The following is a 144,179-nucleotide window of genomic DNA, read 5'->3' as shown; positions in this document are numbered from 1 at the left end:
TGTACCAAGACTCGATTTTCTTTGAGGTTGGAGGGATGGAGGAAGGGGTCTTTCAGGAGCCCTGGATCACCTCAAGGAGATATGGAAGGAAGGGCAGAAGAGGAGCGGGTGGGGATTCTGCTTGCACCCTTTTAAACACCGGGTCTTGCACAGCCTTGGAAGTCTGCTTGACCTCAAGGCCTAAGGCATCAGCCATACGAGCCATTTGATCTGCAAAGGCTCTGACATTGTCAGTGGGAGATGGAGGGTCAGCCTCATAGGCGTCGTGGGTGGGTGATCTCTCGATCCCGAGAGACAACACAGACCCCGAGTGTACCGATCCCGGCAACTCGCCATCTTCCTCTTCATCATCTGCCGCCAGGGATTGAGGAGGAGGGGATGAGGAGACATCCCGACTCGGACGCTGGACCAGGATCGCTGGAGGGGCTTTTGAGGCCGAAGCCTGAGTGGCACGGGCCAAGGCCAGTCTCATAGTCTGTCTGCCCCTTTCCGGAGTCTCCAGTACTGGAGAAGTCTCCTGTCTTGCCGTCACAGTTGTCAAAGTCATGACCGACGGGAAAAGCTCCTGTCTGGCTGTCACATGTCGAGTTTGTGCCTCGATCACCGTGTCCACCGAGATCACCGGGGACTCAGGCTGTTCTGACGGCAGTTCTGGAAGCGGTTGCGGCTCCTGAGTAGGCTGAGGGATCGGTTGGGAATCAACCGGTCGCACGGGCGACGATCTCGCCGACGAGGTGGCCGAGGAGGCGGTGGTCTGTTTTCGGGAAGAAGAAGAAGACGAGGATGGAGGCGGCATCGTCTTCTTCTTCTTGGCCGGTGGTTGAGCTGTCTTCGACACCGACTTGCCCGGAGTGGGTGGGACGGAGGAAGAAGAGGAAGCACGCCGAGACTCCTCTTGAGATCGGCGAAAGGCAATGCGAACCGCCGTGGAAGATGGCGGGGTCGCTGATGTCGACCTCGTGGACCTGATCGATCTCACTGACGCCACAGAGCTGGCCGAAGAGTGCCGGATGCGTACAGTCTCGGTCGTGACTGTGCATGGAGCCTTCTGTTTTGTAGGCTTTGCAGCCTTAATGGCTGTCGACACCGAGGCCTTGGAGGCTGTCAACATAGCTGCTCTCGGCCTCTTCTGTGCAGCCTTCTTCGCCCTGGTCTGGCGGGGCTCGGCGTCCGCCGAGGGATCGACAGGTTTTGATGTCGATGCTGCCTTCGACGTCGAAGTTGAAGTCGAAGTTGAAGGCCTGGATACCGCGGCTGACGTCGACGCCGATGTCGATGTCGAAGGTGCCGGAGCCAACGTCTGCTGGTAGAGCAGGTATCGAAGCCGATGGACCCGATTCTTACGGGACTGTGCCGTCAAAGATTGACAATGACGACACGAAGAAGTGATATGTGCCTCGCCGAGACACAAAAGACAAAGAGCGTGCTTGTCCGAATCAGGAATCTTCTTCGGGCAATTCGCTCATCTTTTAAAGCGAGTTGTTGACATAATATAGTCAAACAACTCGAAGAAAGTCTGAGAAATCTCAATCCAACAAAGTTCCGAAGCGAGCCGTGCGGCGGAAAAACAGGAATTGGATCGGTGTGCGCGGGGCGCCCTTTTATCCCCTGCCGGGGCTGGGCGGGGTTACCGCCAAAACTTGAAAGTTTTAAAAATGTAGAAGTTTCCGTTGGAGCCCACGCAGGCGCAGTCTCTCCACAAGTGTGCATTCGCAGAGACCATGAAGAAAAAACTCTGATTGGCTGCAGTGGATTTTGTGGTTTATTTTAGACTCTTCAGTGAGTTTTTAAACACATTGTTTCTGCCTTAATATGTGCTGCATTGTGCATTGGGGGTATATATTTTGTAGGCACCTTGAGCTGCCTACAAGCTGCCTTATAGTGTCTGCGTAAAGGCATGGTTCAATCATTGGCAAATTACACTTACAAAGTCATTTTATTGCAAAATGATTTCACAGAATAGTAGCTGTATATTTTGCTTCATATCTCAAATTTTATAAAAGCTAGACCTGAAACAACTTCTTAGTTAGGAATCAAATTTGTGTACGCTGCCAAGAAAACTTAGCAAGGCCTGAGCTGCTCCTTGCTCTTTCATCGCATGCATACCCTCCAACATTTCAGAGATGAAAACTGGGACACGTTAGATCAGTGACATCACAATATAGTCAAAATAGCCATTGTTATTAATGAAGAAGAGCACACAAACTAAGAGGGACTGTAGCTGTTTGCTTTTTGCCTAAGCCTGCTGGGAAGGACAAGATTTATTTATTTATTTATTTATTTGCCACCCCGAAGGTGATTTAGGGCGGCCTTAAAAAGGCAACAATTTTATGCTGCATACACACACACACACACACACACACACATACATACATATATATATATATATATATATATATATATCGATAAATAAATTAGTGCTTTAAAATCCAAACTAATTAGAACATAAACATTAAAACATCCATTAAAACCACACAATCCAGATCATATTCCAGGGCCGATCCACCCCCTTTCCTCTTATCCCCACTGCTAAATTGAGTAAAAATTACTTTTACATTCTTAACTCAGTTTGTACCAGTTGAAGTAAGCTGAAGACAAAGGAAGAAGTGAGAGTTCAAGAGAAAAGCTGGAACATTTTAAGATGAGCTGGAAGAGTACAGTAGATAGATTGGGATTGTTCCTGCCAGATAAGGCCAGCTACAGTAAGAACATAGCAGACCAGCATTAGTTATCAAGCACTGCAATGTTGTTTACATACATTCTTCTATCAAAACCATTAATAAAATTTGTATCTAAAAACCAGGTTGAAATACTAAACTTGCTTGTTTGCTTTGCAATGGATGAAGTCGAAAAACATAATTAAATGGGCAGGCACAAATTTATTTTGTGCTTTTAAAAAAAGTTGATTTAATACATTCTGCAACTTGCTGGCTTGACAGCTAAACTGTTGGCAGACAAAACAAATGTGGGCAGAGCAAAGCAGGCTTTGAATTAATGCATGGATATGTCTCAGCATCATCGGCGGAGGTGTAATAGAGGTGACTAAATATAAGGTTTGCTATATTTGGAGTAGATTCACAGTAATCTAACTTTTTAAAAAGCAACACAAACATAATGCTTACATAAAAAATGTTAATATCTGAACTTGGTTATATTTAGGACCACATTCCATCTTACTTAATTCTCCACCACCAAGGTCCATCTTCTGGGATGGCCAGCCATCCCATGTCCTTTCCCAGTCTATCCCCATTTTCTTCTGTTTTTGTTTTGTTTTTTTCAGATTGGAATCAGGTGTTATCCAGTCTGGGCTATGAAGCACAAGGAAACAGAGCATGTGAAGAGGCCGTTAGACTAGCACCATTGATTTCTATAAGACTTAAGTAAACTTTAAACTTGTCTCCATTGACTGGAATAAATCTGTAGGGCCCAGTCTGCGACTTTCTGACACCAGCGCTTCTGGTGGTTGAATGTTTATGGAAACAACAGGATGTGAACTATATCTATACTTTTTCCCCCTAAGAAAACCTTTCCCCGAATATTCTAGCATGCCGCAGCCTAGTTCTCTCTGATATCAGTACTTCTAGTGGTTGAATGTTTATGGAAACACCAGGATGTGAACTATATCCATACTTTTTTCTAAGATAACTTTCTCCTGAATGAATATTCTAGTACAGAGACATAACATTTCTGGTGGTGCTTTAGGCCTTCAGTGAGGTGTACAAGCCCCTAAGAGATGCTGCAAGGCTTCTGAGCCATGACTTCCTCCCATGGCACATTAATGTCTAGAGATGAAACCCAGAAACAGTGAGGAACCATCAGTTCCAAATGTATGCCTATCATAAGTAATTAACTGGTAGAAGACAACAAACTAATTAATTGTAAGTATATGTTTACCAATGTATATTTCTAAACAAGCACATCTCATGCAGGCACACACCTTTGCGCACCAAATATGCAAATTTTAGTAATGCAAATTTCCACTTGTCCAAAGACCATGAAACAATATTGTGCAGCTTTAATATTGGTCTTGATAATATGGCTTTCAGCCAGTGATACCAAGTGAATCATTTAAGTTAACAGGATATGCAGCCAAAAGGAGCCTTCTTTGAGATAGATTTTCATTTCAGGAATTTATTCTTCTAAACCATAGACCCTTGCAAATGATTCACCTCCTCTATGCATATTAACTTTGCTTGGAATAGAAGTCAACCCTCCTTGCCATTGTAGCATTTCTGTTCTACAAAGGCTATTCAAAATTACGCATCTAACAGTTGCTCAAAAGAGATTTGTAAAAAAAAATTGCTTGTTTTTTAAAGATAAATGTAGGGCACATTCAAACCATATATTTATAGAGCTGTATTTAGCTGCTGCAACATCTTTAGGATTTGTAGTTTGCTAGGATATGTGGTCTCTCTGACTGAGGAATACCCCATCCTAAATTGCAAATTGTTGGCTTCCATAGGATGTTGCCATGACAGCTGAGGTGGAATAATTAGTACTATAAATTGTGTAGGGTGAAAATCTCCATAGACTGAAACTTAGAAGATGGACACCAGGCTTACATGTGGGTATGCCAGCCATCACAGGACATGCATTTAACTTTTTTCTTCCAAATGGAAACGAGTGGTTTTAACTGTTGATCTATGCAGAAGCAAAGAATACAGTAGTTATAGTGTTTTCCATCTTCCACTACCCTTGTGCGGGCAGGACTGAAGACCGACAGGTCGGAAGTTCGAAACCAGGGAGAGCACAGATGAGCTCCCTCTGTTAGCTCCAGCTCCTCCATTCAGGGACATGAGAGAAGCCTCCCCCCAAGGATCATAAAACATCAAAAAACATCTGGGCATCCCCTGGGCAACGTCCTTGTAGACAGCCAATTCTCTCACACCAGAAGTGACTTAGAGTTTCTTAAGTCACTCCTGACATGAAAAAAAACTTCAACTACTATCAAATGTTGTGCATTTCAGGATTAAGAAAGAAAAAATCCTCAGCTCTGGAGAGGGATAACATTTTGCATATAGAATCAGGATGTGAACTATATCCATACATTTGGGGCAAAATATAGTGTTATCTAAGCAAGAACATTGTTTTTGTGCAGAATAGACACTTTGGGGACAAATGAATTACTTACAAATTAATCTTGAATAGTAGCAATCTCTGAAAATACTTTGTACTCGACCAGTGTATGCAAGAATTAAATAACCGAAGATTTACATCTCTGCTTATAAAGTTGAAAACACTGAGCCATGTGACCAGCTCTGTTTGAATTTTTTAAACTGTTTTGAGAATATTTATAACATCAGTTCCCATTTTCAGCAGAGTGTGCTTTTGAATTATTATGATCCAATTGAGCCTTGCCTACAGATGTATCATCTTAAATAACAAGGATAAATCATACTGCTAAACTGTTCATCACAGTCATTAAACTGTCTGCAAATGTAATAAGTTATTGAGAAATGGAAGAAATTGGGTCTGCAGCTGGCCCTGATTTGGAGAAGATCACTGTATCTCAAGATTGTCTTAAATTCTTGCAAATGGTGGGATCTGAAGTGCCTTGGTAGTTTTTAAAAAACAGATGGATAAATACACTGCAAGCAAATGGACATCCCTTACTAAGAATGTTGTTTTTACATGATGGAGAATCAAATACATTTGCCTTCACCTAAACTGAAGGCACTGTTTTCTATACAAACACAAGTTATACTGTAAGTATTACTTTGATTTCACAACAACATAGATGAAAAGTGATTACAATGGCACCTTGACTTACGAGCATCTCAAATTACAAGCATTTTGAGTTATGAGCCTGGGTTTGCTTTGAAATACAAGTAGCATTTTGAGTTACGAGCTTGTGCTAGAGGGCACATTAGAGCTAGAGGGAGTGCTAGCACAAGAGTACTGGGCTAAGGTAGCAGTCTCCAGACCTCATGCCTCCATGCCTCGTACTCTTGTCTGCTTTGGGAGATTGCTGTCTGGTTTGCAGGTTTGCACTTCTCTGTTTTAAGGGAATGTAGGTTAGTTGATTTTGTGTGGTGTTTATTCCTGGTATGTTTGGCTTTATGAAGAGAGAGAGAGAGAGAGAGAGAGATTGAAAGAGAGAGGGGTGGGGGAGGCTGGAATGAGTACAATATGAAGAAAATGATGCTTCTGCCTCTTCACTTTGTGTTTTGGGCTACCTTGCCACAACTTTGGGCTTCTACCATTTTAAAGTTAATCTTTTTTTATTGTTCCTTGTGAATGTGCAAGTTTTGACTGGCTATTAAATGTTATTGTATGTATACATTATTTGTTATGTATAAAGTAAATTTTCTTATTTTAAAACACTAACCAAAAATTGGGGGAGAGGGGCAGATTAATAGCATTTCAATGGGAAATTTGCTTTGAGATGAGAGCAATTTGACTTAAGAATATATGTTGTAACAAAATGATGGGTTCTCAGATTGATCTTCAAGTCAGTTGTGTTCAGTAGTACCATATCATGAGCTGAGGATACGGTTTATGTAAAGATTGATGTTGTGTGTTGTACAGCTGCTTCTAAACCATTTTTTAAAAAAAATCCTACCCTTGCAATTGTTTTCAGGGGAGCAAGTGAAAATGTGATTCTTTTCACCCCAAAGCCATGTGAAACAGGACACTATTAATGACTTGTCTGGTGATTACAGTTATGAGTAAGGTAACTAGTTCCTTTTAAAACATCATATCCTAAGCTTTACATATCCTATTGAGCATATACTTTGTTGCCTAGAGTCACATTCCATAGCATTTAGAAGCCTACATGGAATGTCATACATCCCCAGGACTTGGATTTTAAGAATACCAGTACAGAAGAGTTTTATATTCAAGCTTCACACAAGACAAACCATAAACGTCAAAAAACAATCCAAACAAACAAAAAATATTTGGAATGCATTCACTTTGTTATCTAAGATATTGTTACATAAGATTTTCAGTATATGTATGCTTCTTTAAAACAGTTCCTAACTCTTTGCCTTTGAAATGCATCTTCTGGATAGGTCTCTCAATTGGTTTCTACAAAACACACTCTTAACTCATTTCCTTGTTACACAGCAATTGACCTTTGTTCTTATTTTCCCCACGTATCAAAGCAGAGAAACAAAAACGACTTGCCCGACAAATATATTTTGTGTCTGATTATCCCACTGTACCCGCCCCCTGCCAATCTGAAGGAAGACATAAATATTTCCAGCAATTTATTTTTATTATTATTTATTTACAGGATTTATATTCTGCCCTCATCACGACAATGTGTACTCAGGGCGGATCACAGAATACACACACAGCAAATCTTCAATGACATTAAACAGACAGGACAGACAATAGATAGTGGTATATGTCACAATTTTTCCCAACTTTGGCATTCTGGAGGTTGTGCTTGATTCCAGCAACAGGGAGGTGCTATTGCTCCATCCTCTATGACAAAGAGTCCTTGAAGACAGACTTCCTCCTTTCTTTGATCTCTGGCATTTTCTGGCATTTCCTTTTTATGGTGCCGTAAAATACGTCCCCGCTTAAGCGGTGTCTAATTTCTCTGTTCACAGCTGTTTTTGAACTGCTTAAGTGGACAGTGAGCTGGGCTGAAGGTCGGTTGCTCACCCCAACCCGGGCTTCAAATTGCCAATCTTTTGATTGGTATGATACATGGTTGCTGGTGATTAATCAGCTGTGCTAAGTCCCGGCCCTTATCTCACTTGTCTTAAATATCAATTAGGAATTATCTTTAAGACGAGTGAGATAATTTAGTAAGCCTGCTACTGTTTTTCCCCCTCTCCCCTTTTGAATCCTGTCTGGTTTCTGCAATATTAATCTGTAACAAGATATTCCAAGATAACAATAAAATAACCAAATCTCAGTCTTCTTATTCACCTCTTTCCATGCTCCGAAGTCTTGCACCAGCAAGTATATAGCTTATACAATGTATAGCCTCTTCCCTGGGAAGGATAGGTAGAGTAGCATCTAGCTCACACAGCTAATCTTGCCCAGTGAAGTCAAAGGAAAAGCCCTAGTAAGTCCTACCACTCCCCAAAACCTCAACTCTCAATGCAATATTTGACCTCTTGCTGGTTTTCCTCTTCTTATCCTATAGCCACATGGACTGATGTCAACCAGCCCACAAAAGGCTGCAGCTGGGTACCTATTCACACTTATTTACAATTGGAAAACTTTCCAAGTACATTCGCAAACAAAGCAGTTATTCTGTAATAATATTACTTTCAGGCATGTAATAATAATATTACTTTCAGGCATGTAATAATAATATTACTTTCAGGCAAAGATTACTTTCACGCATGACATCTATAGAAGAAAATAGTGAATAGCTCACAGAAAGGCTGTTTTTAAAAGTTTGTTGTTGTTGTGTGCCTTCAAACCATTTCCAACTCATGGTGACCTTAAGATGAAATTACTGCAGGGTTTTCTTGGCAATATTTTTGCAATAACTTTCTTATGAGGCTGAGAGAATGTGATTTGCTGTAGTCAAACTGGTGGGTTTCCATGACCAAGTGATGATACAAAGCTTGGTCTCCCAGAATCCTAGGCCAGCATTCAAACAACTAAATTATGCTGACTTTCTTTTATACAGTTATAGCTCTGTACTGTCAAAGGCTTTCATGACTGGAATCACTGAAGTGTTGTGCAGTTTCTGGGCTGTATGGCTGTGTCCTAGGAGCCTTTTTTCCTAATGTTTAGACTGCATCTGTGGCTGGCAGATCCTCTGAATCTGCCAGCCACAGATGCAAGTGAACCGTCAGGAGAAAATGCTTCCAGAACATGGCCATACAGCTCAGAAACCACACAATACTCCAGTTATAACTCTCTTGAACATTTTTAGTATACACACCCTCTTGGCCTGATCCTTAAGGAGGGGTCAAGCCTCTCCCTTTCCTTTTCCCCTTTTATCTAAAGAATAGATTTCCCAATTACTCTCCATTTACCTACACACAAAGAGTGACAACAATTAGTACTTTACAATTGTGTGGGTTTTTTACAAGGCAAAGGAGTAATTGTTCTGAAGTTTGGTTGCACTGCACACGACTCAGGGTTTAGCTATTTTTTTTGTTCTATATGGACACAGACTATGCAGTTGAGTTGGGTGTATTGCTAATTTTTATACTTTTTGAATTTTACATTTTTATTATATTATTTTACTGAATATATACTTCATTTCAGTTCTAGTGCTCCATTTGTGACCTATTTTCTTGATTTGCCTTATCTGCCACTGGTGTAATTTCAAACCCAGATCTTGGGCACTTTTCCCACTGTTCTAAAGTTTAGCACAAATTGGTTCACTTACATTGTTTCTATGTATCTATTCAACCTTGTGCTAATGAAAACATTTAGTAACAGAATCATAGAATTGGAAGGGACCTCATGGGCCATTGAAGCCAACCATCTGCTCAATGCGGAATCTCCAGCTAAAAACAATTGGACAGAAAAAATGGAAAGTGCAGGGCTAGTATGATCCCTACTTGCATATTTACTAACTAAATACCCAATTAGGGCTGGTGTTTGGGTAATATATGCAAAGCCTTCTAGAGCAATGTTTCTCAAAATGTGCTCCTCCAGGTGTTTTGGACTTCAGCACCCAGAAATCTCAGCCATCTTATCAACTGTTAGGAATTGTGGGAGCTAAAGACCAAAACATCTGGAGGAGCACAGTTTGAGAAACTCTGCTCTAGGGGGAAATGTCGTTGGTTCATTCATTTGCAGTGGGTTAAAAAGATTCTGAAAACCTATCCACTTAAGAAAGAATCCATGGTGAATTTTGCATGCTGTGACATAATAAAAAATGTCATCTCATCACAAGTACAGAAAAGATTCTCCAAGCAAATCCAGGGAAAGCAAGGCTAAATCTCACTCTAGCACATGGCACAAAATGACCTCTCCGTTGCTGTCATACTACTGGATATAAACCAAGGTCATTTTTTCTTATGATGTTGCTGCGCTAAGCCCGTTTTCTGACAGCTGTTGCATATCCATAAAATTAAATCATGTTTATGGCAAAAATGAAGGGTAGGATTAAAGCAATTCAGGTAGAAACATGGGATTATAGCTGCCTGTCAGATGAAACACAGCTTTGACTGCAGGATACCACCCAGACTTTGCCACATAGGATTTCTGCTGCATTTGTATTATTAGAGTATTACCCTCTCATATGTCTTTTGAAAATTCCTGACAGCTTATTATGGGTGGATGTTGCTAATTTGGAACAGGCTAACAGAGAGAGGATTAATGTGTCCATGCAATTGCTAATTCATGGGAGAAATGTGATCTGTTATTCTACTGTTAAAGGGCATTTTTGCAGGGATATATGGGTTTGCAATTAATGTAATTAAGATTCCTTTGTGGAGGTTCAGTGTTTCAATGTATGACATCAAAGGTCATTTTCTGGACACATGGTATAAATAAGCATGCCACTTGGAAAGCAAATGGGTGATTTTTAAGCATTTATGTATGTGCTTTCAAGTCACCTATGAATTCATGATGACCCTACAAATTTCATTGGGTTTTCTTAGAGGTGGTTTTGCCAGTTCATTCCCCTGAAATATAATTTGCAGGACCTGGTGTTTGTGACAGTCTCCTATCTAACTGGGACTGACTCGGCTTAGCTTCCAAGATCAGAGGTTAGAGATGGACTCATGAGCTTTCTCTGCTTCTGGGAATGATTTGTTATTAGGCAATCAGAGAGTTTAAGTCATAAAACCAAATCACATGTTTGTTTTGCTTTTGATCACCCCTTTTCCACCCCGGAATGTCTGGAATTTGAGGCATGAATAACCTACCTAACACTGCATGTGAGAGCATGTATTTAGCTGACTTTCATAGGCACGTTAACAGAAAGCTGAACAGTAGGAAGAAATGGCCTATTTCCCATACAATCACATTTCAGCCTATATAGTGAGAGCTGATACTGCTGCTCTTAGACAATTTAGCTCAAATAGAAATGTACCTTTTTGGACAAAGTGCTCAGTTATATACAAGAGGGATCCATAACTCTTTGTATTTTAATAATAGGAATTGAAGTTATCTCATCACTACCAGCTCAACTAAAGTAATTTGCTCTTAAGTGCTATTTACATTTATTAAAGAGACAAAAGGTGATTTTCCCTACCACTTCCCCAACTATAGAGATGGTGCTAATCTCATCTCTTTATCAACGCTGATCCTCATTGCACTATGCCTCCTAAAAGAGTGCACATTAATTTGAATATAACAATACACCAGTGGTTCTTAACCTGTGGGTCCCCAGATGTTTTGGTCTTCAACTCTCAGAAATCCTAATAACTGGTAAACTTTCTGAGAGTTTTAGATCAAAACACCTGGGGACCCACAGGTTGAGAACCACTGTGCTAAACTATTATAGCTCTATTATTCCATTTTAACTACTATGGCAGCCTCCTATGAAATTCCAGGATTTGCAGTTCAGGGATGGGCATTTGAAAAGCTCTTAGGTCTCACTAAATAAAAATTTAAACACCCATGGATACAGAGAGCAGAGCTTGAAAGGAATTAGCTACACATAACTTCATACATGCAACATTTTCCCCCAACACCTATGGTATAATTAATCACTTAAATTAATTAATGCTAACTTCAATTTTGCAGCATAACTGCAACTATCACTATAACAGTTACATGCTAAGGTGTGACTGAGGCCCCTTCTACACAGCTTTATAAAATCCAGATTATCTGCTTTGAACTATTTACACAGCAGTTTAGACTCAGATAATCCAGTTCAAAGCACATAATGTGGATTATCTGCCTTGATATTCTGGATTATATGGCAGTATAGAAGTGCCCTAAATACGGAAGAAGTTAATCATTTGGTTCAACTACTTGAAATTTAACTCCTTAGTGGAAGCCTTTCTCCTGGTTTCCATACAATCAGGCATGTGGTCCACGAGAAGGCATTCCTAGTACATTATTTAAACTGTTATGTTTATTCATATTATGATCTGATCACCATGCTCAATATATCCCATATGCATGGGGGTATTGGAGTAACAAAACAAAAGGTTTGCTAGGGTAGACCCTCTTTCACTCAGACTCAGCCCCCCCGAACCAAACTCAGCCCCCCCCCCCCCGAAACAAAATCCTGGCTACGGGCCTGCATACAATTGCAAGTATTTTTGATGAGGATGTAGGACAGTGGTTCTCAACCTGAGCCCCCCAGATGTTTTAGCCTTCAACTTCCAGAAATCCTAACTGCTGGTAAATTGGTTGGGATTTCTGGGAGTTGTAGGCCAAAACACCTGGGGACCCACAGATTGGGAACCACTGATGTAGGAGATAAACCAATGGTTGCACCGAGGATGTGGAATTTCCTCCCACAGGGGACTGAACAGACTCCTTCCCAATTATCTTTCTGTTTATGACTGTTTATTGCCCATTGCAGAAGGTATTGGGGTATGCTGTACCTGTTTTTGCATCATTATTGCTATATTTTTGCTATAGTAAGTCACCTTGAGTCCATCTGGGAAGAGAGGGCAGGTTATTATTGTTGTTGTTGTTGTTGTTATTATTATTATTATTAAAGTGATTTTAAAAATATTTTCAACTAACCTTTTAATATGATGATTATGATGATAACAACCTCTTTTTTCTTTGGGCCTCAAGGCAGCCTACAATACTTTATTTAATTTTTTTTTTAAATCTTATTATCAATTCCTTTAATTTTATGCTCTATTAATTTATATTATGAATGCCATTTAGAGAAATTGGTGTATAAAATATATTTTTAAAAATATAATTTTTAGAATTAGAAAATCAGACCTTTAAAAAAACTAACTATAACAGTTGCTAACTACTTCAAAACTATATCTAGTTGCCTTTTAAAAATTAATCTTCCAAGCTGTGCCAGAGTGTTTGTTTTTGGAATTCTGTGAGGAATCATGACATGATCCAGATTTCTTTGAGTGCATCTACAAATTTGGCTACAAGTGTTCATTTTTAATGTTAACTAGCACTGGACACACAGATAGAGGCACATGTCAGTCGCCACTGTGATGCATGGGAAATCATTTGATATGTGTTCTCAAATGAGACTGTGACCTTTTAAAAACTCTTGAGAACAACCCTTTCTCCCTTGCTTTTAGTCCTGTTTCCTCTCTCCCATCTCCAATTTCCTCTCTGATGAGAGAGAGAGAGAAAGAGAGAGAGAAAGAGAGAGAGAGTTCCTACCATGATGTAAAGCCATAATAAGAAGTACATCATTTGTTTCAGGTCTATTTTTAGCATGTAGGCTTCAGCAAAGAATGAGTGCTTGAATATCAAATGACAGTCTGGGCATGAGCCAATGATTGAACGGATCTAGACCCTCTGTGCATTGCTGTTTCACATTAGGAATATTGACCAGTTATTTGTTGGGGCTGTGTGCGCGTTTGAGGTAATAAGTCACATTCTTTGGAAGAATGTTAAGAGAGGAAACTAGGAAATGAGTCAGAAAATCTCAGTCAAACTTCTTCTTGACATTCAAGGCATTGTCCCAGATTTTTTTACCATCCTAGGCAAACAAAGAAACAGGAAATATGTCAGTGGGAGGTGCAAGGCACCAAAAATTCTTTCTCCATATAATAATTCATTCTGACATTCTCTATTTGTGCTGCCAGGTATTACTGGTGGAAAAAAGACAAAGAAGGCCCTTGAAATGGACTGACCCGTGAGAGGAGGAGTTGCTTGGATCCAGTTTTTCTCGGTGCAGTAAAGTTTCTCTCTGCATGCCAGAAATCCTTTGAGAAAAAACATAAGCTGAGAACTGTATTCTGTGACAAGGGCTTGTTAAAAATAGTATCATTGCCTGGCTCCTTGAAGACATAATGGTAACACGACTTTTGTATACGAAAGAGAAAGAACAGGGAAAGTAAGAGGATATGTGTCTATCAGAAAACCTAAAGACTGCCCCACCAAAAACCTTAAGTAATTACTCACTAGCAACCACAGGGATACAAACATGAGAAACAGACCTGCTACACATCCAGATGCTAACTCTACCCACTTAGGTCCTTGGTGCGATCTTACTAGCAGTTTAGGTCTTTCAGAGTCTAGTCTCATGACAGGTACCCATACCAGCTATTACTTCAAATTGTTAGAAAACAGAATGAAGAACCATTATGTAGTGAGTCCTGTGAGTCCTGGGTGCTGTTGCTGTCCTACTCCATGTCTTGATGGCAGGAAGGGGCTAGAAACGTTGTTCTTCATAACCCTACTTTCAAGTGCTTTGTAATATTTTAGCTGGTGAAACTGCCTGGCTTCAAAGCTGGTTTTGGAGGGTTGAATCAGGAGATGTAGCTGCATCTTAGGCCCCTTCCATACAGTCATATAACCCAAAATATAAAGGCAAAAAAATATCCCACACTTTGAACTGGGTTATCTGAGTTCACACTGCCATATATTCCAGTTCAGTGCAGAAAATGTAGGATTTTATTCAGTTGTGTGGAAGAGGCCTTAGCCTTATATCTGCTTTGGAAAGAAATGCAGTTCAGCACTGTCAGTCTCTTTCCCCATTCACAATATAATCCACATGGATAGGGTCTGAACTCTTACCAAAGATGTATTTTAATTTTACATCAGCAAACGTTCTGTGAGTTATGAGTGTTAATAATGCAATTGTCCCTGTCAGTACTATCTGCACTTAATTTCTCTTTGATCTCAGTGTCTACACTTATACGTCCCAGGTATATACCTGGGAGGTATAAATTCCATGCACCTGATGAAGTAGACTATAGTCCTTGAAAGCTCACTCTATAATAAATTAATTAATCTTTAAGGTATCACAAGACTCCTTGTTGTTATTGCTACATATGTTTTCTTTTAAAGTTCAGAGAATACAAGAAAGTTCAAGACTCTCAGCTCATAGGGCCTCTCCACACAGCTATATAACCCAGAATATCAAGACAGAAAATCCCACAATATCGGCTTTGAACTGGGTTATCCGAGTCCACACTGCCATATATTCCAGTTCAAAGCAGATAATGTGGGATTTTATTCAGCTCTGTGGAGGGGGCTTTACACATAAATGGGCATTTTAAAATTCATTTTTAAAAAAATCACATTTCCAAACTTTTCTCCTCCCCCTTCACCTCAGGCCAGATCTTATGTTCTTCTGAAAGTGGTCACTTGTCCTTTCATTTTGATTGATGTTTTGACATCCTTTACTATTTTATTTTTTTACTTTCCAGGTTCTGATTTGAGTGGCACCATGATTTGCTGCAGGAAAATCAGAGGAAGGAACTGGCAAAATAACCCATGCTTATTCCTTGCCTAGAAAACTATGAAATGCATGGGCACACTACAGATCAACAAGCAACTTGCAAGGCATATGAACACAAACACATATATAATAATTTATCAATACATCCTGTCCTCTTCACTTTCTATTGTGTATGAGCACAGTACCATTCAACATGATGAATAGCCCATTATATTATTAGCTGGTTAGTAGATTGAAATATATTGGACATAAAAACCCGAACTGTTCCTATGGTCTGAGGGACTTTTATCAAGAGATGGCTTGTCAGAAGGCATATCATCCACTGATGCAAAAGTTCAGAGCCTTTAATTTTATTAAAGTTGCAAGGTTTAGGCCAAAAAAGCTGTAGTCTCATTTGCAGTCCTTGAAATGAATACGCATTGAATATTTCACATAAAGGACTGTTTTAGGAGGCAGTTTCTACAAGATGTGTGTTTGAGAGGGAACGGGGGAGAGAGAAAGGTGTGGTCATACAAAGGGTCAATTAAAACCTTGCATTTCCTGCTTTTCAACATTTTGTTTAAACCTTTGAAATATAAACAAAACCATGTGATCTTAAAACCTGCCTTGACATGGATGGTATGCACTCTGAAAAATTAATAGTTCTTCTGAAATGCAGTGCTACTCTAGAGAGAAGGGGGCATTGGTTAAATAGGATGGGAGTTCAGTATATGTCTGTGAGATTTTCATGTTTGAAGAGCTCTTTCTGCCCCTCTACCTTGTGAGGTCACATTCATTGCTATTCTACAGTGCATACATAGCAGCAGCCAAAGCTGTCAGCACAAAGGGCATTCCTTAGCTTGGAGAACAATGCATGCTTCTATTCTCAACCAACTGCACTATGAGAGTGCCTAAATAAGACAGTTGGTGGCAGAGACAACTCTGAACTTTAACCTTTTGTGCTATCGTTTTATGGGTCACTATTTTGAGAAAAACTGGAGCAGCACAGCCACAAAATAGGTATGTGTTTGTCACTTAGATTTACATTAGTGCTGAATTGCTTTATAGTCATGCACACTACGGCCTTTGAGTGATGTCATGGGCTTTGTGGATAAGAGAAACTACCATTAGCTTTGACACTAATGATCTTCCCTGCAATGCCAATCAATTGTTTACTTTATGTGCTTTCATCCTAGTAATCATTGCAATCTATCTGAGAAAACTACTAAGGGTCAGGTCCCACACCACCACAGTACAAGATGGCCAAAGACTATCCAAAATTAGACACTCTTTGGTGTTGGATTGTGGCCACAAGATGACTCCAGAGAAATATTCTTTTTATAAATGTAATACTGCCAAGCATTTTAAAGAGTTTCTTTTAGTTAATTAATTCTGTTTTAACTAATGAACAGATCTGCATGAGTTATTGTATTGTTGATCAACTATGCTTAATGAAAGTAGGATAGAAGATTGCATTAACATAATAGACCACCAGCCCAATTGTATACATATTTGCTCAAAAATGCATTCAACTGTGTTAATGAATATATAAGATTGCAACCTAAAATAAGATCACCTGCTTTTACTCTCTAGGAATGGAGTGATTCTTGAAAAATATTTGGAATATGGTTAAAAAACATGTTTCTCTAGTGTTGTGAAATCCTGATTAGGAAAATCTTGGGCTGCATCTACACTGTAAAACAGTGGTTCTCAACCTTTCTAATGCCGTGAAGTCCCTCATGTTGTGGTGACCCCCAACCATATTTTTGTTGGTATTTCATAATGGTAATTTTGCTACTCTTATGAATCATAATGAAAACATGTGATATGCAGGATGTATTTTCATTGTTAGAAATTGAACATAATTAAAGCATAGTGATTGATTACAAAAACAATATGCTCAGGGAGTATGGACAATGGATGATGGGATTTGCAATACCTTCAACTGATTCAGCTCTGACTTCCACAGACCACTGAGACCCCTATAAATTATAGTCTGGGAACAAACTTGGCACACAGAATCCCAATGATCAACAGAAAATACTGGAGGGAGCTGGGAGAAATTGACAATGATTACAGGAGATGTAGTTCACCTACAAATGGAGAACACCGTGAATGACTGTACATTTGGACCCAACTTGGCACAAATACTCAATATGCCCAAATTTGAACACTGATGGAATTTGAGGGAAACAGATCTTGACATTTGGGAGTTGCAATTACTGGGATGTATACTTCCCCTGCCATCAAAGAGCATTCTGAACTCCAACAACAATGGAATTGAACCAAACTTGGCATATAGAACTCCCATTATCAATAGAAAATACTGGAGAAGTTTGGGGAAAATATGTTCAGACATGTATGAGTTACAGTTCCTCCTGCTCCACCAAACATGGTATTGGATTTAACTTGGCACACAGAACCCAATGCCAGCAAAAAATTCTGAAGGTCTTTAGGGGAAATTTACCTTGATTTGAAGTTGTAGTTGACCTGCATCCAGAGAGCACTGTGAACCCAAACACCAATGGATCTGGACCGAGCTCAGCAGGGGGTGAGGGCTTGGTGGCAAAGGCTCCCCAGACTGCCAGGCCATGTGGAGCCCTCCTCCCGGTTCTTCCCCACTTAAGCTCAGCAGGGGGTGAGTGCCAGGCAGCCATGGCACTCCATGGATGGCCAGGCCATGTGGGGAGCCGTCCTCCCAGGGGACAAGAGCCCAGCAGAAAAGGCTCCTCAATGGCAAGGCTGTGCGTGCAGCCCTCCACCTGGCCCACGCGCCCCTTCGAGTTTGGAAAGGCGCGTAGGCCGGGCAGAAAGGCTGTCCTCATGGCAGCCATTTTGGAGGGGCGGGGCCATCCAAGGCAGCTTCGCGACCCCCAAAAATGGCCTAATGACCCCCCTGGGGGTCGCAACCCCCTGGGGGTCACAACTGCTGTAGAATGAATACAGTTTGGTTCCACTTTAATTACCATGGCTCAGTTCTATGGAATCCTGAGAGTCAAAATAATAATAATAATAATAATAATAATAATAATAATAATAATAATCTTTATTTATACCTCACCACCATCTCCCCAACAGGGACTCAGGGCGGCTTACATGAGGCGAAGCCCAAACAATAGATACAGCAAAATAAAACCAAAAACATAAGCAACAAGCAACATCATCATAGTTACATAAAAACATATGAATACATTAAGCAATATAAAATTACAATAAACACAATCACAGTGACAATGGGCGGGCCGCATGTGCAGGATAAAATGTTAAAAACTCAAGGTGAGATAAAGGAGAAGCAGGTTATTTGCAAAGGAGAGCTCATAAAAACGGGGTTGTAAATCCAAACTTTCCCACAAGGGGGGGGGGAGGGAACGTGTACTCCAGTGACAGAAACGTGTGAGGTTGTGTACCTACTCACCAAAGGTGCAGTGGAAGAGCCAGGTTTGAAGGTTCTTTTTAAAGGTTTTTAAGGTAGGGACTTTCCTAATCTCTCCGGGTAATGAGTTCCAGAGCCGGGGGGCCACAGAGGAGAAGGCTCTCTCCCTTGTGCTCACAAGACAAACCTGTGACACTGGCAGGGGTGAAAGGAGGGCCTCCCCCCCCCCCCCCCGATAATCGTAGGGTCCAAGCTGGTTCATGGAAGGAGATACGGTCATGAAGGTAGGAATGTCCCAAATCATTTAGGGCAAGGGACAAGCATTCATTGACAGAGAAGGTTGAACATCATCTAAAATTAAAAATCCCACAGTTCCCAAGCATATAGTCATGGCAGATAAAGTGGTGTCAAGCTACATTTATTCTACGGTGTAGATGCAGCTTTGGATTGTGGAGAATCCTCACAGTTCAGACTTATTTTGTGAAAATTCAAATCTTATGTTTTTGTGCAGAAAACATTTTCTACACAGGAAACAGCATTTTAGGTGTGTAAGATAATATTTCTGTTCGGAATTGTTATTTTCTGCATGTGATGAGGGGGGGGGGGGAGGCCAGAACGGTGTGAGGCATGGGGCAATAGGTCACCATGCCTCCTGGTTGGGCATTGTCAGGATCACTGTGATGTGCAGCAATCCACAGCAATTCCAATGGCTCATAAGACAAGGTAATAAAACAGCCACAAGGTGATGTTCAGGGGGAAAAAAATCAGGACCCCAAGTTTGAGCTAAGGGGACCCTATTTAGCATTGGAACTCACAGTTTAGGAAGCAGTGCTCTAAAGAAGGATTTGGTCTGATGTCACCCAGCTCTTCTTATGTTCTTTTTTCAGGTTTCATAGTAGTAAACTTTCAATTTTCACCTTATATTGCCGATGAATGGGCTGTAACTCAGTAGAGCGTTTACCTTGCTGGTAAAAGATCTCAGACTCAATTCAGGCAAGGATTGAGTCTGAGATCATGTCTTAAACCCTGGAGGTCAGCTCCCAGTCAGTCTAGACAACATGTACAAGGCATAATTCAGGAAATTCAGGAAAAAGACAATATCCTATATTCCTAAATTATTTGTATTTCCCCAGCAGGCAAAGATCTTAAAGAGGCCTTCAGCCTTTAACTAGAAGGGAGGGTTGTTTTAAAATATGTACTTAATGTATTGTGATTGTTTTACTATTAATAACATAAATAGAACTGATGATTTAATGCTTTTACAGCCTGCAGGAGCCCCCAGTGGCGCAATGGGTTAAAGCACTGAGCTGCTGAACTTGTTGAGCAAAAGGTCACAGGTTCAAATCTGGGGAGTGGTGTGAGCTTCTGTTGTCAGTCTTAGCTTTTGCCAACCTAGCAGTTCAAAAACATGCAAATGTGAGCAGATCAATCGGTACTGCTCCAGTGGGAAGGTAACGGTGCTCCATGCAGTCATGCTGGCCACATGAACTTGGAGGTGTCTACAAGCAACACCGGCTCTTCGGCTTAGAAATGGAGATGAACACCAACCCCCAGAGTTGGACACGACTGGACTTAATGTCAGGGGAAAACCTTTACCTTTACCCTATATAGCCTGTAAATGAAGGACTACATAGCAATCATGAATATATAACCGTAATGAGTGCATAACTTTAGATTATGAATTAGTAACTGTGAGAGCATGATTAATAACTGTGAATGATACAGCATTACCAATCAATTAAAAAAGACCAAAATTGTTATTTTTTTGAAAGTACAATATTGACCAAATTTACTGCTGAATGTTTGAATAAGGAATAGCATATAGATAAACATAGCAGAAGAAAGGTTTGCTCACTAAAACAGAATTATCCCATCCTTCTTCGAACCCACCCACCCACTCCTATAAGTGTATTTCTTGACAGTATAGTATAGAACTGTGTAAAAAGGACCATCCACTGTTCTCCATACTATCATGGGTAATTTAATTATTATTATTTTTGCTAAGTATCAGAGTTGGAATAAACTTCTGCAACAGTTGCAGTGATGCTCATAAAGAACATTCTCATAACATTATCTTCAGAGGAATTTAGTCTCACTTGATATTGAATGATTGATTGATGACTGGAAGGGATAGAAGTAAATCCCATTGCATCCTCAGCAGGATTGAAGAAGTACTAAACAATAATCAATGTATATTAATGATGCTATATAAAATAGCAACAGCAACAACTGGGCCCATAGTTGTGTGGAAAATGTAAGACAAACATGGGGCGATCTATTTTTCCAAATGTAGGACAGGATTTCAATTTCCCAGGAATTTATGATGCACTTGAAAAGAAAATGTTTAAAACTATAAAGGAACGCTCTACTAAGAAATTTCATCCCAGTTCCAGCTGAGATGTAAAATAAAGCACTTCAAAATTCAAACACAAGAATTCAGTAAAGTTAATATGAAAAGCTTACCTGCTTTTAGATCTCAGCACTTAGGAGATAAGAGAAAAAAATAGACCAGAAGTTCATTGAATTATAGCTGAACGTGGCCTCCATTACCTTTAGATTCTTTTTGCCATTTCTTTTCAAGCAATAGTCTATGGATTTCTCACTGCCTGGCAGGAATGCATCTATATTTTACAAATAGCAGCCAGCCTCATGCTTTGTTCGGCCATCTTCTCATCCCAGGAACATGGAGAGGAAGCATTATTCTTTTCAAATGAAGATGTTCTCAATTTAAAAGAAAAAGTACTCAATTCCTCTTGACCTCCCACAAAGCAACTTATTAGAAACGTTGTTGGTTCAGTGCTTCTATGGTGAGTTTAACCTGCCCTAAGTTAGCAGAGCAAATCTTTGGACGAGTGGAGGTTGTCCCATGCTAAAGAATAACAGAGGAGGTTGACCCCTGCTAGAGAACAACAAGAAGGCATGCTTCCTGACTCCAAAGATTCTTGAGTTGCATTAATTAATTCATGAATGTTTGAAGAAAATGTGTCCAGTTAATTTACTTCTTGGATGAGAGTCAATGGCTTCACTATTGTGCCATATCAACTTTCTAAATATCAGCACAGTGATTTTATTACAGAGCACACAATACTTTGTATGTTGTGGAGTGAAATACAGTCTGGCAGCTATTCACTCAGATTAAATACACACACTACTTGGAAAGGAGGGGGAGCTTTCATCTCAGGTCTGATGGATAAAACACAACACACATAGGGGCGGCCTTGGCTTTTAAATAAGCCTACACCTGAAAGCTCTTAATGGTAACCTTGGAAGTAGATGAAACGAGGACTGATTACAAAAGCAATAAGAATGAAGGCAGTGTGCTCTTAAGAAGGCATAAATAAAAGCGAGTAAAATGTGTCACTGTATGACAGGGTTGATTGCCTTTTCTGCAAACCTTTTCCTTATTTTCTTTCTGTATTATTAGGTATTAAGATATTTTTTAAAAAGTGATGCTTTCTGGAAAAGAAATCAATACATTTTGGCCCCTAGACCCAAAGGCACAAGTGCCCATGGTTTCATCTATTTGCATCACACAAAATGTGTCCTCTCTATAAATGTTGTAGGTTCTCCAGATAATTCTATGACATGCTTCCACTGGCAGTTACTAGGGAGTTACACTAGTGACAACCTAGAAAATTCCCAGAGATGCAGTCTATAGGATCTAGAATATTTTTTCTAGCAATTTTCTAGGTCGTCCAGGACCAGCAAGTCATTCATTTCAGTGGCATTCACTATTATCCAGTTTCGTATTTCCTGGGTAAGTTCGGGGATATATCCCCCATAGATATGGGGATAGTAATGTTTTTCATTGACTCTATAAATCTCCAAGAGAGCTGTTGTTTGTGTATCGGAATTTGACCCCAGTAGACATAAGTTCAAATCCCCACTTGGCCATGGAAATCCACTGGGTCACCTTCTGCAAGTCAGCCTCAAAGGAAGACAATGATAATCCCTCTCTGGACAAATATGGCTGAGAATTCTCCATGATAGTTTTGCCTTTTATATTGTATTATGTATGGTTGGGTTTTTTTTTTTTTTTGTCCTGGTTGAATTTTTTTGTAAATTTCGTCGTGTTATATTTTAACTATGTTGAACTTGGGCTTATCCTTGTGTAAGCTGACCCAAGTCCCTTTGGGGAGATGGAGGCGGAGTACAAAAATGAATTTATTATTATTATTATTAGGGTCACCTGGATTCAGAAATGAGGGCACACGACAAATCCCCAAAATATCAGATGTTGTTGATTTTGACTGTAATAAAAATAAACATCATGCCTTTATTCTTGGTGAGGATAACAAGAAGGAAAAATTAGGCACAGTAGTATTAATGAGTCATGATATGGGAAACCCTTCTATCTTTCTCCATATCATTGCCTAATGATTGAGTTGGCCCTCAAATAGCCAGAACAGCTATTTCTGTTCAAATAAAAGCCTCACAAATGTTTGCATGATGTTATTATTATTGTGTATTGTTGTTGTTGTTGTTGTTGTTGTTGTTATTATTATTATTATATCTGGAATTGGGAAAGTGCTGGCATTCTCCTCCTATTTACTGGCATTTATCCAGAACCATAATTTTCAATGGTTCAGGACCAAAGAGCACCTATTTTAAAAACCTGAATATTATGTAAACAACAGTACCAACAACAAATCTTCAAAATGTTAGTTGCAAGAGTCCAGAGAACACTGGATGACTGAAGAGCTGTTTTCCTTGTTTCAATTATCATTCTCATTTATGTCACTTGAGTTGTCACCAGCTTGCCAGAGCCAAGCAAGGGCTGAATCACCTTGGCAATTATCCAGATTCTCCCACACACACAGCCTGAAAAACGATCCTCTTTTGTAGCATACGCATACGCAGTGACCTCCTTCCACCTTTCGCTTCATGTCCCAAGAATGTTTGTTTCTCTCAGATCCTTTGATTCTTGTTTGCATTAGCCATCTAAACTAAGATTGCTCTGGTTTTAGCTATTCCACATTCCTGGTCTATAATCCTTAAAATATGTAGGTTTTTATATCTGATTAGCATGAAATGCATGGGTCATATTTACAAATTTATTTGGTGTCTTTTTTTTTTTTTTTTTTTTTTGCTCTCTGCATATTGGATCATTCCTCTTTGGGTTGCGAAGAACATTATATCCTTTGGGAGTCTTGCTTTAGATATTCAAAAATGTGTAAAGGCTGTCCCCAAATTACACATTTTTGTAACTCCTAATTACAAAAAAATAAAATAAAAGTGAGACATCAGAAACTGAGAGGAAATCTACCTCTAGGAAGGGAAATTCACTCCTGGAAGATTGATCATGGGGGGGAAAAGATGTCTCCACTGAAATTTTATCATAATCCCTATTTCCACAATGCCCCTAAATCAGTGGTTCTCAACCTGTGGGTCCCCAGGTGTTTTAGCCTACAACTCCCAGAAATCCTGGCTAGTTTTCCAGCTGTTAGGATTTCTGGGAGTTGAAGGCCAAAACATCTGAGGGTCCACAGGTTGAGAGCCACTGCCCTAAATTTTCTAAATCCAATTATCACAGGGGCAGGAAGTGAGGTGAAATTTTCTGAATGGGCTCAGATAGCAAAATAAATATTACAGAGGTGTTAATCTTTCCCTATGCTATCAAAACTGGCAAGAATTACATGTAAAAATGTACCTGTTCCAACTTACATACAAATTCAACTTAAGCACAAACTTACAGAACCTTACTAGAAAACTGGGGATTGTCCATATAGCTCCACTTCGACTGCCATGAATACATAAAGTGGCCAAAAGCTTTTTACTTTGTTTCTTGCTTTTTAACATTTTGACATAACTGAATGAAATAGGCAGGTGTCTTCTGAGTGGCAGAGTAATGGATGTAAGCATTTGTCTTAGGATGCATCTATGCTGTAGAATTATTTCAGTTTTACACCACTTTCACTGCCATGACTCATTGGTATGGAATCATGGATGCTGTAGTTTGTAAGGCACCAGCACTATTTGGCAGAGAATCAATGTAAAACTGCAACTCCTGTGATTTCATAACATTGAGCTATGGCAGTTAACATGGTATAAATGTTCATTAATTATATATGTAGATGCACCCTTGAACACATTTAAAGTTTGAGGCTTTCAGACCTATCAAAACTCTGTAGGTACACGAAACATTCAGAATTCAGTTTATTCCATTCATTTGTGTTTTTCTTTCTGTACTCAAGGAAGCAATACCCTAGAAGCACCAGATCCTATTTGATCTTGAAAGCTAAACAGAGGCAGCCCTGGTTAGTATTTGGTTGGGAGCTCACCAACAAATAACAGGAGCTGTAGGCTATATTTCAGAGGAAAGAACTGGTAGAACCACCTCTGAGGAATTCTTGCCTAAGAAAGCCCTATGAAATTCATTGTAACTCAAGGGTATCTCCAATTACTCACAATCAGGCAGTGACTTCTTCTTAGGCGATCCCTCGTTGGACGAGTAAGATGGTCTTCCATCATGGGTTTCCTTGTGGGTCCGCATGTGGCTGTGGAGCCCTATTCTTGCTCTGCATCTTCTTCCGCAGTGAGGGCATTGGGTTCCAGGTGGAAGGCGGTCCCGGTCGGGGTTGGCTTGACGCGCCTTCCTCCTGGCACGTTTCTCTCTTTCACCCTCCACTCGTGCCTCCTCGAATTCTGCAGCACTGCTGGTCACAGCTGACCTCCAGCTGGAGCGCTCAAGGGCCAGGGCCTCCCAGTTCTCAGTGTCTATGCCAGAGTTTTTAAGGTTGGCTTTGAGCCCATCTTTAAATCTCTTTTCCTGTCCACCAATGTTCCGTTTTCCGTTCTTAAGTTCGGAGTAGAGCAACTGCTTTGGGAGACGGTGGTCAGGCATCCGGACAACGTGGCCTGTCCAGCGGAGTTGATGTTGGAGGACCATTGCTTCAATGCTGGTGGTCTTTGCTTCCTCCAGCACGCTGACGTTTGTCCGCTTGTCTTCCCAGGAGATTTGCAGGATTTTCCGGAGGCAGCGCTGATGGAATCGTTCCAGGAGCTGCATGTGACGTCTGTAGACAGTCCACGTCTCACAGGCATATAGCAGGGTTGGGAGGACAATAGCTTTATAGACAAGCACCTTAGTATCCCTACGGATGTCCCGGTCCTCAAACACTCTCTGCTTCATACGGGAAAATGCTGCACTTGCAGAGCTCAGGCGGTGTTGTATTTCGGCGTCGATGTTGACTTTGGTGGAGAGGTGGCTGCCAAGGTAGCGGAAATGGTCGACATTTTCTAATGTTACACCATTAAGCTGTATCTCTGGCATTGGAGAGGGGACGGCTGGTGACTGCTGGAACAGCACTTTGGTTTTCTCGATGTTCAGTGACAGGCCAAGCTTTGTGTATGCTTCTGCAAAGGTGTTGAGAGTGGCTTGTAGATCTTCTTCTGTATGCGCACAGACAACATTGTCATCAGCATACTGGAGTTCTATAACAGATGTTGTTGTGACCTTGGTTTTGGCTTTCAGTCTGCTGAGGTTAAATAGCTTGCCGTCTGTCCGATAGATGATTTCCACTCCGGTGGGAAGCTTCCCATCAACAAGGTGTAGTATCATGGCGATGAAGATGGAGAATAAAGTTGGGGCAATAACACATCCCTGTTTGACACCCGATTCCACCTTAAATGGGTCACTTTGGGAGCCATTGCTATCCAAGACTGTTGCCATCATGTCATCGTGGAGGAGCCGCAGGATGTTCACAAATTTGCTTGGGCACCCGATTTTGTGGAGGATGGTCCAGAGAGCGCTGCGATTCACTGTGTCGAATGCCTTTGCAAGGTCGATGAATGCCATGTACAGAGGTTGGTTTTGTTCTCTGCATTTTTCTTGGAGCTGTCGTGCAGTGAAGATCATGTCCACAGTTCCTCTGGAGGGGCGGAAGCCATTCTGGGATTCTGGGAGGGTGTCTTCTGAGAGGGGCAGAAGGCGGTTTGCAAGGATTCTTGCGAGGATTTTTCCAGCAGAGGTTAGAAGGGAGATACCTCGATAGTTTCCGCAGTCTGTTCTTTCCCCTTTTTTGAAGAGGGTGATGATGGTGGCATCCTTGAAGTCTGCTGGGATTTTCTCGGTCACCCACACTTTTTCTATGAGCTGGTGGAGTTGGTGTGTCAGCGCAGGTCCTCCCTCTTTAAAGATTTCAGCAGGGATCCCATCCGGTCCGCTGGCTTTGTTGTTCTTTTGTTGGCTGATGGCATTGCTGACTTCTTCCAAACTAGGCAGTGCTGCAAGCTCATCCCTGGTTTGTTGTTGCGGGATTTGTGAGAGGACCTCTTCGGCCACACTGGAGCTGCGGTTTAGGAGGCTTTGGTAGTGTTCTTTCCAACGTAGTGCAATTGACTTTTGGTCCTTCAGGAGTTTGGTTCCGTCTGATGAGCGTAGAGGCTGTATGCCATGGTTTCTTGGCCCATAGATGACCTTTGTGGCTTTGAAAAATCCTTGAGCATTGGCAAGAATTACATGTAAAAATGTACCTGTTCCAACTTACATACAAATTCAACTTAAGCACAAACTTACAGAACCTTACTAGAAAACTGGGGATTGTCCATATAGCTCCACTTCGACTGCCATGAATACATAAAGTGGCCAAAAGCTTTTTACTTTGTTTCTTGCTTTTTAACATTTTGACATAACTGAATGAAATAGGCAGGTGTCTTCTGAGTGGCAGAGTAATGGATGTAAGCATTTGTCTTAGGATGCATCTATGCTGTAGAATTATTTCAGTTTTACACCACTTTCACTGCCATGACTCATTGGTATGGAATCATGGATGCTGTAGTTTGTAAGGCACCAGCACTATTTGGCAGAGAATCAATGTAAAACTGCAACTCCTGTGATTTCATAACATTGAGCTATGGCAGTTAACATGGTATAAATGTTCATTAATTATATATGTAGATGCACCCTTGAACACATTTAAAGTTTGAGGCTTTCAGACCTATCAAAACTCTGTAGGTACACGAAACATTCAGAATTCAGTTTATTCCATTCATTTGTGTTTTTCTTTCTGTACTCAAGGAAGCAATACCCTAGAAGCACCAGATCCTATTTGATCTTGAAAGCTAAACAGAGGCAGCCCTGGTTAGTATTTGGTTGGGAGCTCACCAACAAATAACAGGAGCTGTAGGCTATATTTCAGAGGAAAGAACTGGTAGAACCACCTCTGAGGAATTCTTGCCTAAGAAAGCCCTATGAAATTCATTGTAACTCAAGGGTATCTCCAATTACTCACAATCAGGCAGTGACATGACAGAACTAACTGCACAGGAAAGGAAAGCTGAGACAAATTAATTTTGAGAACATGCCTATAACACAAAGTTCTTCCACAGTGCTCCTTTATCCCAGGATCTGATCCCAGATTATCTGTTTATCCCATCTGGCAGTAGGGACTCATATATTCCAGTTTAAAGCAGATAATCTAGGATCAGATCCTGGGATAAAGGGCAGTGTTGAAGGGCCCTTAGTTGGCTTGCTCAGCCACCACCTCCACTTCATTAAACCCAATGGGCACCTCAGGGCACACCACCTTCCTTTATTCCCAGGGCCAAACAACTGGGATTGTGGATGAAGCCACCACAGCAAAAGGGGGAGATAGAGCAGCCACTCTGCCATTGAGGGAAGGAGGCAAGGGGGGCAGTGAACACCAATAGTGATACCATTGTGGTATTTTCTGCTATAGTATGAGGGAGGAATATTTATATGGCCTACCAACACAATACAGACTTATTCTTGGACTTTCAGGAGCAACACATAATTCATGATCACTCCTCCATTCTCAGGATATCAGGTTTTAGGAGGGGGGACAAAACGTAAGGTCTTTTGCATGCTCCCAGCCATCCAGGTTGTTTAGAAATGTTTTTCAACACATTAGAAAATGCCAGAAAGCTTTCAGAGTTACATGAACATGCACTTACTTCCTCTAACTGCAAAAAATAAATAAATAAAAATAAACAACAACAACAAGAAGAAGAAGTCCAACTCCAATCTTTCTGTTGGGTAAAAAAGGTATATTAGTCTGTGGGCATCCAGAGGAGCTGCCCAGTTCACAGACAAATCCTAGCATCCTGACTGGGTCACATTTGGAAATCCAGCAGAGTGTCCAAGAGAAATGTTCTGCAACTGAAAATGTCTTAGAAGAGGGAAAACAAAGAAACAGGGAGCAGGTAGATATTTTCAAAACCAGCAGTGAGCCATGCCCTAGTAGTCCCATCCAAGCAACTGTTGGCAACAGTAATGGGGCACCAAGCTTGGTTTAGCTGCACCAAGTATATTGCTTTGTTTGAATGTTGGAAGAAAACATGTGAATTCGTTGTCTGTACCTTTTCTTAAAAGACAAATGAGCCCTGCAACAAAATATTTAAGTGTCCATGGCCAAAAACAAAGCAAAATGAAATCTTGGTGGAATTTGTAAAAGCAAATAGTACTGATGTATGCTCACTTTGCTGCAGTTTCTAGTTCCTTCTGTACATGTATATACTTTTCCAACAAACCACTACAAGTGTGCCTCAGTGAAACACAGCACACAGTTAAACATAGAGCGAGTCCTTGAAATTGAATGTAAATTGGGAAACCAATTTGAAATGTATTATCTGTCATTTCTTTAAGGACTTGATTGCAACAACCTCGTTCCTATATGTGGGAACAAGCAGGCGATGAATCAGGGATACGTAGTTTAAAACATACTAGAAGAAATTGGTCAAACTGAGGAGTCATATAAACAAGCGGTTTTATAGGGTCAGACTGAACTGTAGTTGCCAGCTTAGTATAGCTATATACTTGAGATTTCATTGCAAAACCTTAAGACCAGGAGGCAGGAACCTGTGATGTAATGCCATGGTAGTCAGAGAAGGAAAGGTGAGAGGAAGGTGGAACAGCTTCAGAGCAACATGAAAGAAAATGTGAGAGTAGACAGTGGGAGGAGAAATATGTCTCTCATATGATGGGAAGACAAATGAATAACTTGAAAAGAAAGCTGAACAAAGGAAAATGTGTGATGGGGTAGGAAAATTATTTGTTTAATTTCCAAATGGGACGTTGCAAAGCTTAAGGGAAAACCATCTCCAATGCTTTACTGTTTGATGTTCTGTCTTATGTCTGATATAACAAGTTGCGTTTCTTATTTAATTTTAGTTGTTAAGTCATAATTTGTTTTTATATGTTGGGTTGCCAAATTTCATTACAATGGGTGTATTGTTGTTGTGTTCTGGCATTCAATATTTGCCTTTTATATTTGGAGTCTTTCCGGGGAGATATGGCAGAATATCAATAAAGTATTATTATTATTATTATTATTATTATTATTATTACTTATTGCATGGGATGAAGTCCCTAGTCTAGGACTGACAGAGGAATGACCTGCCCAAGGTCTCCCAGTGGGTTACAATGGCTGACTGGGGCTTCAAACCTTGGTTTACAGAGTTATGCAACCTCATTACAAAGGCATATGTTGGTTTAGCCTAGGCCACCCACAGAACCCGCTGGTTCCCATCGAACGATGTCAGTAGGGCTCCATGGGTGAAGTAGCAGAGCTGTCCTGTTTTACCATTGGAATCCATGGGGGGGGGGGGGAGCCACATGATCAACACTTCCCCTCATGGAATCACACTTTACTGGAGTCAGGCAATGTGGGGCATAGGGCACTAGGTTCCCCACACACCCTGACAATGTGGAGCAACTCTGGTGACCATGTGACAAGGTTGATAGTCATACTCAGATCACTGGTATAAGGAAATTAGAGTAAGTAACTACAGCTTTTGCAATTATAACTAGTGTTAGTAATCAGTATTCAAAACCAGTATTGATTGCGAATGTGATATAAAGAAAACATGGTAAGGAATTTTGCTATGCTTTGTTATTGAAATACTGTCTGTATGACATATGCTCCTCTGCCCCATCTCAGTGTTTGTTCTCTTAACAAGTAACAGGAAGGAAGCATCTATAGGTTGAACAAGGCAGTGCTGTGTTTGCCAACTGGCAGTGCCTTATTTTTTTGACTTAGCATGAAGTTGGGAGCCAGCCAACAAGATAGAATCTTCAGCAATCTCTGTCACTTCCTTCTGGAATGACCTTGAAAAAACACTAACATTTCTCATAGACTTGAATGAGAACTGGACACAGTTGCATAATATGCCAAAACTAGTTCAGTTTCTAAATGTGAAAAGCCCACACATGACAGCAGGAAAGAGCATTTTTAAAGAAAATTCTGAAAAACAATCAATTTCAAAAGATAGGGGAAAAGTATATAAATAAGATTGGAAAAAGGAAATGCTGTATGATTTCGGTTTTATAATGATCTACAATTAAATAGATGAGTTCTTTTTAAATATAAATTTTCACACGACATGTGTGTGTGTGTGCATGCATAGTGTATGTGGTTTAAAGCCTTGTGTTTTCCTTTTTTCTTAGCAAAATCCATTTTCTTGTTTAATCACCTCCAGCCCATTTCCCTGCATTATGTATTTCTCTCGCCGAAAATTTAGATCAGAGTAGATCTAACCGACTGACAGGAAAGCATCACATTAGAATAAGATTAGGAACTGCATTCTTATGGTGATTATTCTGGCAGGTGTTTAAGTGTGGGAAGTGTGACTTTTCATTAAGTGGTTGGCAAGCAAGTAAGTTACTAAAATCTCATAATCTCTATTTTAATTACTGTGTATTCATAGCATTGCAAATCTCCAAACAATTGACACAAAAGCACCTGCTATAAGCAGGCAATTGTATATTTTAATGCAAAAACAATAAAGATGAAGGACAATTCCATTGTTTTACATCTGAAAGACGACTTTCCAGTAATTACTTTGAACTCTTTTCCTTTAGGACATGTATGTTGTAGGACACTGTATATCAAGGTGGAGATGTATGGCCCTCTAGATATTGTTTGACTTTAATTTTCTCATTCCTCACTATTGGCTATGTTGCAATGGTGAGGGATGAGGGTGAAATGTTGGAATCACAAATGCAAATAGGGATGTCTGATGCTCTGGACTGTCTCCAGAGTGACAGTGATGTCAGCCACATTGATGTCCAGAAGATCCAGCTGGGCTGAGACCACATCAACCCATCACCTTGTCCAACTGCTTACAGAGCTCTATGTGAACTCTTGGCTGTCCCATGTCACATTTCCTGGTGCCAGAACCCATGTGATCAGCAAAGAGAAGGTACATAAACCTTTGTCATTTTTGACAATTGAGCAGTCTAACAGCAGCAGAAACAACCAAAATGCCCAGACACCTGCAGTGGGCTCCATGGCCAATAGGGAGTGACAACACAAAGACAAGCCATCCTCCTCTCATGATCACCACAGGAAAAGTGTGACAGGGAATTGGATCAAAAGTGAACTAATCCAATTTTGCACACTGCTACAAGGTCCCAAGATATTCTGGAGTTTCCCGCAAACTTTACAGTATCCCCTGATTTTGTCTAAAGTGGGGCAAAGTTGAGTTAAGACCAGAAAACCTGGGATACTCACGTGAAGTCCCTGCACAATATAGAGAAAACCAGTGCTAGATCTGAGGCATGTCAGGGTTTTTCATCTGCAGAGCAGGGGTTCTCAAACATTTTGAGCCGTGGAGCCCTTTTTGAAGCAAAAGTTTCTCGTTGAGCCCCAAGATATATTTATGTGTATGAGTGTGTGTATAATGTATATATACCAGACATGGGCTGGGCTAGGGGCAGATGGATGGAGAGTGTTTGTAGGAACTAATTCACACAGAGCAAAAAGAAAGAAAGAAAGAATATTTAAAATGAAGAACAATTTTAGCCAACATAAAATTAACAGTATTTTGGTGGAAGACCCCTGGGGTCATCCAGTCCAACTCTCTTCTGCCATGCAGGAAAAGCACAATAAAAGCACCACCATTACCCCCAAGTGGTGGGAGGGACATAGGGGTTTCGAAGCAAAGAAAGGGGGGAGGATTTGAGCAGTGACAAAAAGAGTCTGAGTGGCAAGGGAGGTGGGGGAAAGGGTCTGGGTGGCAAAGAAAACAGTTTGGGGAGCAGAGGGAGGCAGCAGAAAGGGTCTGGGCAGTGAAAAAAAGTCTGGGCAATGAGGAAAGAGTTGGGAAAGCAAGGAAAAAAGTCTGGGCAGTGAGGGAGGCAGAGGAGAAAGGGTCTATGCCCCAGGATTATGCTGGTGCTGCTGCTGATTCCGGCATTTCTCAGGAGGAGGAAAGAGAAGGAGGCAGGAAGCAGTATGGCACCATGGAGCCCCTCACTATCACTCGTGGACCCCCAAGGGCTCCATGGTCACTATTGTGGACTAGAGGTCCTGGTCATATGCCCCATTAACTAGCAAACAGCATACTGTGAGTGAAACAAGTTATTTAAATTGTTATGTGAGGGTGTATATGAGTATATGTAAATAAAGACATGCCATGTAAAAATGTACTGACAAAGCTGTCATTCATCAATGTATTTCTTGACAGCTTGACATTATGAAATGTACATCTTCCTGTGACCTCAACTACTTCCTCAGAATTAAATGTTGGAATCTAAGGCTAGAATTCTGTAGATGTCTCAATGCCAATGGAGATTTCACATACTTCTTGATTGGGGGTGGGGTGGGGTGGCGGGGGGGGGGGGGTAGCAGCAAAATCCATCTCTGTTAGGAGGTACATCTGCCTTGCCAGGTCCTAAGCAGCAAAAGAGGTGGCACAACAGCTTTATCTTCTGCTAGAGATTGCTTTTATTTCCATGACTTCCTTATTATATAGTGTATGCTTTTCACTTGTTGAACTATTTCACTATCTTCTAGTAGAGCTGTGCATGGAATTCGTTTCTCCCATTTCATTCGTTTATTTTGTGTATTCCGTTTCTTTGGGAGCATAAAAAATCTACGAAAGCTACAAAAATCAGCTTGACACAAAAGCAAGCAAGAGTAGGACTCGGTTCCTGGCCTGCTTTTCGGCATCACAGAGTAAGAGGCTTTTGGCTGCAGGACCTGGCAGGTCCACACACACACACACACACACACACACTCCTGCACACCACACACACACTCTCCATAGAAAGAGAGTGTGTGTGGTGTGCAGGCCCGGAGCACCCACGCCTGCCAGGGCCTTCAGCTGAGCACTTCCTCTAGAGTAGAAACAGTAGGTAAGAAGAAGCTTCCTTAAAGCGCATGCTGGGAAGGGGTGCCTGGGTGGGAAGCCCCCTCCCCATAATGGGTTGATAGAAAACAGACCTTTCAGCACCGGAGAGCGAAAACAGATATCTGCTCTCCCAATTTCAGGAGGCTCCCAAAAACTGGATCAGGGCCCCTGAAAGCTGGTATACAAAATGGGTCAGGGTTTACCCCAAATGCACAACCCTCCTAGCACTGGTGAAACACAGGTAAAATACTGCTTGTTTTATTCCCAGGTCCAAGCTGCTAGGAGTAATGTATAAGCATCAAAATGAGTATTGTTTTACAATATGAGTTATTCTCCTTGTTGCTTGCACAAGTGTAATATTTGGAGTTGGGCCATACAGATTATAAATGTTCACAAGGATTTATGTTGCATGTGTTGTCTCCAGGAAGAGCAAGTACACTATCAGATGCCAAAACACTCCTAAGCTGTCCAGACATTAAATGTCGTTACATTTAATGCATAATGAAGAAGCATAAAAATGATAAAAAATCACCCTGTTGTTTTTCTTTATTCCCTGGCCTGGCATGCACTGAATGAGTGCTATTCTCTTACACTTCTTAAACAGTTAATAAGATGTGTCTTAATGGAATTACTGTTTTGCTGTAATGCTCCCTGCCTTTTTTTAAGTTTGTGTAACAGGAGTGTAAACAACATTTATTTATTTATTTTTGATTATCTATAGTACATCACATTCCAAGACCTTGGGGCAAATTATTAAAACTATTCTTAACTGGGAAAGATCCTTTTCTTAAAGGAATTTAGCTTGTATCCAGTTTTAGTAAAATTCCAGTTCAGCTGTGCATTTTAAACATTATTTATCTAAAGGCTAGGAGAATGCTTTTTAATTTTTTAATGAATTTATCTGCAGGACAGTTCAATGATTCATGTTTTACTATTTGATATTACTTGGAATAGCTAATAAGTAATAAAAGCATAATATCTCTGTAGCCAAGGAAATGTTGTGAGAAAAAAGTATGCCATATCTTTCATATGTTAATTGGTAAAAAGAATACTGGAAAATAATTTCTTAACAGCTGTATGCAGATAAACTGTAAAAGTGGAGTATGGGAGAAGGGAATGAAATACACACATCTGCCAACTATATTTTTATGGTTTTATGATTGGCTTTTAGACGGCATTGTACAACCATCTTATCTAGTTTGAATATTCAGTAGAGGTCAACACAACCTTGAATATGAACTATGCATTGTTTTCTTTTACACTGATCTTCCTCTCAGGCCCTGAAGTAGAAATATCTTGGCAAGCCCAAGAATAGAAAGAGACAAGAGGGGAGGATTTAACAAAATTGGCCAAAGGAAAGGCCATGACAACTTCAGCAAATTAGTCATTCCAAACATTGTAGTACATTGTAGTACATCGTAGTACTTCCTGTCACTCATAGGTAATTCAGATCTTGCTGTGTTAGGATGTGTGAAAGGAATCATGCTCTCATGAATAAATGTCTTTTATTTCCAGAGGGCTATTTCAATATTTATTTATTTGCATTTCTTAGTCTACTACAGGTTTGGGCAACTGTAGGGATATCATGGAGAGTTGCACCCTCCATTCTACCCATGGAAGGATTCCCACCACGTTGGAGGATTGCCTGGGTCTTTAAAGGGCATTTTAAAGGGCAAAGCTATTTTTAAATGTAGCTAACTTAATTCTCACTCCTAGTTGCTCCATACATGGTGGAAATGCCCTCCAAACTTTAAGGGTTATAACAATTTGAAGCAATTTTAATTGCCATAAGTCTGTCCCATGGAATCAAGGGGTTTGTAGTTTGGTAGGTTGCTTAAATTCTTTGCTATATGTAACTGTAGGGTTGTAGTGCCCAGGAATAGATTATGAGATGTCTCTACTAGAGAATTTTAAGGATCTCCCCAAATTATAAATCCCAGGATTTCATGAGAAGGAGCCATGACAATGAAGCTGTTATGAAACTCCTGCAGTGTGAATACACCCCTGAAATTTTTTGAAAAACTGATTTTTTTATATATTTTTTTTTTTACTGCTGGTGGGTTGGGGGAGTCACAAAAACCGCTTTGGGGGTAGCATGCAGCTTATAAATCATACTTTGCTCATCCTTGTCCATTTCAAGTGGCACAAAATAAAGTATTACTTATCACATACATGTTTTCTTTTTCATTATGGGACACAATTTGTTATAATTGCCCTGATGGAAGACTTATGTTGGGAACAGGATAGGTGAGTGCAGTTGTTAGACATGCTGAAAGTTTCAGTGTCATTCAGGCAATCAGTCATAGCATCCTTATGGATTACTTGGTATTTGTAAACTGTCCTGCTTTATTTATTTCATATCAAAAGCATTGCATTAATTAGTATAAAACTGATAGAATAGAAGGAGCGCAGGCAGCTCCTTCTGTCTTTTGACCAAAAACGGGCAAAAGCAACGGCATTGTCTGTAGCCTCCAACAATTCTTCCTCTGTACATGAGGCAGGGCATAGTGGACAAGCATACAGGTGCAGAGTTGTCTTTTCTGCTCCACAGTCACACAAGGTGTGGGATTCTTTTAGGTAGTGCCATTGCAAAATGGCACTCCACTTTCAAATCTGTTTAGGGACTTCCAAGTTGCCCATTCTTGGTGTGCCCCTGGAGGAAAACCCTTGTGGGGGCATCCAGTTGGGATTTCCTAGTTTAGCTGCCCAGAGGCATACTCTTGCTGTTGCTGGGGGGACACCAGGAGGAGTGGTAGTTCTCATAAAGCTTTTCCTTGATTTGAGTCTACTGGGAGGAGGCTGGTAGCCATGTAGTGGATGGCTTTCACAGTGTTCAACTTTATTTCTCTCACATTTAGCAGCAACTTCCTGTCCGACATCGGGGGGGGGGGGGGGAGGGGAATGCCGGCTAGCTTGTAGAGTTTATCAACAGGTGTAGGTTTAAGACATTCTGTCATTATTCTGCATGTAATTATTCTGCCCTGCTGATTTCTGCTGAAGGGTAGCATAGCAATTCACCAACATCGATCAACCTCACTTACAAAAAATAACAAAGAATAGAAAAGGCTTGCATTCATTATGACAATTTCTCAAAGGATTGATCTAGTGAAGATGGACAGAGAACACTGCAAATAAAGTCCCTGCTCCTTATCAGTTTATCAAGTAGATATAGATTAAGGCTAGAATAGTACGATTCCCATATCCATTAGGGATATGTTCCTGAACTTTTTGTGGATATGCAAAACCACAGATAATGACAAGCTAGATTGAAATAAAGGATTCCTGGTCCCAAAATAACATAGAGTCATGCTGGAGGACCCTGAGAATGCCTAGAGAAGACATATTTTGTCAGATGTGGGTAAATGAAACCATGGATACCAGCCCCAAGATTACAGGGGTAACACTGTACATGGAATGACTATCAATAAAAAGCCATACAGTTCTGCAACAGGAAAGATCTAACAGAAGATGAGAGCTTGGGGACAACTGATTAATGGACTTCACTCTAGGTTATTAACCAGACATAACACTATGTAACAAAATTTGGAAAATGTTCTGTTCCTGGTTTGAAAGTGTTATTTCCTGTTTAATTGTGTGGTATTTACTTTGAAAGTAGTTGTTATACCCCAGAAACTTTGTTTTTGTGGCAGAAGGTAGTATTATTATTTCCTTCAGTCTAGGCACTTTGTTTGTAATTTTCCTTAATATAAATATGGCACTTTTAACCTTTATTTAATAAATCTTTTCTATGTTTTTAAGATAGAATCAATTAGAAACATAACATTTATAGCCTAGGAACAAAAATTGTGTTACAAAATGTAACTCAAAGATGCCATTTTGCTGAAAGAATTGCTTCATCTGTAGAGGCTGTAGCATAAGAACCCAACATCAAGGAATGCAAGCCAAAAGAATAGAAACGCTAAAGCATTTAAACTTTTATGTAACATCAAATAAATTATTCATACTCTGGCAAACACCTCTGGACACACGTTTTCTGTATTCTCCCTCGAGCACTTGGAATCAGAATGTCCATATGTTTTATCTATGGCTATTTTATATTTATTATGTTTGCAATTACTTGAAGTTACTTGAAGTTCTACCATATTCTAGATATGTACTATTTCATCACACACACACACACACACACCACCACCACCACCACCACCACCACCACCACCACCAAGGGTATGGTACAAAAGAAGAATGAGAAATCTATGTTTTCGGGCTCTCTTCAGTATTTATCAACATTTATTTAATTATGGGTCAGAAATTAAATGGAAGGATTCATAGCACTGTAATAATAAATATACTGTTTGAGCAGATCTACTGGTGTAATCTATAAAACTTTGTATTTTAAGAAATTCTATATGTACATTTGTTTTAATATTTTATTAATTATAGAATATTGCAAACCGGATATAAATCTAAGGCCCATTTTTCCTTACTTTGCTCTCTAAGCCACATAAGCATATGAAGCAAGTTTTTTTTTAATGACAAGTTGGAAACTAGTCCTCTAAATCCATGTTTATGCAGTTGAACAAATAAACTGAGATTAGAAGAACTGAACCTTCAACAATGGCCCCATTGAAAGTCTTGTGACTCTTGTCATTTATTGTTTCTAGATCAAGACTGGTGCAAGATATTTTTCTGGCGGCGGGGGCAAAGCAAAAAGCCAGTCGTGTTACAAAGTCATAAAAGTCATAAAATTCTCACAATTGGCTATAAAAATCCAATAGGAATAAATTAAAGAAAGCAAACAAATTGTTGCCCTTTCATGATATTTCATGTCTATGATCAGAGGCAGTTGGCTCAGCCTGCCTAATGGTAGGGCTTACAATACACTGTGGGTTGTAATTCCATGGAGCAGTAAACCAGAATTCTGACAAATTGAGGCTTTTCATGAATGAACTATACACATTAATGCACCCAGCCACAACCCTTTTGTTCTTACATGGTCCTCCCACTAAACAAAGCAAAACAAAGCATAACTTGTTTGCCTAATCCCTGTTCGGGATTCTTTGTAATTGTTCCAAGAACAAACTTTGGTCAGATCTTGGAAGATGTGTATTAATGATAATTATTTGCAGATCCAAGGTCCAAAAGTAGTTACTGTTATAATTTCAAAGCAATTTTACTTTCCATTTGTAAAATAGAAATACTATATATACTCGAGTATAAGCTGAGTTTTTCAGCCCTTTTTTTAGGTTGAAAAACTCGGCATATACTCAAGTATATATAGTATTTATATTTTATGAATATTCCCCTCAGCTGATACTCAAGCTGATACTCGAGTCAAAGTTATTTATTGTTTTACTCTGTTGTTGTTATTATTATTGCATTTATTATCTTACTCCATTATTATTATTATTATTATTATTATTATTATTTTACTCTATTTTCATTATTATTATTACAATTATTATTTTATTCTATCATTGTTATTATTATTATTCTTTTTTACTCTATTTATTATTATTATTATTATTATTATTATTACATTTATTATTTTACTCTCTTTAATATAATTGGAAGGATACGTAAGCACATTTACATTGATGAAAGTTAGAATAATGGTTGGACAGTCTTATCTGAAATTACAGTTTTATGTAAATATTCAAAGATACTTAACCTACTGATGCCTCAATTAATGTAATTTTATTTGTATCTATTTTTATTTTATTTTTGAAATTTACCAGTCATTGTTGCATTTCCCTCACTAGGCTTATACTTGAGTCAATACGTTTTTCCAGTTTCTTTGTGGTAAAATTAAGTGCCTCGGCTTATATTTGATTAGTTTATATTCGAGTATATATGGTAGTTACTTTTAATTACTGTTTAAAGGCAGGATGCAATTTAATGGCCTATAGTATTAAATAAGTACACCTAAATAAGCAGGCAGAACTTGGTACACTGACTTTTTTGTCTTCCACTACAAGAATCCCAGCATGTCTGGTGGCCTGGATTTCTGGACAAAAACCTTTCTAATAATTTTTAACACATTCCTACAGTTATACGTCTGAATAAAACAGCATAGTGAAATCATCCTCTGAAAATCATCCTCTGTTATGTTGTAAAGATAACTTAATGATGTCTTAGTTCTTGCAAAAGGGGGTAATTATGAGTAACACATTGGTATGTTTTTATTCTGGCTTGTTTTCCTATGTTATCATCTATGTACTTAATATTATCACATAAGTGTCTGCACCTGAGTAGTAGTAGGATAACCAAAGCATAGCACTTTCTTGATCAAGCCTAAAGAAATGCTTTCTAAATAGATTCTGGAGTTTGAACATGAACATTATAATTACTAGCATACATTTATTTTCTTATAATATAGGAAAATGCTAACTAATACCATTTAGGATTTATGGAATTAAGGTGCTGTTTCAATTAGAATCTACAATATTTCCATGACCAATTACCTTGCAAATTTGGCAGGCTTTCTAAGGTTGAAATACAGGGCACGTAAAGGTGAGGGATGACTAATAATTCAAAAACTCAGCCTGACTTGTTCCAATCTGTCTATTTTTTGTGCCATATGATTTCACTTTGTAGAGATGAGTGATTACATGAACCTGGAAATTACATGTGCATGGATAAAGTGATGCAATTTGATGTGGCAGGCTTATTGAGCTTGTGGTCAAGTTCTGAAATATTCAAAATTTTGTAGTGAATAGAATTGTCTTTTACATTTTCTCCAAGACTACTTTAAATATAAATCTATATATAGAATATATTATAAGGTGACCCAGAAAAATATATAGACCTTTTAACACATAATAGTAGTTACAGTGATTATTAGAAAGCTAAGTAAATACATTTAGATTGAAGAATAAATGTAACAATAACAATAATTTAACAGAGTATACATTTTCGGGGGGGGGGGGGGGGGTCCAAAATAATTTCCAGAATTATAAGATACTAATGGTGATTAGAATTTTAAGGAACAAGCTGTGTATCTTTTTGCCTAATCACACATAATTAGCATATGTTATTAACCTAAATAGGCTAAAAAGATTGCTTCTTTAAATCTTAAGACAGCTGAAAGAATATTATTTTAACATTAAAGTTACCCTTACCTTGATCCAGCATAGTGTAAAGATGTGAGAATTTGACTAGGACACCTAGGGCAAATCTACACTGATCACTTGCATGGAGCTGATCCACAATACTCAATCCATATTAATCAAAGTTGGGGAATAATTTGAATTCTTTCTCAGAATTTGTACTATGGCCCGACTTTGACCCATCTGAACAGTTGGACTGATTTTGGTCTGGAACTGCCACAACTTTTCTCACTGCATCCCCATGTTTCTCAGGCTTGGGCAGCCTGGAGACATGGGATGGCTATCACCATCACTTCCCATCCTCTGTGGGCCCTTCCAAATAGACCCCATGTGGGACCTGTCAGGCTTTTGCAGGATGCCTCCAAACAATGCCTCTGGTAAAAGTAGGTAAACCCTACTTTGTCCTGAATTAATCAGATACCTCATTTGACCTAGGGTATGACTTGCGGGGGTCAGTCCGCACAGTCCACTTATCTTACAGTGAATTTGTCCTATTGTATTTTATGCTTAGTCATATGCTGTTTGATTTATGATTTGGTTTATGTATGTAACGCATTGAATTTTGCCATTATCTTTTGAGTTTTCCCAGGGGTGAGAAAAGCGGTATAATATAAATAAATAAATAAATCCCACATGTTGACTGTCAGAGTGAATTCAGCTGGACAACATGGTGATTAGGGAAGGGAGGGGGAAAGCAGGAGGTGATTCCTCTTCTCTCTTCCTCTCCCCCCTCCCTCATCTCCCCATTGCCTCAACCGATAGCTATGACCAGGGATGATAAAGATATGATGCTCAGCAGAGCCAGACTGTATTTGGTTCCACTGGGAGGCCTTCACAGCAGCCAGGGGAGTTCCTGTATGATCCATACTGGTGACAATTCAGCCTATAGCACACCAGATCAGCCCCAGTATGATGGGTCAGTATAGGAGTAACATTGCTCATAAGGACAAGAACATAAGAAATAAGAAATCATGATGTAGCAGAACAAAAAAGCGACCGTAACTGGAAAGAAATTTAAGCTGTAATTTTTATACACAAAGAATAAAATGCTGGTGTAAAGCCATAGGAATGATAATTTTCAGGTGTTGTGTGAGCAGACTATTTAAATAACACCAGGATACTATCTGGAACAATTAGTGTAATTTCATCCTGCAGTCAAATTTCCTACTGAAAGAGTCCATTGGTATCTGGAAATATTCCAGCTGGGACTCAGAACCAAGAACCAGCAAATCACACAAAAAAGTATTTGTTATTTGAACCTACCCTTAACATCTTGTTTCGCTGTCAATTCTAAGTTCTATGAAGATAGGGAAACAATGTGATTTTAGATGCTTTTATTGTTTTAATCTGGATTGTTTTAGTATTAATGTTGTTTAATACTTTTTGAATATTTGTATAACTGGATATTTTAAGTTGTACTGAAATGCTTTTAATTGTGAGCCACTTTGAGTCTCCATATGGAGAGAAAAAGTGGGATGTAAATAAACAAAATAAACAAAAATTAAATTAAAAAATCCACATCCACAAAAATCATGGAACATACAAAAAGAAAGTTGTACAGGAGACCAAGAAATTATCATTGCTGTTTCGTTTTGTGGAACCGTCAACACACCCGCATTTTAATGAAACCAACATATGTTAAATCTTTTCCTGTGTTGAAATCTTATAAGCACGTGTACTGCTGTATGCAAAGGGCTTTTCATGCAGACCTCTTGTTTTGTTTTTTTCTTTGCTGGAAAAGGCTGCTTGAGTGTAAAGTTTGGCCTCTGCTGCACTTGTCTGCTCTTTATATTAAAACTTGCAATTCTGGTTTCTATACAAGTGACCTATGAGTCAGTTTCCCACATGGATGTGACCAAAAATATAAATATTTTGAAATTTTATGCTTCAGTGCTATTTATTTATTTATTTCGAAATTTAAACATTTACTATCTTGTTCTGAAAATTCAAGGAACATACAAAAAGATGGTTCCTGTGCAATTTTAAGACTTCTTGCATTACTCAATTGGTCTTGTACTAGTGGTGAATTTTGTGGATTTGGCCATGTGAAAGTTCTTGTTCTGGGCATTTTCCAGAATTCAATGTATTTTGCCTGGAATGGGTACAAGAATGTGGTTTCTGTGGAATTGTGTGGCATCTTGCATTAGTTCCATCTAGTTTTGGGTACTTGGTGAATGTGATGAGTATGGCTCTCTAAAATTGGTACTTCAAGCCATTTTCTGGAATACAGATGTTTTGCCTGGAAGGAGAACAAGTAGGTCGTTTCTGTGGAGTTTCAATGGCTTGTTGTGCCTCTCTTCCATGTAGTTTTGTATGGCTGATTTTGGTAGGGATGACTATCTGGATAGGTCATCATGTCCAATCCAAAAGATCAATGCGAAAATCCAGGTCGGAAACCATACAGCATATTTTTTATTTCCATAAAAAGAGATCCCAGGCTGTTTTTCAGAATATCGTTAGCATCAGCATCGTTGTCATCATCGTCATTATCATCATTATCATCATCAGCCAGAATTCATTTGGGGTCTCACAACAGTAGTCAATAGAATGAGCAATGTCCTTATTCAAAAAAAGGGCTACTGTGTAGAGGACCCAGCAAAGTGACCATGCATAATGGATGCATAACAGGACCCAGAGACAATGGGACTGATGTGCATTGGTGCACATCAGTCCCATTGTCCGAAGTTACACTTTAAATACTGGCATACGTCAATGGAGCTTAAAGTACATTGGTTACTCTTGTCGGTGCTCTAATATGTATCTTTGTCGGTGCTCTAATATGTATCTCTACTAACTAAATATATGTAAAGTTATGCAAGGAGGACTGCAATATAGTATTAGGATTGTTGTTATTATTCTTATTACATGTATATCCCACTTTTTCTCCAATGCATTACTCAAGGAAGCTTATGTAAGTTTAATCCAATACAGCTAAAAATAATATATTATGTGAAAATAGACAATCCCCAGGTTACAAACAAGATTTTTTTTCTTACGTTGAACTTGTGAGTAAGTTGGAACATTTATATTTTTAAAGTGTAACTCTAGCCAAAAAATATATATGTTTTTTTTTTATTTTGGAAGGCATGCAACCTTGAAGCATTTGGTTTGCTGTATTTGTCCCTGATCAGAAGATTTCACCTCACTTTCTGGCTCTGTTACAATTAGATTTTGAAATTTTTGAGGTGTCATGGAAACAAGGATTGGTCATAAAGCATCGCTGGAGACACCGTTTTGCTATGACAACACTCCCAGGAGTGAATTTCACTTCCTAGTGGAAGATTTCCTCTCATTTCCTGTTGTCTTACCCCCATTTGTAAATAAGAGTCGGATGTAACTCTGGGACATCCTGTATACTGAGATCAAGCATTGGGACACTGCATCTCTAGTTATGCTTCTCTGTGCTACCCACCAACCCTTGCCTTTTAAGCACATAGCCCTCCTCCCATTTCTGAGTTTCTAGAGATGGGAGGTAAGCAATGACACATTCAGCTCTCTTCCTGTAGCTGGGTACACTGTGACATTGCAGCTTCCTGTCAGTGTGCACTCATTATTCACCGCCTCCCTCTCTGCAACTCTTCAGCAATACAGAAATGGTCAATGGGTGCTGAACATATTAAGAGGAACATGTGGGCAGTACTCTTGGTTGTTGCTATGGTACAATGACCATAAAAGTAAATTGTGATGTTATAAATCAGACTTATCAGATGGTAATTGCTGAGTAGGAAGTCAGCCATAATTAAATTATCAATCAAATTAACATAGCCGTTGAAAAGAAAACAATCTATATCCAGCACATTGTGCAAGACCCTTCCCCTTGAGTAATCAGCCTTCAAAGATCTTCTGACAAAATAAAGTCTTTGCATACAGAGGGACAGTAAGGTCAGTGCTAGTCTAATCTCTCTTAGAAATGGAGTCCCAGAGCATAGGGGCAGCCACTGAAAAGAACTTCTCCTGCCTTCCCAACAGATGTATCTGTGATGGAGTAGAGAGAAGGAACGCCCCGGAATATTTGAAAATGCAGGAAGACTTATATGGGAGAATACAGTTCTTCAGCTCACTTGGACCTGAGTTGTTCATAACTTAGTACAGGGGTCCTCAAACTAAGGCCCGGGGGCCGGATGCGGCCCCCCAAGGTCATTTACCCAGCCCTCGCTCAGGGTCAACCTAAGTCTGAAACTACGTAAAAGCACACAACAACAACAACAATCCTATCTCATCGGCCAAAAACAGGCCCACATTTCCCATTGAAATACTAATAAGTTTATATTTATTAACATTGTTCCTCATTTTAATTATTGTATTGTGTATAAGTGTTTTGTGCACTACAAATAAAATGTTTGCAGCGTGCATAGGAATTCATTCATGTTTTTTTTCAAATTATAATCCGGCCCTCCAACAGTTTGAGGGACTGTGACCTGGCCCTCTGTTTAAAAAGTTTGTGGATCCCTGACTTAGTAGGTGTTATTATTATCAGAAGCATCACAGTGTACTTGTTGTTTTGGGTCATCAATTATTTTGAATTATTGTTTTGAATTCTATATTATTAGTAGACTATGTGGAAAGCTTGTGTTATAGAGCATTTTCTTAATATAGATATTCAGCCCTGAACATCAGAATGATGATTGTGATGACAACTTATTACACCAAGAACGTATATGGCCATTTTTCATGGTTAATATCTTGTTATTTGTTCCCATAACATCCTGAAAGGCAGGCATGATGACAGATGGTGATAGTTCAAAATCATATGGTAAATTCTATAACCAATAATTAATTTGAAATTTAGGTCTCTCTGTTCTAAATCCAGCACTCTAATACTAATTAGTAGTTCTTTCAGAAGAGTAGTTACCAATTCTTTTTGTTAATGGTAAAGGCTGAAACATTTTATACCATGTTCAATTTGTGAACCTAATAATGCTATTATTATTATTATTATTATTATTATTATTATTATTATTATGCAATTCTAATAATTTCCATAATGACGAACTACTTGGATTTTATGTGGTGGAATATGGCAATTATACCTGCTGGGGATAGATCCTTAGGCCTCACACATATAAAGCAACTGTTGTCTGACTATAGTTAAAAGCAAATGAGAAAATATGTGTGTATAGAAAAACCTGATGTTACTCCGAAATCTGGAAGTGTATTTACTTTTACTATGTTCCTTGATACTTTTATTATGATATAGTGCCCAAGAACTCGGGTAAGTATTTCCCAGAAAGCTTTCAAGGAAGTATGAGAGGATTATTATTTGCATGTGCCAACCTTGGAAAATATCCTGGTAATTCACAGAAAGTGCCATAGGCCCAACTAAGAAGATCAAGGTTTAATTGAAGAAATTTAGAATGTAAAAAGGTTGGAGTTAGGAGTAACAGATCCAGATAATCTCATACATTCTTATATGAACTACCTACATTTCCCCAAAATTAAAAGCAACCTAAAAAGACTTATTGAAAAAAGTTTCCTAGGAAACTAGCCAATACTCACCACTTTTAAAGTTTCCAGATTTAAATGGGAGAATAAAGTGCAATGTTGAAACATGGCTTTACTTAGCAGCAGTGGTCTGTGTATTTCCTGGCCCAGAGAGGAAAGAAGGTGGAATTAGAAACTGCCAGAGAAGGAGAAGAGGTCTATCCTACTAAATACTCTTTCTTTCTGCTTCTCTTATATTAGGACAAACAACACCTGATTCTGAAATGAAAACTAAATCAGAGAGAGCCTTTTCATTTTAAAATTGATGCTAAAAACTCTTTGTATTGTAAAAGGCTTTAATGGCTGGAATCACTGAGTTGCTGTGAGTTTTTCGGGCTGTATGGCCATGGGGAATAATTGCATCTGATAATAATCTTGATACCCCCTTTCTAAACAAACTGACACCCGAATTCCACACCACATCACTAAATTTAACCAGTTTAACAAATACAATGTGATTCCTTACGGTCACTAATGGAGTTCATAGAAGTTAATGCCTACATGGGTTATGCAAAAATATTAGCAAATGGGAAACAAATCCAATCTATGACTGTCTTAAGTGTAAATATTATTAGGCAGTCCAAATGTTTTATATGTAACTAATCTATATGAAGTAACTGTGAATGTGTATCCAGAGTGTGTTGGTGGATACATCTCTTCAGTATCACAGCTTTTGAGGCATTAACCTTATAAACTTCAAGGTGATACTCCCAGAGATCTCCAGGGGCATGAAAATCATTTGGGTGGAACCACAATACATATACATTTTCTTTAGATAATGGGTAGCAAAAGTTGCAAAAACTGACTTGGAGAGCTACATACAGCCCATAGCCTCATTGATCACAATTTACCTCAAATTAAACCATAGTTAATTGTTCAGGTAAAAACTTTCAGTGCCTTTTGGGGGGCCTTAGTAGAACTGGAATAAAGAGGGAAGGGAGAGAGAATAAGAATGCACATGTTGTGCACAGGACACTAAATTAGCAATTGGGACTAATGAATGTGTGTCTTCCAGATATTGCTTGATTCATAACTCCCAACTTGCACCGACCACAATTAGACTAAGGGAGAAGCATAATGGTAAATGGTGTTCAACAATATCTGGCGAACCAAGGGTTTCCAAATGCGAGTTTGGCATTCTGACCAACCTAAACATCAACTTTTATGCTATCCTGGGAGTTAGCCAGAGAATTCAGTAGTGAAGTTATTAAATGAACAGTATGGAAAAGCACTGTTCATTCTTCCTACCTGACTTGGAAATGCTCTCGTAAGGTAGCTAATCCTGTTCCTCAAGAACACCCTTGAAAAATATGTACTGAGTGCAGAGGTAAACATTTACATAATATAAGTCCTATTTATTAGTACAGATTAAAAAAAGAAATGTTCCATTAAAATGTATTGCACACAGCTTCAAGACTGATAACAACAGTGGGATTAATCAAAGCAAAACAAAATAGGGCTGGCTGACACATTTTGCTGCCTGAGGCAAAGGACAAGGCAGCCCTTCCTTTTGTACAGGAACAAAGGAAGCAGTTGAATCAACCCTGGGGATTGGATAGTATTTGTCACTATCTCATAGGCCTGAAGTTATCTTACAAGGTGGACAGGTCACGTCACACACTTAGCCCTGCCATCCAATAAACCTGAATGGCCAGGGGACTTGGGACATATGTTAGATGGCTAGGCTACTGTTGCTCTCCAGGAACTGCTACTTTGGGAGATTTCCTCACTTTGCCTGATGTTGTGACCAAACCTGATCCCAAGAAATAAATGAGAAAAGAACCTGTGTGCATTTCCATTTTTGTTTCTTGTATGTACTCAAAGTACATGATCAAGTGATCTTCTTTTCTACAAAATTATATGCCTATAGCACCCTTAAGTGATTTATGTGAGCTCCCATATGGGATATTATTACAACAACAGCTGTTATAGAACTCCAGTATGCTGATGACAATGTCGTCTGTGCGCATTCAGAAGAAGATCTACAAGCCACTCTAAACACCTTCACAGAAGCATATGAGAAGCTCGGCCTGTCACTGAACATTGAGAAAACCAAGGTGCTGTTCCAGCAGTGGCCAGCCAATCCCTCTCCAATGCCAGTAATACAGCTTAATGGTGTCACATTAGAAAATGTGGACCATTTCCGCTACCTTGGCAGCCACCTCTCCACCAAAGTCAACATCGACGCCGAAATACAACACCGCCTGAGCTCTGCAAGTGCAGCATTTTCCAGAATGAAGCAGAGAGTGTTTGAGGACCGGGACATCCGTAGGGATACTAAGGTGCTTGTTTATAAAGCTATTGTCCTCCCAACCCTGCTATATGCCTGTGAGACGTGGACTGTCTACAGACGTCACATGCAGCTCCTGGAACGTTTCCATCAGCGCTGCCTCCGGAAAATCCTGCAAATCTCCTGGGAAGACAAGCGGACAAACGTCAGTGTGCTGGAAGAAGCAAAGACCACCAGCATTGAAGCGATGGTCCTCCAACATCAACTCCGCTGGGCCGGCCACGTTGTCCGGATGCCTGACCACCGTCTCCCAAAGCAGTTGCTCTACTCCGAACTTAAGAACGGAAAACGGAACATTGGTGGACAGGAAAAGAGATTTAAAGATGGGCTCAAAGCCAACCTTAAAAACTCTGGCATAGACACTGAGAACTGGGAAGCCCTGGCCCTTGAGCGCTCCAGCTGGAGGACAGCTGTGACCAGCAGTGCTGCAGAATTTGAGGAGGCACGAGTGGAGGGTGAAAGAGAGAAACGTGCCAGGAGGAAGGCGCGTCAAGCCAACCCCGACCGGGACCGCCTTCCACCTGGAAACCAATGCCCTCACTGCGGAAGAAGATGCAGAGCAAGAATAGGGCTCCACAGCCACATACGGACCCACAAGGAAATCCATAATGGAAGACCATCTTACTCGTCCAACGAGGGATCGCCTAAGAGAAAGATGGGATATTAACATTCCACTTTTGATGCTGAAGTGTCAAAAAGAGGAGATGCAATTTGGGTTACTTCTTATACATCAAAAATGTCTAGAAAAAAAAAAACAACACAGAAAAGGGTCATTCCTCATATCTTTCCTAGAAGGAGCAAGCTCAATACTTTACAGAAGTCAGTCATGAACATGGGGAGAAGATAATGACTGGAATTGGCTTAGGTAACATTTCTCTCAAGGGGTGCTTTTAGATTCCCTCCAGTCTCCCAATACGAGGATCATATTTTAGGCTATTGTGCAAATATGATGTCTTTTGCACTGTGTTTATGATATTTCACACATAGAAATGAAAAACGATCACTGCAAAATGGAGTATGAGTACACCTAGACTGTAGAATAAATTAATATTGACACCACCTTAACTACCATGGCTCAGTGCGATGGTATCCTAGGATTTGTAGTTTGGTGAGACACCAGCACTACATTGGCAGAGGAGGCTAAAGACTTATGGCATGGCAGTTAAATGGTGTCAAATCTCCACAGTATAGAAATAATGTGCCCTTAATATATTGTCGAAGGCTTTCATGGCCAAAGTCACTTGGTTGCTGTGAGCTTTGGGGCTGTTTCACCTGCATCTGTGGCTGGCATCCTCAGAAGAACCTGTGAAGCATTAGGAGAGAATTAGGAAAGAATATACAGCCCGAGAAACTCACAGTAATCCAATTTGTCATTACGTTTACACCATAAAATAATATGTAGACTGGATCAGAATCAAACATCTTACCTATTTTACTGTTACTAATGTTAAAAGCTGATATTAAAAGCTGAAAGGCTGTAGGCTGTTTTTTTTAACTGCACATTTCTTAATATCCAGTGCTGCATGACTGGAGTTATAAACACAGTCTAAAAACAAGACAAAAAAGATGATGAAGTCAAGACATCAGTTTCTGACATGTTTATTGAACAACTTGAGATACAGCAGATTTTTTTAAAAAAAAAACAAACATCCACCACCCCATACCTTCTAATTCTTTTGGATATTATATAAACATGGGCATTACCAGCATTAAAATTTAAAAGATTTTTAATCCTTTATATTTGTATTGTATGTCATTTTAATCTCCATACCTTGCACCAAATTATGAAGCATGAAGTGTACCAGGAAAGAAAGAGCTTGCACAAAAATCAGACATGAATTTAAAGAACAAAAGAAATATGTTTAAGAGGCCCCCTCATCCCCTGAGGACATCTTTGTGTTTAGTTTCCATAATACCTGCCTTTAGAAGAGTCCTTCCATTTAGTGTCTATCTTGTCAGTACAGGACAGAACCAGGCAAGGGTTGCTTTTTTTTTTCTCCTCTTCTTCAATGGTAGTTCTAGATAATGTTTTTGCCTCAACTGGTTTATTTTTCCCGATTGGATTGAAAAGTAACTCTTCACTTTTCACTTCTCGAGGAAAAAAAAATATAATGCAGATTTAAAGGTAAGTTTCAGAATCCTCTACCAACACACAAGGATGGATCCACTCTTAACTGTGAAGCCATGCTCTGGGTCATGTTTGTGTTGATATGAAGTTTATGATTGTCTAAGTCAGTGCTTTTCAAAGTGAGAGTTCCTAGACGAGGGCCAGTTCCCGAGACATTGGCTGTCACTCCATGGTAAATTTCGAAGAAAGAAAAAATATTGTAATCAATAGGCAAAAATATGGTACTGGTCCCTGGGATATTGGGAAAAATAATTGCCAGTCCACCACAGCAGGTAGCCCCAGAAACACTGCTATATGTATCAAGAGCTTGGGAAGTTGTTTTAAAATATAATTCATTCCTATTACTTGCTATTGTGTTTGAAAAGTAACTCATTGCTCTCATTCATTGCAGTATTGAAAAAAGCAACTTGCAATATTACTTGTTGCACTGCTTTTTGAAGGATGGTACAGATTTTTTGTATTTATTGGCAGGGATGTAAACATGAACTGAAGGTCCATTGAATTCATCTGGAAAAGTCACCAGCAACCTACCAAGTAAAAAAAAGTACCAAGAAAGTTCAAAGGTATTTAATTCTGGAGCTGAGAGCAAACCAGAATTCGCCATACAAATTATCTTATTTCTTTTTAATAATATCTCTAAATACTACCTTCTCACAAACTGGCAGTTGTCCCATCCTGTCCATGGATACTGGACCCACAGATTCAACCATTTACAGTATGATTTTTTTTTTAATCCAAAAACCGAAGCTTGATTTTGCTATTTTATATAAGGGGCACCTTATATAAAATAGCATATGATGGGCTTTGAGCATCCATGGATTCTGGTATCCATGGGTCGTCCTGAATCTGTTCTGTTATCTAGGGGTTGTGTTCTCTATTCCAAATTTATGCCTTTTAAGAAAATTAATAATGGGTAAAACCACCACTTCTTAAGTATCATGGAGATTAAAGCATTTCACCGTCTGGATCTGATATAACATTAAGAATGTGTGATCCATTTAAAAAGTGGTTCAAAAGTACTTACAAAATTGGGGGGTGCTGGTGCTTTGTTTCTAAAGTATTTCTATAATATACTTAGAGAACATTTCATTACTATAACTAGAGTAATGAAATTTCATTACTATTTCGTTATAGTATTTGCACATAATTAAATGACGATAATTGGGGAAACTTCAGGGTCTGCTATCTCCCTTATTTTTAAAGTTGCGTGTGCACGTGCGATACGCCTCCCACAGCCAACCCAATAAGACACTCACACAAGATGTGGGGAAAACAATGGCCACAACTCATTTATTGATAACAGGATAAGGGGTTGGCAGCCAAGCATGGGTCCTGGATCATGATCGGGCAGCCCAATACTGCCCGATCCCAAACACATCAGGGGTGCCGCCGGCACAATACCAGGCAAACGCAACCTGGCACCCCTGGAACCACCGGGCGTCCCCCCCTAACCGCTAGGGGGGGGTACCAAACCAGATCCAGGGCCCATGCCCCACGCCAACACGGAGTTGTGACAAGGAGCATACCACAAACAGGTAACAGTAAACAGGTAACCATGACAGGAAAACACAACACAAGTAAACTGCCAAAGAAAACAAAACTGATTGCAGGGTGGGTGGGGTGGATCAGCTGTTGCAGGCCGAGTGCCTGCCTGTGAGCCAGGGGCAGCCTTATAAAGGCTGCCCCCGGGAGGGTGAGGCCAGCTCAGGCCTCACCTGAGGTGGGCGTGGCCAGATGCCCCATTGGCCCCCTGCCCCACCGGCGGGAAACCTTCCCGCCATCCGAGGGGGCTTCTGGGAGGAAGAAGCCCCCTCCGGCAAGAATGGCGGTGGGGAACGCCCAGCACCGCAACTTCTTTGGCCAGGTAAGTCTGGCCATGCCTTTTATTGTGATGAAACTAGCCATGGATTTTTGGTGGATTTTCAAAGTTTTAGGGAGAGACAGACCTTTCTCTCCACTATCCTAATTGGTGCTTTCTGATGCTGATGCAGTCGGGGAAATGTAGTTTAGAGCAGGGACCTTTGAATTCTCTTGCATAGGGCTCCTCCCTTCCCAAACTACATTTCTCAGAGTTCTGTGTTGTTCCCAAAATGCACTGCTCTCTCTTTTGCCAGCTGCTAATGCTGAGACTGCATTAATTTCACAAAAGAATGGCAAGGCACTAAGGCAGCCTCTTTTGATATTTATAAAACTAAAATGAAAAAGTATGGAGTAGGTTTCAATTCTAAAATATTTGTGGCCATGCAAACACTTTAAATATGTCCTCTGACTTTCAAAACTTCCAATTTTCTTACAATTTCCGAAACTTCCAAATTCTTTTGCACAAGCCTAATAAACATATACACTTTTCTTTTCCATCTAAGGGTTTCCTAAGAAATTCTTGATCAACTGGTAGTTATATTTTTTTGTATTAAAAATCATAGTAGAAGTAGGAGTGCCAGTAAAAAATTTTTTAAAAAAATCTCCAAAAACGTTCACCTCCAGATTATCTATACAGAAAAATAGATTCTGTATAGTGTGATATTCCTTTTTACTGTCATACTAAATGGCGAAAGGTAAAGAGAGCCAGTGTTGATGATCTAAAACAGAGCACAGTCTGTTCTCTCTCTCTAGCCAAGCAATTTTTGGGAAGGTTGGCCCTGGCATCCCAGGTGACTCAACTTCAAAGTTAATTTTAGTCAGTACCTGTTGTGCTTAAAAAACACATCAGATTTCAAGGAAAACGACATAAATTTCTTCTAGTGGTGCTGAGTTTTTCCCCCCTCAAAGGTCAGTAACTTGGTGTTCTTTAGTCTTTTAAAAAAAAGTCTCCAAATCTGCAGAAAGGAAATCCATGATACATTTCTAGATGTCACTTACATGGCAGCAATACTGAAATGAAAAAGATTAGAGTTCAGCAAAAGAGTGTTCCCTCCCCTTCTGCAATCCTTTTGCCTAGTGCCTTGATGATACATTGTCCTTATAAGTCTCCAGTCTTCTTCTGCAGAAAAAAAATATCTTGAACAAATGGAATCGAATAGTATTCAGTTTTAAAATTATTTATCTCAGATATGGGCACATTCAACATCATGGTTACAATTGAGGAACACAACTTCGTGTTAAAGAGTTGGGGTAGATTGGATAATACTGTTATCCATACCAGACTCATTCTTGAAAATTATTCTAAAGGTGTTTACACCATAGAATTAATGCAGTTTGATGTCACTTTACTTGGTATGATTCAATGCTATGGAATCTTGGGAGTTATAGTTTCACAAGGTCTTTAACTTTCACTGCCAAAGATGCTGGTGCCACACCAAACTACATATCACAGGATTCTATAGAATTGAGCTTTGGCAATTAAAGTGTTGTTTAACTGCATTGATTCTATGGTGTAAATGCACCTTATGAATTTTCATATTAGCTGCACTTGCAGTGCTTTGGTAACCAATAGAGAGAGAAGGGTTTTGTTTTTGTTTTTTATGGGGAGAGGGTGTCTTCATTTTGCTCCCTCCCAGCTAGACCACTGAGTCTTTTCAGTTTCTACTGGACTGCAGCTCCCAGGCTATGCTTAAAACTGCAGGAAATTTCAATGTCTGGATAACTGCAAAATTCCCATTTCTGGTGTGTGGAATCCACCCCCATGTACAGCATGTCCCCAATGACTGGCATGTGCCAACAGCTCTGCCTCCTCACATAAAAAGCACATGGGCTCAGACCACATAGATGGGTTCCAGTTTTATTTAGAAAAGTGAAGATGGGGGTGGCAGGGCTTGTGGGTAGGGAGGGTCAGTGTGCATTTCCTTTGCTTCCTGTCATGGCCCAGATTGGGAGAACACTATTATCCAACTGATTCTTTGACCTTGTCTTTTCAGACTGATAGATATTGCTGCAGGAAGATATGTTACTTGGAACTAACTACTCAGATAAGTCTTCTTCTCATCTGTTTTCCTTATTATCATTTTACAAGGTGCTACAAGATCTATTTTGCATACTGATATTCCAGACTAATACAGTTCTGTATTTGAGATTTAAGCTGCAATGTAAAATATATTTTATATGAAAATGCTAGTCATCTCAACTGCATATCCATCCGTCCTGAAAAGCAAACACTTTAGATACTTACAAAGATTGGACCATTGTTGTTTCAGCAGTGTCATCAAGAGTACCATAAACAGGGAGATAAGTGGAAGTTTAAGGAAGACAGCTCCATAGGGCATTTAGTAACTGTATCACATTCCCACATATTAATCATCACATGGCTCCCAATGATGCCACCATCAAGAATATTGTTGGTTAAATGCATTTTCATTTTTTTTCTAGTTATGTGTAAGAGAACATGCACAGTTTCCAATTGTGTAAAGATCTTAACAAAAGGAAATCAAACATCTTATTCCAACTGAACCAACCAACTGTAATAACTGTACCTATGTCCAGTTTAGCTCTGTCAGGAAGGCTGATCAGAAAAAAAAGTTCCAAGTTCAGTTACTGGTCATAGACTTCAATTGTGTTGTAGAACAACACATGATTAACCAGAACAATGATGTAATACAAAGCTTTCCAAACTGTGTGGTGACACCGGAGTGTGTTGGCTACAGTGTGTAGGTGTGTCACATGAATGTAATGAGAAACAACTAAGATTGTTATCTTACCGGGGGGATGGGGGTGTCATATTATCATGGTGTTATGTTCCATTGCATTAGAAAGAAAATTGTATCATTTCTCAGATCACACGTTGTTCTTTCTTGCATTTTCTCCCAAAATCATACATTTTCAGATGGATCACACAAGCAATTGCAGTTCCCACCCATTCTATTTTTTTTAAAGAAAACCTTGGAGGGAGATACCCTTGGGGATACTTGGCTTGACCCTCATATACCACTACTCTGGAGTAGACCTGAGGCACTGATCTTCACTAGACCTCAATTTGAGGATACTGGGCTGTCCTCTCAAGCTCAGTCCTCTCAATCGTGGAAGTCCAAAACTTGAAAAGCTAGCAGTACCGCAACATCAAAAGCCAAGAATGCTATGAAGGAGAAATGACAGAAAAAACAAAGACTGAGAAATGTTGGTATTTCTAATGGTTAAAGTATTTTTAAAAATAACCATGTCAAGGCTCATGAAGCAGAATTTGGGGAGAGAATTGTCAATGCTTGGTAGCTCACAGAAACACCCTTCCTCCATGTCACTGAAGCAACTGAAAATGGGCTAATTTGACAGATACCATCCCCTTTTCTCCAGTTTCATAGTGATTCCTGAGCTCAGAAGATGACCTCTACCCATCTCTTCCCCCCCCCCCCACCACCACCCCAATTCATTTTCTTGGACTTTAGAGACATTTTTCTGACCACAGGCCCATACAGGAAATCCCCCTGTATGGTGGGATGGGCTCCATCATACCTTGTTATCTTTCTATTTTAAAAGTGTCTAAAAATGGGGAGTGGGGCTGCATGGGATAACATCCCCTATCTATGTGAAATAAAAAATACCATTGAAATATGGACGTTTTAAAATACTTGGTGACAAAATGAAAGTGTCTTAATCTAATGAAGGGGACAAGTGCAAGCCTTTTCACCAATATTCAGCCAAATATTCAAATATTCATCCCATCAACCTCATTCGTCTCATTAAAATGATAAGTAGTTATTTTATTAATGTTATGCAATCTTTTTCATTCTGGCATGTATTTACATATTGATATTCATAAATGGCAAAAATCTTGTAAAAGATTGTACGGTTGTCACAATAGTAAACCTCTCCCAGCATACAGTGTGATCTCTACTAGCATATAGGTAGCAATCCCATCTCCACCCTACAGGTGTAACCTGAACATAGGATTAAGATAAACTTGAAAACATTGGCACAAACCATAATACTCAGCATTGTTCAAGCCTGGTAGAAACTTGTGCCATTGGTGGGTGTGTGATGTGACATTGCATTGGATACAACAGCAGCATACGCCTCCTTAGTACCTCACACAAATTTTAAAAAGGGGTTTTGGCTGACAGTTCCCAGGATTGCCTAATCAGTAATTCAAAAATAACTTTCTGAGGTCTGATTCCACTCATAACTGTCTCCTACTTTGGCTGTATCTTTACTGCAATAATAGTTTTGTCATATTAGATGTTTTCTAGGCAACAGGCTTATCTTTTGCTCTAAGTGGCATATTTGATTCACTAATGGCTCATCACCAAATTCATTGGCACTTCAACAAGTAATTCATTAATGTAGGATTGCACTTTTAATTTGAACTAAAACAGAACTGGAAAGTGATCCTCTCCAATTTAAGACTAGTTGTTTTTTGAAAAGCCAGAAAATGTTTTACTGAGAATTCATATTGTGATTATTAAGAAATCAAGTGTCCTTACTGAAATAGGAAAGCTTTATTGTTGGTAAAGGCACTTGACCTGGGGTTACATGCAACAATGCCTCTTTGTGACAGGACAGGACAGTTCTAGCAACTTTATCTGAACTCTGTATCGGTGTAACAGTTCACCCTGGAAGACTCATTCTTGGGTTACACAGCCATCCTATCGATTTTATTTTTCCACTTGTACCTCCACTTTGTAACATTTCTGAATCCATCCTTTCCAAACAAGGTGCATATGATACTATATCAATCAGGTAAAAATATTTATTTAAAAGAAAACAGGTTATTTGCTGAAGGCAACATATTTTGCCTTTTCTTTCAAATACTTTGTACGTGACAGGACATTGTGCATTATAGCATTATGGTTCCACTTTAACTGCCATAGCAACATGCTATGGAATCCTGGGATGTGCAGTTTAGGAAGATACTTGGAATTCTCAGTCAGAGGGTTCTAGTGCCTCATCAGAGTACAAATCCAAGAATTTACAGGATACAGCTATGGCAGTTAAAAGTAGAATCATAATATTAGAATTGTGCAGTCTGAGAAGACCCTTAATTTCATTTTGGAAAACACACTGAATGGCTCTTTTTAGAGAAAGCTGAAACAAAAGATTATAGGAATTTCGAGTAAAATTTTGTTGTAAATTCAAATACGTTCTTTTTAGAAAGCTGAAAGACAAATAATAAAAATCTTGAAAGAGTGTTGGAGGAGAATAGTACAGACAGTCTGACATTTTTGTGAACATAGATGTATAACTGGGCATTCCATTGTTGCAGATTGTAAAAATATATTAGGTGCTCAGTTCAAAAGGCATCCTGTGATTAGTTCAGCAAGAAAGAATGAGAAAAATAGATGTCTTAATTAATATAACACCTATAATTAATAAAGCCAAATATGACAAAAATCCACTTCGAAGATAGAAGAGAGTAAGCCAGAGGTCTACCAAAGGCATATTGAAAATAAGAAAAGACAGAAATGACAAATCAGTGTGAGACTGCATTCTGAAACACTGCTAACATCACTTGAAAAATGTATCCTATATACACTCATGTATAAGTCTAGAAATGTTAAGTCAAAAATTCAGCCCCCGAAACTGGATTTATCCATGGATCGATGCGAGTACTATGCCTTAACTCTTGCCAAACTGGAAATGATCTCTTTTTTTGAGTAGAGTGGAGAAAGGCAAAAGCTTAGTCTGTCCTTGGAGAGCATAAAAGAAGCACTGGCTCTCTCCATTGTGATTTTGTTTCTGGCCATTTCAAATGCCTGGGTAGGAAAATAGTAGCAGAAGCTAATGCTTACCCCTCTATGGAATGATATAAGCCTTGACTTATCCTCGGGTTATATCAAAATCTATAATTTGGGCCCCAAAACCTGCCCCCGGTTTATACACGACTGCATATGGTACTTCCATTACTCTTTATCCTCAAATATATAAAGATAAAGGAACAGTTGCAATGGCTGCTGGTGTTCTTGAAAATAACATGAGATCTGAAGTTTTCCAGGCTGTGTTGAGTAAGCGTTATTCACAGAAATACATTATTGCTATTCTGTCTCTTCCTTCATAATTTTCTTTCATGAGGGGAGTGGGAGAAGAACTCATGGAAATAATACAAATGGAAGTATACTTTGTCTTTATTCCCCATAAAATTCTAAATAAAGTTGAATGAACACATAATTAAAATCTTGCTGGATTAAGTCATTTAACAGTATAAACCTTTGATTGTCTGTGCAAAAATATATTCCACTGGCTGCAGTGGAGCTTAATCACATGTAGGTAAGGTAGTCCCCTGACATTAAGTCCAGTCATGTCTGACTGGGATGTGGTGCTCATCTCCATTTCTAAGCCGAAGAGCCGGCGTTGTCCGTAGACACCTCCAAGGTCATGTGGCCGGCATGACTGCATGGAGCGCCGTTACCTTCCCACCGGAGCGGTACCTATTGATCTACTCACATTTGCATGTTTTCGAACTGGTAGGTTAGCAGAAGCTAGGGCTGACAGCGGAAGCTCACGCCGCTCCCCGGGATCGAACCTGCGACCTTTCGATCAACAAGCTCAGCAGCTCAGTGCTTTAACCCACTGCGCCACCGGGGGCTCCAATCACATGTAGGGAATACTTATTCCCATGGAGTATTGATGGATTACTTGTTGAAATGCTAAGGAATTTGATGATAAGCCATCAGAACACCCAATAGGCCACTGAAAGCAAAAGACAACCCTGTTGCCTAGAAAATATCTAATAAAGGTTAAAAACTCTTTTTTTGAAATGCTTTGGAACTGAAGAGTTTTAGATATTGGATTTTCTTTGGCTTTTACAATATTGGCCTAATGAGATACATTGGCGATAGAACAGAGGCCTAAGCACAGAATGTGTTTGATTATAACATTATTTCAGAGCCAGTATTTTGGATCTGAAAAGAGGGGCCGCGGTAGTGCAGCGGGTTAAACTGCTAGCTGTAGAAAATCTGCTGACCAGACGGTTAGCAGTTCAAAGCTGTGAGTCGGGTGAGCTCCCGTTGTCAGCCTAGCTTCTGCCAACCTAGCAGAATGCAAGTAGATCAATAAAGAAAATAAAAGGGTTATCATGATGTCAACACGATCAGATATGTCTATAGACAACAGCCTCCTCGGCATGGAAAAATGGAATAAGAGCAACTCCCTATGGTCAGAGTTGTGCATCGCCTCCAGATGCCAGAGATGGAAAGAGGAAGGCCTTTACCTCTGTCTGTCTGTGTATTGTATGTTGTTGTTCATTGTGTAAAAGGCATTGAATGTTTGCATTATATGTGTATACTGTAATCCACTCTGAGTTCCTCCGGGGAGATAAAGTGGAATATAACTAAAGTTTAATAATAATAATAATAATAATAATAATAATAATAATTTAAAGAATTTTATGAATGAAACAAAGTTTGTATATATTGTATATATCATCAGAAAGTAAAGGTGGCAGTATTTCATCCTCCCACGTGGACAATCGTGGAACATTTTGGATTCTGAGAAAAGGAACACTTAATCTGCATGACAGAGCCATTCTGTCAGTAAAGATATACAACCAAAGCAGGAATCAATCATTAGTAGAAATAGAGCTCAAAAAAGTTACTTTATAAATTACTTATACTCTTTTTTTGAAGTAACAGCAATGGCTTCATTACGTTTTATTAAAAATCACAGTCATAACACAGATTAATTTCCAAGGCAAAAGAAGCTATTCAAAGCAACACACTTACATTCAAAGCTCGAATGTGAGGATGTAGATGCCTTCAAGTTGCTAGTAGACTTAAGGCAAACCCATAAATTTCATATGTTTTTAAGAGGCAAAGAAGACTCAGAAGTGGTTTTGCTATTTCTTTTCCTTGAAATAGAGCCTACAGCACCTTTATTCATTGGCAGTCTCCCACCCAAGTATTAATGAGGGCTGAATGGCTTTGGTTCCAAAATGAGATGGGATCTGGTGCCTTTCGGATATTTAAGACCACTCAGGGCTGGTATATAGTGCTTATCTTTTTGCCAGAAGAGATAAAACTGTATATGTATAAAAGAGAGAGAAAGAATAGCGAAACATGAATTTCTCAGTACATTGTAGCTTAGCTGAGAGGGTTGTTGTAAATAAAAACCACTGTTTTGATTCATATAATATAAAGCTGCTTTGAATCTCTTTGTGGAGAGAAAAAGTAGGGTATAAATAATAATAATAATAATAATAATAATAATAATAGCTTCCATTTTGTCATTTTGTATTTATTATGACAAGAAGCACAGTCAACACCAATGTCTTTTAAAATAAATTATAATTATTTTTAATTAAAACATTATAACAGCAAACCTATTAAACAAAATCATGGCAGATGAAAATAAAAATGCATAAAATAACAGTATTTTTGTTTTGGACTTCAACTCTCAGAAATGCCAGCCATCTTACCAATTGTTAGGAACTGTGGGAGCTGAAGTCGATCTGAAGTTCAAAACACTTGCATTAAAGTAAAGGCTCAAAAGATAACTTTCTATCAAGCTCTTAACAACTCCCCATCAAATGAGGTCTAGAAATATAGTGACAGTCATCCACGGTCTTACAGATCTATGGCAGCTCAGATCAGTACACCCAATGATGAGGTGACATAAGAGTTGAAGAAAAGCAGTATTTGGAGGTACACATTACCTTCAAGCTATGCATATATGATGTAACTGAAACATAAATTAATTTTATCTTTAGACTTTGGTCCCAAGATACCTCATTTTGTTACATATATGAAAATACATGGATTCCAAGATCTAAAAAAAAATCTCAAAGGCATCTGATCCTAAGCATTTTGAATCAGATACACTCAACTTGTACAATAAAATCAGTTTAATTGATAATATAAAACGATAGGAACAGGGGGATATTAAATAGTTTTACAAGTTAAAGCATAATAACTAAAACACTTAAACACTTTCAAAACAACTTGAAATCATAAAACATGAACAGATTTGGCATATTCCCTTCATTGTAGGGGCACTGCGGTAGGTCCTTCCAGCAGATCTCTACTGTTTGTGTGTGTGTGTGTGTGTGTTTATATACACACTTTCTAGGTTGCCAGTAGCATCACATGTCTGATAAGTGTCTGATGGAATGCAACAATTTGTGGAAAACAAAGCAAATTTGATGTGAACTGAACTAACAAATGGTAACAAATTTGATAATGTAGCTTAATAAAAGGTGAATTAAATCTAAGCAAAAAAAATGCTGCTGTTTTATCTGCAGATGTATAATCACACAATTACACATAGTTCAGTTTGTATTTGTAATCTCTCCCTCTCCTTTGCACACAGTTCCTTCTAAAGCTGATGCAGATCTTATCACAGCTGAATATAGATATTTAATAGGATTTCTGCCCATACCCTACTTCTCTGCAACCCAAATATTAGTCAGCATTGAGTTGAAAGAATCCACGGGGTTCACATGCAAAAAAGTAGCCATACAATACAACTGCAATGCCTGGCTCTCATACCAACAACTGCTAGAAAGAGATTCCACACATTCACTGAATCAGTGGGTAAGAACTTGAGGCAGGACATAAATGAATTTGACAAGACTAATTCCCAAACTGAGGTCTAAGAAAACAATAGCACAAATAGCATTGAAGAGGAAGAGCATATTTGGAATGGATATAAATACTAATTGATGTGGACAATTTTGGTATGCTTTTCTTCGGGGTCAGTGAACAGAGCAGCACTACCCATGTGCCAAGAGTAGGAATCTTGACAGCAGCTGCAACTTATATTTGTTCAGCACACAATCTAGATTGCATTTTGCATTGGGTGGAACTATGCAGACAGAGAGGCAGGTTCATCTTTGTTTTGCAGACACCTGGGAAGCTGTCTTGAATATGCTTGGTTGCAACCTGATGTAGATAATGTAAAACTATATTGTCTTAAGAGCCATTGGAATGTTTTACCACCTTCGAGTTTGAGGCTGCCTTATTAAATGCCAACAACATTTAATAGCTCTAGCAATCTCATTCTTTCTGGCACAAGAACTGGCAACTACTTGGACACAGATTGGGAGGCAGGGGAACACTGACTGGTAGCCAAGACTAAGAGAGAACACATATCTTATGTTTTTGCATTACTCCATAGGATGGGTTTGTTACATACATATGATAATGAAATAGAATGGGTTTGGAACAGAGCTTGGAAAGGTCACTTAGTTTTTACTATAAATCCTAGAATCCTCATTAGCATGTAACTGCTGGCTGGGGGATTCTGGGAGTTGTAGTTCAAAGAAAGATAATTTTCCAAGTGTTTGTCCAAATTGATGTGATGTGAATCTTGAATGTATGTTATCTGAGTCCCACAAAACAGGAGAAATCTAGGCTGTTGTGAATTCCAGCTTGATACAGGCTGAGTTTTCCCTATCCAAAATGCTTTAGACTAGAAGTGTTCCATATTTAGGATTTTGGAATGCTTTCATATGTGCAATGAAATATCTTGGAGACAGGGCCCAGGTCTAAACACAATATTACTTTATGTTTCATATAAGGGCTGATAAAACATATCCATAATCCTTGGGACCAGAACGGTTTTGGATTACATTTGTTTTCATATTCTGAAATACCTGTTTGCATATACTGCATATATAATGAGATAACTTGGAGATAGAATTCAAGTCTAAACATACATTTAATTCATGTTTCATATCTACCTTCTACACATAACCTGAAGGGAATTTTATAAAAATATGTTTAATACTTTGGGTCATAAAATGAAGTCTGTATATACTGAATTATCACAAAAAGGTATTACTACCCCAGCTACTCATATGGAAAATTCTGGATTTTTGAATATTTCAGGTTTTGAAATTCCAATTATAGTGCAGATAGCCAGTCTCTGATCAATGAGATTCATGACTCAAGACCAGAAATATTTGATAATGTTGATGTCTACTCCATGGATACATTTCTGAAAGCAACATGGGGAAGTCTATATGTTTTTTGAACTGTTGCTGCCAGCATTCCTCCACACGAGCTATCCTGGCTAGTACTGCTGGGAATAACAATCCAACAATATTTTAAGTCATTGTTGACTTAAAATATATCGTTAATTTTTCATGTGATGTAAAATGATGGTGAAAGTATCAGATATGAAAAAAAACACCAAGATTTCTCACTTTCTCATTTAAAAATCCCCTTTTTGAGAAGATTGCCATTAGCAAATTCTTCCTTGTTACTAGATTGCAGCACATCAGGCAAAACTAACAGTAACAGAAGCTGGAGGGTAGAACCCATGGTAGCAAAAATAAAAACCATATCAGCTCACTGAAAGGAGCTTTTCTGCTTCTGCATCCAGCCAACTATGCAAATCTCTCAGAGGCATTTCACCCAGAAGGGATTAATCACAGCATTCATCTGGCAATCTTTCAGAAGTATGGCACTTTTAAAAAAAGGTTTGAGTTTGGCTTGTTTTAATAAACATACACGCATGAGATGACACATGGTTAAACAGGATTTGCTTAAAGATATCTACTCAACCTATTGGGGGAAAGGTAACATGCCTTAAGATAGAATAGTGCCTCTCTATGCCGTTATGTCTATGTGTGGCATCAGAGGAGAGCAAGCATTTTGAATAAAGATAGTTTTTATGTAGGATTTGACAACCAGTTGTAAGTGATTTCACCAGCTATATTGTTGTCATTAAAATAATTGTGATTGGAAAATGATAACTGAATTTAAGAAATAATGACCAAAATTCGATAGAGTTACCGAGGTGCATTTATTTTGAGTGATTATAACATTTCATAATAAAACCAATTATGGTACAAAATACTATGTATGTATGCAAATGTCTTCAAAACTTATGGATCACCTCCCAAGATCATAGTCCAATTATACCTTTGAAGATCAGTAATGCTTTAGAGATCCGCATAGTCAAAGCCATGGTATTCCCTGTAGTAACCTACGGATGTGAGAGCTGGACCTTAGGGAAGGCTGAGCGAAGGAAGATAGATGCTTTTGAACTGTGGTGTTGGAGGAAAGTTCTGAGAGTGCCTTGGACTGTGAGAAGATCCAACCAGTCCATCCTCCAGGAAATAAAGCCCGACTGCTCATTGGAGGGAAAGATACTAGAGACAAAGTTGAAGTACTTTGGCCACATCATGAGGAGACAGCAAAGCCTAGAGAAGACAATTATGCTGGGGAAACTGGAAAGTAAAAGGAAGAGGGGCCGACCAAGGGCAAGATGGATGGATGGCATCCTTGAAGTGACTGGACTGACCTTGAAGGAGCTGGGGGTGGTGATGGCCAACAGGGAGTTCTGGCGTGGGCTGGTCCATGAGGTCACGAAGAGTCGGAGACGACTGAATGAATGAACAACAACAATGCTTTAGAGATTCAGGTATGTACTCTTCTACTTTGCTTCCTAACCCGCCTTCAGTTTCTATCCATTTACATGGTTAAGGTGAAGAAGCAAATTATGGTTTGGAAGTCAGGGTTAACAACATCTGGCTGATTCAGAGCTCATTGTTAGCTATGGTTAGATAAAAACATTTGAGAAAATTCAGAAAGAATCAGTATTTGCAGCAGAAATAAAAAGGGACATACATGTTGTAGTCTTCCAAATTATAGTTTGTAGGGCCATCTGAACTGAATTGATAATTTCGACAGTTGAAAATGTATGGATAATCACTGTTCCAAAGACTATGCTATACCTATTTTTTAAAGCCATCTGATTAAAATAAATACATTCATCATTCAAAGAAACATTCAGCTTTGAAACAAATGTAAATAGTTACCCACCCATTCCATGACAGATACTTAGTCTTAAATATGTACTATGTCAACAAGAAAACACCACAGCTAGTTCCATAAACCATAATTAGACACCACTCCCATGGTTCTCAAGTGATGGTTCAGAATTAAATTGTTAAAAGTCTTTAAGGTTCCAGTCAAGCTCACCTATCTGAATGTATCTCCCTTTGTGAACCAGTTCGAGCACTAAGATCTGCTGGGGTGGTCCTGCTCTCTGTCCCTTCACCTTCACACTCATGATTGGTGGTGATCAGAGACAGGACGTTCTCAGTGTTGGTCCCTCAACTGTGGAACTCTCTTCCTAGCAATATTAGTCAGCCTCCTCCCTCCTGGCATTTAGGAAACAAGTTAAAACTTGGCTATTCAAACAGGTGTTCAGCGAGTGTTTTTTTTGTTTTGTTTTGTTTTGTTTTTTGTCGTGTCAGGAGTGACTCCTGATGTGAGAGAATTGGCCGTCTGCAAGGACGTTGCCCAGGGGACGCCTGGATGATTTGATGTTTTTATCATCCTTGTGGGAGGCTTCTCTTGTGTTCCCGCATGAGGAGTTGGAGTTGATAGAGGGAGCTCATCCGCCTCTCCCCGGATTCGAACCTGTGACCTGTCGGTCTTTAGTCCTGCCTGCACAGAGGTTTAACCCACTGCGCCACCGGGGACTCCTGTTCAGCAAGTGACAGAAATGCAATTTAACATCCTGTCACGGCATGGTTAGAAATGACTCAGTTGAACTGTGATTAAAGATTGGTGTAATGTGTTATTTGTATATTGGATTTATCATGCTAATATGCTTAATGGTTTTAAATTGTACTTTATGTCTATTGTTTTAGTGATTTTATGTTATGTTTTAATTGTTTGTATAATTGAGGCATTGAATATTTGTCTAGATGTATGATGTGTGTACTCTGAGAAGAGCGGGATATTAATGAAGTGTGTGTGTGTGTATGCTCTGTTTGAGTGACATCATAACTCAAAATCCACTGGACGAATTGCCTCCAAATTTGTCCACAAAACACCTACTAAGCCAAGGAGTGACCATTACTCAAAAAAAACCTGATTTTGTCATTTGGGAGTTGTAGTTGCTGGGATTTATAGTTCTCCTACAATCAAAGAGCATTCTGAATTCCACCAATGATGGAATTGAACCAGACTTGGCACACAGGACTCCCATGGCCAATGGAAAACACTAGAAGGGTTTGGTGGGCATTGACCTTGAGTTTTGGAGTTGTAATTCACCTACCTCCAGAGAGCACTGTGGACTCAAACAATGAAGGATCTAGACCTAACTTGGCACAGATACTCCATAACCAACAGAAAATACTGTGTTTTCTTATTGTCTTTGTTGGCCCTTCTGATGCCCCCTCGTGACCCTCCCCCCTGGGGCTCCCAACCCCCAGGTAGAGAAATGCTGCCTTTTCCAGATCACCAGACTGGGCCACAGCAAGGCGTGGCAGCGGATGGCTAGTAAATAATAAATTTATCAAGTTTTATTGCCACAAAATATTAATTGCATAAAAAGTCTAATGCACATATTTTCAGAGTCCTCATAGTAATAATCAATAGAAGTTGCAACCTGCTTTACCATATCATACTGTAGAGCCAAAGTAAAACTACTGTGCTGAAGGTAGTAGGCATTATTACTTGGCTTCCTGAAATTTATTATTTCCCTAATTTGGGATGCATATCTCCAATTGACAGAATTTTTGGCGTTCATCACCTCAAGGAAGATCTACAGAGGAAGAGACCCTACCATTTGTCTGGGCAATTGGTTCCATTGCTAAACTGCACTTACAACAGTCTACAAGTGCATTCTAACCTTCATATGAAATGTAGTCTCCTGTCATTTAAAATCATTAAACATATGTATCATCAACACGGGCACCTAAACTGAGGTCTAGTCCAAAGCATTGCTGCTTTGGATTGGCCCCAGATTATGCTGAGGTGTTTATATCTCTCAACTTTTAACCTATGGCAGCATCAGGAGTGGAGTCCAGACTGTCCATTCAGGGCAAATTAAGTTCAGTCTGCTGCACAGACACCCTTATATTTTATGTCTTTTATTTCTGCCATTCAACCTGTGAAAAGGAGAGCAGAAAGGCATGATTTCCCTTGTCTCTCCAAATTGCATAGGTGCCTTTGCTGACATCAACAAAGGTGTCCGGTGCCATCCCTTTTTTCCCACGCCACAGAGTGCAGGATGGCAGCACTAGCATATGTAAATAGTGCGACAAGTTCTGGATTAGAAGTGGCCCAGGTATTCAAATCATCCCCAAAATGCAGGCTGTTCCAGAATCTTGTGAATGCTTTGGAGAATTCTCCAACTTCTGCTACTATGGGTTAAAATCGGTTAAACAGTTTTACCCTGTGTTATGGGTCAGGGATTTCTGGACATATTCTGGATGCCCAGATGTAACTTCTGGTTTGATTTGGGGTTTGTGGCTCATCTAAACAGGCTCCTAGTTCTACCCTCGGGGCCCACAAACAACATGCATGCATCCTTCTCTGACAGCCATTGAGGTCCTTATATCGTACAATCGCATCACCTCTAACTAGGGAAATTATACATCTTCTGAAGTGCATCAGAAAGCTTAGGCTCTCTGCTTCAGAGAGCTTTCTGTTTTCTAACATTTTAAAAATGATTATTTTTCAATGTGTTGCACTAGCTGCACCCTTTTTTGCTTCAAAGAAGCCCAGCATTTGGATTTTTTTAACTTCAAAGTGGCCACTTTAACATGGGCAATATAAACAAAAAGGTTCTGTTGAATTTAGAATACTCAGTGGGTTATGGCAGGCCTTTTTTTGCTTTTAGGAAGCTCCCCTTTGGAACCTCAGCTTTAAACTAGGGACTACAACATGGATGACAACCAAAAACACTACTGCCAAATTTCAAAGCATCTTAAACACAATGAATTAGAGTCCCAAAACCATACACACATGCATGCTGCACATTCCCCCTTTTATTTATGTAGATGATGTAATCTCCAAGAATATTTTCCATCTCTTCCATTGTCCATTGTTCTCTTTTTAACTTATCCCATCTTATTACTTTAGCCTTGGGTTATTTTTATTTGTATCACCCAATCTAAAATTAGCTACCCTAAATGGTAAGTCATACTCTATTGGGGAAAACAATTTAATCAGCAATTTCAGCTAAATTTGTTATGCACTCAAGCGTGATGTGAATATAAATAAATGTCCTGTTGCACTTTCAAGGATCATCTTCAGTAAAATATATCAGATTACAAATTGCATAAAACTTACTAACAGCAAATCCTAATTGTCCTTGCAGTTAAGGTCAATTTTAGAATAAATAATACCCAAGTTGAGGAGCTACTTCATCCACCACCACCCCACCCATGGTATTTACTATATTTGTAGTCCTCGGGATTAGAAGTCATTAGGGTTTTCTTTTATTTTGGGATTACTGTATTTGCATGTATGTATGCAATGAAATATCTTGGAGGTGGTACCCAAGTCTAGACACAAAATTCATTACATCTTATACATAAAGATGATTTTATACAATGTTTTAAATAATTTGGTGCACTAAGCGAACCATCAGAAAGCAAAGGTGCCGTTATTTCAGCCACCCATTTGGATAATTTTAGATTTTTGGAGAATTCTGGATTTCAAAATTCCAGATACTGGATGCTCAACCTTTAGTCCTTCAAAAGGAATGCCATGTTGCACAGTTTTTTTAAAACAAAATCAAGAATATATTGACACCAAATTGAATTAACAAAAACAGAAGCATACAAATTAAATGAAAAGAACAAGAATTGAAATTTGTTTTTGTAGTTAACATCCTCAAAGCTGGGAATGTGTTTTGTTTTTTCATCATAGCTCCAAAATGTTCCTACTACCATGATCAGTGAAAATTTGGGGGACTGTGCTTTCCCAAACTTTTACTTCCCAAACATCGAATCAAGTATTTGAATGGGGTATGGGAAAGGGTATAATACTTGCTGTTTTTGTTCATACTACTGCAATTCACTGCAGGCAGTAAACCAATTTATCTTACTCAGATAATTTAGTACTTAAAGCAAGTGGTCAATCTTTCAACTCTAAGATGTTTTTGGGTGGGGGCATGGGAAATAAGCAGTACTGTTAATTTGAATAAAGGAAATTAAACTGAAACTATTTTTAGTTTTTAAGTAAATGATACATTGTGGAATACTAGTTACAGGCATAAACAAGATGGGCTATTTGCTACATAAAATTAAGAGTGTTGTTTGACAGCCATTAAAGGGGAGAATTTTGAATTCATTTTATGAGGTGAGTAACTTTGGAAAATTCAACTGATGTTGTGAATGAGCTAACAAACATTTCTATTTACTAAGCAAGTTAAACCAAAACATGAACTCACAATCCGGGTACCACAGGGCCATCCAAATGTCCTTAACGGTATGCAAGTTTTTGAGTTCTCACCAAGCTTTCTTCAAACTAAATGGTACAAAAACTCAATAGCCTAGTTGAAGTTCTGGAGAACATTTTTTTTTTTTTTGGCATTTTGGTTGGTAAAGGTAAAGGTTTCCCCTGACGTTAAGTCGATTCATGTCTTACTCTGGGGATGGTGCTCATCTCCACTTCTAAGCTGAAGAGCTGGCTCTGACACACTTTCTAGGTCATGTGGCCAGCATGACTGCATGGAGCGCTGTTACCTTCCTGCAGAAGCCGTACCTATTGATCTACTCACATTTGCATTTTTTCGAACTGCCAGGTTGGCTGGAGCAGGGCTAACAGTGGGTTAACCTGCTCCCTTGATTTGAACCACCAACTTTCAGCAACTCAGCGGTTTAAACTGTTGCGCCACCCAGGTTGGTACTCTTAACAAATTATTGACCAAGTACACACTTTATTTTTCCTTGTAACCCACCAAAGTTACTTTTGCTTTTTAAGGGGATTCTAAGCTTTCCAGGCAATAATCCCAAATGATTAAATCCATGGAAAAGGTCAATACGAAAATATTTTGGAGCAAACTGAAAACTTGTGTGGTCTTCTGGTCTTCCCAGACTTTTCTATCAACAAATAGTTTTAAAAATTAATATCATAATCTTCTGCTGTCATTTAGAAAGTAAATTCTCCTGAGTTCAGTGGTGTATATTCCCAGGAGTGTAAGGTTACAACCTAAAACAATGTGTTCATTATGAATGTACCCATGGAAAGAGACTGGAGCCCTGAACAGATGTGTCACTGCGTACACTTCCATTTCTTTAAATGAGTTCCAAACTAGGATGGGTAGGAAAGGAACACAATAAAAGAGCTGATATGATTAATACTGCACTTGAATACATCACAGATCGGGGTGGTGGTGGTAGTAGTAGTAGTAGTGTCAGGTGTAATTGGAGGACATTGAATAAAAGTAAGCAGGCACTGGAAACATAAAAAATTGTAAAACCATTCATTCATGTTTCATCTGTTGAATAACAAAGTTACAGTGATTATTTTATTTTCTAAATGTAAACACAAATGCAAGTTATAACTCTTTCATTGTCAAGTCCATTGGTAGGTTATAATAAGCAAGCATTGGCAGGCAAGCATGCCATGGATTGTCAGTAAACTGTGCATGTTCTGACTTGATTACAATATGATATTATAAACAGGCAACACATATGAAATCTAATTCTGATTGTTTTTGAATTATATTACAGTTAACAATAGTGCAAATTTTAATTCATGCTGTTGACAAAGATAGAACCAAACATTAATGAACTGATAGCAGAACATCAGGTTTATCATTCTGATTAGATTTTTTTTTAAAAAAAACTTTTAATTTAATATTACCTTCTTTAAGTGAACAGAAGCAAATTTGCATTCTTTTATCTATCTCTACTTCTACATATGTCCTACAACATAGTACAGGAAGATGTAAATAAGACACCTTGAAGCCTGAAGTTATACAATTGTGTATTAAAATCAACCTAATAACATTCATATTACACACTGTCTGCTTCATTCAGAAAAATGCTGCACTCGCAGAGCTCAGGCGGTGTTGTATTTCAGTGTCAATGTTGACTTTTGTGGAGAGGTGGCTGCCAAGGTCCACTGGCTGCCATTTATTTTCCGAGCCCAATTTAAGGTGCAGGTGCTTACCTACAAAGCCCTGAACGGTTTGGGACCACCCTACCTGCGTGACCGTATCGTTGTCTACGAACCCACACGTTCACTCCAATCATCTGGAGAGACCCTGCTCGTGATCCCGCCCGCATCACAAGCGCGCTTGGTGGGGACACGAGACAGGGCCTTCTCTGTGGTGGCCCCCCGCCTCTGGAATGCCCTCCCGAAAGACCTCAGACAAGCCCCTACATTGGCAGTCTTCAGAAAGAATTTGAAAACTTGGCTGTTCCAATGTGCCTTTTCAGACTAGGAACCCCAGTACCAAATCCCAGAAGCACTTTAGTTAGAACCAAGATCACCGCACACCGCACTTATATTATAATCCCATATCCCTCCGACACATCAGCACTTTTAACCCTGTACCCCCACTCTGGCCGGCTCAGTTTTAATAATGTCTTGTTGTACTGCTATTGTTATTGTTCTTGCTTAACTGTTTATTTGCTAGGTACTGTATTGTTGTATTGTGTGGGCTTCGGCCTGTTGTAAGCCACATCGAATCCCTTGGGAGATGCTAGCGGGGTACAAATAAAGTTATAATAATAATAATAATAAGGTAGCAGAAATGTTACACCATTAAGCTGTATTTCTGGCATTGCAGAGGGATTGGCTGGTGACTGCTGGAAGAACTGGGCGGCGGCCTTCTCATCGCCTCCACTGCTCCCCGCTTCTTCCTCAGAGGCCCCTTGGGCGCCGTTGACGCCACTGCCAGGCTGTGATGGGGCCTGATCTTCCACACTCCGCGCTGAGGCCTCACAAGCGGGAAGAAACAGAGGCCCAGCCCAGAGACATGCCCCAGGGTAAGGCCCAGCGCCTGGCTCCCCCTCCTCCCCGTGGCTCCCAAGGTAAGAAAAAACCTGTGAAACAGCAAGCCTGCAATAAGCAAACTGCGAAGTAGAGGGGGAACACTGTACATGGTCTAAGAGGTGCCAATGCTTTGATCAGGTGTGCTTCCATGATGTCTTAAGCTTGCTTTTCTGGCAGAAGTGTGTTTGTGATTCAAGTGTAGATACACCCTGGGATGTATTCCCAGCTTATACAGGGTGAGGCAGCATAACTTCCTTTTTTCAAAATTTAATAAAACCCATTGTATGAATCAGAATTTATTTATTTTTTTACAATGTCGGCGCATTCCTAATAAAATTTTTAAATGTAGTTTTGAAGATCAAATTAGGTAGGTGACGTCCCCCATTCTCCATACACTGAGTAATCCGATTTCTAGCTTTTTTCATGACTCTTGCCAGCATAGCAGGTGTTATGTTAGCAATTTCTTCCTGGATGTTGGTCTTCAAATCTTGTAGGGTCCTTGGACGGTTCACATAAACACGGAATTTCAAAAAACCCCATAGAAAAAAATCACAAGGGGCCAAATCTGGAATGGGCCGGCCACTCCAAATCCGCTCAAAAAGTAGGCCTCAACGGCAAAAGCGCGCTCCTGACTGTTCCAATGCATGATGGCGACTGAACTGTGTCAGAACAAAACTTTATAATCCCGCCTCTTGAATGAGACCACTAGAGCTCCGCTACATCTTCAACCAACTGAATGGCGCACATTTTAAAAAGGAAGTTATGCTGCCTCACCCTGTATGTGACCAACTCAGGCATGGACAAAGTTTTTGCCTTGGGCTGCATAGTGGGCCTGACCGAGAGGGTGGGTGTGCCAGGCCGGGAGAGGGCATGTGAGAGGGCGGGGCCATGAGGGGGCGGGGAAGGGCCCAGGTCAACCTCAGATTGTCCTCTTGACATAATTTTTATTTATAACCACATACACCAAAATAGAAACAAAACTACAACTGGATTGTTGTAGGTTTTTCGGGCTATATGGCCATGTTCTAGAGGCATTCTCTCCTGACGTTTCGCCTGCATCTATGGCAAGCATCCTCAGAAGTAGTGAGCCCGAAAAAACCTACAACCCAGTGATTCCGACCATGAAAGCCTTCGACAATACATAAAACCCACATTTGGGAGGCATAGCAGTTAAACTTGTATCTAACTGCATTCATTCTACAGTGTAGCTGCACCCAAGGTTTGCTCTTGGGATTTTCAAGGAATATTTTGAAACACTGGGTGCAGAATCCGTGGATACAGAGGCCTGGCTGTACATGGCTGTGAGGTAATTTTTTTTCCAATTAGGGGACATGATTCCATTTCAACCCTTGTTGAAGGTTAAGCATAAGCATCTCAGAAGAGCACATTTAGCAAGAGGTCGGTTGCCATCCTATAATAAAAGGTCTTCAGGCAGCAGCAACACGATGCTGGAGGGCCGGCCTCGAGGCACGCGCTTTGCTCGGAAGGAAGGAAGGAAAAGGAAGGAAGCTCCCGCAGGCACGAAAGAGAAAAGGAGCAACAGCTGCGCGCCTCCTCGCGAGATTTGGGCCTTGACAGTTGAAGCGGCGTCAAACTGTATTCATCCAGCAGTCTAGACTAGGCACGGGCCAGCTTCGGCCCTCCGAGTGCTTTGGACTTCAGCTCCCACAATTCCTAACAGCCTGGCTAGATGCACCCTTGAAAGCGAAGAACGATGGGTGGGAGGTGCTTCCGTCTCTTCCTGCCTCTGCCGCCGCCTCGGGCAACTCCTAGAGGCGCCGGCATCCGCTCCACTCCGCCCGGTCCAAACTCCGCCTTCCTTCTATCTCTCTTTTTCTCTCCCTCCCCTTCCCTCTCACGGCGGATGCTTTAAAGCTCCGAGCCGCCCCTAGAAGCAGGCCATTGGCTGGGCTGGCAGCCGGGCCGCGTTCTCTTTTTTGCCGGTTGTTTTTGCCTTGTATCGGGCGCCCGGCTGGGCTGTTTGTACTGAGAGAGAGAGAGAGAGAAAGAAGAAAGCCAGGGAAAGGCAGGCAGCCGCGGGAGGCACGGAAACACAAGCTAGGGCGCGCGAGCCGGGCAAGGGAAGAAGGCAGGCGAGAGGCAGGGAAACAGACTGGTGCGCGCGAGCCGTGCAAAAGGGAGGAGGCGTGAGCAAGGCAGGGAAACACAGACTAGGGCGCGCGAGCCGGGCGAGGGAAAAAGGCAGGCGAGAGGCAGGGAAACAGACTGGTGCGCGGGAGCCGTAAAAAAAAGGGAGGGAGGCGCGAGCAAGGCAGGGAAACACTCACAGAGAGGCGCGCGAGAGAGGCAGGGAAACACACAGCCTGGGGCGCGCGAGCCGGGGGAAGGAGGCGCGCGCGAGAGAGAGAGGCAGGGGAACGGAGACTGGGGTGCGCAAGCCAGGCAAAGGAGGCAGGCGCGCGCGAGAGAAGCTGGGAAACAGGCAAGGAAGGGAGGGGGGCAGGCGCGCGCGCGAGAGAGAGAGAGGAAGGGAAACACACACAAGAGACTGGGGCGCGCGAGGCAGGGAAACAGACTGCGCGCGAGGGGGCGTGACGTCACCACGTTTTTTCTCTCTCTCTCTCTCTTCCCCTCAGAGTGAAGTTAGCGCGCGCGAGGGAGGGAGAAGGAAGAAGGCGAGGCGAGCGAAAGGAGGGAGGGAGGCCGGCCTCTCTGGTTTCCCCCGCATCCTGCCTCCATTTCTCCTCAGGCGAGCGTCAAAGCGGGAGCATCCTCTCTTCCTCCCTTCTCTCTCTCTCTCCACCTGGCGCAGAGGCGGAGGGAAAGCCGAGAAAGGGGCCGGGCTTGGGCTTTTTTTCCGCTCTTGCCCGCCCTCAGAGGCGTTGTCTCCCGGAGTGCGGCATCACTAGAAACAGAAGCAGCAACGGCTGCTCCGCTTAAAGCGCCCAGGCACAGCCTTGCGCCCTTTCTCGTTCCCCTCGCGGAGCAGCCGCAGCAGCCGCAGCCAACATGGAAGGGAAGGCGCCTCACACTCCTCCTCCGGCGAGGCTCAAGGCTGCACCCGAAGCTGCCCGGGAGGACGCCGCCGCCGAGGAAGACCCTTCTGCTGCCTCTTTGGGGCGGCCCTTGGGACCCACGCCGAGCCAGAGCCGCTTCCAAGTGGACTTAGTGGCGGAAAACGCCGCCAAAGAGGGGAAGGGGAAGGAGGAAGAGGAAGCGGCGGCCCCGAGAGCGAAGAAGGACGCCAAAGGCGACGGCGAGGAAGCCAAGGGCCGGTTCCGGGTGAACTTCGTGGACCCTTCTTCGGCCGCGGACGATGGCTCGGGAGACGTCGGGATCGGGCTGGAAGGGTGCAACGTCAGCTTCCAAAACGGCGGCGACACGGTGCTGAGCGAAGGCAGCCTCCACTCGGGCTCCCATCACCACTACTACTACGACACGCACACCAACACCTACTACATGCGCACCTTCGGGCACAACACCATCGACGCCGTGCCCAGGATCGACTACTACCGGCACACGGCCGCCGGCCTGGGAGAGAAGCTCATCCGGCCCAGTCTGGCCGAGCTCCACGACGAGCTGGACAAGGTGAGAGAGACGCCGCTTTGGCCCATCCGCACAGCCACGCGTTCTCCTTTGGGACGCAGTGATGCAGGAGTGACTGCGCTGAAAGGGCCTTCTCCTGGGACCTTTTCCTTCTGTAGGGAGGCCAGGTGTTTGGGATTCAACTCCCAGGAGACTCAACAGCTGGAGGAGCCCACTTTGGGAAACGCTTGGTTGTGGAAAGGAACCCATTGGATAATGCAAGCATGGCCAACTTTGGCCCTCCATGTGTTTTGGACTTCAACTCCCACCATTCCTAACAGCCTCAGGCCCTTTCCTTTTCCCCCTCAGCCGCTTAAGCGGCTGAGGGGGAAAAGGAAGGGGCCTGAGGCTGTTAGGAATGGTGGGAGTTGAAGTCCAAAACACATGGAGGGCCAAAGTTGTCCCATGCCCTGGGCAACAGAAACCATGACACTTTCAGCGATTCCCAAACTGGTCTTCTAGGCTTCAACTCTGAGGAGATTCAACTGTCTATCTCCATTGCCATTGTTAAAGGCCCTGCTCTCGGTCCCACCACCTTTGCAGTGGGGATGAGTGACGGGGCCTTCTCAGTGGTGGCCCCTTGGCTGTGGAATTCCCTCCCTAGTGGAATTGGATTGGCCCCTTTCCCTCCTGTTGTTTCGCAAACAAGTGAAAACTCGGCTTTGGAAGCAAGCCCAATACAATTATCTGTGCAATACAGTTGGAATTGACCCTGGATTGATGAATATGATTGTCTGATTATCTGGCTTTGGCTCTATGCATAATAGTTGTCTGTCAGAGGTGCTTTGAATGCAATTTTCCTGCCTCTTGGCAGGGGGTTGGACTGCATGACCCACAAGATCTCTTCCAACTCTATGATTGTAATGTTTACATATGTTCAATGTATTGTTGAAGGCTTTCATGGCCAGAATCACTGGGCTGTTGTAGGTTTTTTGGGCTGTATGGCCATCTTCCAGAAGCATTCTCTCTTGATGTTTCTCCTGCATCTATGGGAAGCATCCTTTCACAACCTCTTCAGCAGGGGTCCTCAAACTTTTTAAATAGAGGGCCATGTCAGAGTCCCTCAAACTCTTGGAGGGCCGGATTATAATTTGAAAAAAAAACATGAATGAATTCTGCACATATCTTATTTGTAGTGCAAAAAACACTTAACAACAATACAATAATTAAAATGAAGAACAATTTTAACAAATATAGACATATTCGTATTTCAATGGGAAGTGTGGGCCTGCTTTTGGCTGATGAGATAGGATTGTTGTTGTTGTTGTGTGCTTTCAAGTCGTTTCAGACTTAGGTTGACCCTGAGCGAGGACTGTGTAAATGACCTTGGAGGGCCGTATCCGCCCCCCGGGCCTTCGTTTGAGGACCCCTGCTCTTGAGGATTCCTGCCATAGATGCAGGTGAAATGTCAGGAGATAATGCTTCTGAAACATGGCCGTACAGCCCGAAAAACCTACAACAACCCAGTTTACGTATGTTGTTTTAATTTGTAGTTTTAACTGCTTTTAATTATTGTTGTGGTTGTTCATGCATGGAATAATGCCACTCATGTAAGCTGCCCTGAGTCCCCTTTGGTGTGAGAAGGGCGGGATATAAATGTCGTCAACAGTAAATAAATAAATATTAATCTGCTTTATATGAGTCTATATAATATCAGTGGTTCTCAATCTGTGGGTCCCCAGGTATTTTGGCCTACAACTCCCAGAAATCCCAGCCAGTTTACCATCTGTTAGGATTTCTGAGAGTTGAAGGCCAAAACATCTGGGGATCCACTGCAATGTGGCTACGCCAAGCATGAGCAAACTTTGACCTCCAGGTGTTTTGGACTTCAAATCCCAGCTGTTAGGAATTATGGGAGTTGAAGTCCAAAACACCTAGAGGTTACAGAAAGGACAGGAACAGAGGAACCAAAGGGATAACAGAAGACATGGATCCCCCCCTTTCTAAAGTGGGGCATTTTCAGGGCATTTATACTGTTGACGGGACATGGGCAAACTTCGGCCCTCCAGATATTTTGGCCTTCAACTCTTAAAAATTCCAGACAGCTCACCAGCTGTTAGGAATTCTGGGAGCTGAAGGTACAAAACACCTGGAGGGCCGAAGCTTGCCCATGCCTGCTCTACACTGACAGCATAAAAGGTTATAGAAAGGATAGGAACAGAGAGGATCCGATGGGATAACGGAAGGCATGGATTCCCCTCCCCCACCCCCAAAAAGCAGGATATTTCCAGGGCATTTATACTGTAGGTATTTTGGATTTCAACTGTCAGAAATCCCAGACAGCTTACCAGCTGTTAGGAATTGTGGGAGCTGAAGCACAAAAAAACTTTGAGTGCCGAAGTTTGCCCATGCCTGTAGAATGAATGCAGCTTGGTACCATGGTTCAATGCTATCCGATCCTGGGAGTTGTAATTTGACAATGTCCTTTTAGTCTTTTCTGCCCAGCAGTCCCGTTGCCTCACTGGATTACAGCTTCTATAATTTCATAGCCTTGAGCCGTGGCAATTAAAGTGGTACCAGACTGATATCTTGGAGACAGGAACCATGCTTCACCACATAATTTGTTTCCTATATGCCTTTGGGACCTCAACTCCCAGAAGCCTCAGCCAGAACCATCTCACAGGAATTTTGGGAGATGAAGTCACAAACACCTGGAGGACCAAAGGGTAGGGACCACAAGGTGATGTTGTTATCAGAGCAAGGAGCATCTGGTAATTGCACTGTGTAGGGTGACCACAGTGACAACAGGCTGATGTGATGTTGTGCTAGTAGTATAAAATCTAATAAAATACGGCGCACACTTCAGTAGGTTGCTAAACTAGCATCTAACAAGTTCGTGCTAACCTTAGCCTTCACATAGTCCTTCCACATGAACTTGGCTTTTTGCAGATACATATTGAAAATACTATTTTCTCTCACTTTTCTTCACATTACCCATGTTCTCTATGGTTTGATGTGTGCGTGCATGGACCACATGCTTGTAAATCTGCAGAAGTCATTGGAGTTCTTGCAGTTGGCACAGGCAACTATTTGCTGTTAGGGATCATAAAAGTGATTAACTCAGATGTATGTTTATATCACAGGCAGCAACTTTCCTTTCAGTCCATTTTGAGTTAGGATGTCTCACATGCAGTTAACTGGCTGCAGTGGGCACATAGGACATCCCTCTACTTTTCACAGTGAAAATCAATAAAGGTCACCTTCAGATGGACAAGAGAGAAATCTGTCCATAGATAGCAAGCATCTATGCTTCATTAGTCACTGCCAAATGCACTGAGATTATTCAGGGACATTAAGCTGTTTGTCTTATCGACAAAAATACATTTCTTCCAATATTTATTTCGGTTGTAAAGTCAGGTCATCCTTCATTGTATCTTACTTGATTGACAAACTACGATAGATTTTATGTATATGATTGCTGTGTGTCTTGTAGATCAAAGGCTTCCCTGGTCCTGGTCAGATTTATACATAGTTTATATAACTGAACTGGGGAAGAGAACTCAAAATTTTGTTTCAAGTGGTCAGTGTTTTGTTTTGTCACATGCTGCTTTGAAATTCACCCTTCTGAGCATGCTTGAGCGTTTTGTTTCATATTTTACAGTATTTGTACCACTTCTTCTTATCACTGCAATATTACCACTTCTAGGGATATTAATGGCTGGTCTTGTTAAGTTATATTCATCTGCACCTTTTATTTGACTGGCTTTGCCTTAAGAGGGCTTTCTACTGGTTGAAACACAAAGCTGGTTGAATACATGTTTTGTCTTAATCTTTCAGCCTTTTATCAGAATAAAATAATCTGTGTTTTCATGCAGTGTAACAAAAAACTTGGATGGCTTGGGTTAAAATTCCTCAGCTATGTTATACTTCATCAGGATAATTTTAATATATGTTGATATTCAAGATTTTATTTTTTCAGGTGTCTCATCATGCAGAAAAGTATCCTGCACCTACACTTTTACATGTTAGAAGTGTCAGTATACTTGAAAGAAGTGGCTTTTTCTAAGGTCATATAATTATCATTCATTAAATTTATATCATCCACTTTCATTCAAATATATCCACCTGCCAGCACATGGTGGCCATCATCCTTTAAACTAGGACTTCTGTTCTTTAAAAAGAAAGAAATATGTTCACCTCCGATATTTTTCCAATATTATGGGAAAAATATTTTGGACTGTATAATAAGGGATTACTATAAAAGTTGGAGCATTTAGTGCATATTGTACACAATAGGCTTGTTCTGTTCCTCACGTAAGTTCATCCCCTGTTGTAGTTTCTAGACATGTATATTTAAAAGGGAAAAAATCTGTTTGAGACATGTAAAATGACCAACATCTCAGATTGTAAGCTGCAAATTGTACTGACAATGGTTTGGCATTATCTTGCCCAATGAAGAACATTATTCTATAGCCTAATTTCTGTAATTAACTGGAGAAACATTTTTAAGAACAATGCACTGAGTATGTCTTTTTTTACTTTAGTTTTTAGGGGAGATTGAAGTACCTATAACTATCTAAACCTCAGCTTTGAATTTGAATCCATGGGAGGCAAAATAATAACAAAGAATTCACACCTTATGTGGATGCTGCAAAACAGATTTGCAGGGTTAGTGTTCATTAGAAAAATCTACCTCAAAATGCTTCTTGGGAAGCATTTTGAGGCAGAATGCTTACTAATTTTTAGGACTTCTAAGCTGTGAATGTGTCTTGCAAACTATTGAAAGGCTTATATTTTTCTAGACTTGGATGACTTCCTTTTCAAGCAGCTATAAATATAGCATATATAAGTTTAGCTCCAACCAGTTTGTATCATATCTGCAAGAGATCCTTTAGTGTCTTGAAAAAGTAAATTTAAAACGATGTCACTCAGAATTTGGTGGAGAACTGTTGGATCTGCAGTCATTCTAAACTTTCTCATTTTCTGAGTAAGATGAGCTGCAAGTCATGCAGTCTCCCTAACCCGACTGAGGATGGTGGGAGTTTTAATCCAGAAGATATGGAGATCATTAGCTTGTGGAATGCAGAGTTGCACTGTCAGGGCATCTTGAGGTATTTCTTGCTCTGTTCAAGAGCCCAGGTCCTTTTGAACTTTGGAGATAAGTTAACACCATAATCTCAAAAAAACAAAATACTAGTGCATTGGGCTATGCATAACCCTGATAACTTATTCCTTGCGGTGTTTTATTCATTTCATTCCAGTGTGATGTTAGAGCAAACACCAAAATGTCATACTGTAAAATGTCATACTGTAAAAAGCAACATAATACAAAAGTAAAAAAAAATAGCAGATGATTTTCAGTATTTAATATTTCTAGCATATAATATAAGACTTCTCTATTAACAGTATTGCAGGATGATAATTGGCTTTATAGTCATCACAGTGGCGTCATCAAAAGAAATGTTTTATTTCCTCCCACAAAAGTGAATGTCATCTGTTAACCTTTATCTCTGGTTTTGTGAGTTTTTATGGCAGATGTAGATTTTGCCAGTCTTCCTCTTTAAGCTCTTTCCCAGGTTGTGCTTTGTTTGTTTTCCCAATGAATTTGATGAACTTTTCATGTGCATACTTCGAGATCATGTCTTGGTCAACCACGAATATGCAACTATGACAGTTGTGCTGTTATTCCATTTTGACTGCCATGGCTGGAATCCTAGCATTTGTAGTTGCTTGAAGGCACTAGAGCTCTCTGACTGAGAATTCTAAATGCCACTCTCTAAACCACAAATTCCAGCACTCTGTAAGATAAAACCATAGCCATTAATATGGAATTATACCACCTCAATTACATTATAACTGTGTAGTGTGATAGGGCCCCAGGAGAAAACCTGACATAAAATCACATTGAGTCCCATCTAGATCTTTTTAAATTTGTGAGAGCCTGACCAAAGAACACTGCTGTTCTGTCTGCATGGGAGAAACAACACTGACATTTCAAAGTAGATAACATTGATTCCTTCAGTTATCAAGGTTGGTGGGACATAGCTCAGTTTCAGAAATGTGTGCCTTGCAGAAGTTCCCAAATTCAATTCTGGATATTTTCAGGTAGGCTGGCAAACACTCCAATCTGCAACCTTGGAGATTGGATTCCAAACACTCTGTAGACAATATTGAACCAATGAACTGACCGTCTGAGCCAGACAAGCCGGCTGTGCATGGTGTGACCATCTGGCCTGTCTTGGCCAGCTTTTACCAAACTAGGACAAGCCCTTTGGGGAGCTTTGCAGTTCAATACCTGGAGGCAACTGCTTTGAAGAGATCCTATTATACTGTATGTTGAGAAAGCTTAATGTAAACAGTTTTGAACTTAATTCAGAAAGTGAAATTAGGCTGGGCTCAATGGTCATGCCATGTACAGTAGAATTCATGCATTTGTATTTCCCTTTATAAATGAGTAAACATTACAAAAATGAGTGGAAAAATGTACTTAGTTAGGATAGTATGGCACTAAATGTAGGATGGTGTGGGCGTTGGAACAAATGAAGTAGTTGCCCTTAGGTTAACAGACATTGGCATAGTATAAAATTGTTTTCCCACTAAGTCATTCACATGGTTTTTCGCCCATTCCACAAATGTATTTGTGAATGGCTTTAACAGTTGTTCTTTGTGAAGATCTCAGCCCCATCCTACCATTTAAATTGTAGATGTCTGTTCAGAAAACCAATCTGTGGGTGCTTTTCACAATACTTTACCTCTTACGCAATATGAAATATGAGATGTTTTCTGAAACAAATAGATAATAAGGAAAGTAGAATTGTAAACTGGCATATTTAGAAAAAGGCAAACAGCATTCCTCATGTAAAATGAGGTAGGGTGTTTGTGTGTGGGGGGGGGAGTGGGGGGTTAATTCTTGCTGCTGTGTGCATTCAAGTAATTTCTGATCTATGGCGACTCTTATCATAGGGTTGTTTTTTTTTGCAAGAATTGTTCAGAAGAGATTTGCCATTGCCTTCCTCTGAAGCCGAGAAAGAGTGACTTGCCCAAGGTTACCTCAGTGCATTAATGGCCAAAGAGAGATTTGAAGCCTGGTGTCCAAAGTCATAGTCCAACAATCAAAGAACTTCTCGCTGCCGGGCCTCAGTGCTGTGCCATTAAAGCAAGTTAATAATGGCATGCTAACAGCCCTTTTATCTTGAACTTTGTAAAGAAGTATTATGGACCCACACTTCACCATTACCTGATATCTTTTTCTTTTGTCTTCCATCAGAAAGCTCGAATAGAAAGGAAAGCGTGCACAATCTCCATTGCAGATAATGGCTAGAGAAGGAAACTGCTAAAACATTGAAATGGGAGTCTTCAGAGTCCCCTGTAGCAATGTTTCTTCAGCTGTCTGATTTAGGAGATAAATAATTTCTTTCCCTAAAGTGACACAGCCTGATACCAGATTTGTGCTCACAGAGTTTTTTCTTTTCTTTCGTGGAAGCACTCCAGAGACATGCAACTGGTGGCTTGTGGGTTGGTTCTGGTTCATGTGCTACCACTTTGCATAGCATTGCCTTATAGTGGACACTTGAAGACGATACACATTCAGATCTCCCTAAATCAGTATTAGTTGTGGGGTGTGGGATGAGGAGTGACCCTTTATCTTATTTTGGAAGCTATAGATGACCAAGGATTGACTTACTTGTAGCTCATTTTCAGAGCTTTTTGTCTAAGTGACTGGATTTTGATCAAAAGAAATCTGCCAGATGTGCTAGTAATTGGTAGGGTTGTGCATGGTTAGATGTGGTATGTCTCTGCTCTTTAAGAGTTTAAGGAACAAATGGAGGGCTTGAGCTTTCTGCCTCTTTTGAAGTTGTATTTTTTTTCTCAGCACATTCTGATCTAACAGTTGTCCTGAATTTGATCAGGATAACTAAATCTTGTATTGGCACCAGCTTCCACAAAGCTTCCGCAAAAGTAGGGTGCAGAAAACCACAGTCCCATACTTTACAGTACAGTGGGCCATTACCATGCATTTCTTGTGCTGAGAAGAAGGAAACTCCGTGATTGTCTTGTTCAGTTTTTTCTTTATTGTTTGCAGAAGGATCAGTGAAATGAGGAATGTGATAACTTCTTGGCTGCCTTTCTTGTTAAACATAAACCTTCTCCCATATTTTTCCCCAAAGGGAGAAGTCATGATTTTTCACATTCTTTTTGCTCACAGCTCCTCTATTTGATTTCAGTGTGGTTTTAAGTATGATCTTATAAGTATGCGTAACCTGTACTTCTACAGGAGTTGGGAGAATGTTTCATGGGATGGTAGTGAAATGCTTAGTATAGCGGTACTTAAGTTATTTGAGAAACCTTCAAAATCTGTGTGCGAGCGTGGTATGATTAAGATAAGGTCAGTTGCAGAAATGTTAACTTTTAGGTTAATAAAATCTTACTCAGTGATCTGATTTGTAGTCAAGGAAAGTAACCAGTGAAGCATCTGTTTATGGGAAGATATCGTTCCTTGTGTGCAACAAACCATATAGCACCTCCATGCATAGGAAAATATATTGTTCCTGAGAGTGAGAGAATGTGTGAAGGAACTCAAAAATAACATTAAAAAATGTAATAGTGCAATACATTGCATATAGTACCTGTTTCCACTCAATTTTCAGAAATTAATATATACTTTATTGGCTTCATATGTTTTATCTCAGTGGCCCTGATATTTTAAAACTGACATGTGCATATAATGCCTGTTTAAAGGCTTCTCATGTGAAGGTTTTCTAAATAGTAATCTAATGGCTTGATAGTTGAACATGGCTGCACAAAAACATGCAATTCTCCTGCCAGAAATGCTATTGCTATTATACTTACCTCTTGGTGGGATGGGCATACCAAGCCACCTTGTCTCTCTCCTGAGGAATCTGTACAAGGACCAAGTAGCAACAGTAAGAACTGACCACGGAACAACAGACTGGTTCAAGATTGGGAAAGGCGTACGGCAAGGCTGCATCCTCTCACCCAACCTTTTTCACTTGTATGCAGAACACATCATGCGATGTGCGGGGCTTGATGAATGCAAAGCTGGGGTGAAAATTGCTGGAAGAAACATTAACAACCTCAGATATGCAGATGACACCACTCTGATGGCCGAAAGCGAGGAGGAGCTGAGGAGCCTTCTAATCAAGGTGAAAGAAGAAAGCGCAAAAGCTGGGTTGCAGCTAAACATCAAAAAAACCAAGATTATGGCAACAAGAATGATTGACAACTGGAAAACAGAGGGAGAAATTGTGGAGGCCGTGACAGACTTTGTATTTCTAGGTGCAAAGATTACTGCAGATGCAGACTGTGGCCAGGAAATCAGAAGACGCTTACTTCTTGGGAGGAGAGCAATGTCCAATCTCGATAAAATCGTAAAGAGTAGAGACATCACACTGGCAACAAAGATCCGCCTAGTCAAAGCCATGGTATTCCCTGTAGTCACCTACGGATGTGAGAGCTGGACCTTAGGGAAGGCTGAGCAAAGGAAGATAGATGCTTTTGAGCTGTGGTGTTGGAGGAAAGTTCTGAGAGTGCCTTAGACTGCGAGAAGATCCAACCAGTCCATCCTCCAGGAAATAAAGCCCGACTGCTCACTGGAGGGAAGGATACTAGAGACAAAGTTGAAGTACTTTGGCCACTTCATGAGGAGACAGGAAAGCCTAGAGAAGACAATTATGTTGGGGAAAGTAGAAGGCAAAAGGAAGAGGGGGCGACCAAGGGCAAGATGGATGGATGGCATCCTTGAAGTGACTGGACTGACCTTGAAGGAGCTGGGAGTGGTGACGGCCGACAGGGAGCTCTGGCGTGGGCTGGTCCATGAGGTCACGAAGAGTCGGAGACAACTGAACGAATGAACAACAATTATACTTACAAGCCTTGTGTGCCTGGGAACAGAAGATCCATTCACTGACTTTGAGTTTTCCTCTTGTTTTAGTGTGCTGAATGGTTTGTAATCCTTTTGTACCAAGACACAATTTCAGTGTGATTCTTAATTTTTTTCAGATGTATATGAGGCGCCATGGTATAGTGGTTTAAGTACTGGATTACAACTGGAGACCATGGTTTGAATCCCCATTTGCTCATGAAACTTAATGGAATACCTTGGGCATGTCACACTCTCTCAGGCTTAGATGAATGACAAACCTCTTCTGAATAAATCTTGCCAAGCCAACCCTGTAATAGCTTCACCTTAAACTGAGTAACCATAGGTAGGAAACAACTTGAAGTCATACACTAAAAACAACAATATGGATTGCAAAGGAGAACTAGGATTAGAGGAGAACTTTGGCCATGGGCACACATTGACTTATCTGTTTGAATTAACCTATTATAAGTTATGAAGCATTTTAATAATGAAAACATGTATTCTTTGTATATTGTAAGGCAGGTACTGTAAGCTGTATTTCAGAGGAACGAACTGGCAAAACCAGCTCTTGAGTACTCTGTGCCATAAAAAAACCTATGAAATTCATGGGGTCACCACAAGTTAACAGACGACTTGGAACGTCTGCACACACACAAATAATTGTTACTAATAGACAGATGCAGAAAAAGCGAGGCTTCACATGAACTCTTAGCTTCAGTATCTATTGCACAGCATCTTGATTAATTGTGTCCCAGTTTAAATAAGAAACTGCTAAGCATCAGGACATATTTTTATTAGTTGAATTTTCCTGCATAGCATTTGTTGTGTGGGTGGCCCATCACTAACACTCTGGTAATCATGAAAACGTTCTGTAACATAATAACCAAGAAATATATTGGGTTGTTTCCATATTTAGACATATTTAGAGTGGACCCCATGGAAATCAATGAAACTTAAGTCTTAATTAACTTGAGCCCAAATGAGTTACTCTTCAGTGTGACTAAATTTAGATCCTGCTCATTACCTATAACTTGTAAGTTAATAAAGTAGAAATCAGTAAGTGGTACCCTATGTTAGGCCATTTATAACACGATTACAGTCTGCAATACTGACATTAATGTGATTGAATTTTAAAACACTTGAATAAGTTTGGCTCTCTCTCTCTCTCTCTCTCTCTTGGATTTTGCAAACATTTTTCCATTTGGAGACAGTTTGATTTAGTGATCACAGTGGTGATCTTTCACATTATCATTGCTGTGGTGGCTACTGCCCTCCATGGTATCACTGGTGGATAAAAGTATTGATTTCACCCACCAGTGAAGAGCACATTTCAACATTCTCAAGCAATGTAATTAACTTTTCTTTTAGATTGGCTTTCATAATGTCAATGGAAGAAATGTGTGCATTTGTGCCTTCAAGTCACCCATTGACTTCTGACAACTCCATCAACTTCATTGGATTTTTTAAAGCAATAAACATTTGGAGGTGGGTTTTCCCCTTGCTCTGAAATAGAACCTACAACATTAGGACCTGAATGGTGGTCTCTCATCCAGATCCTAATCAGGGTTGACCCTGCTTAGCTTCGAATATCATAATGCATCTGCTGCTTTTAATGACAGCCAGCATGGCATAGTGGTTTGGGTATTGTGGAAACCAGAGTTTCAAATCTCCTGCTTCATTATGGAAACCCACTGGGTGATCTTGGACAAGTCACACTCTTTTTACCTCAAGAGGAAGGCATTGCGAAACCTTTGAACAAATCTTGGCAAGAAAACCCCTGAATAGGCCTGTTTTAGGGTTGCTATACATCAGAAACAACTTGAAGACCCACATCAAAAATATGAATCGAATTAAGTAACTTGTGAGTTTTTAGTCCATAATAGGGCGTCTTTCCTAAGTCTCCTTGTTTTATACATAGTTAGGATAGGACAGCCTACAGTTCGTGTAAGTTTTTGATTGACACATGTAAAGAAAACATTGGGATGGAGAGTCATTTCACAAATGGATTGGTTCTTAAAATAAAAAAGTAAGGGCAGCCCCCACCATTATATCCAGTAATAGTCTTCATGAAAAATTCTTGTATCTGCTATAAAACATAATGTCAGCAATTTGCAGAAAGTAGTGTATCAGTTGTGTAATCATTGTGGAATTTTCCACACCCACAAATAATACATAGTGCTTAAATATCTTTGAATGTGCGCACACACTGTTGTTTTATGAATAAGCCAAATACTTACACCAGAATAGTATGCAGAACTGCATATTATGTATCATAATAAAACATTTCAGTATGATATTGAAGCCATCCACAAATGAGAATGGTAGGATGGTGCTCTGAGGCCCAGAGCATCCCACCATGGCTGAATTACAGATGATTTCAGCAGGCCTTTATATTCATTTTTGTTAAGAATAGATTTCAAGGTTTGTGCAGCACACTATTAGGTTACAGTGAAGTTCTAGGCATTTCAGCAGTAAATTCTTCTGCGCTCAATTGAGCTTCTGAATAGCTTTGTGCAGGATTGCCGTTTAAATCAAAAATTGCATATAAGTGTGTGAGAATCCAATGACACCAGGGTATTTTGCCCCTAAAGCACTAGCCACTGTCTCTCCCTAGAAATATATGAATACATATTATGGAACTTTGGCAGGCTACTTTTCTCTAGAACTATCTAAATTTACCCTTTTCTCCAGTATTTAATCAAGTCTAACAATTTTTAGACTTCCTTGTTAAGTAGTAGTAATAACTGTTGATGCTTATGGCCCCAGGTATATATATAGATCTCTAATTTGATATCAGTATCTACAGTTACTGTAATGATGGTTCTAAAATAGTTGCAATATAGACTTTAACTGGGGATATAGTTAGGAAACCCTTGAAGAAAATAATTACACTAAGTAACAAAATTTGAAATATTTTCTGTTCCTCATTTGAAAGTGTTATTCATGTTTAATGTTTGTGGTACTTACTGTACTTTGAAAGTTGTTATACTACAGAAACTTCATTTTTGTGGCTGCCACAAACTATTGAATTGGTTGAGACTCAATGAGATATCCATTGAATAACCATAGCAAAATATGCTGAAGGATGTCCTGCAAGAACAAAGTTTTTACAGTTTAATACACTTTTTCCATTTTTTTATGATACAACCAATTAGGAAATAACATTTATAATTCTGGAACAAAAATTGTGTTACATAGTGAAAAGCTGAAGCCTGGGTTTATAAATTGGATAAGCATATGTAACAACAGCTGAATCATTCAGCCAACCAACCTTCTTTATAGGGGATTTGGAACTGAAGAACAATTTAACTGCTTCGTCTTTGTAGTAAGTTATTAATAAGGAAAAGCTAAAGCCTGTCCTGGGCTAACAGAGATAAATCACCAATAAGTATAATGTTTAGTTACTTTAAAATTTGGCACACATCATAAAGAGAGTTTTCGCTTTCCATTGTATTCTGTTAATTTGTAAAACCCATGTAACAAGGGTGTAATGATCTGTTGCTGTTTTTAAAAAATAATAAAATCTATTAAGAAATTCTGCCTCCTTTTGTGTTGCAGCATCTCAGACTAGGATTGATGCCCATGGCTGCATTTATGGAACACAGTCTATTATGAGAGAAATTAGCCATTTTAACTTCATGGCAGTGCTTAGCATTGCTGCAGTAACTTTCCACACTGGGCAGAAATATAGAACTTTGTAATGTTTTTTTTTAAGTGCTCATTTGTTCTATGCAATACTGTTGTTATATTTTGCTATTCAGCTTTAAATTTAAGTATGCAGATTGTGTGTGTGGGACTGAGATTATGCTTCTTTTCTCAGAGACCTTCTGATAGCGTCCAATGATCCTTCAAAAGAGGGCATTGTTTCTGGTTCATTTCACCTTTATCTTCATGTTGGACTGTTCCTACTTAACATCTAGTCTAACAAATGTACAAGGGGAGCTGACTTTCTATAGGCTTCTGAAAAGTCTTCTGACATTAATTCATCCACTTCATTCTGTCTCTATAGTCTAAGGGCAGGCTAACATGGCAAATCTTATTGCTTTAGCTAAGATGGGCAATAGTTCTGTTCCTTCAGCCTGTTGTAATATCAGCACTGTTTTCATCAGGGGCAATTTATAGTAAGTTTATATAGGCTGTTACTCTAAACTCAGTATCTCATCCCTTTGATTGTCCCTGTGCTACAGGAACCATTTGAGGATGGATTTGCAAATGGAGAAGAAGGAACTCCCACTGGAGAAGCTACTGCCCCTTATGCCGCTGATAGTAAAGGGATTGTCAAATTTGGTTGGATTAAAGGTGTATTGGTGAGTATAACTTCAGTAATTATTCTCCTTTCCAAATAATTCACAATTTCCCTTCTAGTTTGATTTTTTGTTGAAGATATGGACGGGAGAGAGCGAGAGCGATAGATGGCTCCTTCCAATATATCACTGAGCATTGATTTGAAAAAACAAACAAACAAACTGGTTTTTAAAAAGTATGAATACTATGGAGAAGCACAATCAAGGTCTATTTTCAGTTGTGTCTTAAATGTTTAAACTGCTTAACTGTGGTTTAAACCAAGAATTGCCCATTGTGACAGGTTTGGTGTCCATTTTTTATCCAGGGTGGGGAGTACAACCTAAGTGAAAGGTGAATTGCCACTTGGGGGAGTCGAAAAAACTGAAGTTGTGAGAGTTTAGAGGAGAAAGCAAAGAAAAAAAAACTTGTTGGGTTGCTAGTGCTCCTAGAGTTCTACTTTGCCCACTGGTATTTGAAGCACTAACTATAAACCAGTTTTCTAGTTTGGGTTTTAAAAGAATTTATAATAAAGAAAACAAAAGTTTTGCTTGAAGCTTGGACATTAAAAGGGAGCAGGAAATATACAGTTATGAGATTTGTATCAAATCCTGTTAATCATGGCTTATCAGAGCAAAATGATGCACAAACTCTGTCTTTATCACATACAGATGCAGTAACCAGAGTAATTTAGAATTTTAATTAGAAATTCTAATTAAATTAATTTAAAATAATTTAGCAAGTTAATTTAAAGCAAATTAATTTGCTTTTGAGTGTTTGGGGAGAGAAATGTGTTGGCTCAAAGGATTATTTGGAACTGATCTAATGACTTATTGAGACAACGTGCAAAACAGATGTTTTATGAAACATTGATCTATATGCCACTTTTTCAACTAATGAGTGAGTAAGATTTTAGAGTTTTATATGCATTGTTGCCTTTGGGGGGACAGGAGGGAGTAGGGAAGGTTGGTAACTTACTGGATTTTTTGCTTTTGATCACTCAATGAATGATATAGCTTTATCATTTTTTCTTCTTTTTTGAGAAAACAATAGAATATTCTGCTTTGTAGGTTTTATATTGTATTTAAGAGATAATTTAGTTTTCGGTGTTATTTCAGTGAGCACATTTTGAATTTTTCTCTAGTAAAACTACAAACAATATGTCTAACATGGATGAATGGAGGATTAAAAACCAGTTTATGTGGAAGAAACAGTCTAGAAAATGACTAGCATCAAAATAATATATTAACTTATTAGGTTATGGGAAAACTGTGTATCACTCTTAAATAAACAGTCCTCTTTTTGTATATGAAGTTTTTTTTAACCCAAATATATCTATTACCGTTTTTCTATGTGAAACAGAAACATCTTCAACTCATAACAGTATTGTGATCACATGTTTTTAGATAAAACAGAATTCTAATACATATTGTATTTTAGTGGCTTATTATTTATTTATTTATTTACCGCTTTTATATTCCACCCTTCTCACCCCGCAGGGGACTCAGGGCGGATTACAGTGTACACATATATGGCAAACATTCAATGCCAATTTTGACATACAACATATACAGACATAAACAGAGGCCATTTAAATTTTTCTGGCTGCCAGGGGAGCTGTCGCTTTCATTGTCCATCTGCGACACTGATGAAGTACTTCCGCATTCCCCGCATGCTTTTTGCTGGAGTGCTTGCTGGAGTCTTTTTTTTAATGGCCTCATAAATTAGTTAATTTAGCCTCCCCACACTTTAAGGTGGTACCTAATTTTTCTACTTGACAGATGCAACTGTCTTTTGGGTTGCAAAGGTCGACAACAGGCTACACAATTAGTTGGAAACCCACTCCAACCCAGTCTGGCTTCGAACTCATGACCTATTGGTCAGAGTGATCTTAATGCAGCTGACACTCAGCCAGCTGTGCCACAATCTCGGTGCTTCCATAAGTGTAGTTAAAAGAAATTTATTTTAAAAAGCCTGCCCATTTTATCATTCATCATGTTTTAATAATTCAACTGATTGTGTGTTTATGGAAGAAGAAACTTGTTTACTCACTGCTACCAGCTGAAAACTGAAGGTTAGAATGAATCAGACATGTCAAAGTGCATGTCTGATGCACTGTTTGACTTGGGTGGGTCACACCTGCAAAACTACTTGGGAAATCTAGTTGAAAACTTGACCTCTGGTTGCCCCTGTGGCAAACTTCTGAAGTTGCCCTGTGAATTTGATTTTTAAACATTGTGTCCTAAATTCTGTTTTAGTCCTGATTAGAATAGATCTATTGAAATCATTGAGTAATTGTATGTATTGCTGCACCATTTATTGGTTGAATGTGTTTGCTTTTAACTGAGGGGGCCTTAATACCCTAAGCCCCCTGCTGGCTCAGTGGGTTAAACCACTGAGCTGCGGAACTTGCTGACCAAAAGGCCAGCAGTTCGAATCTGGGGAGTGAGGTGAGCTCCTGCTGTTAGGCCCAGCTTCTGCCAACCTAGCAGTCCAAAAACATGCAAATGTGAGTAGATCAATAGGTACTGTTTCTGTGGGAAGGTAACGGTACTCCTTGCAGTCATGCTTTTCACATGACCTCGGAAGCTTAGAAATGGAGATGATCACTACCCCCCAGTGTCGGACACAACTAGACTTTGTGTCAGGGGAAACCTTTACCTTTTTTAAAATAACCTAAAGTCACCAGATTCTGTTTGATTGTGGAAAATAAGCTCTGGTTAATGCTTGGATTGGAGAGTACCAATCTATATTTCAGAAGAAGGAACTGGCAAAACTAGTTATGGGTATTCCTTGCTGAAGAGAAAACAATAAAATTTGTGGAGTTGCCATAAGTGAGTAGGTAACTTGATTGAAGGCACATGCATACACACAATTTAATTGTGACTAACCAGTAGGATTTTTAATTCATTAGTTGTGTTTCGCTTTCATGTTGACTTACTATGGCCCTATCATAGAGAGAGTTTTTTGGTTTTTTGCAAGATATATTCAGAGGAAGTTTGCCATATCCATCTTCTTAGGCAGTGGGTTTCCATCACTGAGCCAGGGATTTGAACCCTGATCTCCTGGACTTAGTCAAACTACTGCAGGGGTTTAAAAAATTTTAGCTATAATTTTTTAGCTAATTTTTAGCTAATATATATATTTTGTTCTTATGGTGTTCCAGGTACGATGTATGTTGAATATCTGGGGTGTGATGCTCTTCATTCGACTGTCCTGGATTGTAGGACATGCTGGCATAGGTAAGTGTATCTCCAATAAAATATCTCTGGATACTTTGCTTCTTGAGAGCTGCTGTCAGCCTTGTGCTTTCTGGTTTGTAACAACTGGGAGAGGGGACAGAATGATATAAGATGATATCTTGTTGAGTATCTGTGGCATTCTCAAAAAGCCTGTCATTTCCACTTTAGAAGTTCAGTGTATGCCTCTTCCGTATCTTTCAAGCGCAAAATCCATTTCTTGCTTCTTCATTTTTCAGTAGTAGAGTATGGAGAAAAGCAGTACATAAGATGAGTCCTGTTTTCTTTAATTTTCAGAGCATTAAGTCAGCAGCCAGCAATTCTTCTCTTCTATTGCTAGAAATGAGAATTGAATGCAGTATCACAAAAATGGAGGCACCTGCTTTGCCTAAAAAGGGTTCAAATTCATGCTTGAACAAATTCACTTTTAGAACCAAGAACTAATGCCTTTTACATATGTATTTGATACAATGGTGAAGTAAGCTTGTTCATGCCTTCAGTTTAAGACGTTTCTGTTATATGGATATATTGAAGAAAGTGTTTATTAATCAGGAAAATGTTTTAGGGAAATTACAATTCCTATAATTAATTATTTGAACAATCATCTTCTTACAGGACTTGCAGTTTTGGTCATTGCCATGGCTACTGTTGTAACTACGATCACAGGCTTATCTACATCAGCAATAGCTACCAATGGCTTTGTAAGAGGAGGTAAAACTGATTTAATTAATTCTTCTCTGTTTGCAAGTCCCCAAATGTAGCCAATAATTATACCTACCATTTGTGCAATGTTTTGCAACAATATTGTGCATGCTCATAATATATAGCATGGTGTTGCTTTTGAAAAAATATTATTTGTCAGCTCTGTTACGGTGATTCTACTTCTCCTTTCTTCAGACACAGTAAATAAAAGATACTCCAAGTTTACAATAATAGAATATGGATATACAAAGTGATGGATGGCCATCCTCTAAGGTTGAGCCACGAGGAGCTCAATTGCCAAGCATTTATATGTAGAAACGCTCCCCTTTCTCTAATGGTCTTATATTCCAGTGATGTACCTGTTACAATCACTACAGCTTGGAAAAGTCAGAATTTTCTTAAGATGTTTCACCATTTTTGCTCTAATTTTCTCATCAGGTCTGCAGGTGGTTTTTAAAATATGCATCTAGGTCAGTTTGTTGTTTTGCCTCCATATTATAGCAAGACTCCTGGTGATCTTTAATTAGATTATAGCATGTGCAAGTAGTGTTTATGATTTCATAGTATGACAAAAAAAGAATAAGAGAAATTCTTTTTCTCCCCCTTTTTTCTTTTCTTTGAATTTGTGTTCATCACATGAAGTAAGTTTCAGTACCACTGAAATCATTTTCATGTCAAAAGTACAAAGTGGAAGCTAGGACAACCACTTAATTCATCCTCAAAAAAGCAGTTTTGAGATCTGTTTGAAAGTTACAAGAACAATTTTGATGGCCATATGTGGCCTCTAGGCCACACTTGGCACATCCCTGCCACAAGTCAAATAAGCAATGAATAAAAAAGAACTTAGTTCCTCTTCCCACTTGTTTATAGACCTTATTCATATCACCTTACCTTGTGGTTGCTGTTGGTTATTATAAATGTCCGCTCCTGTAATGTCAATAAGGCATATGCATCTGTGCTTGTAGAATGTAAGCTCAGTGTGTATATGGACACAGTATTGCTTTACTTACCAAAGCTTGGTTACTGCAGTTTTGAAACATGCTTAAGTTCTTTTTCTCTTCAGGAGGAGCTTATTACCTAATTTCCAGAAGCCTGGGCCCAGAATTTGGCGGTGCAATTGGGCTGATCTTTGCCTTTGCTAATGCTGTAGCTGTAGCCATGTATGTAGTTGGTTTTGCAGAGACAGTTGTAGAACTACTTAAGGTAAGTTAATTACTCTAGTTTGTTTCTTGCTGACATTGCATTTCACAATATGAATTTCACAATTGCATTCTTGCAGTACCTCTATAGATCAGACTGATCTATAACAACTGTCGAACTCACTGCAGATGGGCGATGGAAAATCTATATTACTGAATGACTCATTGCTTGTTTTCGCTTTTTAAAAGAGGGACATGTAAATGACCTTGGATTTGGTGCTATGAGAACTGCACTTGGCAAGCAAAATACTTGTTGGGACCAGTTGGAGATCAAACAATCGTGGCTTGGTTTCATTTAACTTTGAGGGCAGTCAAAAGAACTTACTTGAGCCTATGAAAGTTTAGTGTCATCCCTGGCATAGCAAACCATGAAAAGGGATGCAAATGGCATGGTGCTGAAGTATTCCAGTGGAAGCAGGAAGAATAATGAACAAACAAGGCTTTCCTAGTTGAGAGTGGACACTGTTGAAAAGGGAAGTTCTAACCTTAAAACTTAAGAGGTGTGTGTCTTCCTGAAACTGCAGTAAACCTTTGAAACATCCCCTGTTTGTGTCAGAAGAGGCTTAAAAAAAACTTCATTGCTATTATAATGGTTGCTACTGGCAGAGGAAAGCTGATCTTTCCTTTCCTGGTGCATCACGCACATCCCCCTGAATCTCCTCTCTCCTGCTCCAATGAGGTTTTGAATAATGCCATCATGGGTACTAGTAGAGGGTTTTAAAAATAGCCTGAGTGAATATTACGAAGGGAAATACAATTATGTGAATTGGACAGGATCAATCATGTCAGGGCCTTCATATTCACAATGTGTTGATTTGGGGCCCTTTGAGCTGTTGTCCTGTCTATTGCTGACATGTCATGCCTGACATGCTTGGAATACGTTTGATCATCTGGTTGGGGAAAAAAGTCTCTGCGTACCATACTTTATGGAACTAGAAGAAAACTGAATTGCAGAGGAAAGATGCTGTTAAATCAAATATTTTGCAATTGTGAAGTTTAACATAATCCTATATCAAACGTGCCAGGGGATATGTTCCCAGACTTACCATAGTTAGGCAAAATCATAGATAATAGCAAACCCTATTGAATGAACAAATTTCAGAGTTGCACTGGAGAACCTAGGAAATGTCCAGAGGGGACATACCTCTAAACATTGCTAGGTCCTCCAGAACAACATCAATGTTTGTTTCGAAGTATATCATAGTGTCTTACTGGGGAACCTAGGAAATGCCTATAGAGCACTGGATACAAGGCTTATACTACTCAAGAAAATCACATGCATACCATATCCTCCAGAAATCACTAGAGCCACTAAAAGAACATTTTCAGTCTTCACACATGATTTTTACAGACATTTACTTTGTTTCATATGTTTTTGTTTTCTAAATCTTGTCAAACCTAATGCTTCAATTTTTTTGACAGGAACATGAAGTTCTTATGTTGGATCCCATGAATGACATCAGAATTATAGGAGCAATTACAATTGTTATTTTGTTGGGCATATCTGTAGCAGGAATGGAATGGGAAGCAAAAGTAAGTAACACTAAACATTTGAAGCTTTGGAGCACTGATCAGCTATGATTTTTTAAAAAAAATCCTTCTAGATCATAAGGAAATATTGAAAGAATATACATTGGAATCAGTATATTAATATTCAGACTTCTGGCTCTGGAACATTCTTGAAATAACTGGATCTGAGGTCAGGATATGTTGTGTAGATGCTGTTTGAAATTGCCTGCCCTGGTGAGCATTTTAAAAGGAATTCGTCAAATATCTGACTTTTCTGGCCCTGCAGCAAGTTCGGATAAGTGTCCCGAACATGCAGTAGTTTTGTGAACAATTTTGAGAAATGTGTGCCAAGAAAAGGAGATTATATATTCAACTCAGCCAGCTGGTACAAATTGGCAATAAATATGCTGCTTTGAAAGAAGAAAGATAAGCCCTAAGGCAAGTTAGGGCTATTGAATAAACAATTGAGTTGATTTTTGTATGCAATGTTCAAAGATTTTGCACAGTAACTACTTTGTGTTGGTGCAGAATTTACACACCCATTTTGTGTAAATGAGAATGTTAATGTTAAGGAAGGTAACATCTTGCATACGCTTAGTCATTTTGTTGACTCTGCTTGAAATCTGGATAATGAATCTATAGATTTCCTTTGCATTGCAATCATTTTTTTTTCTTTACTCAGGGCATGGAAAGATATAATCATATTCACTTCCAAAATTCATCATTTCACTTAACAATTGTCAATTTCTAATTTATATCATTTAATGGTCATGTATTTCCAAAAATGTAATTTTAAAGCCAAGTTATGAAAGTTAATGTAATTTTTAAAACATTTTCTAATTGAGATTAATTTTCTTGTAGTTTATGCTAGTAAGCATTAGCAAAAAGATGGCCATTGCTTTGCTGTGAACTTAGTTTTTTATTATGGCCTACTTTTGCAATGTCATATTAAAAAGTTCTTCCATGTTGAGATACAATTTCTAGCACAGTTAACAGACAAAGTGCCATGGCCACAGGAATTATAGACTGAAACTTGATTGCTGTCAGTGGTCAGTGAAGAGAGATTATGCTTTGAATTGATCTAAATACATGTAGAACAGCTGCCACACTGAGGCAGTTTCCAGCAATCCCTGTGTGACATTTACATTTTTAGAAACCCAAAGCTGTTTTGTCTTCAGGACTTGAATGTTATGTAAATCAGAACTATTTGAGGGAATCTGCAGGTGAAATTTAAATGGGAAAGCTGCAATGTAGATTCAGTGTGGTTGAGAAGAAGAGTATAATTTGGATTGAGTGAGGTGAGGGGCAATAGAAGTAAATATGGTGTAAGCAAATTACTCTCCTATCTTTATAGTAGACCCTTCACTTTTACTGGGGTTAGAGGCTCAAGCACTCTTCCCGTGAAAGTGGAAATGTCACAAATAAAAAATGCCCATGGCAGAATACCTGTAGAAATTTCCAGGCATAAAGTTTATCGAGAGAACCTAATGATTCCTAGATATAACATATTAATGAAATCCACAAATTATAATCAAATCCAAAAATCCATAAATATGGAGGATTGAGTGTATACAAAAATAAATAAATATAGGATTAAACCTTCCTGTATTTCTTGAAGCTTTATCTCTGAAATAAGTGAATGAAATCTGATTGCTTTAAGATTTGGCTAATCCTCCAATCAAATATTTGCCAAAAATGTTATCAAGTATTTTTTTAATGACTTGATGATCTTTGATTATGTCTTCTTATTCTAGTTCAGAAATTGAAGATTGACATGAAAGAACAGTAATTTAAAATGTCTCGCACATTTTATGTCTGTTAGTTCTTCCACACTATATTCCACTCCAAAGAGTTCATAATAATGAGCACATTTTCTTTCTTTTTGTGTTATTCTCACAATGACCTTCTGATTGGTTAAGTCTGACTGGTCCATTTAATGAGCTCTATGATACCAGTAAGAGTTTTGAATCTGAATCTACTTGGCCTTACACCAGTACTCTATTCACTAAGCAGTGTTCATTTAGGCATATTACAGCAGGTAGCCTCTCAAAAAGGTTTTCTTATTTTGCTAGATTGAAATTACTGCAAGACTGGGGGTTGGATGGAGGATGCCGCCTATTCCATTACCTTATTGGATGATTTTGTTTGATGTAGTTGACCAGCATACTCAAACCTAGGGCTGAAGATTTTTAACTTGGAGAGAAATTGATTGAATTGATGCCATTCACTTCTCATATTACAGGCACAGATTGTTCTGCTGGTAATCCTGCTAATAGCCATTGCTGACTTCATCATAGGAACATTTATTCCATTTGAGAGTAAGAAGGCTAAAGGCTTTTTTGGCTACAAAGGTAAAGGATAGTTAGCAAAACAAATACACTTAAAATGCTGCTCCAGTGTTTGTCTTTTCCTTTTGCATTATACTTAAATTGGTATTAGCCCTGTCATTTACTTCATAGACACAAAATGTTTGCTTTTCTCACCTTTCCTTCTTACCCAGAACTACTTTAACTTTAGTTGTAACATATTTCTAATCAAAACAAAACAATGTCTTGATGTCAATGATTAAGAATTTGGTTCAAGTCATATTTCAATATGTAATCATGTGACATACTTTTAGAATGTAGTTTCATCTGTCAGTGTAGCTTATGCACAGCTAACTTTATTCTGTGTGATTTGAGCTGAGTGCAAGTTGAAATCAATGCGAATTTCAAAAGAGGCGGTGCCTTGCACAAATAGAAAGACTCAGAGATGGGCTGTAGAAAGGATGAGAAGCCAAGGAAACCCTGTTGCACCTTATAGTTTTGATTATCTGGTTCACAAACCTAACCTATTAACTTGAGCTTTATGTTTTGTAAAATGCACAACCTTTCTGTAGCATTTTTCACTCTCGCCATCCACTTGTTGTGCATGTGTGTACATTTTACCCTGTGTTTCAGAAATGAAGACAATAGCCTTAAGCTATACACAGTAAGAAATGAGAATTATGTTGAATTATATCTCCTTGTACACAGTGTCCTCAGGTATGCTACCCAATTGCTTTGTCTCCAAATGAGAGTAATTCAATGCATCCTAAACCATCCATCCAATATTTTCAGATTCAGATACCTCAATCCATAATTTGCCTTATTACCAACAAAACATACATCATTTAAACAAACCATATGTTCTTTTCTGGCATATTGAGGGGGAGACAAGTCATCTTACTCATATGTAACATCACAGCAGAGAATAGTGGTACATGCTACCTTTCCCTCATCAAGCCAGAATTTAGTTGCTTGCAAATACAGTCTATAACTGAGCCTAATGAAGTTAACAGCTAGGGGGAAATGATGCAGTGGAAATCCTCCATGCTGTTTTGTGAGCTCCCTGGTTTAAATGCATATGGAACTGGAACATTTTTTTCAAAACCATTTTGTTTAAGGAGATGATTAATTTTAAAAAAATGTCTAAAAGAGAAAAAAAAGGTTATGATTCATGCTACTTTGTGCATCCCATGTAAGCAGTAAACACTTCATCTAGCCTCACATGTTGTGGCTGCTCATAATATGGGCGTGTAATGTATCCACACTTTGTCTCTCTTGTACTTTAATTTCCTACTAAAACTTCTGAGGCAGCCAATCTGATTTCCCACCTGCTGCTTACTTGCCTACTAGCCAGATGCAAAAGAAAGTGGAGAATGATCTGCTGCTTCACTTGTTGCCAGTAGTCTAAAGTCTTAAGTTGAGAATGAACTATCTGCACATGATGAAACATAAATGCAACTACCTGGAAGGACCTGGGTGTGCTGGCAGCTGGTATAATGGGAATGAAAATAACATCCTTTCATATATTCTTTTTGAGGTATTAAGGTGTTGATCTAGAGCAGTATTAGTCAAAGTGGGACTCATGGACACAATGGGGCACAAGCCATCAATTTCTAGTCACTGGAGAGTTTTCAGAAAAGAAAGGAATGGCCATGCTCACAAATCATGTATAAGTTGATCTCATGTATTAAGATGAGGGTAGATGTGGGGGGCAGAATTATGGATTGTGATATGATTTATAAAGCATTGAGGGTAATTCCAAAGAAAGGGGAAAGTACGAGTGCTGCCTCAGAGGGTGCTACCACAATTTCCCCACCCAGGTGTTTAAAAAGGTCAGAAGCGGTGCCATGGTGGAGAGAGTAGTCAGTGCAGAATTCACATTGACCAGTAGATAAGTCGACTGGGTTTTGGGGCTGGGTATTTTGACTAAAATTTCTAGATTTACCTATGAGTATATGGGGTGTATACTGACCCCTGGCAAATGTGGGAAAACCTGTAGTTGCCCACATAAGATAGCCTAAGAAGCACTGGCCTAGGGGCTGCAACATATGGGCAAAGACAAAATGAACTAGTTAGAGTCCCCTAGCAGTTGCCACGGGACATACATGAAATTAGTAATGCCTTCAGTTTTAAATTTGCAAGTCAGTTTGTGTCCATCCAGAGGTCTTCTGTATCAGATTTTATATTATTTGAACAAATCATTTTTTTTGGAGGGGAAAACAATTATGATCTATTTATTACAGAGAAATTGCCATACACTAACTCTGTTTTGGCAAATCTGTAATTATTCTGATTTAGTTAACGTGTTTAAGTTACAATTTGTAATCAGAGAAAGATTAGAGCAAGTAAGGGCATGCATTGCCCTTGTGCTGCTGGAGAGTTGATTCCTAAATAGTTGGAAAACAAAACCAAAACCCCATTCTAAATGTATATATTGATCTTAGTCTACGCCAGGGGTCCTCAGACTTTTTAAACAGAGGGCCAGGTCACAGTCCCTCAAACTGTTGGAGGGCCGGATTATAATTTGAAAAAAAAAATGAATGAATTCCTTTGCACATTGTACATATCTTATCTGTAGTGCAAAAAAACAACAACAACAAATAAACAATACAACAATTAAAATGAAGAACAATTTTAACTAATATAAACTTATTAGTATTTCAATGGGAAGTGGGGGCCTGCTTTTGGCTAATGAGATAGGATTGTTGTTGTTGTTGTTGTTGTTGTTGTTGTTGTGTGCTTTCAAGTAATTTCAGATTTAAGTTGACCCTGAGTGAGGGCCAGGTAAATGACCTTGGATGGCCGCATCCGGCCCCCGGGCCTTAGTTTGAGGACCCCTGGTCTAAGCTGACTTCCTCTAATTTTATTTATAGCAGTTTAAATGAAGCAGATATTGAGGACATGGTAGAATATAGGTACTCAAGTTACGAATGTTCTGTAGATTTGTTCTTATGTTGAATTTGTATGTTACTTAGAAAAGGTGCTTTTTAAAGTGTAAACTCCAGACAAAATAAATAAATAAAGAGCTTTCGATAGCATAGGGGAGGATTTACACCATGCATGGGCAAACTTCAGCCCTCCAGGTTTTTTGGTCTTCCACAACCAGCTGTTAGGAATTGTGGGAGTTGAAGTCCAAAACACTTAGAGGGCGGATGTTTGCCCATGCCTTATTTACACTAGTGTGGTGTTTGTTTTGCTATTTGTGCCCCTGTTCAGATGATTTCACCTGACGTTTTGTCCCTGTCATGATTGGATTCTGAAAAATTTGGCTTGTTGTGGAAATAAGTATTGGTGCTAAAGCTTCAGTTGAGACACTTTCCCCCCATAATTACTCTTCTGGGAGTGAATTTCCCTTCCTGCAGGCACATTTTCTCACTTCCTGTTGTCTTACCCATGTTCTTAATTATGAATTTTTTGTAAGTCCAGTGTTTGTAATTTTGGGACTGCTTGTACTCAAATTCATTTCTTTAAAAAACTGTTTCTTTCTACAGCTGAAATATTTTCTGAGAATTTTGGTCCAGATTTCCGAGGAGATGAAACATTCTTTTCAGTATTTGCTATATTTTTCCCAGCTGCAACAGGCATTTTGGCAGGTGCAAATATCTCAGGTGATCTTGCGGTGAGTAGCTTTTCCTTATTCTGTTACTTGGTCAGTTTGAATCTCCTTTCAATCAATAAATTCACTGATATATTTATTTTTTAGGATCCTCAATCAGCCATACCTAAAGGAACACTTCTGGCCATCTTAATTACTACAATAGTTTACATGGGAATTGCAGTATCAGTAGGTAAATAACTTCAATTTATAAATTCCTTGGAGGTGGTCTACTACTTACACTGCATCACAAGCTCCAGTGCAGAGTGGCTTGTTAGAGTTTTACCAATGTTTTGTGCAGAACTTCTTTTAGTTGACTTTACTCTGTAAATTATTAGTTGGTTAGTTTGGATTCATTGACATTCAATTGCATAGATGTGGAATGATAATGATTTTGTTAAAGTTCTTCTCTTATCTGCCATGGTTCAAAAGTAACCATTCCAATCATATCAGAAAATACAAAACACATCTGAAAAGTTTGTATATATAGATTACTCCATCTTCAAGTACCCTTCCCGCAGGGCATTCGACATTTCTTTCTCTGTAGGTGCAACTGTGTTTCATGTTTTGTGAAGCTAAATGCATTTAAAATCCTTTATAAGTGATCTTTTCTATAGTCTGCAAGGCAGCTTTGCATCAGGAGAGAAACAGTCCTTCTGCTAAAATGTTGAATATTCAAATAATGATTTTATTACCTTTTGAATTTCTGTGTCATCCTTAATGTAAATGCTTGTGTTTAATTTAACTGCAGCCTAGGATATTGGCATGCAGAAAAACACTTTAGGTTGCATGTGTTACCTTTATGATAGGAAGATTCAAGGTTTACTGACAGCATTATTTTGCACTTACATTTTAGAGAGCAAATTAACTTGATGAATTAGTGTGCCAGCATAGTTGGTCCTTTCTGCTCCCTTCCTGCCCCAGCTGTTAGATGTCACATGGCTGGAATCCTATAATTCCCAAGGCCTTTTTGTCATTACTGCTAAAAAGTTAATCTGCAGATCAGCAAAGGCTAAGGAGAATTGCCTTAATTCTATCCCTGAAAATCATTAAATACCATGCTTTCATCTTAGTTTTGTGGTAGAATCAGTGTTCCATCTGACATGGGTTTTAATCATAAATTGTCATGGGTAACAAGTCAATCCTGTGCATGTTCAGTTGGAAGTAAATCCAGCTTGGTTCAGTCCACCATAAAATAAGTTTTACATGCACTTATGGGATAAATAAAATTTCTGTTCAAGACAGTATTTTAAAGCTACTGCAATAAGGTTTTTCAGATCATAAACCCTACAATCAGTTTTTAATAATCCGTAATGTGTTAAATGAATAGAGATGTATGGCGCAAAGAGTTTTTTTAATGACCTAAAAGAACAATAAGCGAAGTGTGTTTGCAGACAGTAGGTTTAAGCAAAATTAACATTGTACTGGATTGTGGGAAAGGTTGCATGAGATCTCGCAGATCAAATCACATCACTGGAATAAAAATCTTTCAGTTTTAAAACCAACAATGTTCTTTTGGCATCTTAAGAAGCAGTGAGTTTTATTTGGCATGAGCTCTCATGGAAGGCAGCTCACTTCATCAGAACAATGTTGGCCTCATTTGGCAGATTATTATGCACATTCTTCAATGGGCAGATGTGTAGGGGATGTATATAGGAATGAAGACACTTACTGGGAATTGTACTATATCATAACTATTGCACTGGTTTCCCCCAATAGATGTGAAGTTATCTTAGATTACCAGTATTTCTGAATGCTGCCTGTGCTGTTTCTTGGACATATAAAATGTTCTCTTGCAGATCTGACATGATCTAGTTTGCAGATCTGACCTGATCTAGTTTAAAATTAATAAGGGCAAAGTAATGGTTTCGGTGTTATACTTCCCTTGTTTCAAACCAAAAAGCGATGGTTGTTGGTTATGACTTTAAATGATCAGCATTTTTGTGTTTTATATCTTTTGTGTTTTATATCTTTCTTGAAGACCAAAGTCGGTTTGCAGTTGTATTGCTCAAAGTTTAAGATTAGTTTGTCACAAGACTTGAGGAATGCCAAAAGAAAAATGAGATTCTTTTACTATCAGTGCCTTCTTAAAGAAAACCCACCATAAGGATTTTTATGTGAGAAGAATTAAAAGTCAGAAAAATACAATTAACTCTTGACTTATCTCTCTGGGGCAAAAAGAAAATCATACTCAACAGCGAAACTGTGATGAAGAAACATATAACATATTCAGTTATATAGCAGTTAAAATACATAATACACATTTTAAAACAGTACAAGTTAAAAATCAACTAACAATTACTTTAAGACAAATATAGATAATCTCTCTATATACAAGGTCAGAAAACTCTTGTGTTTTAACCACCCTTGAATACCATTGATGCTTTCTGTCTTCAAATGAAAAGGGATTTCAAGTAGAAAGCTAATGGTGATTTCTCAGCATTGTGATTAGTTTGAGTCTTGGGTGACACTTTATTTTCAGAATAGAAATTAGAGCAGAATAGGAAGTTTCTACTCAGCTGTGATGATAATCATGATCTTTCAGATAAAAGAAGAAAAGCACCTCAAATTTTGGGAACTGGTTTCAAATTATCACTGTTCAAATATATTGCATACATGTCATCACTAAATTCATTTGTTAGAGAGACTTTTCTCACTTCTGAGATCTAAGTAAATTAAAATATTTGTGCTCATGAATTTTTGAAAAACTTTTAGACAGAATAAAATATTTTAGTGACTTAATGGTGATCAAATCTGATGTAAAAGTGCTTACTTAATGCTGCAATCTGATACATACTTACTGTATATACTAGAGTATAAGCCCAGTTTTTCAGCCTTTCTTAGTGCTGAAAAATCCCCCTCGGCTTATACTCGGGTGAGGGTCGTGGCAGGAGGCATGGGGCTGAAATGGCTTCTTTCAGCCCCATGCTTTCCTGCCAGGACCCTCACCTCCCTGCACAGCAACCCAGCTCTCCTTCCTCTCCTCCTCTCTCAGTGCCAGTCTTTCCCACTTTTCCTTATTCATATACACACAGCATTTCCGGTATATATTTCCGGTATATATTTCCGGTATATATTCTGGTTCCGGTATGGCGGTCAGCAGCAGAACGCAGAGCTGTGCCGACTAAAAATCAAATCCTAGGGAATCCAGAGCGACCCCCCCCCCCCCGACCACCCTCCATTGAGGAGAGAAATACCAGAAATACCACAGGTCCTGTAGGGGCCCGAGTGGCCTGGGGGAGCCGAGGAGCACAGGACAAAGGAGCCGGGAAGGTGGAGGAAAACAAGGGAGCGCCGCCATTACAACGCGGCTGGCTCCCCTTCCTCAACAAGATCTTAAATCCTCACCTGGTGAGTGTTGGTGTTCTGGCCGCCCCCCCCCCCCCCTCAGAGCATTGCGAAGGGGTGGCCTGCCCAGGTTGTGCAGCCGCTGAGGCCGACGCCGCCATTGCTGCCATCACGGTTGGGGCCGCGGCTGGAGCCGCCCCCCCTCGGAGTGTTGGGAAGGGACAAGCCGCTGCCTGCCGGCCTCTGCCGCCGCAGCAGCCGTTGCCTCAGCCACCATCGGCGTCATCGCGGTCGGGGCCGCGGCTGGAGTGGCCCCCTCCCCCTCTGAGCGCTGGGAAGGGTTGAGCCGCGGCCTGCCCGGCCTGTGCCACCGCGGAGGCCGCTGCCGCAGCCACTGTTATTGCGGCCGCCATTGCCACCATCGCTGCTGGGGCTGCGGCAGGAGCCACCCCCCCTCGGGGCATTGTGAAGGGGCAAGCCGCGAGCTGCCCAGCCTGCGCCGCTGCAGAGGCCGCTGACGGAGCGGCTCTCCAGCAGTTCCATCTGGGCGAGGGCCCAGCAGCGGCCTAGCCTTGTAGTGAAGACCTGGACATGGCCTAGCAGCTGCTTCGGCTTGGCGGTGGGCGCCCCCTTGCATTCTGCCGCAGGAGAAACATCACGGCCGCTAGACCATCAATTGCGGCCTAGCAGCTGCCAGAGACTCACGCCTGGCCAACCCCCTTTCCATCTCGTTGGCCTCTTCCGGCCTCTTCCAGCCTGGCCAGCATACCATCGCTGAAACGGCTCGACTTCGACAGGCTGACGGACCGACTGTGTTGCTGGCCCGTGTGTGAACCAACTGTGCTGACCAGCTGCGCTAAACAACCACCTGTGCAGACCGACCCCTGTGTTGACCGACTGTGCAGACCAGGTTGTGTGCGGACCAACTGCGCTGACCAACTGCGCTGACCAACCACCTGTGCAGACTGATCCTTGTGTCGACCGACTGTGCGGATCAGGCTGTGTGTGGACCAACTGTGCTGACCAACACTGCTGTTGACTATCTCCGGAAGGACTAAGAGAACCATTCGCTGGTTTACATCAGCCGTCCATCGTTTACATCTGTGAACCACAATAACCTTACCAATCGATATCTGTTTACTAATATCCTTACTGAATTGTTTACGAATAGCCTAGCGTAGCACTTTATTGCTTCCCTTTGCCCTACTTGCTGCTAACTCCCAACTCAGCGCTTTAACTTTTTCCAATCCCTCCATGCCGCACTTTAGATAGCACTTAGTGCTAGATTCTGGTTTTCCCTTGCACTTTAAGAACTTGCACTTTAAGAACTGCTCCAGTTTGCACGCGATTGCGACGATTATTGCACTTCTGACACTGTAAACTCTATTGAAGTGCCTACCACCACTACCCATGTGGTCCTCTATTCCCCTATATTTATTGTCCTTGGTGTTAATTATCTGTGGAAGGGACAAGGGACAAAACGGGCTGGAGGTCGTGGGAAATAATAAGGCGGGGGGGGGGGGGGAGGGAATGGAAGAACATGGCAAAGTAAGATCCTAACAAACCAAACAACCAATAATGGAACAGAAGTTAAGGTCATGGAATTGGATTGCGGCATGGAGGAGGGGAGGTGTTCCACTAGCCGAGGAGCTCCCATAGAAGTCGTTGTGGGGAAGGGGAGATGCGGGAAAAGGAGACCATTAATTCGGCCTAGGGATCGTATAACTACACTAGTAATTCCTAATATGGTAAATTGGTGTAACCAGGATGGCGGTCGCTCTGGATTGAAGGTGGTGCTGTTGAACGCCAGATCTGTCAATAGAAAAACAACTTTCATCCAGGATCTAATCCTGGATGAGCGGGCAGATCTGGCGTGCATCACGGAGACCTGGTTGGACGAAGCTGGAGGCATGAATTTGACCCAGCTTTGCCCACCAGGTTTTTCTGTGCAGCATCAGCCGAGATCCGGAGGGCGGGGAGGCGGGGTCGCAGTGATCTATAGAGATTCCATCCCTCTGACCAGGGGCCCCATCCCGCAGTCAACAAATTTTGAATGCGTCCACCTGAGGGTGGGTGACCGGGACAAAATAGGGATTCTGCTAGTGTACCGTCCACCTCGCTGCACCCCCGCTAGATTGGAGCTAGCGGGGTTGGTCTCGAGCCTGGCGTTGGAGTCTCAACGGCTCCTTGTGCTGGGAGACTTCAATGTCCATGCCGAGGCGACCCTCTCAGGAGCGGCTCAGGACTTCATGTCTGCCATGGCAACCATGGGGCTGTCCCAACAAGTATCTGGCCCCACCCACTGTGCTGGACATACATTGGACTTGGTTTTCTGCCAGGGATGGGAGGAAGGTGGCGGTGTTGAGGAGTTGACCATCTCTCCGTTGCCATGGATCGACCACTTCCTGGTCAGATTTAGGCTCACTGTGCCCCCTAACCTCTGCAGAGGTGGAGGACCCATTAAGTTGGTCCGCCCCAGGAGGCTTATGGGTCCGGATGGATTCCTGACGGCTCTTGGGGAGTTTCCCGCCACCTCGGTAGGTGACCCTGTTGATGCCCTGGTCGCTCTCTGGAATGGGGAGATGACTAGGGCAATTGACACGATCGCTCCGGAACGTCCCCTCTCAAGTAGCTGAGCTAAACCAGCCCCTTGGTTCACTGAGGAGCTGGCAGCGATGAAGCGAAGGAAGAGGGAACTAGAGAGTGTGTGGTGTTCGGATCCGAGTGAGCCAAATCGAACACGGTTTGTGCCCTTTCTAAGGGCATATGCCGCGGCAGTAAAAGCTGCAAAGAAAACTTTCTTTGCGGCCACTGTTGCGTCTGCAAAGAACCGTCCGGCTGAGTTGTTCCGGATTGTCAGAGGCCTTTTAAACCTCGCCACTTTAGGCGGGAACCCTGACAATTCGGCCTCTTGCTGTGAAGCTTTTGCTCAGTTCTTTGCAGACAAAGTCACTTTGATCCATTCTGGTCTGGAGACCATATTAAGGGCAATCTCTGAGGATGTAACACGAGCACCTGCTTGTCCTATTTTGATGGATTCATTTCAATTGGTGAAGCCCGAGGATGTGGACAAGATACTTGGAGGAATGAGGCCTACCACGTCCATCCTAGACCCCTGCCCATCCTGGCTTCTAAAGGAGTGGGTTGAGGTGGTGGTTAATGCCTCCCTCCGGGAAGGCAAGATTCCAGCGAGCCTAAAACAAGCTATAATAAAACCGCTGTTGAAAAAAACCATCACTGGACCCCACAAAATTTGACAGCTTCCGGCCAGTTTCCAATCTTCCCATTTTGGGCAAAGTCCTGGAACGCGTGATGGCCTCACAACTCCAGGTATTCTTGGGAGACACGGATTATCTGGATCCAGCACAGTCTGGTTTCAGACCGGGACATGGAACTGAGGCAGTCCTGGTCGCCTTAGTGGATGATCTGCGCCGGGAGCTCGACAGGGGGAGTATGTCCCTGTTGGTGCTGCTGGACCTCTCAGCGGCCTTCGATACCGTCGACCACGGTATCCTTCTGGAATGCCTCGCAGGGATGGGTCTCGGGGGCACTGTTTTACAGTGGCTCCGGTCATTCCTGGAGGGCCGGTCCCAGAAGGTGTTATTGGGGGACACCTGTTCAACCCCACAACCTTTGTTGTGTGGGGTTCCACAGGGTTCAATACTGTCTCCCATGTTGTTTAACATCTACATGAAGCCGCTGGGAGAGATCATCCGGAGTTTCGGGGTACATTGTCATCTGTACGCAGATGATGTCCAACTCTGTCACTTCTTTCCACCTACTACTAAGGAGGCTGTCAAGGTCCTGAACCGGTGCCTGGCCACTGTAACGGTCTGGGTGAGGGCGAACAAATTGAAATTGAATCCAGACAAGACAGAGGTACTCCTGGTCAGTCGCAAGGCCGAACAGGGTATAGGGTTACAGCCTGTGCTGGATGGGGTCGCACTCCCCTTGAAGGCGCAGGTTCGCAGCTTGGGTGTGATCCTGGACTCATCGCTGAGCCTGGAGCCCCAGGTCTCGGCGGTGACCAGGGGAGCATTTGCACAGCTTAGGCTCGTGCGCCAGCTGCGCCCGTAACTTGGGAAGTCTGACTTGGCCACGGTAGTCCACGCTCTGGTTACATCCTGTTTAGACTACTGCAACGCTCTCTACGTGGGGTTGCCTTTGAAGACGGCCCGGAAGCTCCAACTGTTCCAACGTGCGGCAGCCATGATACTAACAGGAGCGGGACGCAGGTAGCATACAACCCCCTTGTTGTACCAGCTCCACTGGCTGCCGATTTGCTACCGGGCTCAATTCAAGGTGCTGGCATTGGCCTATAAAGCCCTAAACGGTTCCGGCCCAAGATACCTATCTGACCGCATCTCGACCTATGAGCCCACCAGGACTTTGAGATCGTCCGGGGAGGCCCTGCTCTCGATCCCACCTGCTTCACAGGCACGGCTGGTGGAGACGAGAGATAGGGCCTTCTCGGTGGTGGCTCCTCGGCTGTGGAACACCTTTCCCATGGACATCTGACTGGCCCCTTCCCTGATGATATTCCGCAGGAAATTAAAGACTTGGCTGTTCAAGAAGGCGTTCGAACAATGATTGGTAATTGACTATAGGAATGGAAAAACGGAAAATGATACTGGATTGTGGTTTTGACGATGAGACGACTCGGAATGGCTTTCGTAGTAATGATGATGTTTTTTGATGATGATGTTTTTTGTTAATGATGGATTGTGGATTATTTTATATTGTGTCTTTTATTTTGAACCTTGTTCTTTCCATGTTGTACACCGCTGGGAGTTGCCCCTGGGCTGAGAACAGCAGTATATAACAAAGTAAATAAATAAATAATAAATAAATTTCCCCCTAAATGTATAGCTAAAATAAACTATGTTGATTACTGGAAGGATATGTAAGCACATTTACATTGAAAAAGATTAGAATAATGATTTAATCAGAGTCTTACCTTAAATTAGTTTTATGTAAATATTCAAAAACATTTAACCTGGATTTTTTTAAGTTATTGAAAGTTCAAGAGAAGGACACCTTGTCTGTGTTATATGTAGCTATTGTATATACGTTGATTGTGTATGTGTCTCTTTGGTGTGTAACTCAAGAGCAGGTTTTGGACAAAAAATTATAGATTTTTATATGATTCGTTGATAAGTCAAGGGTCATTCCACAGTGAAAAGAAAGCCTCAGCACCACCTCACAGTGCCAGTTGTCCTAGCTTCTGCCATTTCCCCACCCAGGCATTCAAAAAGACCCAAAGCAGTGTCATAGTGGAAAGGGTAGAGGGAGTTAGTACTTCTTTTCTTCTAGAATGGCTAAAGCTTTTGCCTTAAGGGCATGGCCTTTTTTTGCCTGGGCAAAAGGAGCACGTGAAAAGAGCATAGAGGTGCTACCATTAGCAGCTGTTGAGTTTGGCCCAGGAGCAGCAACAGGCCAATGCCTCAATTTATACACAAATATATGTGGCATTTTGGAAGTAATTTATTAGAAGTGATCCTTATTTACTAATGTATATTCAAGGCAGCTCGAAGACACCTTGCTTTACTGTTTGAAGAGCTCACTTCTGTTTCTTTTGTTCTAGGGTCTTGTGTTGTTCGCGATGCCTCCGGGAGCATAAATGATACAATTATCCATGAGCTGACAAACTGTACTACAGCAGCTTGCAAACTGAACTTTGATTTCTCCTCCTGTGTAAAGGCAGATACCTGTCGTTATGGGCTGATGCACAACTTCCAGGTGAAGAGCAATTTCTAATGCTTGGAAATGTCAGTTTAATGGTTGAGATGTCTTATGCATTTTGTGCGTGCTTCAGAAAATAAATGTTGGTGGACTGTTTGACATCATTATAAGAATAGAGAATTTTAGCATTTTTTCCTTGTGTGCATTGGATCAAGCATTTCAAGTGGGGCATTTTTCTTTAATTAAATCTTCTCTACAAGAATGTGAGTTTACAGACAAGCAGTTGTAATCTTTAGATATTTATTATATTTATTGTGAAGTTATCTTTTAAATCCTGAGCTATGTTTATTGTGGATCAATATTCTGCTGATATTGTGTCTGTTACTGCTTAATGTCTATCTCCATGCACCCTCAGAGCATGGCATAGAAAGCTGGGAAACCCTCAAGTTTGGATTTTTGGATGGCATGGTGAGCTGTCCTGTCCAAAAAGAGGTGGTGGTGTAAAGAAAGACTATTATACTACTGCAGTGCTCCTCAAAAGTATTGGTCTTTTTAGTGTACCAGTGCCATAAGAATAACAGTTGCAATGATCCAGCAGTATCCAGGAAAGAAAGGAACGCTTGCAACCAGTAGTCCAAATATGGTACTGGTCCCTGGTACATTAAAACAGAAAAGTACTGGTCCCCCAACATCAGATAGTCTGGTTGGCGGCATGTTAGGAAAAAGAATACTTGTCTACCACATCAGATTGTCTTGTGCAACTCTTTTGATGTAGATGTCTGCTAGCAAGGTAATGGATTTAAATCTGTATGTTTACATTATGTGGTTAATGTTGTGTACATATGAGGACTGGAAATTGTTTGGGAAGCATTGCTTCATATGCCTGTTTTTACCTACTGTTCAGACACTTTGTAGGCTTTCAGTACCCTCCTTCCATTGTATCTAATTCTATTAGGTTGTTTTGACTACCTCATATACATACTAAGTTTGAAGACAAATCAAATACTATAAAAATTGGTATTTTTTAAAAATACAGCCATTTAATGTCTTATAATATCTTTGTTTAGTACAATTAGAACTGTGATTCAGAACCAAAGTAGTGTTTGGGTTTTTTAATCTTTCAAAATGAAACTTTTGTCACGTACAATGAATGTTAAAAGGGAAGAAATTCTAATCTAAATTTCCAGTATGTTTTGTTTCCCAAAAAATATGTTCTGAAAACTGCAAAATACATTATATTTGCCTGGGATCTGAAAAGCTATGCAGCTAGGCTTGAGCTCTGTTCTTTTTCCATGCTCACTTCAAAGCAACTCCTAATGACAGAGGACAAACTTCTTTTTGCAGTTTTAAACAAATTTTATTATATTATTTCAATTATACAAATAACAAAATTATTTAAGAAAAAAGCAAGAATCCTATTGTACTTCAAGTCTCTTATGTGAAGAGGTTGTTAAGAACCAAGCTATGATGAAAAAAGTGGTGAGCAAGTTGGGCAGATTTCTATATTCACTACATCTTTTCCATACAATCCGTCCTGTAGCATAGCACCACCCCTCTCTGTGGAAAGAAACAATTCATAGTAATTAAACTGGAATGTCTCCACAAGGAGATAATTGATACAGTAAAGTTCACTCAAAGCATCAGTTCAAACCATGATACCTTCCCCACAGTTATGACAATACACAGTTGCTCTTTAAGTGTTCGTTGTGAGACTTTGCTTAAGGCAATACGGTCTAAACCAGTGATGTCCAACCTTTTTGGTCCTGCAGGTGTTTGGGATTCCAACTCCCAGAAACCCTGGCCAGCTTGTCCAAAGGTCAGGAATTCTGAGAGCTGAAACCCAAAACACCTGGATAGTCAAAGTTTGGACATCATTGGTCTAAACTTTCCCGTGATAGCTTTTCCTGCCTTCAAATACTTATAATTAGGGACAAGCAACAACCTAGTCGAGCACCTGAGAAAGCAGACTAAGTCTACAAAAGCTTATGCAAATGTTTCTGACAGTCTCAAAGGTGCTAAAAAATCACTCTGTGTACTGATAACCCAGTTAAGGTTATTTAATTTAAATAACCTTTTGTCTGAGTGAGTTAGCTGAATTTAGTTACCTTGTTGTCTTATGTCACTTTGTCAAATCTGTTAGAGTACATGTGCCAAACGCAAGGTCCACCAGCTGAAATTGGCCCGCCACATCATTTTATGTGGCCCGTGAGACTTTCAGTGCCAGGGCAACATAATTATATTTATACAGTCTTACAGTTACAAAAGGTCCTTTGAAGGCAACCATAAGGCAGATGTGGCCCTCGCTACACTACAAGGAATTATCAGTAACAAAATATTTTTTTGAAGAGATCATTAACCAAATTTCCAACTTTTTTTCTAAAGCAGAGAGGTAGGCTTTTATCAAACCTACTTCTCTGAACAAGTACTAGTGTTAAATTAACATTCTCTTGAGAATACCATTTCATATAATTGTGGGAAGCAGCTGACTGACAGTTACACTCTTGCTTGCATGTGTCACATCTGTCATGAGAAGAAATTACAACAGGATCTTATCTCTGCATGTAAGATGGGATGGGGACTTCAGCTATTTTCTGGTCAACAAGGGAACAGACCCCCATCACTTGCAGTGGCTGCTGTCCAGAAAACCAAGGATTCACTGTATAGCTCAATAACAACAATGCTTGCTTATGTATTCATAACTCCCCAACAGGATTCCAGCTAATATTAAGAAGGACAAAAAAGATGGGAAGAGAACAAAGCAAAACAAAACACGCAGTACTTCTTCATGAAGTATGACCATGCTTTTCCCACATGCTGTAATAGTTTTTACTTAGACAAAGAAATGAGTGTTAACACCATTGTTCACCACCGCAGTTAAAACCTGCCCTTGTTTTTTTAAAAAATATATATTGTGTTTTCAGGTGATGAGTATGGTATCAGGATTTGCACCTCTGATATCTGCTGGCATATTTTCTGCTACCCTTTCTTCAGCTTTGGCATCTCTTGTTAGTGCACCTAAAATCTTCCAGGTAAGAAATTTGAATTCCCATCACAGAAGACTCAAACTTAGTTGTGAAAACAAGTTTGTTTATTTGTATTGTTTTTGAAGTTGACAGCATTTTTCTAAATGTATGCACTTTGGTGTGTATATACCAAAAGAATATATATATATTCTTTTCATCAAAACAGCTCTGGTTTTCTCGTTATTTAATTGAGTCTATTCTAACTAGACTCAACAAGATACATAAACACTAATGATTTATGTAGCAAGATCATATACATGCACGTGCGTAAGGTAATGTAACTAAAGAGTACAAGCTTTTAGTTTAGCGAGCTTCCGATATTAAAACCACATTGTTCTTTGTAGTCGCAGTAGTTTTGACTGGCATAAATTACATTCTTCACATGGTCTATGTGTCCTGAGCTGCCTTAAATTCTATTTCTGTATTGTGGCATTTAAATTTTCTATATGTTTCTCACCCCTAGGCTTTGTGCAAGGACAATATTTATCCAGGTTTCCTAATGTTTGCTAAAGGCTATGGGAAGAATAATGAACCATTGCGAGGATATCTTCTTACTTTCCTGATTGCGCTTGGATTCATATTGATCGGTTAGTTAATTCATATGCTGTTGGGAATTTTAGAAAACAGTTTCTGGTGGCTTAATAGTAACACATGAAAATAGCATGTGAATCGAACTAAGGTGGCATAGAGTTTCCTGTGCTTTTCCCCATATGTGGGACAGGAAAGAATGCACGCTCCAAAGGAGACTGTTATAAGTTACAGATCTTATTTATCATACTTCTATTGCAACAATTAAACATCAAATGTGTGTTCCTATCTTTACAGCTGAACTGAATGTAATTGCTCCAATTATCTCCAACTTCTTCTTGGCTTCCTATGCCTTAATTAACTTCTCTGTATTCCATGCTTCGCTTGCAAAATCTCCAGGTATGGATTTAATATTGTTGCTCTTACAAATATGAGTGAGTAGAGTTAAATTTAAGTTCTTTTAATTTAAAATACCCTTCTGGCAAGATTGTAGCTAGAGAATGCACTAAAGAACCTGAGACTTGAAAAGAAGCAATGCATGTCATCCTGTGATTAGGTTCTCATGTGAAAGTCAGAGTTCCTTGTTTTACAGTTTAGTACTGGCAGACTACTATTTGCTGCTGGGTTGCTCTAGCTGCAAAAAAACTGGCTAAAAATGGGCATATTCTCTGTAATTATATCATTGCAGCATCTTACCCCCCAACATTCTGGCTGGTCTTCCTCCAAAAGAGATAGAGAATTAAATGAACAGCAATCTATAGATTATTGTTCTGACTTCTCAGCGAGTCATGTCAGGTTGCCAAGTCTGAATGTTGTAACAAGCCAACACAAGTAGTGCAGGAGCAAATATCCAGATATCCCCATTATCTTATCCTTGTTTTCAATAATTCAAAATTTCTTCATCTGTTACTTTTTGTTGGTGGTTTTTAAGCATATATGTTTAGACAGAATGTTGGCAATATTCATTTATACTGCATGAAGTATTCATATGCACACTGAAAGGGGCTCTTTCTCTTTATGCATCTAATTTCTTTTTTGCTTTCCAAATAGGTTGGCGTCCTGCTTTTAAATACTACAACATGTGGGTGTCATTAGTTGGAGCAATACTTTGCTGTATAGTGATGTTTGTCATTAACTGGTGGGCAGCACTCCTCACATATGTCATTGTTCTAGGACTCTACATTTATGTAACTTACAAGAAGCCAGGTGAGTGCATGTTTGGGATATATTAATATTATAAGAGGGATTACAATTTAGTTTAACAGGGTATTTAGCACAGGTCACATGTATGTTTCTGGGGTATTTTTTCCTAATTCAGGTATTGTTTTACATCAGAAAACTATAACTATTCTTGTTATAATCTGAAGCTTTCTGAACAGGGCTACCTTTTTAAAATCTGTAACTAGGGAAACAGTATGAAGATTTTCTAAGCTCTAGGAAACCATGTGTATTGAATATCAAGAAAGGAGGGGAGCTTTTGTTGTGAGAAGCATTGTGACAGAATAAAAACTGAAAAGGATTAGGAAGTTTATTTAGCTAATTTATTATGAACAGTGCACCCCACACAGAGAGCACAATATTTCAAAACTTGCCAACATCCGAACAAGATAAGAAAATGGTCTCTTGTATTTGTAACTTGGCAAACATATTATCCTACCCCAAATTATTATGGATCTTTAGACTTCGCCTTCTCTGAAGACTTCAAACCACCACAGTTAAGTTATGCCAACAAGAATGTGGCATAGGTGCTTTAGATATTGTCAGGTTGCAAGATAAATTAAGTTGCAAGCCCCACCCAAGTCAAACTTGACCCCAGAGGCAAGCAATGAGTTAGTAGTAGGTTGCAAAGCTTTGCTTAACCCTACGTAAAGTTCTTCATGGATTCACCCTCATTCTGTTGCTGTTGCCCTCCTAGTACTGAAGGTGAAGGAGGAAGGAACACTGAGGTCGTGGATGTTATTAAAAACCTCTTTGGGACTATTGAAATGTTACAGAGAGCAAAGGTTATTATAATTATTGTGTTTTGTTGTCATTCAAATATTTTGTTGTAGTTCAAATATTTACCAGGTCTAGTTCCCAACCATTTTTGTCTTTAACATACACCCTTTCACCCGAAGAATGTATTGTGTGCATCAAATTGTTTGGATCCACTGGGGCACAGGAGCACAAGAGATGCTTGTATGCTGGGCAGATGATGGATCAAGTAAATCTTTGATCTCAATGTCTTTCAAACCCTCCATTCATCATGGTTGTATTCAGATACACTGAGAGATTTCCAGAATAAGAGTTTGGTACCCAAATCTGGTTTACAAGTAGGATGGTGGAGGAAGAATGAAGACCACATTTAGGATTTTTTTTAAACTAAAAACAAAAGACCAAATTCAGTTAATGTGCTAGACAAAAAGAGTATGACTTTTTATATTCTTATTTTTTAAAAGTGAATTATCTATTATTGGATGTCTTTAAAAAGAAGTTGGATAGGCTTGATTGGGCTGTGTATTCCTGCATGGTAGGGGGTTGGACAAGGTTGGCCCTTGTGGTCCCTTCCCATCCTAATGTAAGCACTGAATCCCATACTACAAGTTCAGCCTTACATAGTTAAATTCTAATATAGATTTCCTGTTGGAATCTTCCTTTATTATTATTTTTTATTATTATTAAACTTTATTTGTACCCCGCTAACATCTCCCAAAGGACTCGATGCGGCTTACAAAGGCCAAGGCCTCAACACACAATATAACAATACAAAACCTAAAGCAAATTAAAAACAATTAAAGCAATATAAACAACAAGCAATAAACAATACACTAAGACACAATAAAACTGAGCCAGGCCAGAGTAAAGGGTACAGGATTAAAAGTGCTGATGTGACAGGAGGTATGTAGGATTATAGGGCAAGTGTAGTGTGCGGTGTGCAGCAATCTTAGTTTTAATAAAGTGCTTATGGGACTTGGTATTGGAGATTTCCTAATCTGGGAAGGCACATCGGAACAGCCAGGTCTTCAAGTTCTTTCTGAAGACTGCCAGTGTAGGGACCTGTCTAAGATCTTTGGGGAGGGTGTTCCAGAGTCGGGGGGCCACCACAGAAAGGGCCCTGTCTCGTGTCCCCACCAAACGTGCTTGCGACACAGGCGGGATCACGAGCAGGGCCTCTCCAGATGACCGAAGTGGGTTCGTATACGTATATGCGGTCACGCAGGTAGGATGGTCCCAAACCATTCAGGGCTTTGTAGGTAAGCACCTGCACCTTAAATTGGGCTCGGAAAATAAACGGCAGCCAGTGGAGCTCCTTGAACAGGAGGGTTGACCTCTCTCTGTAAGGGGCCCCAGTTAACATCCTGGCCGCTGCCCGTTGGACCAGTTGGAACTTCCGAGCTGTTTTCAAGGGCAGCCCCACATAGAGCGCATTGCAGTAGTCCAATCTGGAGGTGACCAAGGCATGGACCACCCCGGCCAGATCAGCCTTTGCGAGGTACGGTTGCAATTGGCGCACGAGTCTCAATTGTGCAAAAGCCCTCCCAGACACCGCCGACGCCTGAGCCTCAAGCGTAAGCGATGAATCCAAGAGGACTCCCAAACTGCGGACCTGTGGCTTCAGGGGGAGTGTAACCCCGTCCAGCACAGGTTGCCACCCTATACCCCGGTCAGGTTTACGATCGACCAGGAGGACCTCTGTCTTGTCGGGATTGATCTTCAGCTTGTTCCTCCTCATCCAGATAGACACAGCGGCCAGGCACTCATCCAGCACCCGAGAGGCCTCCTTGGAATTGGGTGGAAATGAGTAGTAGAGTTGTGTGTCATCTGCGTAGAGATGGCACCTAACTCCAAAACTCCGGATGACCTCTCCCAGCGGTTTCATGTAGATGTTAAAAAGCATGGGAGACAGAATAGAGCCTTGCGGGACCCCACAGGTCAAAGGCCAGGGGTCCAAGCAGGCGTCTCCCAGCTTCACCATCTGGGATCGACCCTCCAGGAAGGATCGGAGCCACGACAAAACCGTGCCCCCAAGACCCATCCCAGAGAGTCGCCCCAGAAGGATACCATGATCGATGGTATCGAAAGCCGCTGAGATGTCCAAGAGAACCAACAAGGTCACACTCCCCCTGTCCAGCTCTCTACGGAGGTCATCCACCAAGGCGACCAAGGTTGTCTCGGTACCGTGACCAGGCCTGAAACCAGACTGACTGATCTAGGTAGTTGCTGTCATCTAAAAAGCCCTGGAGCTGAGAGACAACCACGCGCTCCAGCACCTTACCCAAAAAAGGGAGATTGGAGATTGGTCTGAAATTGTTCAGCACCGTGGAGTCAAGGGAAACCTTTTTAAGGAGTGGACGAACCACAGCTTGTTTCAGGTGAGATGGAAAAAGCCCCTGCTCCAACGATGCATTAATGATCAACACAAACCAATCAACCAACCCCTCCCTGGCCGATTTAATTAGCCAAGATGGGCAAGGGTCCAGAGCCGACGTGGTTGCCCTCACAGCTCCAAGGACCTCCTCCACGGTCTCAGGAAGAACAAGCCTAAAAGAATCCCACAAAATCGGACAAGCAGATGCCTCAATCACCTCCTCTGGCACTGTGATGAAATTGGAGTCGAGCTCAAGGCGTATCTGAGCGACTTTGTCTGCAAAATGGTGTGCGAAATTGCGACACCGAGTTGCTGGGTCATCAAAAGTCTCCACCACCACAGGTGGGTGAAGGAGTTCCCCGACGACCCGGAACAACTCTGATGATCTGTTTGCTGCAGACGCTATACGGGTAGTCGTATAGGACTCCTTGGCTACCTGTATAGCCACGGTATATGCCTTAAGAGAGGCTGTAGCCCGTGCTCAGTCAGACATGTCCCGAGAACTCCTCCAAGTGCGCTCTAGCCCCCTCCTCGTATGCTTCATTACCGCCAGCTCCCCGGTGAACCAGGGAGATGGCTTGTCATGATGCAATGTGATGAGGCGTTCGGGAGCGATCATATCTATCGTCCTGGTCATTTCCCTGTTATAGAGATCAACCAAGACGTCGACAGGATTGCCAGGGTCCATGGCAGGAAGAACCCCAAGATTCCTCAGGAATCCCTCCGGATCCATCAGTCTCCTGGGGCGGACCATCTTAATTTGTCCTCCACCCCTGCGGAGGTTTAGGGTCGCAGAGAGTCTAAAGCTGACCAGTTAGTGATCAGACCATGACACAGGAAGGATGTTTTGTTCTTCCACTCTGATCATTCCACTGTCCGCCACAAAAACTAGGTCGAGTGTGTGTCCAGCCTGATGGGTAGGGCCAGATATAATTTGTGATAGCCCCATGGTCGTCATGGCGGCCATGAAATCCTGAGCTGCACCAGTCAAGGAGGTCTCAGCATGGATGTTAAAGTCTCCCAGCACAACCAGGCGCTGGGAGACCAAGGCCGAATTGGAGACCACCTCTGCTAGCTCAGTCAGGGAAACTACTGGGTCGCGGGGTGGGCGGTACACCAGCAGAAACCCCACGCTATCACGGTTCCCCACCCTCAGGTGGACACACTCAAACCCAGATGCTTGCGGAACAGAGCATCTGACCACGACAATGGATTGCCGATAGACAACTGCGACCCCTCCTCCCTGCCCCCGCCCCCCCCCCCCCCAGCCTGGCCTGCTGATGCACTCCGAAGCCCGGTGGGCACAGCTGAGTGAGAATTACTCCCCCCAGCTCGTCCAACCAGGTCTCAGTAATGCAAGCCAGATCCGCCCCCCCCCCCCCATCCAGGATCAAGTCCTGAATGGCAGCAGTCTTACCATTGACGGATTTGGCGTTGATCAGCAAGACCTTAAGGCCAAGGGGACTGCCATGGGGCCTACCACTTCCTACCTTCTCCAGGGTCGCAAGAACTCTGATGCGCTTCTCCCTGGGGCATTGGTGACCCGCAAATCTCCTCCCCCACACGACCTGAATGGCGCCCCCCTCCTCTGGTCCCCCCTCCCTCCCTACATTGTTGGGATCTGTGGCTAGTCAACTTTCAGAAGAAGTAAGGCTGGAGTATAGTCTCCCTTGGGCTTCAGGTGGGGTTGCTTCCGATGTTAAACTGGAAAGAGAGCCATCAAGGGAACTGAGTGGACTAAACAGGGGAAGTGTTCTTGGGCAGGAGAGTGTGGCTGATTGTGTAGGGACAACTGGAACAGATGGGGTTTCAAATTGGTACAGACCAGGAAGGGGGGGGGCCCTAACCGAGGAGCTATCTGTGGATTTATCACAGGGACCTGATGGAACAAGGCGAGAAGGTACCACTGTGTCAATAAGGGGGCGAATATGAGGGTCCACAACTACCCTTCTGATGGTAATGCCCCATTTCTTTAGACAAGATCGCATTGCCAGTAGCTCACCAAGCCATAAATTGTCTTCCGGTGTAATTAAAAGACAAGTGGAGCTGTCAAGTGACTGGTAGTCCCTCCGCAGCCAAGTTATGGCTTTCTGTCTTATTTCCCATGGTCTTTTCGATAGGATTTGGGCCAAAGAATCACACACCACCCTCCTAGAAGTCCATCTGCCTCTGTTGATCATTAAGTCAGCAATGTCCACCGCAAAATTGTCTGTCATTAGGAGATGTTGATCCTGGGTAGAAACTGCGGTTGGCTGAGCAATGGGATCTGATGTTAAATTACATACATAGCTTAATCATTTTGTGCGAATAAAGTTACAGAATTAGAATTGGCCCTTGTTCTAGTACAGTAGTTCTCTACCTTTTTTTGATCAGGGACCACTTGACCTGGGACCACTCTCCAACATTAGTACAAAAAGGGTTACAAAGCAGTTTAGATTTCGTTTGGTTATTTGGGATCTTGATTTAGTTTCTGATACACAGCATATGCCATCCAGTAGTCACCCTCTGCTGACATGGTCTATCCAAGAGGCCGGGGCTGATCAGCGACAGGGAAGGAGTGGCAGGCGGCGTGAAAAGGGTGGGGGGGGGGGAATTAAATAAATACATACATAAAAAGGAAGTAGGCTCGCGGACCAGATTTTGGTCCTCCTGGTCCACTGGTTAAGAACCACTGGTCTAGTATAAAAAGATAGGCAACTTGTGTAGTCTGCCAACAGTTTATCAGATGCCAAATATAGGGGGTCAAATCTAGTGTTAACTAACCAGATTTAGTTGGGTTCCATTAGTGAACAAAATGAAACCCAACTTTTGTCCATTGTGAACAAAAAGTTCCATTTATTTTAATGTGTCTTACCCTTAAGTAGGTGAACATAGATTTGATATTGAAACAAGAAGAGTTTTGTTTGAGTCATTTGAGTGCCACCTCCTACTGATAAAGATTAGAAAATTCACCCAGGGATTATTTTTGAAAGGTCATTTGTTGGCATTAGTTGACATGACAAACTCAGTTTCACCTTTTAAAATCACCTAAAATTGCCTGTGATATTTTATGAATTTGAGATCTAGATTTTTTTAAAACAAAAAAAATGTAACAGAATGCATATAAGTTCTCATATACCAACAGGAACAAAGACTAATAGTTTTAAAGGTTAAGTATATGACGTTTATGAACATTGAAATAACTGGAGTCTTTGTACTTCAATAACTTGACAGATGCAGATTATTAGTAATGAAGACTCTTATTTTCTCTCTCTCAGAAACAAGAGAGAGTTTTTTTCTCCATGGTAGATTATCACCCTCGCTACCAATTTATGGGGGGGGGGGGGGGGGGGAATCAAGCCCTTTAGAAATCTAAAGAGGAATTCATCCCTCTTGTTAATCCTCTTTGGTCATAACTAGGCTTGTCTAAATGAATATTTTGAAGCTTGTCAAGCTTTCATGAGAAAATTGTATTTTTTCCTAAAAGCATTGCATTAGTACATTTCTGGGAAAACCTCTTATGGGTTTTATCTGCTCTCTTTTTTTTAAAAAAAATCCCTGTTTCAGCATAATAAGGTTGGTCTTTTTACAGATGTCAATTGGGGATCTTCAACACAAGCCTTGACTTACCTAAATGCTTTGCAGCATGCTGTCCGCCTTACAGGTGTGGAAGATCATGTGAAAAACTTCAGGTGACTTGAAATATACTTTCCTGATATTCTTTAGTATTACACTATTATTTTAATAGAGCTTGAAATAAAAACTAGAGCAGTGATGCACCTTAGCAAATCTTGGAAACATTCCTTTTTCTACAACAACTAGAATCCAGTGTTCACATTGGCTGTGGGATTTCTGGTGTCGTAGATCAAGAAAGTAACTTTTCTGAGCTTTGCATCTTCTAGGTATCCATCTCACAACTCCATAGTCACTTTTGCCTGTTTACAGTGCCTTCAAAAATGCCTGAAAGTGGATGATAAGTAATTGGTTAAATAAGCTTTGAAACATGTATAGATATCTTGCATCTCATATGTTGTTTCTTTTTGGTCTTTGATTTTGGACCAGGTGTTCTTTTGTTAAACTAAATGTGGGATCCTGAGGCTGGGATTCAAGACGAACTAAAATACAACAAAGTGAAAAATGTTATACACATATACAGTATAAGGCAAGGAAGGGGGGAGCCCTTGGAGTGGAAGAAAACTTTCAACAAATGTAGTTTTTTCAGCTGATGAAGAGGAGGATTGACACAAAAAAATTAGAGATGTGCAGCTACTTGCCACAGCTATTTTGTGGCAAAAGTCAGGCATATGCTTGCATGTGCTTCCGGGGGAGTAAAAATCAAAACATCTCGAACTTCTGTCGCCTGCTTCAGCAGCCTCCTTACCTTTTACCTGCAATACTTCTATATTGACTTCTTCATTCATTTTGTTAGATTGTCAGCTTTAGTATTACAACTATCAGTACAATGAATGCAATGCACTATAAAACATTCCAAAGTGAATTATCATATATACTCGAGTGTAAGCCAAGTTTCCAGCCATTTTTATGGCTAAAAAAGCCCCCCTTAGCTTATACTCAAATCAAAGTTATTTATTATTTTACTCTGTTGTTGTTATTACTGTTACATTTATTATTTTACTCTATTGTTATTATATTTTCATTTTTAGCTCTTATTATTTTTGTTACAGTTATTTTACTCTATTATTATTGGAAGGATACATAAGCAGATTTACATGAAAGGTTAGAATAATGATCTAATCAGAGTTGGATAGTCTTATCTTAAATTACACTTTTATGTAAAGGTTCAAAAATATTTAACCTACTGATGCCTCAATTAATGTAATTTTATTAGTATCTATTTTTATTTTGAAATTTACCAGTAGCTGCTGCATTTCCCACCCATGGCATATACTTGAGTCAATACATTTTCCCAGTTTTTTGTGGTAAAATGAGGTGCCTCAGCTTATATTCAGGGTCAGCTTATGCTTGAGTATATATGGATAATGTGTCACTTAGAACAGCAACAACAAAACACACAAACGCCACAGATTTCCTAAAGTATTAATGTAGAAAGGTAGAAGGAGGACAGCTGTATACTCATCAGGTGGCATCTTTCTTAGGAAACAGACTGCAGGGCAGAAGCTTGAAAAAAATGTTGAGTATATATTGTTATACTGCCCAATAATCATAGTTTTGTTCCTTTGGGCTGACATTACTGAGGTTCAATATCATGATGTCCTGATTATTTCCTTCACTATAAGACTTTCAGAAAAGAATGGTATTGGCTTTCTCTTGCTAATAAATAGGCAATCGATATACTTGCTACCTGAAATGTGTGGCCCTAATAATGATTTGTGAAAAATTATTCAAATCTGCCATTTTTAACTACTCAAATAGTTCACATGCCTATCAGGAATGTGCATATTAACGATTTTGTTTTGTTTTTTAAATCCACTATCAGGCCACAATGCCTTGTAATGAGTGGTCCTCCAAATTCACGTCCTGCTTTGCTGCATCTGGTCCATGCATTTACTAAAAATGTAGGTCTGATGATCTGTGGCCATGTACATATGGTAAGTCTAAATACTTTCTTACCTTTATTATAAAATAGCTTGACACATTGCTATTCTATTTCCCAGTCTCTTATTTCTTTGGGAAGTATTTGGGACTGTACAAAAACCAAAACATTGCCCCATTGGTTCAACATAGCATAAGAGTGCCAAGACTTAGACACAAGGCGGAAACAGGAAAAAATATGATTTTATGCGTGTCTGAGTGTGCAAATTTTATGTAATAATAAAATTAATAAAGTCCATATGAATGAAAATGTCTGCATAGTAATATCACATTATTTTGTGGCGAACACAAGAATTATGCATACACATTTTCTCTCTATAGAATGGGATGGCCAGGTAGTGAAAGAATTTATAACATTAGTACATTGGCAACATCCTATTTGTTCTCTTTCCTGTCTCCCAGTATTGGACCCAAGGTCCTATACAGTTAAAATAATATATAACACAACATTTAAAACAGTTCAATGACTATTTTAAAAATATTAATTTTAAGCAGTTAAAACATAGGAATACTAAAAAAAAAAGTACAGCACACCCTAGTTGACAAAAACAGTTGCAGTGCTCAAACAGCCAAAATTCTAGACAAACAGAAAAATCTTCGCCTGCCAGCAGAAAGCAGCAGAAAGATTTAGCAGATGAGAGTTAACCCTACTTTGTGGGGAGGGAATTACACAGGCTAGGAGCAACTACTGCAAAGGTAGCTTGAAGTACTGAACCTTGCTCGCATTTTATACAGTATGGAGAATCGAAGAGTAAGATACATTGATTCTAATAATTTTGTTGTGCGTTTTCAGGTAGTTTCCAGTTTATGGCAATACTAAGGAATTTTCTTGGCAAGATTTGTTCAGAGAGGGATTGCCGTTACCTTCCTTTGTGCTAAAGAGAGAGTGTACCCAAGTTCACTCAGTGGGTTTCCATAGCTCAATGTACTTTACTTTATGAATGCCTAGTAGAGTTAGTTTGGATTAATTCATAAAATAAAAGTATGCTCGGCCATGAGTTCACTCACTGTGTGAACGTGAGCTTACTCTCTCTCAACCTCAAGAGAGATTGAGAGGGAGTGCAAAGGCAATCCACTCTGAGCAAGTATATTCAAAAGTATAGTCAAACTCTGTTCTCCAAAGTCATGGTCCAATGCTCAGATCATGATAACATGCTAATATTTATCACATGCTTTACTCAGGAACGTCCTAAGTATGCCAATCTCTATGAATGTAGCTCCTGTAGCAACATTAAAGAATTTAACAATATTCTAGTTCTGTAATCAGAAGAAAGTAGTGGTTAATTTGGATAGCTACTGTAGTAATGGTTTTCTGGCTGTAGTGATGCCATTAGTTTTTGAATTGAGCATATTTTGGCTTTAAGAGTCAGTTGATGTTTTCCATTGATGAATGTTCAGTTGTCTGTTATAAACTTGTGTGTCTGTGCGTGTAACATTTCCCTATCATTTTCTTTAAAAGAGCCCTCGTAGGCAGGCTATGAAGGAATTGACGACAGACATGCCAAAGTACCAGCGGTGGCTTATTAAAAACAAAATGAAAGCATTTTATGCTCCAGTACGTGCAGAAGATTTGAGAGATGGTGCACAATACTTAATGCAGGTACTTTGTTACTGTCAAAAGAGGGCCGTATGTTGCTGTGTAGTGCTCTGTTCTCAGAAATGTATTTTCAAGTAGATCTTACCGCTTCCACTTCTAAATTTGAAAGTGTTGCCTATTGTATCAATAGTTATACACTCACATTTTCTTTAAACTGGGATGTTGACCAGATGTGTTAGATTGTAGTTCCCATCATCCTCTCCAAGGATGACTCATAACTATGCTGGATGGGGATGATAGGATGTTTGTTGTTGTTTATTCATTGAGTTGCTTCCGAGTCTTCGTGATCTCATGGACTAGCCCCCGCCAGAGCTCCCTGTCGACTGTGGCCACCCCCAGGTCCTTCAAAGTCAAGCCAATCACTTCAAGGATACCATCCATCCATCTTGCCCTTGGTCTGCCCCTTTTCCTTTTTTCTTCCATTTTCCCCAGTATCATTGTCTTCTCTAAGCTTTCCTGTCTTCTCATGATATGACCAAAAGTACTTCATCTTTGCCTCTCATCTCCTTCCCTCCAGTGAGCAGCTGCACATTATTTCCTGGAGTATGGACTGGTTTGATCTTCTTGCAGTCCAAGGCACCCTCAGAATTTTCCTCCAGCAACACAGTGCAAAAGCGTCTACCTTCTTTCATAGAATCATAGAATCAAAGAGTTGGAAGAGACCTCATGGGCCATCCAGTCCAACCCCCTGCCAAGAAGCAGGAATATTGCATTCAAATCACCCCTGCCAAATGGCCATCCAGCCTCTGCTTAAAAGCTTCCAAAGAAGGAGCCTCCACCACACTCCGGGGCAGAGAGTTCCACTGCTGAACGGCTCTCACAGTCAGGAAGTTCTTCCTAATGTTCAGATGAAATCTCCTCTCTTGTAGTTTGAAGCCATTGTTCCGCGTCCTAGTCTCCAAGGAAGCAGAAAACAAGCTTGCTCCCTCCTCCCTGTGGCTTCCTCTCACATATTTATACATGGCTATCATATCTCCTCTCAGCCTTCTCTTCTTCAGGCTAAACATGCCCAGTTCCCTAAGCCGCTCCTCATAGGGCTTGTTCTCCAGACCCTTGATCATTTTAGTTTCGCTCAGCCTTCCTTAAGGTCTAGCTCTTGCATCCATAGGTTACTATGGGGAATACCATTGCTTTAACTATGCAGATCTTCATTGTCAGTGTGATGTCTGTACTCTTCACTATTATCAAGATTGATCATTGCTCTCCCCCCTAGAAATAAATGCAGATTTCCTGGCTGCAATCTGCATCTGCAGTAATCTTTGCACCTAGAAATACAAAGTCTCTCACTGCCTCCATGTTTTCTCCCTCTATTTGCCAGTTATCAATCAGTCTTGTTGCCATAATTTTGTTTTTTTTATGTTTAACTGCAACCCAGCTTTTGCACTTTCTTCTTTCACCTCGTTAGAAGGCTCAATTTCTCCTTTGTTTCAGCCATCAAGGTGGTATCATCTGCATATCTAAGGTTGTTAATGTTTCTTCCAGCAATTTTAACTCCTGCCTTGGATTCGTCAAGCCCCGCATAGCGCATGATGTGTTCTGCATACAAGTTGAATAGGTTGGGTGAGAGTATACAACCCTACCGTATGCTTTTCCCAGTCTTGAACCAGTCTGTTGTTCCGTGATCTGTTCTTACTGTTGCTATTTGGTCATTATACAGATTCCTCAGGAGACAGGCAAGGTGGCTTGGTATCCCTATACCACCACGAACTTGCCACAGTTTATTAGGATCCACACAGTCAAAGGCTTTAGAATAGTCGATAAAACAGAAATAGATGTTTTTTCTGAAACTCACTGCCTTTCTCCATTATCCAGTGGATATTGGCAATTTTGTCTCTCATTCCTCTGCCTTTTCTAAACCCAGCTAGTACATTTGGCAACTCTCTCTCCATGTATTGCTGGAGACTTCCTTGCAGAATCTTGAGCATTACCTTACTGGTATGGGAAATAAATGCCACCGTACAAAAGTTTGAGCATTCATTAGCGTTTCCTTTTTTGGTATGGGGATAGAATGGATTATAGGATGTATATGTCAAAAAATCTGGACTGCATCAAGTTGCCAAAGACTATTTGACACAAATAAAGATTATACTCCTGTTAACAAAGTAGATACGTTCCTTGTCATGACTTCTTTAAGAGGAAATTTGATACCAGAGGCAGACAGATGGAAATAATAGAGTTAGGATCAGCATGTATGCTTTAGTATAACATCCCAGAATTGTGAGTGCATTTTTAATTTAATTTTTTTCTTAATTTTTTTCTGTTTTGTTAGGCTGCAGGCTTGGGTAGAATGAGACCAAACACACTTGTGCTTGGATTTAAGAAAGATTGGCAGACAGCTGACATGAATGAAGTTGACATCTACATCAATTTACTACAGTGAGTAGAGAAGTCTTATTTGCCAGCAGTGGATATGCAGTTCTGTTAGTTTTAGCACATGTATTTGCTGTATGTATTTATCTCAATAAATGCTGTGTCCATTACTCTGAGAAAACTATAAGCAGCTTTCCCCACTAGTTAAATATGATAAATGATATTTTTTCTAGTACTTTAATGTCCTTTTTATTTTAGTGTTTAAATGACAATCGTATAAAAATATAAACTCACCTCTTTTGAATGATATAATTTCAGCATATACTAGTATTCTAAGCAGTGTCTCCCAGTTCAAAATATTTATTGCTCTTAAGCTATAGGCCTTTTGTCTGTTTTTCTTCAAAAGGAATTCCCATTGAGTTATTGATGGCAAACTGCACTAAGATGCTTCTGGGCATGAAACAGCTAAATTTAACTGTCATTTCTTTCAAATCTATATAATTGAAGGACAAGTAAACTACATCACTTGCATAGGTCAAAATTGGAAGTTTGCTTGATTAAAGAGCAGTGGGGAAATTGTATTGTAATATTGCTACTACCAATCTAGTAAGCATGCTAAAAATCATGAAACTGTTTTACAGGAAGGAGGAAAGCTTTTTTTAGAAAGGTACAAAGATTTGATCAGAATACACACATAAAAATAGAACTGTTTTTGCTGATTTCAGAAGCCAAAACGACCTTCAGAGACAGCTTTCTTCCTGATTTTATTCCCCATCGTTCTTGCCTGTACCACCTAATTAATGTCATTATTTGACTCTTGACTGTTTGTAGGTTTTCCTAAAACATATTTATTCTCTTACAGTGATGCCTTTGACATTCAGTATGGAGTGGTTGTAATACGTCTGAGAGAAGGTCTGGATATTTCTCATCTGCAGGGACAAGGTAATTCTGAGCAGAATATGAGTTTGGATAAAATCAGAGCTGCTGAAGCAAACTGAGTATAAGCTGATCCAGCAATATTTCTCCCTTGAGCATTTAAGCTCCTCCCCCCCCCCCCCCCCCCCCATTTTCCATCTTTTTTATTGGAAGCTGTAGATAAAGCTGTGTATCTGTAAACTAAAAAGGATATGTACCAAATGCTTATGATGTTGAATTAATATAGGGATAGAAGTAAGAAGTTTGCTCAAAATAGATCTTTTAGTATTTCATTAAATGGTTTTATATAATAACTACACATTTCATTAATGCCATGTGGCTTAACTCGAGGCAGTAAATTCAAGTCCTTGTAATGGTCATTCATTCATATACTTGGAAGTATTTGCATTGGCTATCAGTATACTTCTGTGGCTGACTTGAAGGGCTGTTATTAACCATTTTAGTTTTAGATTAGGTGGGACTCCATGACCCTGCCAATAAATAAGTCATATTTTGAAGTCGTTCACTTCCGTTTGCCAGTGCATGAGATAGGACTTTAGTTGTGTAGCCCTGCAGTTGCGGAAGTGTCCTCTGGTTAATATTTACTTAATCACTTCAGTTCTGGCATTCAGGATGGTTTTAGTAACTTGCTGGTCTTCTATCTGATATGAAACAGACTTGTAATGTCAACCACACACTAGTTTACACTTTATCCAATGTGTTACCATAAAGCAGTGCTTTGCTCTTATAGATAAGCAAGCATATCTTACACTATGAGTGATATCTGACATTAAATACAACTACTCCTTTCAGTTGTAGTGTCTCCTTTTGTTCAGAATTTAATCAACAGAGCTACAAGTTGATTTCAGTTCTTTATTGAAGAATTTCTATTAATCTGATATCTGTCTATTCTATTTATCTATGTAGAAAGTGTGTGTATATCTCACTACATAAATCCCATGAAATCAGTTGAACAAAAGCATAGCGTTGAGTACTCAGGAGAGGAATGGCATTCTTAAAATGTCCAGAGTCCCGCAGTTCAATAGTATTTCATCCCTCTCCATCCTTCCTTGTTTGCCCGGTCTTTGCCTTGACTATTGATATATTTATAATCTAAGTGTATTCTCTTTCAGCATGCCAGCCAGTTAGTTTTTTGTAAATCTCAAGTCATATGTTTGATTACAGAAGAAGTGCTGTCATCCCAAGAGAAATCGCCAGTAACAAAAGACATAATAGTCAATGTGGACTACAGCAAGAAGCCTGAGACGGTGACTTCAAAACCTGTGAGTGAAAAGCCTCCTATCCATAAAGGTAACAATTCATTTGGATTTTGTCTGTAGCAATTCAAGAATCATTATAGAGTGCAATTTTAAAATGTAAAGCTAAATTTATCACCCAAAAGGTAAAAGTGGGTACCTCAGAACCCACTTGATTGCATATCATGTTGTAAGCATATTATTATTATTTGCTTTGGGAAGCTGCAAGAATAGTATTTTTCTTAAATCCAATTTACTTTGATATAGAAGTGAAACCACAGAAAGGGAGATATTTTCAATGTCTTCTGGGAGCAATTTATTGCAAGAAAATATTGAACCATTACAAGGGTACAGAGACACTGCTTTTTAAGTGATCTTATTTTACTGTTAGTCATATCTGTGTGAGTGTGTTTGTGGAACCAAACAGAGGTGCTCATAGTCAAAGACTACTTAGTGTCAGGGGCCTCGTCCCTTTTGTCATAAGTTCTCTTGGTGGTTTCTTCAGTCTTAGAATCAAAAAGGCTCCTGCTCCATTGCTGTTAAATCAGAGCACTGGGACCAATAACTAAAAACTTAGCTACCACAGCAGTAATTCTCATTTCTTCATACACATGCCTAGAATATTTGTATTGTTATCTGAAATCACGTTATTTTTCCATGCTTCTATGTGCAGCAGTTCATTTTGGGTAGAGTAAATTACTGAGTAAAGATTGTAGTAGTTGTGTAAATTTTCGAAACTGAAGTGGAAGGAGAGCATTGTTCACTATTTCATTTACAATTGAAATAATACGCAGGGTAGGAGGGTCATAAGACAATTAGATCGTGGATCGAAAATTATTTGGCTGCACATTTGATTAAATATGTTGGAAAATAAATTAGCACAGAGTCTCAGTTCATATTGCTAGAGAAAAACTATGTTTTTGTCCCTCAGGCACTTCTTAAGTATTTATCTAGTAGTACAGTTAGTTTTAGGTCAAAGCTGTAAGACTGATACTGTTTTCCCAGCCTCTTGTTGCACCGATAAGATAAGTTCTGCTCATTTTGCTGAGCTCTCTCTTCTCCCTCAAACTTTTTGAGAATAATAAGGAAAAAAGAGTGAAGGGCAGTTTAATTGACAATTATTCCAGCTGTTTCAGACATTCAAGTTTCAGTATAGTGATAGACGTAACAGTGTGTATACATGTACATAAAAGTGTATGTATGTAAACAAAGTGTGTATTAGCATCCTAAACATTTCCAATCATTAAAATAAATGTATTAATTCATGTATGGTTTTTCTATAATAGCAATTCACATTCCACCTTAAAAGTAAACAGAGGTCATGCAATTGATTGAATTCATTCATGTTTGGTTTTTCCATAATAGCAAATCACATTACACTTTAAAATTAAACAGAGTTCACATTTTTATTAAGACTGTGAATAATGCTTTGTTTTGTTTTCTTCACTTTTAAACCATGTCCAGAAGAGGAAGAAGATGTCAAGACCCCAACACAACCACTTTTGAAAAAAGGCAGGCCATTTTCCCATCTTTTGTTTTCAATCCATTTTCCATACTTTAACCATCATTCTATACTTTTCTACACTTTGTTTCATACATGGCAAATGCAGGAAGAACTATTTTTCTCTCAGATACCTTCTCTGCTCATGGGGCTTGGGGGGGGGGGGGGAGGGTTCTTGCTCATGATAGCAATTGTTGAGGAAACAATGTTATGACTGCTTAAATGCTGCCTGATAAGGCTGTTGGGAGCACAACAAGGATAAATTTAATAGCAAACGTGCCATGTTGTGGCAGAGATTTAGTGAAAAATAGTTTGGTTCAGTAACTCAAAGACATGGGTCATGATAACATTTATCGGTTGTGTTCTAGGAGATGGGCCCTCTCTCACACACAGACACGCTGTGAGGAAATTACAAAGGGAGTTTGCACACACATGCCAGAAAGTTGCTGCTCAAAGAAGGAAAGTTAAATGTAATCCTATGCCCATGTATTGTGCGGTATGTTTTTAAATTAAATCTCTGGTTTCTGCCAGTGTGGATCATTGAATTCATACTGTTACATGTATGCCCCTGAAGCAGTGCACTCCGTAACGAGTTGTTAGGGTTTTCATATTCTGAAAAGCAGTGGGAACACTGCACTTTTATTTATACTTCCTCCTCCTCTTAAACCACACAGGATCCGGAGTAATGTGGTTGCCAATCTTGCCAACAAGTGTACCTAAGAACGGTTCCACGGTTCCATAACACACACATGCACCCCATTTTATTAAGCCCAAAAAGACCTTTTTAAAAAGAAAGTGATGATTATGTTACTCATTGAAATAGACCTAAAATACATTAAAAGGTGAAAAAATGGGCAATGGCACCTCCCTCTATACACAGTGTAGGGGTTCAGGACACTATGAACCATTATTAGGCCTAAATAAATACGATTTCCAGGCTTGCTTTACAAGATATATTTTATGATTCCTCTGACAATTATGGCTTTCATAACTTTTCTTGTATCCTTTACAGATCTTCATTTTTTCTATTCCTTATTCTTTGGATCTCTTTTTTACAGTCCATGGTTCTTGCTTCTCATCTGTTAACTCAGCTGCACCAAAATACAAAATGTTCCTGTGTTAAATGGTTATTTTTACAGCTATGTTATAACTTATTCTATTTGTGCTGATTTCCTTTGTTTTGACATACCTTATAAAAAAATCATGAGCTTTCAGGATGTTCTTTTAGTATATTTACCTTTGGCTTCATTATATGGAAAGGAAATACCAAAGCTTAGTTTAAGATATTATTGTAATCCCATTATATGTCTTTTAATGGGATGAATGGCAAAAGTGACATTTCTTCAAATACTTCAGCATAAACATTGTCTATTTTTTTCTTGCATTTCTCCAGCAGTGATAATATAATTCTAATTTTCAGTGGACAGCATGTGCTATATTTGGCTAAACTCAAATAAGTGGAAAAAATAATCTGTGATCTCTGGAACATGTATATTCTATAAAACCTGTAGAAAGTATTACAGTATCTTCATTTTGTTACTGGAATGTTTCTGAAAAGGGTGCCTGTGAGCTAGTATGCAGCCCTTCAGAATACAATAACTTGTAAGGGGCTCCAATTGGCCTTCTGTTTTCCTTTTTATAGCTTCTAGGTCCTATGATTTCTGGAGGCCACTGAGCATGCTCAGCCCTTATTGATTTTTTGCATCCTGTCCTCATTGCAGTTCTGAAATTATTCTTTGTATCTTTGAGACTTCACCTGAGTGTGTGAAAAACCCTACGACTTCCCAGTGGTCCATTTATCTCCAGATCCCCTTACACTTAAAACATGTTGACCACTGAATTTGCGAAATGTTCTGGAAGCAAAGCTGATATAGGCCTAAAGTTCTGAGGAGGACTTTACTTTAAGCTTTGGTTTTTTTAAAAAGGAAAATAATAGAGCAAACTTAAGCAAATCTTTAACTTTTCTTCTTGATTTGGATGTAGAGGTTACAGTGATGTCTGTTTTCTTTCTTCTAAAGCTTTCTTGGTCAGAATTCTAATGAAACCTTTTTCGTGTGGTTCTTCTCAATCCTACAGACCCTAAAGGCCTGCCTATTCCCTTGAACTTGGCTGATCAAAGACTGCTTGATGCAAGCTCTCAATTTCAGAAAAAACAAGGAAAAAATAATATTGATGTTTGGTGGCTTTTTGACGATGGAGGTAAACATGTTTTTTTTAATGCTGCAGCTTATTCAAAACCCTAAGTAGTGTTTACTTTCTAACAACCTATCACAGTATAATAAGAATGCCCTTTTTCTTGCTCATGTAGGTTTAACACTCCTGATTCCATATCTTCTGACAACAAAGAAAAAATGGAAAGACTGTAAGATCAGGGTATTCATTGGTGGAAAAATAAACAGAATAGATCACGACAGAAGAGCGTATGTTTCTTTCCATCATTTACTGTTATAAGGACTATAATTAATATCAGAATGTTTACATGTTATAATTATTAATACATCTGCATATATTATAGATAATACTTTAAATATGACATTTAGTATTTTCCTGTCCCTTCCAAATACCATAAATTTAATGATTTTTTTGAAAAAGATGTACCAAATACATTTTGTTAGTTTGTTTTTTGTATCTTGATCTTGAGAAATCCAAATGCTGCCAGCCTTGAACAATCTCTTTCTACAGATTTTTAAATTCAGGCTTATGTCTGTTTAATTAATTTATCCAGATTACAAAATAAAACACCTTTTTCTTTGTTTTAATTTGTTGTGACATATTTACACTTTAAAAGTAGCATGTTGCTAAATTGTATATTTGTATATGCTGAGTGCTGAACAAATGGTTAGACTTTGACACGTAAAAAAGTGGGCCATATGCCATAGTGGTTCTGTTCTAGGAGAAAACCATTTCTGTTGGGCAAGGCAAGACATCTGACTTTTAAGGATACCACCCAATCACCCTCACCTCTTGCACATATAAAAAAATTAGGAGGGTTGTGATTCCTTAGAAAAACAATCAAATGTGTGGAGGAAATGTGTTACAGAGGCAGGGCGAGATTCCCTGTCTCTTACAATGACAAATGTTTTCCACTCATGCAAAGCCCCATTAGATAGAAGTCAGTTTTATCTCGAACCTATAGCTGTAGAGGCTGATGAAGTCCCCTCTTTGAATATTCAGAATGTTTCCATCAGTCTGATTCCTCTAGTCAGTTAACAATTGTTCTATCTGATTTAGGATGGCTACATTGCTCAGCAAATTTCGAATAGATTTCTCAGATATCATGGTCCTGGGTGACATCAATACAAAGCCAAAGAAAGAAAAGTAAGTTTGTGTGCTGATTTTCTATATCTGTTTATAGTAACAAAACTGGCATTTTACTAGATATTTCCAGAGGCTAGTTAGTCTCAGCTTTGGAGCCTTCAGTTACGAGAAGATAGGTTTTGAAGGGTTGAGAGCAGTACAGTACCCCTTCCTCCTTTCACAGGGGTTAGGGGCACAAAGCCCCTGCAAAAGTGGAAAAAAACTTACATTTTAAAATTCTAGTAATTGCCCTTGAGGTTCTAGAGTGAGCTCTTACAGCATACAGCCCATGGGCCAGATGTATTCTGCAAAGAGCTTTTCTGCGGCCCGCAGAAGCAAAATGGCAGACAATTGAAATGAAATGGCTTTATTGTTTAGTGTCAGCCAATGCTGCTGACCCAAAAGGTTTGTATCTTTCCCTGAGGTGGAGAGTGTGACTCACTCAAGACAACAATTTATAAATAACTAGCTTATGTTATTTATAAATAACATAAGCTAGTTATTTATTATTCTCAGTGGTGGTCCCTCAGCTATGAAACTCCCTCCCCAGTGACATTAGATCAGCCCCCTCCCTTTTCTTCAGAAGGAAAGTAAAAACCTGTCTCTGGGATCAGGCTTTCAGAGAATGGCGTAGTGCAATAACAGATTTGGAATGCCCCCCTGTTTTGTAATGACTTTTGAAACTGCATGTAGGGAATCCAGTAGGAATGATCCATCCTTAAGTAATTGCTTGGATCTCACTTAGTGGTTCTGCAGTGTTTGAGAGTGCAGCACAAGTATTTTAGTAAAAATTTCAATGATCCATCCAAGTACTGATGCGCTTCAATTATATGATCAAATCATTTTCAGCATTGCTGCTTTTGAAGAAATGATAGAGCCTTTCAGACTTCATGAAGATGATAAAGAGCAAGATGTTGCAGATAAAATGAAAGAAGATGAGCCTTGGAGAATCACAGATAACGAACTTGAGCTGTACAAAACCAAGGTATTTGTTTTTTTTTTCTGTCTTATAGAGGCATATTTAACCTCATTTAGTTTGCCAGTCAGTTTTGCTTCTTGGTTTATTAGAATGGTTGTTTACGCTTACATCAACCACATTCTCATTTTAATTTCAGAGTCACCGCCAGATTAGATTAAATGAATTACTGAAAGAACATTCAAGCACAGCTAATCTAATTGTTATGTAAGTATGACTTTCTGTTGTTCTTGGCACCATTGGTAGTAAATTTTGGAAACACTGGTCAGAAGATGTTGTTACGAATTCTGATACATCAACAACTACAACAACTGCTTACGTTCAACACCATAAAATACAAAGTATTTGGTATTTTGCTTTGGATTTACTGATGTTAGTTCCCCAGATACCTAGGCATTTAGAAATCTCAGACAGCTGTGTGTCTGCCATTTTATTTTATTTTATTTTTTAGTTTTGGGGTTGTTTGGCTTTTCCTAAAAAAACATGTCAGCAAATGTTAATTATGGCTGCAGAGGGTTCAGAAGACAAATGAAAATATTAACACTAATTATTTGGTGTCTGGAAGTTTAAAAGACCAATGTATTAATTTGTAGTGCCAGGGTTGCCATCCAAAATGCCTTCATTCACTTGAGTATCAATGTTAAGTTGTTCCATAGCTTCCAAAATGCCTTTTGGTAGGTCCATAGTGAAAAGAAATGGTCTGAAACAGGGACATCATGGTCATCTTTGTTCAAAACCTGGGACTTGAAATAGATATCATAAGAGCAGCCAAAATTTGGCAGGAGAAATGCTAACCAGCAGGTGAACAAATTCCGGGATGAGATTAAGACTTCATTTTGGTCTTCTGCTCATGGAAAGCAAGGTACTTCCTAACAGACCAATGACATTCGATTTAAAAATACAAGTTTGGGGAAGGATTTATTGCTATATACCCAATAGGCAAAAATTCGGGGGCAAACTTTCCAGTTTTGCAGTAACTATAATAAAGCAAACAAAATACAGGAATCGGGTTCTTGCTTGGTGATGTCAGGGGAATATCCAGAATAAATATGATACCTTTTTGAGCTTTAGTCTTCTTTTTTAAAACTTAGATTTTTAAAAATTGTATTTATTATTTATGATTTTACATTGGTTAGATTGGCGTTATCTTACTGCAGCCTGAGATTTTTAGTTAGAGTTGCAGGATATAAAGATTTCAGTAAAGTCCATGACAGGGGCTTGAATTAGATGACCCACGTGGTCTCTTCCAACTCTATTATTATAGGATTCTAAGTAAACAAACCTTTAAATCTTGTTGAGTCTCTTGATGAAACTTTCTGAATTCAATATATGGCTTGTACAGGCTACAAATTAAGCAGATATCCTACTATGAGCTCTTGCTTCACAAGGTTGGCTTGTATCCTAACTAGTAGTTACTGCGGCACATAAATCAGTGATGTGTCACCCTTACTAGTTGGGAGACAAGCCAATCTGATTAACTCGGTTGTTTGGATAATTGACATAAATTGTGTGGTATGTATGTATATTTATTTAATATCCGTGTGGCTCACGCAGTCACTCTAATATTGTTCAGGCATTGTGAAATTCAGATTTAAAATGTGTTGAAGGAACTTCCCTGCTTCAGTCCACATGTTTTACTTTAGTAGGGTTTTTCTCTACAATATTTTTCACATACCCAAATGGTTCAAGACTTGGAGGGGAGTGTTAACTTGTCTTATAAACCTGGAAGCATCCATTGTTTGGAATGATAGTGACAAAGAATGCTTCTAACCTGTAGAATAAATAATAATAATAAACTGGTACCACATTAACAGCCATGGTTCAGTGCTATGAAATCCTGGGAGTTGGAGCTTTATAAGGTTTTTTAGCCTTCTCTGCCAAAAAGTGCTGGTACATCACCAAACTAAACAACCCAGGATTTCATAGAATTGAGCCATAGCAACTCAAGTGTCAAATTGCATTCATTCCACAGTCTGGCTTCAGGCCTGGTCATGAAACGGAAATGGCTTTGGTTGCCTTGGTGGATGACCTCCGCAGAGAACTCAACAGGGGAAGTGGTTCTCTTGAACATCTCAGTGGCTTTTGATACCATCAATCATGGTATCCTCCTGTGCTGACTCGCCAAGATGGGGCTAGGGGCATTGTTTTGCAGTGGTGCCAGTCGTTTTTGGAGGGCTGGTCCCAGAAGGTAGTACTGAAGGATTCCTGATCGAACTCTTGACCTTTGTCATTTGAGATTCCTCAGGGGTCTGTTCTATCCACCATGCTTTTTAACAACTACATGAAGCTGCTGAGTGAGATCATCCAGAGTTTTGGAGTGCAGTGTCACCTCTATGCAGATGACACCCAATTCTACTACTCTTTTCCACTTAATTCCAAGGAAGCCGTCCCAATCCTGTAGCAATGCTTGATGGCAGTAAAGGACTGGATGAGGGCGAACAAACTGAAACTCAATCCTGAAAAGACAGAGGTCCTCGTAGCCAATCGGAAGGCCGACCAGGGTATAGGGTTACAGTCTGTGTTAGATGGGGTAACACTCCCTCTGAAGACACAAGTTCACAGTTTGGGTGTTCTTCTGGACTCATCACTGACCCAGAAGAACACCCAGGGGAGCCTTCACAAAATTAAAACTTGTGCGCCAGCTGCGCCCATACATTGAGAAGTCAGATCTGGCCGTGGTGGTCCATGCCTTGTCACATCCAAACTGGATTACTGTAATATGCTTTACATAGGGCTGCCCTTGAAGACCATTCAGAAAGTTGCAGCTAGTCCAAATATCTGCAGCCAGATTGCTCAGTGGAGCACCGTACAGGGAGCAAACAACCCCCTTGTTATGGCAGCTCCACTGGCTACCAGTGAGCTTCCGGGCGCAATTCAGGGTGCTGGTTTTGACCTTTAAAGCCCTGAATGGTCCAAGCCCAACCTATCTATCCAACTGCATATCCGGATATGAACCAGCCCAAGCCGTACGATTGGCAGGGGGAGTCCCTACTCTTGGTCCCATCCCCATCACAGGTGATACTGGTGGGATTGAGGGAGAGGGCCTTCTCAACAGTGGCTCCTTGGCTCTGGAACTCCTTCCTGAGGGGCATCAGAATGGCGCCCTCCCTGTTACCCTTTAGAAAGCAGAAAAAACTTTTCTGTGGAGGGAAGTGTTTGAGGATGATAATGGTTAACCAGGTTAAGTGCAATGGATGTGAAAAATGGCAATTAGATGGAAGCGATTTTGAATTTTAATTACAGTTAGTTTTATAGTGTTTTACCATGTAGTGTTGTTGTTAGAGGAGCATTATAGATTTTATATGTACTATTTTATGTGTTTGAATGTGAGTTGGATTGTTGAACGGCATTGAATTGTGCTATATATTAGTTTCTCTGAGTCCCTCAATGAAGGAGAGAGGACGAGATGTAAAACCAAGTAAATTTAAAAAAAAAGTATAGATGCAGCTTAAGAGTATAATTGATAGTCATTATATGTGCATGCCTCTTTGGACGTAGGCCCCACTGAATTCTGTAGACTGCACTTCTGAATATTTTTGTAGGATCAAATCTATAACTGCTGCTAAATATTGTGCAGTGCTACATAGAATTTGAAGTCCAAGTGATCTACGCAGCAAACCAGGAAATGATTCTTTTCCCTGTAATTAATAGATGTTTTGCATTAATGAATCAAGGCCTGCTAACTGATGGTGCCTCCATTTGTTTTGTTGACAGGAGTTTGCCAGTTGCACGGAAGAGTGCAGTCTCGAGCGCGCTCTACATGGCCTGGATCGAGGCGCTCTCAAAAGATCTGCCCCCGGTTCTCCTCGTCCGTGGAAATCACCAGAGTGTTCTTACTTTCTATTCCTAAACACGGCCGCAGGACTTGCAGCTGTGATGAAATGGTACTTCAGTGCCTAAAGGGGAGAGACTCAGATGTCTGGCTGAAATATTAACATCACACACAGGCGAAAAGTGACAACCCTTTCACTATTCCACTGACTTGAAAGCACACAAGGACAGTCACTCTGCTCCTAAAGTTGTGAAAGCTTCAGTTTTCTTCTAATTCCTCTGTAATTTAATCTTGCTTAATGGGAAAGGATTCCCTGGTAGACTGAAGAATGAATGAATGAACAGGATTTTCTTTGCTACTTGAGCAGCAGCAATAAAAGTGTTTATTTTTGATCAATGACAGGATTATAGATTTATAAAAGCCTTTTAGCCTTGAGGTGCCTTCTGAAGTTAACCAAATTTCATCCATATTCCCTGTTTTGTAAATTTATACAGAACGTCAGTCTGCCATTGGCTGAAACTTTAGATCAAACTTCCTTTAATTTCTACTCTTCCATCTTACAGTTTTTTAAACAATGCTGCATTCTGGTCTTCCATCAAGGTATTAGTTTTTACTGTTCTATGTTTCCTATTGTTTGGAATGGTGTGTGTGCGTTTCTTATTTTGTTTCTGTTTTTTAAAGAAATCTGTTGTATATGAAAAAGGTAAATGGGGCAGGTTGGCTGTAATGAAAACCAAGTTCATGGTGTTAATATCTAGGACTTTGTACTCTTCCATTTGTACCGCTGAATAAAGATGAAGTATACTAATTAAGAGAGAGTAATTTTCTCAGATTCCATCCTATTTTTCCCCCCATTTTCACTACTTTGGCCGAAGGTTAGTAGGCCAGTTTTTCATCCTGCGGCTCCACTGAGAAGCTGCAGCTCTGTTACAGGATTCTGTAAATATCCCAGCTATTAAATGGGATGCAATCTAACAGCATACTTAAGGACCTTCTAAGTTGACAGTTTTGTTCACCTACTTATACGGACCACATTGTATTAGAGGCGTCTGAAGGCAACTGATTCCTTTGTCAGAATCTATGTTTAGTCTTGTTAAATACTCAGGTTTAATTCTCCTGACCTTTGCATTTTAATTTGTATATGACTCCTTGTGGATCCAAGAACTGCCAATTTGTGTGCCCTCTTTGCACACTCGTGTGTTGACAGCTTTATTTTAATTTTTTTTTTACTCTGTGAAATACTTATTGAAAAGTTCACTTAGTTCAGTGGCTCTCAACCTGTGGGTCCCCAGTTGTTTGGGTCTTCAACTCCCAGAAATCTAACAGCTGGTGAACTGGCTGAGATTTCTGGAAGTTATAGGCCAAAACATTTGGGAACCCACAGGTTGAGAACCACTGACTTAGTTAGTCATAGCATTTATGCCTAATATCTGTAAGAGTTGCCTAAAACTATTCCTCTGCCTCTTGGCAGGCAGCATACAAGACAGAACATTTACAATTCCAGTGTTTTGTCAGTGAAGAAACAGGACAGAAAAACACAAGTCTTTCAGCTAGACAAGATCAAAGTAAAGGAGCAAACAGTTCCATTGGCAGCCCCAGTTCCTGAGAGAAAGAAGGCAGTTCTTTTGTTTAGTGATTTGCATTCCAGTAAATTGTTATTTGCATTGTCTTACCAATGTTGACTGTTCTCTCTTTTTCAGAAGTGCAATACAAGTTGGCTGCCAGGTAGAGTAAATCAATGCCAGTATCTAGTTTTCGAAAGAAATTAGAAGTTACAAGAAACTTGATTTTTTTTTTCTGAAACAAAGCCAAACAAACCAAACATTCCCAGTGTGTAACTAAAAGCATTGGTTATTGCACGTTTGCAGTGTTTGTTGGTGTGGTGATAGGAAACAAAATGATTCAGTGAATCTGGATTTCCATTTTTGTTTAATGTTCAGTAACAATAGGGCATGGACTTAATGCTGCTATCGAGACAAGTGCACAGGTACACTTATTCAAAATTCTGCCCATTGAGGAAAACCATTGCTTTTGATCTGTATAAGGAACCAAATGGAAAGTATCTTTTACATGTGAAATGTGTATAAAATAGCAAATCATCTAAATATGCATATATATTGATGGTAGCAAAATGTCTGTGAATTAATAAAGGTTTTTTTTTCTCACATGAAAATTTTCAATACTTCACAAACATAAACACAAACAGACACCAAATCAACAAATGTAAAATGTAATCTTTAATGGTCTAACACTCCAATAAACATCAATTGTACCTTGTTACCAAAAGGCAAGTTTGTAATCTAGCCATTCCAACTTTATTTTCAGTTTAAATTAAACGTTTTCTTTTGGCGCCATATTTTAAGTTCCAATCAGTAATGACTTGAAATGATTATTTTCTATTGATGCTCAGCAATACCATTTCTGTAGATGAAACTTTATTTTCTGAAATTAGATTTTAGTAGCAGAACAAATCAACTTATTTATTGTTTCATTATGTTTGTATTAGGATTTCCTTTTTACGTAATTCTTTTTATATGGTTTTCTGTTTATTTAAAAATGAATTATGGTCTTAATTTAAGGATTGAGTTTTGGTTGGTACTATCCACAGTTTGAAAATATGTCATATTTTGATAATATTGTACTGTAACTGTCACACACAATGGCTTTTCTAATGTTTTAACAACAACTGAGTATTGCAGTTTCTACTCTGTATTGGGGCGGGATCACTGCAATAAATGGGAGTGAATTAAATATGGTTGTTTAAATTAATTATTTTTCTACTATATATATATATATATATATATATATATATATTCAGTTCTTCTTAACATGTTTCCATCAGACCTTGCCTGGTGTACAGATAATAGCTGAACATTTTATATCACACATTGCAAGTTTGATACGTCATACAGTGTTTTCGAATCTGTAATCCATGGCTAAAGGAATGTAATTCTCCTGAGTAACATGCCTAACTCCACCATGTTGCTACTAAACAAATGACTTGTGTAGCTCCACCAGTTGTTCCTGCCCATCTGGATACATAGTTGTTTCTAAATTTCCTAATCTGATGTCTGGGTGAAGTGGAGCAATAGCCAGACCCTTGTCTTTCACCTGTTCATTACAAATAGTATAATCTTACTTAAATTTCCTTAAAGCCAAATGAACACAAAGCCTGACTTGCAAAGTCAGACACTGTCTAGGTCAGCAATATATTATACTGTACAGATCATCTCCACACCCCTAACAAAGCTCCCGTTTTTTTGTTTTTTCCGTGTCAGAAGTGATTTGAGAAATGGCAAGTCGTTTCTGGTATGAGAAGATTGGCCATCTGCAAGGAAGTTCCCAGGGGCCATTGGGATGATTGATGTCGTACCATCCTGTGGGAGGCTTCTCTCATGGTTGGCTTAAGAAACTGCAAATTGCTTATGGTGTGAGAGAATTGCCCGTCTGTAAGGATGTTGCCCAGGGGACGCCCGGATATGAGAAGCTAGAGCTCGACAGATGGGAGCTGACCCCACTGTCCGGTTTCAAACTGCCGACCTGTTGGTCGACCGTTCCTGCCGGCACAAGGGTTTAACCCATTGCGCCACTGGGGACTAGTGGTTCAAATTTGGGAGTGGGGTGAGCTCCTTCTGTCAGCTCCAGCATCTCACATCCGGGCGTCCCCTGGGCAACATCATTGCAGATGGCCAATTCTCTCACACCATAAACAACTTGCAGTTTCTCAGGCCGCTCCTAACAGGAA

The 144,179-nt window shown here is 40.0% G+C and overlaps 1 protein-coding gene across 2 annotated transcripts; it reads left to right on the top strand.

The window, feature by feature from the left end:
• Nucleotides 1-74,024: 74,024 nt before the first annotated feature.
• On the top strand, nt 74,025-143,185 carry SLC12A2 (solute carrier family 12 member 2). 2 transcript variants are annotated; one of them, XM_060761995.2, is made up of 27 exons: nt 74,026-75,737; nt 89,745-89,864; nt 93,005-93,080; nt 93,693-93,788; nt 94,843-94,982; nt 96,401-96,511; nt 98,730-98,838; nt 102,285-102,412; nt 102,497-102,581; nt 111,261-111,415; nt 114,280-114,387; nt 114,845-114,968; nt 115,207-115,308; nt 115,960-116,115; nt 122,829-122,928; nt 124,695-124,806; nt 126,270-126,410; nt 128,677-128,783; nt 129,580-129,659; nt 130,818-130,943; nt 132,353-132,400; nt 134,466-134,588; nt 134,698-134,809; nt 135,621-135,707; nt 136,536-136,671; nt 136,802-136,869; nt 140,377-143,185. In XM_060761995.2, exons 1-27 carry the CDS (start codon nt 75,159-75,161, stop codon nt 140,510-140,512), a joined length of 3,465 nt encoding a protein of 1,154 aa, XP_060617978.2. In that variant the 5' UTR covers nt 74,026-75,158; the 3' UTR covers nt 140,513-143,185. The 2 variants fall into 2 exon arrangements, with proteins under 2 accessions (XP_060617979.2, XP_060617978.2); XM_060761996.2 differs by lacking the exon at nt 132,353-132,400 and having other exon boundaries at nt 74,025-75,737.
• Nucleotides 143,186-144,179: the final 994 nt, after the last annotated feature.

The sequence above is a fragment of the Anolis sagrei genome, chromosome 2, assembly GCF_037176765.1.
Source record: "Anolis sagrei isolate rAnoSag1 chromosome 2, rAnoSag1.mat, whole genome shotgun sequence".
NCBI classification, from domain to species: Eukaryota; Metazoa; Chordata; class Lepidosauria; order Squamata; family Dactyloidae; genus Anolis; species Anolis sagrei.
The sequence above is the reverse complement of the archived record's forward strand: the minus strand, read 5'-3'. Positions and strand labels throughout refer to the sequence as shown.

Bases quoted from the DNA above. Each gene is read 5' to 3' on its own strand.
- SLC12A2 (XM_060761995.2), top strand. From the start codon at position 75,159: ATGGAAGGGAAGGCGCCTCACACTCCTCCTCCGGCGAGGCTCAAGGCT. The intron at 132,401-134,465 runs GCAGGCCATTTT...TCAATCCTACAG, and splicing joins ACAACCACTTTTGAAAAAAG to ACCCTAAAGGCCTGCCTATT. The intron at 135,708-136,535 runs GTAAGTTTGTGT...AATCATTTTCAG, and splicing joins ACAAAGCCAAAGAAAGAAAA to CATTGCTGCTTTTGAAGAAA.